Raw genomic sequence first — 144179 nt, 5'->3', positions numbered from 1 at the left:
GCACACATAAACACACCGGCACACATAAACACACCGGCACACATAGACACACCAACACACTTAGACACACCAACAGACATAGTCACACCAGCACACATAAACACACTGGCACACTTAGACACACCGGCACACAGAGACACACCAACACACTTAGACACACCGCCACACATAGACACACCGGCACACTTAGACACATCAACACACTTAGACACACCGGCGCACTTTGACACACCAGCACACTTAGACACACCTGCACACTTAGACACACCGGCATACAGAGACACACCAACACACATAAACACGCCGGAACACTTAGACACACCTGCACACTTAGACACACCGGCAAACAGAGACACACCGGCACACAGAGACACACCAACACACATAAACACACCGGAACACTTAGACACACCGGCACACTTAGACACACCGGCACATAGAGACACACCGGCACACTTAGACAACCGGCACACTTAGACACACCTGCACACATAGACACACCTGCACACATAGACACACCGGCACACTTAGACACACCATCACACATAAACACACCAACACACATAAACACACCGGCACACATAGACACACCATCACACTTAGACACACCATCACACTTAGACACACCGGCACACTTAGACACACCGGCACACTTAGACACACCATCACACTTAGACACACCGGCACACATTGACACATTGGCACACATAGACACACCAACACACATAAACACACCAACACACTTAGACACACCGGCACACATAGACACACCATCACACTTAGACACACCGGCACACATAAACACACCGGCACACATAAACACACCGGCACACATAGACACACCAACACACTTAGACACACCAACAGACATAGTCACACCAGCACACATAAACACACCGGCACACTTAGACACACCGGCACACATAGACACACCGACACACATAAACACACCGGCACACAGAGACACACCAGCAGAAAATTGACACACCGGCACACATTGACACACCAACACACTTAGACACACCGGCACACATAGACACACCAACACATTTAGACACACCGGCACACATAGACACACCGGCACACATAGTCACACCGGCACACATAGACACACCGGCACACATAGACACACCGGCACACATAGACACACCGGCACACATAGACACACCAACACACTTAGACACACCAATACACATAAACACACCAGCACACTTAGACACACCGGCACACATAGACACACCAACACACTTAGACACACCGGCACACATAGACACACCAACACACTTAGACACACCGGCACACATAGACACACCGGCACACATAAACACACCGGCACACAGAGACACACCAGCAGAAAATTGACACACCGGCACACATTGACACACCAACACACTTAGACAAACCGGCACACATAGACACACCAACACACTTAGACACACCGGCACACATAGACACACCGGCACACATAGTCACACCGGCACACATAGACACACCGGCACACATAGACACACCAACACACTTAGTCACACCAATACACATAAACACACCAGCACACTTAGACACACCGGCACACATAGACACACCAACACACTTAGACACACCGGCACACATAGACACACCAACACACTTAGACACACTGGCACACATAGACACACCGGCACACATAGACACACCAACACACTTAGACACACCGGCACACTTAGACACACCGGCACCCTTAGACACACCGGCACACATAGACACACCGGCACACATAGACACACCGGCACACATAGACACACTGGCACACTTAGACACACCGGCACACAGAGACACACCAACACACTTAGACACACCGCCACACATAGACACACCGGCACACTTAGACACACCAACACACTTAGACACACCGGCGCACTTTGACACACCAGCACACTTAGACACACCTGCACACTTAGACACACCGGCATACAGAGACACACCAACACACATAAACACGCCGGAACACTTAGACACACCTGCACACTTAGACACACCGGCAAACAGAGACACACCGGCACACAGAGACACACCAACACACATAAACACACCGGAACACTTAGACACACCGGCACACTTAGACACACCGGCACATAGAGACACACCGGCACACTTAGACACACCAACACACCGGCACACATAGACACACCAACACACATAAACACACCGGCACACATAGACACACCGGCACACATAGACACACCGGCACACATAGACACACCGACACACATAAACACACCGGCACACAGAGACACACCAGCAGAAAATTGACACACCGGCACACATTGACACACCAACACACTTAGACACACCGGCACACATAGGCACACCGGCACACATAGTCACACCGGCACACATAGACACACCGGCACACATAGACACACCAACACACTTAGACACACCAATACACATAAACACACCAGCACACTTAGACACACCGGCACACATAGACACACCAACACACTTAGACACACCGGCACACATAGACACACCAACACACTTAGACACACCGGCACACATAGACACACCGGCACACATAAACACACCGGCACACAGAGACACACCAGCAGAAAATTGACACACCGGCACACATTGACACACCAACACACTTAGACACACCGGCACACATAGACACACCAACACACTTAGACACACCGGCACACATAGACACACCGGCACACATAGTCACACCGGCACACATAGACACACCGGCACACATAGACACACCAACACACTTAGTCACACCAATACACATAAACACACCAGCACACTTAGACACACCGGCACACATAGACACACCAACACACTTAGACACACTGGCACACATAGACACACCGGCACACATAGACACACCAACACACTTAGACACACCGGCACACTTAGACACACCGGCACCCTTAGATGTGTCTATGCTGCCGGCACACATAGACACACCGGCACACATAGACACACCGGCACACATAGACACACTGGCACACTTAGACACACCGGCACACAGAGACACACCAACACACTTAGACACACCGCCACACATAGACACACCGGCACACTTAGACACATCAACACACTTAGACACACCGGCGCACTTTGACACACCAGCACACTTAGACACACCTGCACACTTAGACACACCGGCATACAGAGACACACCAACACACATAAACACGCCGGAACACTTAGACACACCTGCACACTTAGACACACCGGCAAACAGAGACACACCGGCACACAGAGACACACCAACACACATAAACACACCGGAACACTTAGACACACCGGCACACTTAGACACACCGGCACATAGAGACACACCGGCACACTTAGACAACCGGCACACTTAGACACACCTGCACACATAGACACACCTGCACACATAGACACACCGGCACACTTAGACACACCATCACACATAAACACACCAACACACATAAACACACCGGCACACATAGACACACCAACACACATAAACACACCAACACACTTAGACACACCGGCACACATAGACACACCATCACACTTAGACACACCGGCACACATAGACACACCATCACACTTAGACACACAGGCACACTTAGACACACCGGCACACATACACACCATCACACTTCGGCACAATTAGACACACCATCACACTTAGACACACCGGCACACATAGACACACCATCACACTTAGACACTCCATCACACTTAGACACACCGGCACACTTGGACACACCGGCACACTTGGACACACCGGCACACTTAGACACACCGGCACACTTGGACACACCGGCACACTTGGACACACCGGCACACTTAGACACACCGGCACACTTAAACACACCGGCACACTTAGACACACCATCACACATAGACACACCGTCACACTTAGACACACCGGCACACTTAGACACACCATCACACATAAACACACCAACATACTTAGACACACCAACACACTTAGACACACCGGCACACTTAGACACACCGGCACACTTAGACACACCATCACACTTAGACACACCGGCACACTTAGACACACCATCACACTTAGACACACCAACACACTTAGACACACCGGCACACTTAGACACACCGGCACACTTAGACACACCATCACACTTAGACACACCGGCACACTTAGACACACCGGCACACTTAGACACACCGGCACACTTAGACACACCGGCACACATAGACACACCATCACACATAGACACACCGGCACACTTAGACACACCGGCACACTTAGACACACCATCACACTTAGACACACCGGCACACTTAGACACACCATCACACATAGACACACCGGCACACTTAGACACACTGGCACACATAGACACACCATCACACATCGGCACACTTAGACACACCGGCACACTTAGACACACCGGCACACTTAGACACACCATCACACTTAGACGCACCGGCACACTTAGACACACCGGCACACTTAGACGCATCGGCACACTTAGACGCACCGGCACACTTAGACGCACCGGCACACTTAGACACACCGGCACACTTAGACGCACCGGCACACTTAGACGCACCGGCACACTTAGACACACCGGCACACTTAGGCACACCGGCACACTTAGACACACCGGCACACTTAGACGCACCGGCACACTTAGACACACCGGCACACTTAGACACACCGGCACACTTAGACGCACCGGCACACTTAGACACACCGGCACACTTAGGCACACCGGCACACTTAGACACACCGGCACACTTAGACACACCGGCACACTTAGACACACCGGCACACTTAGACACACCGGCACACTTAGACACACCGGCACACTTAGACACAGACAAGCAGATGATGACGCCTGTGCACACACATCTTTAAGCACTTTCCTCTGCCTGCTCGGGCTAATCCTGTAAACAAAGCAAGGGTCAATCACAACACACACACAACTCCAAAACTACTGCATATATTGCAGAGAAAACGCTGTGTATGTAAAAATCTATTAATTCCACGAGGGCCCAACAAACAGTGACACATTACAGTAATAAGATCAATTTTGGATGAGATCAATATGCTAAGCATGAATACATCTTTCATCAGACGCTGCTGCGGGGGTTTATTGACCTCGGCTGCGTCCGACATACCACCCTATTACCAATGTAGTGCACTGCTTTTGACCTGAGCCATATGGGCCCTGGTCAAAAGTACTGTACTATATAAGGAATAGGGTGGCATTTGGGAAGCAGACCAGAGCTGTAATTAAAGACATTTTGACAGGCACACCCTGCAGGCCGGGTGGTTTATCCTCATAGATGTCTGCTCTCACACAGGCACCTTGTTAAACACATCTGGCCTGGGATCAGGCCTGGGATCAGATCTCACACCAGTGCCAGGACAATGCTCCTCAATCTGGGCTGTTCAGGCTCAGTCACAGGTCTTTGCCAATGCTGTAAAAGTTGTGCATAGAGTCGATTATATCCAGAGTTATATCAAATCAAATTGTATTCGTCAGATACACTGAATACAACAGGTAGACCTTACAGTGAAATGCTTACTTATGAGCCCCTAACCAACAATGCAGTTTCAAAAAAGATGGATAAGAATAAGAGATAAAAGTAACAAGTAATTAAAGAGCAGCGGTAAAATAACAATAGCGAGACTATATACAGGGGGGTACCGATACAGAGTCAATGTGTGCGGGCACCAGTTAGTTGAGGTAGTATGTACATATAGGTAGAGTTATTAAAGTGACTATGCATAGATGACAACAGAGAGTAGCACTGGTGTAAAGAGGGGGTGAGAGCGGGGGCACTGCAAATAGTCTGCGTAGCCATTTGAAGAGATGTTCAGGAGTCTTATGGCTTGGGGGTAGAAGCTGTTTAGAAGCCTCTTGGACCTAGACTTGGTGCTCCGGTACCGCTTGCCGTGTGGTAGCAGAGAGAACAGTCTATGTCTAGGGTGGCTGGAGTCTTTGACAATTTCTAGGTCCTTCCTCTGACACTGCCTGGTATAGAGGTCCTGGATTGCAGGAAGCTTGGCCCAGGTGATGTACTGGGCCGTACGCACTACCCTCTGTCGTGCCTTGCGGTCGGAGGCCGAGCAGTTGCCATACCAGGCAGTGATGTAACCAGTCAGGATGCTCCCAATGGTGCAGCCGTAGAACCTTTTGAGGATCTGAGAACCCATGCCAAATCTTTTCAGTGTCCTGAGGGGGAATAGGTTTTGTCGTGCCTCTTTTCACAACTGTCTTGGTGTGTTTGGACCATTCTAGTTTGTTGTTGATGTGGACACCAAGGAACTTTAAGCTCTCAACCTGCTCCACTACAGCCCCGTCAATGAGAATGGGGGAGTGCTCGGTCCTCCTTTTCCTGTAGTCCACAATCATCTCCTTTGTCTTGGTCACGTTGAGGGAGAGGTTGTTCTCCTGGCACCACACGGCCAGGTCTCTGACCTCCTCCCTATAGACTGTCTCGTCGCTGTCAGTGATCAGGCCTAACACTGTTGTGTCATGGGCAAATTATGGTGTTGGAGTTGTGCCTGGCCGTGCAGTCATGAGTGAACAGGGAGTACAGGAGGGGACTGAGAACGCACCCCTGAGGGGCCATTGTGTTGAGGATCAGCGTGGCGGGTGTGTTGTTACCTACCCTTACCACCTGGGGGCCGGCCCGTCAGGAAGTCCAGGATCCAGTTGCAGAGGGAGGTGTTTAGTCCCAGGGTCCTTAGCTTATTGATGAGTTTTGAGGGCACTATGGTGTTGAATACTAAAGCTGTAGTCAATGAATAGCATTCTCACGTAGGTGTTCCTTTTGTCCAGGTGGGAAAGGGCAGTGTGGAGTGCAATAGAGATTGCATCATCTGTGGATCTGTTGGGGCGGTATGCAAATTGGAGTGGGTCTAGGGTTTCTGGGATGATGGTGTTGATGTGAGCCATGACCAGCCTTTCAAGGCACTTCATGGCTACAGACGTGAGTGCTACAGGTTGGTAGTAATTTAGGCAGGTTACCTTAGTGTTCTTGGGCACAGGGACTATGGTGGTCTGCTTAAAACATGTTGGTATTACAGACTCGGACAGGGAGAGGTTGAAAATGTCAGTAAAGACACTTGCCAGTTGGTCAGCGCATGCTCAAGGTACACATCGTGGTAATCCGTCTGTATAGATATTATATAGATATTCTTGAGAAGTTGTTGTGTTGGTGTTTATTCAAGATCTACTGGGCCATGTTAAGATCAAGGACCAGGTACTTAAGGGTTAGCTATCCTGCAATATTGTTTATCGGCAGCTTAGAGTTAGGATTCTACGACTAAATTCAAACAGAACATTTGAAGAAAGGGCTTTGCCACAGTGCTCTGTAGTCCTTAGATACCTATTACAAAGATGAGCATACCTTTTCCCTGGAGTGTAAAACTGTATTCCTAATGGACTGGCAGAAGTTGAGTGAATAAAATCTAATTGAGTGGAAGAGTTTATAAAGAAGTCAATGCTAACATGATGAGGTCATAATTGTGAGATGCAGGCGGGAAGTGGCAATAACTGGCCACAACAATGCTCTGTGCTTCAGGCTCACTATTAGATTTGATTAAACTGGAAATGGAGCTTGAATTAGGTGGAGTATTTTCCCTTGCTAATAAGGTTTTTACATGGCTGGGTGGAAATGTTTACCATAGGTTTGATGAACAGTGTTCAATATAGTTGTTTGAGAACTCCTGATACACAACTCCATGTCAAAGTCCTCTTACATTACCCTCCAGGTTTTACATGAAGATACTGTAGTGCAGGGGTATTCAACACTTACCCTACGAGATGCGAACTACTGCTGGTTTTCTGTTCTACGTGATAATGAATTGCACCCACCTGGAGTCCTAGGTATAAATCAGTCCCTGATTTGAAGGGAAGGATGAAAAAACGCAGTGGAACTGGTTTCGCTCTCCAAATTTGAATTGGAGTGCTGTATTGGAATGGCTATTCTCTTAGTCACAATGCAGGTACTAATGGGGTGATGTGAAAAAAAGCTCAGTCCTCAGTTCCCCAACCACTAGGGTTGCAAAGGAAATTTTCCTGGAAATTTTCCATAGGAAGTTAAGCCCTGGAATTTGGGGAATTTTGCTTAGTTAGTTTACAACAGTGAACCTTTTTTGTTGGGTACACATAAGGCAATTCTAGGTCTTATGGCATATTTTGGTTAAACTATCCCCAATTCAATGGAATTTCAACCCTCTGCATGCACAGTGCATTCTTCCATCACATGTACAGCTGATTCCCAAGATCTGCACAGTAATGAGATGCTATTGAGCCCACACTACTACACCATCTGAGCCAAGGACTACATGCTTTCTGGTCAGTTCTGATTACAATACTGGGTGGGGTGAATATATTTTATGTGGCATACATGATTTTTTGTTAACTAGTAAATAGTAGTCTACAGCAAAGTGTGTTTCAATCATTTCTAACTTCTTAACAATTACTGCTAGTTAGTTTTTGCTACCATGTGGGTTTTAGCTTGCTTGAGCCTGCTAACTGAAGAGTGTTCATTTATTTGTTTCCATACATGTTTCATTTTAAAACATTTATCTTAAATCTAACTGCTTAACTATTTATCTGCACATGGAATTGTATGTTTTTTTTTTACTCAATTGTTTCTAATCTTTACAGGAAAATGCCACGGGCACTATCTGATGTGTGGAGTCATTTCACTGCAGCTAATGTAGAAGGAAAAGCTGTGTACATTTGCAAATACTGTGCCAAATCATATGAGAAGAATGTAACAAAGATGCATAATCATCTGGCCAAGTGCATAATGTTCCCTCGGCGCTCACAACAAGCAACCTCTGACGAAAGTCCCTCTACTTCTATTCGATGTGAAAATGATGAATCAGACACCTTATCGATAGCAACAGCTCATGGTCCTCAAGGAATCATATGTTTTTTTGACTCAATGGACGAACATAGTCAGAGAAATGCTGATAAATGTCTTGCTCAAGCTGTGTATGCAACTGGTTCACCTCTGATGCTCACAGGCAATGTGTACTGGAAGAGATTTCTGAATGTTCTTCACCCAGCATACACCCCTCCAACCAGACATGCTTTATCTACTCATTTGTTGGATGCAGAGTTCAACAGAGTTCAAGTGAAGGTCAAGCAAATCATAGAGAAAGCAGACTGTATTGCAATCATCTCTGGTAGGTGGTCGAATGTTCGTGGGTAAGGAATAATTAACTACATCATCTCCACCCCTCAACCAGTATTCTACAAGAGCACAGACACAAGGGACAACAGACACACCGGCCTCTACATTGCAGATGAGCTGAAGGCAGTCATCAATGACCTTGGACCACAGAAGGTGTTTGTACTGGTGACAGACAATGCTACGAACATGAACGCTGCTTGGTATAAACAGGAGGAGGCCTACCCTCACATCACACCCATTGGCTGTGCTACTCATGCATTGAATCTGCTCCTCAATGACATCATGGCACTGAAAACAATGGATACACTCTACAACAGAGCCAAGAAAATGGTTAGGTATGTGAAGGGTCATCAAAGGGATAGCAGCAATCTACCTCACCAAGCCAAGTGAGAAGAATAAGAGCACCACATTGAAGCTGCCCAGCAACACCCATTGGGGTGGTGTTGTCATCATGTTTGACAGTCTCCTGGGGAGTCTCTCCAAGAAATGGCCATTTCACAGTCTGCCGATATGGACAGCCCCATCAAGAGGATCTTCCTGGATTATGTATTTTGGGAGAGAGTGGTAAGCAGCCTGTTGCTCCAAGCAGAGGAAACTGTAGTTCTGAAATACATCAAAAAGCATAAAGACTTCGTCCTGAAGCCCATACACACCGCAGGGCACATGTAGGACCCCAAGTATGCTGGCAAGAGCATCCTCTCTGGTGCAGAGATCAGCAAGGCCTATGGTGTCATCACTACCGTGTCTCGCCACCTTGGCCTGGATGAGGGCAAGGTTCTTGGCAGTCTGGCGAAGTACACTTCCAAGCAAGGGCTTTGGGATGGAGATGCAATATGGCAGTCGGGCCAACATATCTCATCAGCCACCTGGTGGAAGGGAATTTGTGGATCTGAGGCTCTTTCCCCTGTTGCCTCCATCATCCTCCAAATCCCACCAACATTAGCCGCCTCAGAGTGCAACTGGTCCTTGTTTGGGAACACACACAAAGCACGCAACAGGCTGACCAATACAAGTGTTGATAAATTGGTGGCCATCCGGGCAAATTTGAGGCTTTTTGAGCCTGACAACGAGCCATCCTCAACAAGGTTGGAAAGTGACAGTGAAGATGAGGCCTCACAGTCTGATGTTCAAGAGGTGGACATTGAGGAGGTCCAGGGAGAAGACATGGAAACCTGAGAGGAAGACAACCAAAGCTTTAGTTTCTAGACTATAATTTTACAAATGTATGTTGAAAACATTTTTGGGAGATGCTATATATCATTGGGGATCATTCAATATTCCATTTCTTTTGTTCAGTGAAATCATCCCATGTGAAGAGTCAACTCATTTAATTGAAGTTCAATTCGTAACTAAATAGTTTTTAAAAATTTATTTGGAAGGATTTAGTCATTTGTAATTATGTCTACTTATGGTACAGGGTTTATGTTTCTGTCTCCATATGATATGGTAAATATATCCAATGCAAAAAACATCTACATTTAAATGGTATTAATATTAATTTGCATATATTCCCGTTAATTCCCACGGAAAGTTTCCACCTCTGAATATTCCCCAAAATGTGCAACCCTACCAACCACACAGCCTTCAAGTTGTCTTCTCTCTTCACATTCCTTAATTACAGTGTGGAATAAAACAGCAAACCCTGTTTCTCCTCTCCTCTACTCTGCCTTCGAGAGTGTTGTTTCTCTCCCTCTCTCCCCCCTCTCTCTCTCTCCTCTCTCTCTCTCCCACCCTCTGTCTCCCCTTACCTACACTTCCCACACAACTCATTCAAGGTCCTGTCTTGTCTGCCGTGGTCACACAGAAACTCCATTATTCATCTCTCTCCCCGTGACCTTCTGTGTGATCAGTAGCAATGGAGGTCAGAGACTTGGCGACCCTCTTCCTTGTCTCCTTGCAATGTTAATATCATCAGCCCGTAGCACCATGTCAAAGGTGACTTCCTGTAGGAATCACACAGCTCTGTTATGCCTGTAATCCTTCCCTACAATAGGAGATTTTTTTTTTTTAAAGAACACATGGCGTGACTACTCGATTGTATCTTAAATGCCACCCTTTTCCCTTCATAGTGCCTATAGGGCTCTGGTCAAAAGTAGCACACTGTATAGGGAATAGGGTGCCATTTGGGATGCATCACTCGTCCTCCCTCCCAGCCTTGCTGTAGGGTTGACTTTATTCGGTGCTGCTAACGCTTTCCCGCCCTTCTTGACAATGTACCCTCATCTTTCCCTAGACTCCACAAGCTCCCCTTCAGTGCATCTTCTAGGGGAGACAGACAGGCAGGCCAGTACTTGACTGTTAGGAGAAGCAGCTCTATTCAGGAAAATGGGAGTGAATGGTGCTCTCAGCTCTCCCAGGGGCTGATGATCCCTTCAAGCCACCTACAGTGTTACTACCGACATCACCTGGTCATTGCAAACATGCAGGTAGCTAGCTTCCTGCCTGGATACCACCTCAATAATGCGGCCCCTACGATTCGATTTCCATGGAAGATGTGGGTGTTGTGAGTGTGACTCACCACTGCCTGGCTGAATATCATCAGCATGGAACCTCAAATGTAGGTTATAGTGAATGCATCCCAAATTGCACCCTATTCCCTATTTAGTGCACTACTTTTGACCAGAACCCGATGACCAGGCCATAAGGCTCTGGTCAGAAGTAGTGCACTATAGTGAATAGAGTGCTATTTGGGACATAGCCAGTGTCGCTCTGATTGCTGCTGATGAGTACATGCTGATGCCTCTGGAGAGCCTAAGAGAACCTGTTGACTGTGTGAGAGGCATTATATGTTATGATGCTGCCTGCCTGCATGGAGACAACCATGTCAATCATTTATTCTATAGTTATGGTGCTGAACACTAACAGCTAGGCCGTTCGATGCCTACACCTCCCTCTCTCCTCATCTCGGTCCTTCATCAGTTCGGGCCGTTCCATGCCCCACCTCCCTCCCTCTGTCCTCAGGGGTCCTACTCAGGCACAGTCAACTCCGTCAATACACCTCCCTCCCTACCTTCTCTGGTGTCCTACTCAGGCTGAGGCCTAAAGTTGAAAGCTACTGGTCATTTACCAAAGTTACTGGGATCTTTGTTAATTTAGGTAATAAACAGACAATCTTTGTCAATCTATCGTAACGTCTGTTTGACTTGATTATTAAGACTTGATTATAACCACTTTAAAAGCATTTATTCATAAATAGTATTCATTTTTTATATCTGTGTTTCTAGTACATAGACCATATGGTTCAAGAGAAAATAGCCTAATTAATGACAAAGCATCTAATCAACAATGCCATTATTTCTGCAAATCTTCCAATTATTGACTTTTCTTCACAACTGCCAAAACATTAACAACAAATAAACATTGACATAATAAAATAAATAAAAGTGTGTAAAAATATGAAAGATATTTCATGTTGAAACCCTCATATTAAACACCTATGGTATTCACTAAGTTGATTGTTTATATTCAGGATGATAATATTATACAACTTTGTCATATTTCTTTTATAAATAATCTTATTTGACTATTTCATATATTTTACATGTGATATCGCCACACAAAGGGCCAGAGATGATTACAGAAACCTGTCAAAATCTGAAGTACCCAAAATGGCCACTAGATGTCTTGTGATAGATTATATAAAATCATTGAAGATACCAAAATGATTGTAGTTTACTGGTAAACTTCGAAATGGTAAACTCCCTTTGCAACCCTACTAAGACCATTCAGTGAAAACACCTCCCTCCTCCCTCACTGGGTTCCTCCTCAGGTTCATAGAACTGTTGTAGTTAGAGGTTTCCATGCCTCCTTACACGGAACCCAAACCGGCTGCGTGCGTGCGCCATCTTGCACCATCGTGCATAAATGTATTTTGTCTCCCCACACCAAACGCGATTACGACACGCAGGTAAAAATATCAAAACAAACTCTGAACCAATTACATTAATTTGGGGACAGGTCGAAAAATATGAAACCTTTATGGCTATTTAGCTAGGTTGCTGTTGCTAGCTAATTTGTCCTGGGATATAAACATTGAGTTGTTATTTTACCTGAAATGCACAAGGTCCTCTATTCCCGAAAATTAATCCACATAAAACGGTTAACCGACTCGTTTCTAGTCATCACTCCTCCTTCCAGGCTTTTTCTTCTCTTGACTTTATATTGCGATTGGCAACTTTCATAAATTAGGTGCATTAACGCCACTGACCTCGTTCGTCTTTCAGTCACCCACGTGGGTATAATCAATGAGGAGATGGCACGTGGGTATCTGCTTCTATAAACCAATGAGGAGATGGGAGAGGCTGGACTTGCAGCGCAATCTGCGTCACAAAAAGAACTGACTTCTATTTTAGCCCTGGCCAACGCAGATGCTCGTTGGGGCGTGCAAGCAGTGTGGATGCAATAATTGAATAATATAGATTTTTTTTTTTGAGTTTGAAATAATCTTTATTGGGTCTGGGAGCCCACCACACAATAAATACTCATACAAAACCAGTTACACATCAATTAAAAACACAACTCCAACTCCTCCTCCACAGTAACTAAACACAACAGCCTCTGAATACCCCATATACTCAAAAACAGATCAATATTGTTGACAAGTTTATAATAGGCAAACTCAACCCTTAGTCTCGCTGCCACCATTCCCTCCAGCATTCCCACCACATCCACAGACCCTTGTCCCCGAATACTGTTCTTTCGGGTCTTCCATATCGCTAATTTTACTGCCCCTAACACAAAATTAAGCAACACAACGACACCCTTTTGACTGAACCTGTACTTTGGCCCAAATATATACAGTTGGGAAGAGAAAACCTCTCCCAACGTTGAGAACCAGTCAGTGATCAGGTCAATCATCCCGACCAACCTGGGACACAGTAAAAACAGGTGTGCCAGAGTTTCAGACTCTGCACAGAATGGACACCCCTCCCCAACAGTAGGGTCCAGGTGTACCAGATGCATGTTGGTGGCTATAGCTCCATGTATGATCCTCCATTGGAGGTCAGCTGTCCTCTTATCAATCGGCAGTTTGTATAACGATCGCCAACAGCCTTTTGGGGAAGCACCTGGACCAAGCACACCCGCCCACCTCGTCGATTTTACCCCTTCCAGGGAAGAGGCATGGGACACCTTTACACATATTCTGTACATGGCCTTCTTTCCCACCTCCTTGAAATCCCCCAGCTCCGGGGTATCGAAGGAAAGCAGCATCCCCACGTCCTCCTCAAATGCCCCCACCGCAGCACTAACAATCAGTGCAGGGAACACATAATCCAGACTCTCCTTCCACCGATCAGAATTGGAAATGTCAGTCACATACTGACGATGAAGAACTGGCAAGGAGTCACAGACCTCAGCGACGACCTTCCTCAGTAGGCGAGATGATCGGATCCCCGCTCTTTCTCCCAGCTCCTCCAACGATCTGCTCCTGCTCTGCATCAGATGACCCAGCTTGGTGCACCCGACACCTAACAGGCATGAACGCAGGCTGGCTGAACCCAGAGCACTGGACTGGATGGCAGTGTTATAAAAAAGAGGCTCTTCAAAAAGCCACATCCCTGGTAGCGTGCCGGCCTTACGGGACTTGACCAGAATCCTCCAAGCCTGCATAACAGACTCATAGAATGGAGTCAGGCCATTCAACTCACCCCCCTCCAGCTTTAAGAGGAAAAGGTGCTTGTCTAAGCCCAAACAGCCTGCTCTCCTCATCAGTGCGTAGGCTGTGTCGACCCAGCTAGAACCGTCACTGTACAACAGTCTCTGGGCTGCTTGAAGCCGGAAAGCCATGATCCTAGAGGAAATGTCCACCAGGCCTTGCCCCCCCTCGTGCAGTGGCAGGTACAAAGCTGCAGCTTTGATCCAGTGTTGTCCAGACCAGAAGAAGTTGACAAGGGTCCTCTGAAGCTCTTGTATCAGACCCTTTGGTGGCTGCAAAATCATTAGTCTGTGCCACAGGGTAGAGGCAGCAAGATTATTAATTACCAGGACCCTTCCCCTATAAGACAACTGGGGTAGCACCCATTTCCATCTTGACAGTCTGGCACACACTTTCTCCACTACACCCTCCCAGTTCTTTTTCTGAAAGACATCAGAGCCTAGAAAAACACCCAATGTCTTCATCCCATCTCTGCCCCACTGAAGCCCCCCTGGTAACCGTGGAGCAGACCCTATCTGAAGCTGACCTGCCCACAGCGCTTCACTCTTTCCCCAATTGACTCTAGCTGAGGAGGCCTCCTCATACACCATTAAAGCGTCTGAGAGAACCTTAACATCCTCAGCCCCTGTAATAAAAACTGTCACATCATCTGCATACGCAGACAGTGCTATCGTGGGACCCTTCATTACACCTGGCACAGAGAAACCAGTAAGCTTCGCTCTTAAAAAACAAAGCATTGGTTCAATCGCCAGACTATATAACTGCCCTGAAATTGGGCATCCCTGCCTGATACCCCTTTGGACAGGGATGGGGCAACTCAAACCACCCCCCACCTTCACCATACACGAGGCCCCAGCATACAGTAAATTCATCCAAGACAAAAAAACATCCCCAAACCCAAAGGCTTTCATCGTTTTAAACAAATACTGGTGGTCCACTCGGTCAAAAGCCTTCTCCTGATCCAAAGAAAGTAAACCCACATTTACATCAGACAGTTTACAAATGTCTAGAACATCTCTTATCAGAAACAAGTTGTCAACAATTGAGCGATCAGGTACACAGTAGGACTGGTCCTTGTGGACCAACAATCCCAGATACTCTTTCAACCTGTTTGAAAGACATTTTGAAACTATTTTATATTCTGCACACAGCAAAGCAACAGGTCTCCAATTTTTTATGAGAGCCAAATCCCCCTTTTTTGGCAACAGTGAAAGCACCGCACGTTGACAGGATACAGGAAGAGAACCCTCATGAAAAGATTCACACACCACTTCATAAAAATCCTCCCCAATAGACCCCCAAAAGTGCTTATAGAACTCAGATGGTAAACCATCAATGCCAGGGGCTCGGCCTGTTGAGAGCTGCATAACTGCTGTGGACAGCTCTCTCAGTGTAATGTCAGAGTCCAATGCGACTCTCTGTTCAGGTCCCAATTTAGGAAGACCATGTAACAACTGTTCAGTACACAGAGAGTCACAATCCTCCGCCTTATAGAGGGCAGAGTAGAAATCCACGGCATGTTGACGCATTTCACTGTCATCCGTGGTCACCTTCCCATCAGGGAGACGAAGGCAGACCATCTGTTTACGTTGTAATTTCGACTGTCCAAGGTTAAAAAAAAAGGCACTAGGAGCATCCATATCCTTGAGGGAAGCGAAACGAGACCTAATCAAGGCACCTTTCACTCTTTCATGCAGAAACGACCTCAGTTCATGTCTCTTGTCCTGTAAGTTCATGACTAGTCCAGGGTCATTCTGAGTGAGCAGCTTCAATTCAATTGATTTGATGTCCTGTTCAAGGGCATTGATAGTCTCTTTAACTTCAATTTGAGACAAAGCAGTATACTGTTGACAAAATACTCGTATTTGGGCCTTCCCAACATCCCACCATTGTCTCAAGGACTCAAAATTCCCTTTTGTAACCCTCCATTTTTCCCAAAACAACAAAAACCTTTCACAAAACTTGACATCATGTAACAATTTAACATTAAAATACCAGTAAGGTGATGACCTTCGTGGACAGGACAAGTGAATATCAACAGTTATAATGTGATGATCAGAGAAACCCACAGGAGTAATGGCACACCTTCCAACCCTACTACAGTATTGATCAGATACGTACAACCTATCTAACCTTGCTGCACTGACACGACCTTCATTCACTTTCAACCATGTGTATTGCCTAACTTTTGCATTCCTTACTCTCCACACATCAGAAAGCTCTAACTCAGTTAGTAAGCCAGACAGGAAAGTGGCTGACCGCAGGTGAGGTTCTTCAGCGTTGCGATCAACAGTAAAATCCACAGTACAGTTCCAGTCCCCCCCTACAACCATACACCCCTCTTGGTCACACTGTCTTAAGGTTTCTTTTATTTTATCAAACACAACAAGACGCTCGGTACCCTCATTAGGAGCATAAACATTCAAAAAAACAAACAAAAACCCCATAACATCCACCTTGACCAATAAAACCCGACCCTTGACAATCTCTGTTGTAGATATCACAGTCACCCCTAAACCTGAGGAAAACAAGATGGCCACCCCAGCACTGAAATTAGTACCATGACTGAGTATATGCTGCCCCTCCCACCACATACCCCAGTCAACCTCATTATCCTCATCACTATGTGTCTCCTGAAGGAAAACTACATTAAGTCTTTTCTGTTTTATTTCTTCTAAAACCCAAGCCCTCTTATTTCTGTCCCTTCCCCCATTAATATTGAGAGAGCCTACCCTTAGTACCTCCATATAGAAAAGAGAAAGGAAAAGCAGAAGATACCACAGAGAAACCAAAGAGAAAAAAGACACCCTATGAAGCATGATCATCATCATTATTTAAATCTTTTCTTATTAACCTGACCACGTTTCCCACCACCTTTTGCTGCTGTAACAGCAGTAACAAATTTCCTCAAGCGAAACCGCTTCTTCTCACTCAACTGGTCTAACCCCACCGTCTTCTGTAACATCACAGCTGACCTCACAAACTTATCAACATCAAAATATTCTGCCAATTTTACAGATTTCCCAAAAGTCTGATCCAGAAACCCATTTACCTCCTCTAGATCATAAATTGAGTCCTCACCAGCTGCTGTCATATCAGAAGAGATATCCATATCCTTCTCCTGATCCTCCTCAGCTGAGGCCACAGACCACTGACTCCCCTCTACCACATCCCTTTCAACACTCCCCACTTGCACCCCATCACTCGTACCAGGCATCTCCTCCACTACCTGGGAGACTAGCCCCACCTGAACCCCATTAACCGTGGTGGGCATCTCCTCCACTACATGAGAGCCCAGCTCCACATGAACCCCCTCCTGTACCCCATTACTCGTAGTGGGCATTTCCTCTACTACCTGGGAGCCTAACTCCACATGAAACCCCTCCTGTACTCCATTACTCGTAGTGGGCATCTCCTCCACTCCCTTGGAGTCTAGCTCCACATGAACCCCCTCCTGTACTCCATTACTCGTAGTGGGCATCTCCTCCACTACCTTTGAGATTAACTCCACATGAACCCCCTCCTGTACTCCATTACTCGTAGTGGGCATCTCCTCCACTACCTGTGAGATTAGCTCCACATGAACCCCCTCCTGTACTCCATTACTCGTAGTGGGCATCTCCTCCACTACCTTTGAGATTAACTCCATATGAACCCCCTCCTGTGCCCCAGTACTCATACTGGGCACCTCCTCACCAGTCTGAGGAACTGGCTCTTTAACACGGATAACTTGTTCCTCGGCAACAGGTGATTGTGGCTGCTCAACCACTGTCAGCCCACCTCTCCCTACATCAGTGGGCCCAGGCGTTACGATGACCACCTGCGCCCCTCCCTCTGCCTTCTCCCTTTTCGGGCAAGCATGTCGCTTATGGCCAACATCCCCACACTCAAAACACCGTTGACTACCCGTACTAGCATACGCCATATACATTCTATTGTCATACTTGACTTTAAACGATATCTCTAAAGTCTGCTCCGGTGAGTCCAAAAACATAAACACCTGTCGCCGAAACGACATAACCTGTTTCAACGCCGGGTGTTTGCAACCCAACGGAACAACCTTAATTGAGCTTGCAAACTTCCCAAAGCGCAATAACTCGCGCTCCAATAGCTCATTTGGAATAAACGGTGGTACATTTGAAATCGTTACCCTTGTTGACGGAGAAAAAAGCGGGGTAACTTGAATAAACATTCCCTTAAGAAGTACGCCCTGCTCAACCATACGATCAACAAGGCGCTCTTCCTTAAGAAATACCACCACCGCTTTATTCATCCGTGACGCATACGCAACATTATCGTATCCTACCTTCTCTCCTACGGCGACCAGAAACTCCTCCACCGTGACAGTAGCTTCAGTGACACACCTAAAGCCGTGCCGAAGTGACAGGGACGGCATTCCAATTCTGGAAGCCATCCCCGCCAAAATCAAGGTAATTTCGATACGAAAAAACCTAAATACTTAATTCTACCACACAACAAAAAAATATATATATAATAATCTTAATCATGCACAGAAGAAACCAAAGAATGCCACCAAGAAAGAAAAAACCGAAGGAAAGTTCTGAATATCTTACTCTACACAACACACGCACTCACTCAATCAATCATTCAATTCCCAGCATGCACCAAACACTCCCAGCATGCAGAGAGAGAGAGAGAGAGAGAGAGAGAGAGAGAGAGAGAGAGAGAGAGAGAGAGAGAGAGAGAGAGAGAGAGAGAGAGAGAGAGAGAGAGAGAGAGAGAATGTTTTGAGAGAAATGATTAGAGAGAGAGAGAGAGAGAGAGAGAGAGAGAGAGAGAGAGAGAGAGAGAGAGAGAGAGAGAGAGAGAGAGAGAGAGAGAGAGAGAGAGAGAGAGAGAGAGAGAGAGAGAGAGAGAGAGAGAGAGAGAGAATGTTTTGAGAGAAATGATTAGAGAGAGAGACAGATTGAATATTTTGGGGAAATCATTAGAGAGAGAGGGAGAGATGATAGGCAGGCTGAGATCCTTGCTGGAGAATTAGATTGTGATATAGTGTTGGTTGTTTAACAGAAAGTGTGGTATGTAATGTGTTAGTTGTTGTTGGTAGCAGCTTTGATATGTTCTGTGTTTGTTGCTTTGTCAAAGCTTCTTTAGTGGCCTGAGTTAGTTTACTCAGTTTTGTTGTAAAGTGTTTGTGAAATTGTTAATAATTGTTCTGTTTCATTTGTTCCCAGGGGGGAAGGGGAAGGCACTTAGGGAGTGCTTAGGCAAGAGGCCCGCGGGCATACATATACCCGTAGTATATTCAATGTATAGGCACACTAGGTAAGACCTGGACGGACCACCCCCTGTATTTTGGTTAGGGCACCAGGTGGTGCTAACCTTTCAAGGACACACGTTCCGCTAGCGGCACACCCCCCCCCCACCCCCACTGAAAAGGCAGAGCCGCGAAATTCAAAAAAAATATATTTTTTAAAATATTTAACTTTCACACATTAAAGTCCAATGCAGCTAATGAAAGACACAGATCTTGTGAATCCAGCCAACATGTCCGATTTTTAAAATGTTTTACAGGGAAGACACAATATGTAAAGATGTAAATCTATTAGCTAAAAACACATTAGCATAATCCACCATCTTTACTTTGTCCACCAACAACAGTAACTATCACCAATTCGGCTAAACTAAGATATTGATAGCCCCTAACCAAGAAAAAAACTCATCAGATGACAGTCTGATAACATATTTATGGTATAGGATAGGTTTTGTTAGAAAAATGTGCATATTTCAGGTAGATGGCATAGTTTACAATTGCACCCACCGTCACAAATGGACTAGAATAATTACAATGAGCAACGTGTTTACCTAACTACTAATCATCAAACATTTCGTAAAAATACACAGCATACACTAATCGAAAGACACAGATCCTGTGAATACAGACAATATTTCAGATTTTCTAAGTGTCTTACAGCGAAAACACAATAAATCGTTATATTAGCATAGCACATGTGCAAACATTACCCCAGCATTGATTCTAGCCAAAGAGAGCGATAACGTAAACATCGCCAAAATATATACATTTTTTCACTAACCTTCTCAGAATTCTTCAGATGACACTCCTGTAACATCACATTACAACATACATATACAGTTTGTTCGAAAATGTGCATATTTAGCCACCAAAATCATGGTTAGACAATGAGAAAAGTAGCCCAGCTGGTGAGAAAATGTTCGTGCGCCATATTAGACAGTGATCTAGTCGTATACATAAATACTCATAAACGTGACTAAAAAATATAGGGTGGACAGCGATTGATAGACAATTTAATTCTTAATACAATCGCGGAATTACATTTTTTAAATTATCCTTACTTTTCAATACAGTTTGCGCCAAGCGAAGCTAAGTCAAAAAAAATGGCGTCCTAAGCCACTAACATTTTTCGACAGAAACACGATTTATCATAATAAATTGTTCCTACTTTGAGCTGTTCTTCCATCAGAATCTTGGGCGAAGCATCCTTTCTTGGGTATAATCGTCTTTTGGTGGAAAGCTGTCCTCTTGCCATGTGGAAATGCCAACTGCGTTCGGCATGAACTGGAAGCGTGCCCAGAGATTCACAGCGTCTCAGAAATAAATGTCCCAAAATCGCACTAAACGGATATAAATTGCTATAAAACGCTTTAAATTAACTACCTTATGATGTTTTTAACTCCTATAACGAGTAGAAATATGACCGGAGAAATATAACTGGCTTCACTAGTGCTTGGAAAAACAGTGGGTCGGTATCCTCCGCGCGCATGACGCACCAAGAAAAGAGTTCCTACATACAGGGTTTTTTCATTTATAGTGCCTGTGATTGTGCAATCGACACCATTCAAATCGTCATCACGTAAAGGCATCCAGGGGAAGACGTAAGCAGTGTCCATATACTCATAGGAATAACAGTGGCCTTAAAACTGACTCCAGAACAGGGGCCAAAATTTCTGAAATCTGACTCCATGTCAGGGAAATTGCTGTAGAATGAGTTCTGTTCCACTTAGAGACAAAATTTCAACTCCTATAGAAACTATAGACTGTTTTCTATCCAATAATAATAATAATATGCATATTGTACGATCAAGAATTTTGTAGGAAGCCGTTTCAAAAATTACACGATTACCATAAATAGTGACAACAGCACCCCCTAGCCTTAACCTGTTTGGGCTGCACGCTGAATATTGAAAAAACTGGAAAATGTGTGCACATTTTCAAACGGCCTCCTAAGAAACTTTTTATTTTCCAATATGCATATATTTACTACTGTTGGATAGATAACAGTCTGTAGTTTCTAAAAAGGTTTGAATTGTTTCTCTAAGTCGAACAGAAATATTTTTACAGCCATTTTCCCAGCCGAATTGAGTTTCCCAAAATGCGATGTGTCTCTTTAAGACCTTCTCTATAAAAGGCCATTTGACTTGGGACCATATTAACACGTCAGAGGCGTTCGTCAGACTGTAATGCGGAAGTGAGAATTGAAAGGAGTCGAATATCTCGTCCCTGGACTGAATAACAGAACTTCTTGTGAGACCTGCGCAGTTAAAATAAAAATCCGGGCGCGAAGGATAATTTGATCTCGGCTTCTGGAACAAGGTAGATAACGTTGAATATGATGCCTGACTACGATATTATTTGCTACATGTCACAAAATCATCCTAAAGTAGGTTTTTTCAATATACTTTAATTATATTATTGCAATTTATTCTGGACTTTAGATGTGAAACGACGGAAGAATTTTTTGAAGAAACGCTTTCTGGCGCAGCAATGCTACCGTGCTAGCTAACCAAAGAGGGAAATCATTCGTTCTGGAACCCAACTAAAGACTCTACTGGACATTGGACCCCGTTACAACATTCTGATGGAGTACCAAGAAAGATAAGACCCAATTTGGGATGCTTTTTCATATATATGTCGAACTGTTGAATGCTAACTCTGCTAACTATGCTAGGCTAGCGCTTGACTAGAATCAATGCTGCCTTATGCTAGCTTATGATGTTAGCTAATATAACGATATATTGTGTTTTCGCTGTAAAACACTTCAAAAATCGGAAATGTTGTCTGTATTCACAAGATATCTGTCTTTCATTAGTTATCCACCATATGTTTTTCTGAAATGTTTTATGAGGTGTAATTAGTAGCCGACGTTGGTGTATGTATTTTCTCTGGCTACTCCCGGCTGGATTCAGACTGTAGCTATGTATTAGCATTTTTGGGTAGCATCAATGTAAAACAGATTTATAGCTAAAATATGCACTTTTTATGAACAAAACATAGATTTATTGTGTAACATGTTATATGACTGTCATCTGAGGTCGTTTTTTCTGGGCTCTTTAGGTTGGTTTTAGTTTATTTCGGTTGGTTGTGCATGCTACTTCAATCATAATTCATACTTCATAATCATAATTCATACGTGTCTGTCCACTTTTGTATTTGGTGGTGAGCTAACATAAATATATGTGGTGTTTTCTCTGTAAAACATTTAAAAAATCGGACATGTTGGCTGGATTGACAAGATGTTTATCTTTCAAATGCTGTATTGGACTTGTTAATGTGTAAAAGTTAAATATTTTTAAAAAATAGATTTTGAATTTCGCGCTCTGCAGGGGTGTCATTTTCGGTCCGAGGTCGGGCTTGCACCCCAAACAGGTTAACAGGCTAAGTTAGGTAAGTTAAGTGGGCAGGCAGGTTAGATAGGAGAGGGGGAGCTTTGATATTTACTTTCTTTCCTTAGGTTCCGTCCAGCTCCTTATCCACATATTACCGTGTAGGAAATAAATCCTAGTAACGGTAAATTCTGCCTTTGTCGTCCTTTCTCGCACCTACGGTCCATGCCTCTTTCGCTTCACGGAGAGTTGAGTTGCAGCAGGGAGTTGCGTTCCCTCTTCTCAGAGGCGTGCGTAACACACCCTAGACTAGACAAAAACACACAAACATCCCCCATGTCACACCCTGACCTAACTAAAATAATAAAGAAAACAAAGATAACTAAGGCCAGGGCGTGACAGTACCCCCCCCTCCCCCAAAGGTGCGGACTCTGGCCGCAAAACCTGACACAGAAGGGGAGGGTCCGGGTGGGCCTTCTTACGGCGGCGGCTCGGGTGCGGGACGTGGACCCCACTCCACCATAGTCAATACTCGCTTTGGTGGCACCTCTGGAGCGGCGACCCTTGCAGCGAGTCCCGGAATGAAGACCATCCTAGAGGGCGCCACTGGACGGAGGGTCAGCTCCGGACTGAGGGGCGGCTCCGGACTGAGGGGCGGCTCCGGACTGAGGGGCGGCTCCGGACTGAGGGGCGGCTCCGGACTGAGGGGCGGCTCCGGACTGAGGGGCGGCTCCGGACTGACGGACGGCTCCTGACTGACGGACGGCTCCTGACTGACGGACGGCTCTGACGGCTCGGGACAGACGGGCGGCTCTGACGGCTCGGGACAGACGGGCGGCTCTGACGGCTCGGGACAGACGGGCGGCTCTGACGGCTCGGGACAGACGGGCGGCTCTGACGGCTCGGGACAGACGGGCGGCTCTGACGGCTCGGGACAGACGGGCGGCTCTGACGGCTCGGGACAGACGGGCGGCTCAGATGGTGCTGGGTAGGCAGGCAGCTCAGATGGCTCTGGGCAGGCAGGCAGCTCAGATGGCTCTGGGCAGGCAGGCAGCTCAGATGGCTCTGGGCAGGCGGCAGACTCTGTCCGGCTGAGGCGCACAGTAGGCCTGGTGCGTGGTGCCGGAACTGGAGGTACCGGGCTAAGGACACGCACCTCAAGGCTAGTGCGGCGAGCAGCAACAGGGCGCACAGGGCTTTGAAGACGCACAAGAGGCTTGGTGCGTGGTGCCGGAACTGGTGGTCCTGGGCTGGAGACACGCACCACAGGGCGAGTGCGTGGAGGAGGAACAGGGCTCTGGAGACACACTGGAAGCCTGGTGCGTGGTGTTGGCACTGGTGGTACTGGGCTGGGGCGGGGAGGTGGCGCCGGATATACCGGACCGTGCAGGCGTACTGGCTCCCTTGAGCACCGAGCCTGCCCAACCTTACCTGGTTGAATGCTCCCCGTAGCCCGACTAGTGCGGGGAGGTGGAATATTCCGCACTGGGCTGTGTTGGCGAACCGGGGACACCATGCGTAAGGCTGGTGCCATGTATGCCGGCACAAGGAGACGCACTGGAGACCAGATGCGTTGAGCCGGCTTCATGGCACCTGGCTCAATGCTCAATCTAGCCCGGCCGATACGAGGAGCTGGAATGTACCGCACCGGGCTAAGCACACGTACAGGAGACACCGTGCGCTTTACCGCATAACACGATGTCTGCCCGTACTTTCACTCTCCTCGGTAAGCTCGGGGAGTTGGCGCAGGTCTCCTACCTGACTTCGCCACACCCCTTGTAGCCCCCCCCCAATACATTTTTGGGGGCTGACTGTCAGGCTTCCAGCCTCGCTTCCGTGCTGCCTCCTCATACCGCCGCCTCTCGGCTTTAGCTGCCTCCAGCTCTTCACGAGGGCGGCGATATTCTCCCGGTTGTGCCCAGGGTCCTCCGCTGTCCAGAATTTCCTCCCAATTCCTATAATCCTGCCTTCGCTGCTGCTGCCTTGTATCACTCTTTTTGGTCCTGGTATGGTGGGTAATTCTGTCACGATCGTCGTTAGGTGAAAGAGAGGACCAAGGCGCAGCGTGATATAGATACATCTTCTTTTTAATAGAAGAAGAAATTAACACGAACACTAATACAAACTAGACAAAACAACAAACGACCTTGAAGCTATCAAACGAAAGTGCAGACACAAGCAACTAACGTCAAGACATAGACAATTACCCACAACCTACCTAATGCCCATGGCTGCCTTAAATATGGCTCCCAATCAGAGACAACGATAGACAGCTGTCTAATTGAGAACCAATCCAGGCAACCATAGACTTACATAAACACCTACACTGAACACAACCCCATGAACTCTACAAAACCCCCTAGACAATACAAACACCCTAGACGAGACAAAAACCACAAACATCCCCCATGTCACACCCTGACCTATCTAAAATAATAAAGAAAACAAAGATAACTAAGGCCAGGGCGTGACAGACTGCCAGAACGAAGTACAACTGTATAATAGCATACCCACAATGGGGATCATGAGGATCCTAAATTAGTACTTGAATATATTGCAGACTCTGAATGAAAGGGAAAACATGTCTTGCCTTAAACAGTCTTGTCCATAGTTGTCAGTTTAATGTACTAAGATTTTCAGGGGTTAATGAAACTTTGGGAGAAAGGAGGCACTACCCAGGCAACTTTCAGCCATTTTGGTGCCACAACAGCCCTTCCTTTCAATGTGAGAGCCTCTTCAGCTGGCTGATAGTGAACCTTTCGAGCAGGATCTAAAAGACAGGTCTGCTGGAACAGCTAGAGGAGCTGCTGCAATGGCGTTGGTCAGATGGCTCAGTCACTTCTCATAGTCTCATAAGGGTTTGAAAACAAAATGGATTCATTGAAAGGCTCACTGTCAGGTCAGGATTAGATTAGAAAATAGAAAATAATATAGAAAATAATTTATTTAAAAAATTACTTCTGTATACTTCTTATCAGGCAACAGCCCCCCTTACAGTCTCTGGTACTGTCCCCTGAGGGAATATCTTACTTTAAAGTATTTTTACTTAAGTACTTTACACCACTGGATATAGGGACACTTCTTCTCCACACAGCAAGGCTGCCCATGACAGCTGACACAGAGCAGTACCTTGCTAGCTGCTTTGCCTTTGTCCTATGCAATCTGAAGGCCACGTACTGTCAGCCTATGTACATGGTCAAGACTCCTAAATATCACACACACACACACACACACACACACACACACACACACACACACACACACACACACACACACACACACACACACACACACACACACACACACACACACACACACACACACACACAGTCTACCAACCTCTGTGACCTCACCGCGCTGCCTGTCTTCATCCTTTTTGTTATTCATTCTGTTTGGTTTTTTTAGACAAGGAGAGGCTCTTTGTATATCTCATCTCTCCTCTATTCTCTCTTCTCTCTCTTCTCTCTTCTCCTCTCCTTTCTTCTCCTCTCTTCTCCTTTCTTCTCTTCTCCTCTCTTCTCTTCTCCTCTCCTTTCTTCTCTCTTCTCTTTCTTCTCCTCTCTTCTCCTTTCTTCCCCTCTCCTCTCTTTTCCTCTCTTCTCCTTTCTTCTCCTTTCTTCTCCTTTCTTCTCATCTCTTCTCCTCTCCTTTCCTCTCTTCTCTTTCTTCTCCTCTCTTCTCCTTTCTTCTCCTCTATTCTCCTTTCTTCTCCTCTCATCTCTTCTCCTCTCCTTTCCTCTCTCTTCTCTTTCGTCTCCTCTCTTCTCCTTTCATCTCCTCTCTTCTCTCTCCTCTCTTCGCTCTCTTCTCCTCTCCTCTCTTCTCCTCTCCTCTCTCTCTTCTCCTCTCTTCTACTCTCCTCTTTTCTCCACTCTTCTCTCTCTTCTCCTCTCTTCTCTTCTCTTCTCCTCTCTTCTCTGCTCTTCTCCGCCCGTCTCCTCTCTTCTCTCCCTCTTCTCTCTCTTCTCTCTTCTCTTCTCTTTTCTCCACTCTTCTCTCTCTTCTCCACTCTTCTCCCTCTTCTCTCTCTCCTCTCTTCTCTTCTCCTCTTTTCTCCACTCTTCTCTCTCTTCTCTCTCTTCTCTGCTCTTCTCTCTCTTCTCCGCTCTTCCTTCTCTTCTCTCTCTTCTCTCCATTCTCCTCTCTTCTCTCTCTTCTCCTCTCTTCTCTCTCTTCTCTCTACTCTCCTCTCTCTTATCTTTTCTCCTCTCCTCTTTTTTTTATTCATTCTGTTCATTTTTTTTAGAAAAGGAGGGCTCTTTGTTCATCTCTTCTCTCTTCTCCTCTTCTCTTCTCTTTTCTCTTCTCTCTCTTCTCCTCTCTTCTCTGCTCCTCTAGCCATTCAGCTGAACGTTCTTTAATTGTCCTCAGAAGAATAAAATAAGTCTGCATGTTTAAAGGTCTTTTGTTTGTTCTGTGTTCTCCCTGTGTTTCAGCTGACTGAGAAACAACAGCGTATTAGAACGCAGCAGAGCCAGTCAGAGAGCATAGGATGGTGCTCATAATGAATAATGTTAGCTCACTGTGTGTGTGTGTGTGTGTGTGTGTGTGTGTGTGTGTGTGTGTGTGTGTGTGTGTGTGTGTGTGTGTGTGTGTTTGTGTTTGTGTGTGTGTGTGTGTGTGTGTCTGTGTGCGCGCGTGCGTGTGTTCTCATATTGAATTATGTTAGCTAACAGGGAGAGGGGGATAATAAAGGTGAACAGGCAGGATTCCTGACGCACTCAGACGCATACACACACAACATGAAGAGTGTGTGTGCCTGCTCCATCCATGTGTGTGTCTACCCATACTTGCCTCGGCTAATGCAGCTTGTAAGGGAAGAGAGGGAGAGAACCTATAGAAAAGCATTGCGATCAGTTGCCTCTGTATGATCATGATCATGTATTTCAACAGAGGAAGAAAACATCTGAACCATCCCTTACCACAGAGAGACACCAGAGAGGATGACAACCTGAAGGTGCCCTGGTTGGTAGACTGGTGAATGTCAACTTCTGCCCACCCACTCCTCTGACAGCCAAGCTCTCAGGGAAGCGTGTGTGTGTGTGTGTGTGTGTGTGTGTGTGTGTGTGTGTGTGTGTGTGTGTGTGTGTGTGTGTGTGTGTGTGTGTGTGTGTGTGTGTGTGTGTGTGTGTGTGTGTGTGTGTGTGTGTGTGTGTGTGTGTGAGTGTGCGTGTGAGTGTGCGTGCGTGCATGCAATGTGTGTTTTCAGATGCGTGCATGATGACTAGGCTGTGGGGCATGTGTGTGTTCCTCTGTACCTCCTCAGCCCTGTTTAGTCAGTCAGTGTGCTGAGCAGAGCTGGAGGAGAGAGAGGAGAGCAGATGCTCTGGCTTTACCCAACGTGACTTTACTTTGACACATTTCCTCTTTTAATTCAGCTATTTAAATGCATCTCCAGTTTTTCAATACCTCCTGGGATAACCCATGAAAAATGATTTGTTGTCTGCATTCTGCCCCATGCACAATGGTACATGGGACAATAACACACACTCCTAGTCATCCTAGCTAGATGAGTGGAGAACAGTAAACATTACACTCACAAAAGTTCGAAAATAATAAAGACATTTCAAATGCCATATTATGTAAACTCAGCAAAAAAAGAAACGTCCCTTTTTCAGGACCCTGTCTTTCAAAGATAATTCGTAAAAATCGAAATAACTTCACAGATCTTCATTGTAAAGGGTTTAAACACTGTTTCCCATGCTTGTTCAATGAACCATAAACAATTAATGAACATGCACCTGTGGAACGGTCGCTAAGACACTAACAGCTTACACATGGTAGGCAATTAAGGTCTCAGTTATGAAAACTTAGGACACTAAAGAGATATTTCTACTTACTCTGAAAAACACCTAAAGAAAGATGCCCAGGGTCCTTGCTCATCTGCGCGAACGTGCCTTAGGCATGCTGCAAGGAGGCATGAGGACTGTAGATGTGGCCAGGGAAATAAATTGCAATGTCCGTACTGTGAGACGCCTAAGACAGCGCTATAGGGAGACAGGACGGACAGCTGATCATCCCCGCAGTGGCAGACCATGTGTAACAACACCTGCACAGGATCAGTACATCCGAACATCACACCTGCGGGACAGATACAGGATGGCAACAACAACTGCCCGAGTTACACCAGGAATGCACAATCCCTCCATTAGTGCCCAGACTGTCCGCAATAGGCTGAGAGAGGCTGGACTGAGGGCTTGTAGGCCTGTTGTAAGGCAGGTCTCACCAGACATCACCAGCAACAATGTCGCCTATAGGGCACAAACCCACCGTCGCTGGACCAGACAGGACTGGCAAAAAGTGCTCTTCACTGACAAGTCGTGGTTTTGTTTCACCAATTCGTGATGGTCGGATTCACATTTATCGTCGAAGGAATGAGCGTTACACCGAGGCCTGTACTCTGGAACGGGATCGATTTGGAGGTGGAGGGTCAGTCATGGTCTGGGGCGGTGTGTCACAGCATCATTAGACTGAGCTTGTTGTCATTGCAGGCAATCTCAACGCTGTGCGTTACAGGGAAGACATCCTCCCTCATGTGGTACCCTTCCTGCAGGCTCACCCTGACATGACCCTCCTGCATGACAATGCCACCAGCCATACTGCTCGTTCTGTGCGTGATTTCCTGCAAGACAGGAATGTCAGTGTTCTGCCATGGCCAACGAAGAGCCCGGATCTCAATCTCATTGAGCACGTCTGGGACCTGTTGGATCGGAGGGTGAGGGCTAGGGCCATTCCCCCCAGAAATGTCAGATAACTGGCAGGTGCCTTGGTGAAAGAGTGGGGAAACATTTCACAGCAAGAACTGGCAAATCTGGTGCAGTCCATGATGAGGAGATGCACTGCGGTACTTAATACAGCTGGTGGCCACACCAGATACTGACTGTTACTTTTGATTTTGACCCCCCCCCCCCCTTGTTCAGGGATACATTATTCCATTTCTGTTAGTCACATTTCTGTGGCACTTGTTCAGTTTATGTTTCAGTTGTTGAATCTTGTTATGTTCATACAAATATTTATTTTGCTGAAAATAAACGCAGTTGACAGTGAGAGGACTTTTTTTGCTGAGTTTATATATATAGTGTTGTAATGATTTGCAAATAGTTAAAGTACGAAAGGGAAAAAAAATAAACATAAATATAGGTTGTATTTACAATGGTTTTTATTCTTCACTGGTTGCCCTTTTCTTGTGACAACATGTCACATATCTTGCTGCTGTGATGGTACACTGTGGTATTTCACTTAGTAGATATGGAAGTTTATCAAAATTGGATTTGTTTTCGAATTATTTGTGTGTCTGTGTAATCTGAGGGAAATATGTGTCTCTAATATGGTCATACATTAGCAGGAGGTTAGGAAGTGCTGCTCAGTTTCCACCTTCTCTCTCCCTCTCCCTCTGCCTCTCCCTCTACCACTCTCTCTCTCCATCTCTCTCTCTCTCTCTCCATCTCTCTCTCTCTCTCTCTCTCTCTCTCTCTCTCTCTCTCTCTCTCTCTCTCTCTCTCTCTCTCTCTCTCTATCCTCTCTCTCTCTGTTTCTCGCTCTGTTTCTCTCTCTGTTTCTCTCTCTCTCTTTCTCTCTCTTTCTCTCTCTCACTCTTTATCCTCACTCTCTGTTTCTCTCTCTCACGCTCTATCGTTATCTCTCTGTTTCTCTCTCTCACTCTCTGTCCTTAACTCTCTGTTTCTCTCTCTCACTCTCTATCATTATCTCTCTGTTTCTCTCTCTCAGTCTTTATCCTCACTCTCTGTTTCTCTCTCTCACTCTCTATTGTTATCTCTCTGTTTCTCTCTCTCACTCTCTGTCCTTAACTCTCTGTTTCTCTCTCTCACTCTTTATCCTCACGCTCTGTTTCTCTCTCTCACTCTCTATCGTTATCTCTCTGTTTCTCTCTCTCACTCTTTATCCTCACTCTCTGTTTCTCTCTCTCACTCTCTATCGTTATCTCTCTGTTCCTCTCTCACACTCTCTGTCCTTAACTCTCTGTTTCACTCTCTCACTCTTTATCCTCACTCTCTGTTTCTCTCTCTCACTCTCTATCGTTATCTCTCTGTTTCTCTCTCTCACTCTCTATCGTTATCGCTCTGTTTCTCTCTCTCCAGTGGTGGAAAAAGTACCCAATTGTCATACTTGAGTAAAAGTATAGAAAGTTACTCAAGTAAAAGTGAAAGTCACCCAGTAAAATACTACTTGAGTAAAAGTCTAAAAGTATTTGGTTCTAAATATACTTAAGTATCAAAAGTTAATGTAATTGCTAAAATATACTTAAGTATCAAAAGTAAAAGTATAAATAATTTCAAATTCCTTATATGAATCAAACCAGACGCTATCATTTTCTTGTTTTTAAAATGTACGGATAGCCAGAGGTACACACTTACAGTCAGACATAATTTACAAACGATAGGAAGTCAGTTCATAAAATTTCTGCCCTGCTAGAGCTGCCCCGGTCAACTGTAAGTGCTGTTATTGTGAAGTAGAAACGTCTAGGAGCAACAACGGCTCAGCCACGAAGTGGTAGGCCACGCAAGCTCACAGAACGGGACTGACTGGAGAGTGCTGAATCGTCTGTCCTTGGTTGCAACACTCACTACCGAGTTCCAAACTGTCTCTGAAAGCAACGTCAGCACAAGAAATGAGTTTCCATGGCCGAGCAGCCTAGGATCACCATGAGCAATGCTAAAAATCGGCTTATTTTTCATGATTCGGGATAGGCCCAGTAGTCCTAGTGAAGGGAAATCTTACAGCATACAATGACATTCTAGATGATTCTGTGCTCCAACTTTGTGGCAACAGTTTTGGGAAAGCCCTTTCCTGTATCAGCATGACAATGGCCCCGTGCACAAAGTGAGGACCATACAGAAATGGTTTGTCAAGATTGGTGTGCACAGAGCCCTGACCTCAACCCCATCGAACACCTTTGGGATGAATTGGAGCGCCGACTGAGAGCCAGGCCTAATCGCCCAACATCAGTGCCCGACCTCAATAATGCTCTTGTGGCTGAATGGAAGTACATCCCCACAGCAATGTTGCAACATCTAGTGGAAAGCCTTCCCAGAAGAGTGGAGGCTGTTATAGCAGCACAAGTGGGACCAGCTCCATATTAATGCCAATGATTTTGGAATGAGATGTTTGACGAGCAGGTGTCCACATACTTTTGGTTGTGTAGTGTATTTGCACAGTCCTGTAGTGGTGTAGTCCCATTGTGCAGTAGTATTTATTTAGAAGTGATCACCACCCTGACTATGCCACTCAGCACAGGCTTACTGGAACAGGGCTAATACAGGATCTTTATATAGCACCATTTCATTCCATTGCTGTTTTTAACCCTAGCCCTCCAGTAATGAAAGGTCTCTGTGAACACTCGTCCTTTAGTAGCACATGGTGAGTTAATAGCCACTCAACATAATGGCGAGAATTAAGGACGATATTAGCTAGCTTGTGAGTGTGCCTATTTACAGTTCCCCAAATGTGTGTGTGTGTGTGTGTGTGTGTGTGTGTGTGTGTGTGTGTGTGTGTGTGTGTGTGTGTGTGTGTGTGTGTGTGTGTGTGTGTGTGTGTGTGTGTGTGTGTGTGTGTGTGTGTGTGTGTGTGTGTGTCTGTCCGTCTGTCATTCAATTCAATTCAATTGTTTTATCACGTATCCTTGCTTTAGTAAGGAGCATAACTGTAGGCATGGGAGGTAGTGTTCCTCTTCACAGATGACTGGACTTCCTCCTGACACATTGTTTTTGAAAGCATGATTATGAGACGGTCATTAACCAGCCCTTCACGCTACTTATCAAGCAGACCTGTGCGTGTGTGTGTGTGTGTGTGTGTGTGTGTGTGTGTGTGTGTGTGTGTGTGTGTGTGTGTGTGTGTGTGTGTGTGTGTGTGTGTGTGTGTGTGTGTGTGTGTGTGTGTGTGTGTGTGTGTGTGCATGTGCGTCTGCGTTAGTGTGTGCCTGAGTCAGCGTTTCCGTTAGGAAAATGGCGCCTGACGTGACAGGCAGCATTTTAATTTACTGGACATTTGAGAAAATGACTGGACCAATTGTATTGGGTGTGTAACCTGATTCGGGCGTCCACCACTGTGCTCAGAATGACAGAAATCCCATTTAGATGATGGTAATTCATCTTAACAAAACATGCAAGTTGAGGAGGCAGCGACGTGCATCCTTCTTACTGAATTCCAATGTACACATTGAAGATGTTGGAATAACTGTCCACATTTACTTTTCTTCAGACAACAAGACGAGTAACAAACAGCAACATCACTATCTTATGTCAATCTACTATCCCCCATAGTAGGACAAATTCACCTATTCTATTGGTCAGCTTGTCGAGGAAGGAATAGGGACAGTTGTGGGATGAGATCTCACATTCATACAACCAGTCTAAGCCTAAGCTATAGAAAAAACATAGAACAAGCAATGAGTCTGATGCAACAGATCAGAACGTTTAACTTAACTATTATTTATTCACATTATAAGTGCAGCAATGCGCACAAGACTGCAGACATTTAGAAAGAGGGGAGATATATAACATCTACATGGGTTTCTAATATGACTAGGATGTGTCTTTGGCTACTGGACAATGAAAGAAAGTTGATATAAAATAATTGCCGCCACGGATATGGTTTGATTTTGGCTAGGCTACTTTGAAGCACGGTAACACATACCTCAAAATATGTAGTAAAATGTTCAGGTTTCAAACAATTATACCGCCTCCAGCTCATTGCAAAGTGGTGTTTGACGGGCTGATGAAAACTGCCTTCCGTTGCCTATGTATTTGCTGTCGCAGATTTCCAGCTCAACGGCTCTGTATCTGTATGCTGTATACGTGTGATAAATAAGATACATAACAAATATACTGTACACACGTGCCAATTTAATTTCACTAAATTATGCAAATTAACCAATAGACTGATAAGCATGACCATTCAAATGTATTTCATTGACTGGTATTTTCATCAATGAATAGGCTCAAAAGCATTATTTCATAATGGAATTTTTTCTTCACCTGGACAATTGGACGGCGCCAATTTTAATTATTGGTTTTTCTATTTTTTTATAGTCCAAAAGCCGGCTATTACTGGCTAATGGAAACCCTGGCCTGTGTGTGCCTGTGTGTGTATGTGTGTGCATGTGTGGGCGTGTGTGTCCATGTAATTGGAATGGGGGAAGAAATGCCACCAGCCTCATCTGCTTCCTTTGCCAGGTGGTCATTCACACACACACACACACAAACACACACACACACACATACACACACTTTCATGTTCCATGTTTCTTTCGACCCAGTGAAATTGTATGGAGCTCATTTTGCTGGCGTTGTAAATCTTTCTGTGAGTAATGTGAGAAGTTTGCTTTTGAAAATGTGTTGTGTGATATTAGGATGTAATGGATCCTCCTCTCAATGCCCCTGCGGCAGTATGAGCATGACATCTCTCAGGAGTATTACAGCTGGGCTTTGTTTCAGTTCGGCTTGAGAGAGAGAGGGGTTGTAGATGCACTGTACATGCTGCTGTTACCAGACCTATGTTCAAATAATATTTGCAGTCTAAGGTTTATTCTGTGCTAAGCGATCACTACCAAGCTCAAGGAAACAAAGAAATGTGTGCTCTTTTAGTTCAGCTTGACTGACAGACATACATGAACTGTACAGGCTGCAGTAAACAGGTTGGAAGTGAACGGCCAGAGAGGGTTATTCTGCATTCAGTTGAAGCACCACTCAGTCATAAGCAATCAGTAGTGCCATGCTCAAGTAAACACAGGAATGCACTCTCACTAGCTCCTTCAACTCAAGAAAATATGCTTTGGATAAAAGTTTGCAGCAATAACACCCCACTGGGCACACACTGGTTGACTCAACATTGTTTCCACGTCATTTCAATGAAATGACGCTGATCCAACGTGGAATAGACGTTGAATTGACGTCTGTGACCAGTGGGACACTTCTTCTTGAACGGTCTTTAGCTTTATAATAGCTGTTCTATTCGTTCAGACAGGTTGAGTTTCAACTGAAAATGAATGCTGTGTTCCTTTTAAACTCTTTCACCTCACAAACCGGATTAGCAGTACAGCTGGTTAGAGAGAGTCACTATTCATGTTTTCAAACAAATAATGACTCCTCCATAGTCAGCAACACAGTCTAACCCGAATCCCCTTCCCCTTCCCCACCCCCAACTCTCTCTCTGTCTCTTCTTCCCTTTTGTTCTGGCGCCAGGTGAAGTAGGAGAGAGGGGGAAGGTCTGGCTCTACCTGTGTAGAATAAAACTTGTCAACAAACCCTCCAATTGGCCAAGGCCCCTACAACCCATCCCCCAAAATGCTGTCTGAAACTCAACACCTGTGACATCATACTAGGGCATTGACTGTGGCTGGGCTGGTCTGTTCAGAGCTCAGTGGGTATTCAGTTGAGAGTGTCTCAGGAGACATCGAGCTCCAGTGACCCCAGCAAGACTCCCAGGATTCAGTGTAATCTCTACGGACGGTGGCCAGTTCACACAGCACAGCAAGGAGACCAGGCAGTTAGAGACCAGGCAGTTAGAGACCAGGCAGTTAGAGAAGCTCCAGCCAGAGGAGTTAGACTAGAGAGCAGTTCATGTGAAGTGCTGCAACCTTCCTTCTTTCCCTGCTTCTTTGCCTCCACCTGTAGCGGCGAGCCCCAACCACCCGGGCTATTTCGCACGCTCTCTCTCTCTCTCTCTCTCTGGGACTGCAGACTGATTGAGGTTTTATGCTAAAGGACTAAAGGATTTTGAGTGGAATCTTTTTGTATTTTTTAGGAATAACAGCAGCTTCGGCTTTATATCACGAGTTTTAAAGACTATAATTTTCCTGGTGAGTTTCTTTCACTGTGTATTTTTCAGTTGGACCTTGAAATGGGTAAGTGTGTCTCTTCACTGTGCTTCGCTTTGTTGTTCAGAAAATAGATTTTATATAGAAGAAGTGGCCACATGTAAATAATACTATGGAAAGTTGGTCTTCTGTATAAAATTTGTATTTGCTGTACAGAGGTTAATTTAGATGAATTTGATATTTTGTGGTTAAAGCGATTCTCATAGTTTTCTAGGTGTTACATTATCTAGAGCCAGATTTGTCTTGTTTGAATGGAAAATTCCAACCTCAATTGTTTCCGTCCATTCACAAAATACCCCCACCTGTTCAAAGTAAACACACACACAAAGCAATCACAGAATGTTGACTAAAAGCCTAGCGCCTCTCATAGTTGTTTTTGCCCTGTGAGTCGCCAAGTTGACAGTTTGTGTGTGACTGTGAGCATGTAGAGGCTGGGGGCCTGTGTGTTCTCCACGAGGTCCCCGTCTCCCACCGTAATCTCAGTATACTTCACCCAAGGCCAGTATCTATATTTTGCCTGTAGTTTTTTATGTAACAACATCAGTTTTAGAAAAGAAGCTGTATTGTCACGATCGTGTGGAGGATTGACGGACCAAAACGCAGCTTTAGGAAAATAAGCCATCTCCTTTTTATTGGAGAAGAAGGCAAACGAAACAAACACACTTACGAACTAAACAAAACAAGAAAACGATCGTGAAGCTAAACAACGATGTGCACACACAGGCTACAAACGTATCACATAGACAACTACTCACAACAAATGAAAGCCTATGGCTACCCTAAATAAGGCTCCCAATCAGAGACAACCGAAATCAGCTGTCTCTAATTGGGAACTCATTCAGGTAACCATAGACTCTCCTAGACAACTAAACATACATAGACAACGCTAGACACATGTACTCAACACAAACCCATATACTACACCTAACAACCCCTTTACCATAGAAACACCCAATACCAACAAAACACAAACATTCCCCATGTCACACCCTGACCTAACTAAAATAATAAAGAAAACAAAGAATACTAAGGCCAGGGCGTGACATAACCCCCCCCTTAAGGTGCGAACTCCGGGCGCACCATTACACAGTCTAGGGGAGGGTCTGGGTGGGCTTCCATCCACGGTGGCGGCTCCGGCTCTAGTCGTGGTCCCCACGTCACCACAGTCCCTAACCGCCTCCTTAGCTTCCTCCAAATGACCCCCCTCCACATTAACCCCACTGCATTAAGGGGCAGTTCCGGACTAAGGGGCAGCTCCGGACTAAGGGGCAGTACCAGGGTAAGGGGCAGTACCAGGGTCAGGGGCAGCTCCGAACTAAGGGGCAGTACCAGGGTAAGGGACAGCACCAGGATAAGGGGCAGCACCAGGATAAGGGGCAGCTCCGGACTGAGGAACGGCAGCTCCGGACTGAGGAACGGCAGCTCCGGACTGAGGAACGGCAGCTCCGGACTGAGGAACGGCAGCTCCGGACTGAGGAACGGCAGCTCCGGACTGAGGAACGGCAGCTCCGGACTGAGGAACGGCAGCTCCGGACTGAGGGACTGCAGCTCCGGACTGAGGGACGGCCCATGGCTGGCTGACGGATCTGGCTGCTCATGGCTAGCTGACGGATCTGGCTGCTCATGGCTAGCTGACGGATCTGGCTGCTCATGGCTAGCTGACGGATCTGGCTGCTCATGGCTAGCTGACTGATCTGGCTGCTCATGGCTGGCTGACTGATCTGGCTGCTCATGGCTGGCTGACTGATCTGGCTGCTCATGGCTGGCTGACTGATCTGGCTGCTCATGGCTGGCTGACTGATCTGGCTGCTCATGGCTGGCTGACGGATCTGGCTGCTCATGGCTAGCTGACGGATCTGGCTGCTCATGGCTAGCTGACGGATCTGGCTGCTCATGGCTAGCTGACGGATCTGGCTGCTCATGGCTAGCTGACGGATCTGGCTGCTCATGGCTAGCTGACGGATCTGGCTGCTCATGGCTGGCTGACGGATCTGGCTGCTCATGGCTGGCTGACGGATCTGGCTGCTCATGGCTGGCTGGCGGCTCTGGCAGATCCTGTCTGATTGGCGGCTCTGGCAGATCCTGTCTGACGGGCGGCTCTGGCAGATCCTGTCTGGCGGGCGGCTCTAGCGGCTCCTGTCTGGCGGGCGGCTCTAGCGGCTCCTGTCTGCGGGCGGCTCTAGCGGCTCCTGTCTGCGGGCGGCTCTAGCGGCTCCTGTCTGGCGGGCGGCTCTAGCGGCTCCTGTCTGGCGGGCGGCTCTAGCGGCTCCTGTCTGGCGGGCGGCTCAGTAGGCTCATGGCAGACGGGCGGCTCAGTAGGCTCATGGCAGACGGGCGGCTCAGCAGGCTCATGGCAGACGGGCGGCTTTGCAGGCTCATGGCAGACGGATGGCTCAGATGGCGCTGGGGAGACGGATGGCTCAGATGGCGCTGGGGAGACGGATGGCTCAGATGGCGCTGGGGAGACGGATGGCTCAGATGGCGCTGGGGAGACGGGCAGTTCAGGCATCGCTGTGCAGACGGCAGACTCCTGCCGGCTGAGGCGCACTGTAGACCTGGTGCGTGGTGCCGGGACTGGTGGTACCGGGCTGGGGACACGCATCTCAGGGCTAGTGCGGGGAGCAGCAACAGGACGCACAGGACTCTGGGGACACACAGGAGGCTTGGTGTGTGGTTTAGGCACTGGTGGTAAAGGGCTGGAGACACGCACCATATGGCTAGTGCGTGGAGGAGGCACTGGTGGTACTGGGTTGGGGCGGGAAGGTGGCGCCGGAAATACCGGACCGTGCAGGCGTACTGGCTCCCTTGAGCGCCGAGCCTTCCCAACCTTACCTGGTTGTATGCTCCCCGTCGCCTGACCAGTGCGGGGAGGTGGAATAACCCGCACCGGCCTATGTAGGCGAACCGGGGACACCATGCGTAAGGCTGGTGCCATGTACGCCGGCCCGAGGAGACGCACTGGTGACCAGATGCGTTGGGCCGGCTTCATGACATACGGCTCAACGCTCAGTCTAGCCCGGCCGATACGTGGAGCTGAAATGTACCGAACCGGGCTATGCACGCGTACAGGAGACACCGTGCGCTCTACTGCGTAACACGGTGTCTGCCCGTACTCTCGCTCTCCACGGTAAGTACAGGGAGTAGGCGCAGGTTTCCTACCTGACTTCGCCACACTCCCTTTAAGGCCCCCCCCAAGAAATTTTTGGGTTGTACTCACGGGCTTCCAGCCTTGTCTCCGTACTGCCTCCTCATATCGCCTCCTCTCGGCTTTAGCTGCCTCCAGCTCTTCACGAGGAAGGCGATATTCTCCCGGTTGTGCCCACGGCCCCTTACCATCCAGTATCTCCTCCCATGTCCACGAATCCTGTGTAGGTGGGTCCTGTTGCCGCTTTCCATGCCGCTTGGTCCTGTATTGGTGAGTAGTTCTGTCACGATGGTGTGGTGGATTGACGGACCAAAACGCACCTTAGGAAAATAAGCCATCTCCTTTTTATTGACGAAGAAGGCAAACGAAACAAACACACTTAAACTCTAAACAAAACAAGAAAACGATCGTGAAGCTAAACAACGATGTGCACACACTGGCTACAAACGTATCACATAGACAACTACTCACAACAAATGAAAGCCTATGGCTACCCTAAATAAGGCTCCCAATCAGAGACAACCGAAATCAGCTGTCTCTAATTGGGAACTCATTCAGGTAACCATAGACTCTCCTAGACAACTAAACATACATAGACAACGCTAGACACATGAACTCAACACAAACCCATATACTACACCCAACAACCCCTTTACCATAGAAACACCCAAAACCAACAAAACACAAACATTCCCCATGTCACACCCTGACCTAACTAAAATAATAAAGAAAACAAAGAATACTAAGGCCAGGGCGTGACATGTATTTGTTAACCAAGTGAGCGTTATTGCAGTAGTAAAGTGAAGAATCTGTAGTAAAGCTTCATATTGTGCCTGGATGAACATTCTCAAGATAATAAATCAAGCCATAATTTTCTTTAATGTTCAGCATGAAAATAACCAACTGTAAGTGGCTTAATTAATCAATATTTTTTTTTGTAAATGGTTGTGGGTCGTTTCAAGAAATCCCGAAATGAGTGCCTTTTGCGTTTCTGTGTTATTTTAAGTAGATATTGTGCAGCAATTCTCAATTTTAAAAGCCTGTTATATTAAATTGCGTGCCCTTTAATCTAGAACACATGAAAATGTCAATAAATCTGTTTTTTTATATGATTAAAGACTTGCTGAAGTTCCAAAATTTAGCATTTTGTCATATCCCTCTATGCATCCATTGTGACTTCTAGGAAGATTTTAACCCACTTAACCCCAACGTTTCTCCAAGTTACCACAGTCATTGTAAAGCCCTAGTGATGTTCTTGCTCTGACATAGTCATTTCTGAAGATGATTTCTGATTAGTGATTTATTTTAAGGTAAAAAAACAACAGCCTGTCCCTCATCTTAAGGTCAAACCTGTTACGTGAACTGAACTGTCATTTTAATATGGTGAAACTATTCCTTTTAAAATATTATTATTTTATAAAGAAACATTCACCATGTAGAAGTTAATGGTAGTGTAAAAGCAGGTGAGCTGGTTTGACTCTTTTTGGCCATTTTCTGGTGTTTTGTGGTGAAAAACCGAGCGGGCAAGTATAACAAGTCAACCCTGTTACACATAGACAGGCTAGAAATGTTTCAACAATTTCTATTCATTTGTGACGCTTGTATTCAATTGCCCCTCCCTGTTGCACACAACAAGCTTCCATTCCCCCTGTCACAAGGGGATTCATGGCTGACTGGAATTAAATCGTCAACCATGTTACGGTCAACCATGTTACTTCATTTGAAACTTACTATAGTCTTTTTTTTACCTGTTGAGATGGGAGAACTCATTTTTTTATTAAGTTGAACATGTTCTCTTTATGACAGAATATTTACATTTGGTGAAAAAAATACAAAATAGTCATGTACAGTACTCAAAAGGTAGCCAATTGGTGGAATGACCCTTGTAGTAAAATAAAAGGATAATATGAATTTTGCTTTGAAAGAACAAAAACAAGCAGGTCTTTCCAAGTATGAATTTCATCCTTATCTTAAAGAAAATAGTCCAGTGTCTATGAACTCACGAACCCTTCCTTCTTTCATAGTTAGTGCCATAGCCGCGGGAATATGTTTGGGGATGTTTTTTGTTGCGCTACAGAAGGCTATTCGGTCCGCTAATACAGGACTAATAAAGGCCCAGTGACCTGTAAAAAAATATATATATATTGAAACTTTTTGTGATGTTTTATTTTATTCAGATTTGTTTTCTGCAGCACCCTCAGCACCCCTACTTCCTGCGGCTATGGATAGTGCACTACATCAGAGATAACGTGTCTTTTGGTGAGCATGTACTTAAACCTGCTCACCTAAACAAGCTGTCTGTCTTGCTTTGTTCACCAGAGAGCTAGGAGCCTCTCAAGGGAGTGATTACATTTCAGCAGCTAGGCTTATGGTTATGTCCCAAAAGGTACCCTATTCCCTATGTAGTGCACTTCTTTTGACCAGGGCCCATAGGAAATAGGGTGCCATTTGGGGTACACCCTACGTCTTTCAACCAGACTATTGTCAGCAGGCTAATCCCACAGTCCCTCTCTACTATCGGTTAGTCATTCATTTACACAGTCACCATTTACCTCTTGGTGGCCTACATGTTGCTACACCTCGCTCCTATTCATAATGACACTGTGTGTGTGTGTGCATGTGTGTGTGTGTGTATATGTTTGTGTATGTGTGTGTGAAAGTAGCAACAAGAAAGGAAAAGAGACAACAAAGCAGGTGGCCCCTAGCTAACAGAGAAAAGAGGAAAAATCCCTCAATAAAAAAAAGATTCTAGACAGGCAGTGGAAAACTCTAACCTGCTACTCTCTCTCTCTCTCTCTCTCTCTCTCTCTCTCTCTCTCTCTCTCTCTCTCTCTCTCTCTCTCTCTCTCTCTCTCTCTCTCTCTCTCTCTCTCTCTCTCTCTCTCTCTCTCTCTATCTCTCTCTCTCTCTCTCTCTCTCTCTTTCTCTCTTTCTCTCTCAATTAAATTCAAAGGGCTTTATTGGCATGGGAAACAAATGTTGAAATAGATAATAAACAAACGTGTAATAATCAATAAAGAATTAACAGTAAACATTACACTCACAAGTTTCAAAGGAATATACACATGTCAAATGTTATATTATGTTTATGTACAGTGTTCTAATGATGTGCAAATATGGTTGTATTTACAATGTTCTTCCCTGGTTGCCCTTTTCTTGTAGCAACAGGTCACAATTCTTGCTGCGCTCTCTCTTTCTCTCTTTCTCTCTTTCTCTCTTTCTCTCTTTCTCTCTCTCTCTGTTTTTCTCACTCTCTCACTGTCTCTCTTTCTGTCTTTCTCTCTCTCTTTCTCTCTCTCTCTCTAACCCCTTTCTCCCCCTATACCAGCGGCTCAGACCTTTCTGCTCCAGAATGACCAGCTCAGATTGGGGCTATTGTGAGGGGTCTTCACCTTATCACTTTCTCCCTCCCCACCCATATGGTCCTATGACCTCTGCATTCTGCTCTTTATGAATTGCTGCAGGGTGGATTCTTCAGGGCAGTAGCCTTTCACTGCCCCCACCTTCTCTAGTCACGTCTCCTGAGGTCCTGTGTGCCTCCTAAATGGCACCCTATTCTCTATATAGTGTACTACTTTTGACCAGAGCCCTATGTACCCTTAACAGCGGCGGTGAGAGGAGACTATATGGGCCCTGGTCAAAAGCAGTGCACTATGTAGGGAATAGGGTTCCATTTGGGATGCAGACCATTAACCCCAGCCCCCCATCTGCCTCTCTCGTCCACCCTGGCCCCCAGTCCGGCGCCATACAGCAGGAATTTGAGAGCAGACTTTGCTGTGCTCACGGCAGGTTAATTGCATTTCAGATTCCTCCACTAATGGAGCTAATCCCGTCTTTGTGTAGTCTTCAGCTCCGGATCTGGGCTGTGTGTTTGCTGTGTCATTGTATTGTAGCAGGTGTTCATTGATTATTGTTGAGGCTTTGGAGGCTATGTTCTCGTTCTAGTCTTGTTGTGTTTGGTGTGTGTAGTCCTCCACAGGGTTGTTAGTGAGTGCAATCACTCAAAGAGAGACACTTATGACTTGCACACAAAAATATTTATACACACACACACATATTTTAGTGTTTTGTTCTTGTTCCATGTTTTGTTTGGTGGATGTTTTCCTTCACAGGGCTTAGTAGGTGTGGCTCAGTTGATAGAGCATGATGCTTGTAATGCCAGTGTCTTGGGTTCGATTCCCATGGGTGACCAGTATGAAAATGTATGCACTCACTACTGTAAGTGAAAGACACTTGTGACTTACACAGATACATAAGTAAGGACACACACACATAGTTTGTAGCCTGGTGTTTAAGTCTAGCATTTTACCACATTTGAATGTGGATCAAACACATTTCTCTGTAACACTAGTAATTTGGTTTTCTTATGAAGGCAGTCTTTCTGTTTGTTTCTCTGCTCTTTGAAGTTTGGATTCAAAGTCCTGTCCCGCCTTAGAAGCAGAGTTCAAAATATATGAATTTAATCACTGTTGGATTTTCGAGCTTCAGTTATTTAGGGTGTCATTCATGGATAGTGATGCGTCCCAAATTGCATCCTATTCCCTATATAGTGCACTACTTTTGTAATATTTGTTGTGTGTGCTTCAAAAGTAGTGCACTATGTAGAGGATGGGGTGGCATTTGGGACGCATTTGACTCCTTCTCAGTCAACTTCAACTCTGTGTGTGGCCAAACGTGTGTGTGCTATGTGAAACAGAATTTTCACCCGATGCCATTTTGAAAAAGTTGCTCTATTGCTCTTGTCTTGTCTGAAATGACAGCCCCCATCTGGCAGTTGGACACACCAATTAGTGATGATCCGTCTCATGCTTGTCAATGTATGGTCTATCTATGTTATTTTTATGGTCTATCTTTTATAAACTAGTGTTCGTTCCTATTCTAAACCACAAAGGAACCCGTTAGTGTACCTGTAAGGTAGTGAACCCGTGTGGCTATAGAGTGCCTACAGGAGCAGATGCTCGTTTGTGGTTGAGGCTCTCTGAACTCGCTCAACTCAACTCGCCTAAAGGAAAAATGGTTTTATCTCCCACGTCTTGACACTAATATTGATATGGAGGTTAGTATCAGTGTATCAGGGAGCCTCTCCATCATGTCTCCCCTCTACTTCATTTCCTCTTCAAGTCTGTTGGCTACTGGGGATTCTCTCCATCAAGTCTCCCCTCTACTTCATTTTCTCTTCAAGTCTGTTGCCCACCTCAGCAACAGGAGAGACCTTGAAGTATCTTTGAAGTGTTGAAATGAAAGGTGACGTGACGGCTCAACCTGTGGGTCGACACACAGTCCGCAACGTAGCCTGAATATACTGCGTCTAGTCTGGCTCTACCGGTTCACTGCCCTAACTGGACATCTGTATGCCCTGGCTATGTCCCAAATGGCACCCTTTCCTCTATATAGTGCACTGCTTTTGACCAGAGGGCTAGTGCACTACAAAGGGACTAGGATGCCATTTCGCATGCATACTAGGCTCCATCCAGAGAGAGGAGGAGGAGTCTTGTCCAGACATGCCCTGTGAATGCAGAGAGAGAAGGCTGTGATGACAGGATTTGTGTCCTGAGAGAAGACAGACATTCTGCATGCTCCATGTTCACTTCACAAGCCTTGGCAGATGGCAAGCGTGACAATAAGCTACTGTATGGGGGAAGGGGATGGATTCCATGTATGATTCATGTGTCCTGAAAATCTTCTGTGACTTTTCTCAAAGTTGATCAAATGATACATGTAGGCAAAGCATTTTAGTCTATTTAGACTTTATTTGACTATTATTGATAGCTAGCTAGCTACATTGAAGCAGACAGAATTATGTATTTGCTTATTGATGATAGCTATAACCAGGAGAGGATTGTGTTAATATAATGCATATAGAATGCAAATATAATGCTGATCCTGGCGCCAATGGACACGTTGAGTGACAGAGTGCCACGGCTGAGCCACAGGCTGAGAGGGACCTGCCTCTGTAATGTGACACATGTCTCCTGGAGTGAGTCCGTGAGAGAATGTGTCACCCAGGCTGTGTGTATGTCCATGCGTGTGTGTGCTGTGACCCTTCACGTCTCCCCGATAAGTCCCTGCTAAACCCAACCACAGCCTGAAAGACAAGGGGAATTAGCAGAGTTTGTATTTAACAGTGTTTATTAACCCAGTCAAGTGTCCAGCTGTCGTTGATAGATATGTCACCTAAAAGGCCATGTTGCCTGGCCCATGGAACTAACAGCTGGCCAATCAAGGACCTAGATATGGGATTGTCACTTGTTAAATCCACTTCAATCAGTGTAGATAAAGGGGAGGAGTCAGGTAATAGAAGGATTTTAAGCCTTGAGACAATTGAGACATGGATTGTGAATGTGTGCCATTCAGAGGGTGAACTGGCAAGACAAAAGATTTAAGTGCCTTTGAACGGGGTACGGTAGTAGCTGCCAGACGCACCGGTTTGAGTGTGTCAAGAACTGCAACGCTGCTGGGTTTTTCATGCTCAAAAGTTGCCCATGTGTATCAAGAATGGTGCCCCACCCGAAGGACATCCAACCAACTTGACACAACTGTGGGAAGCAGTCGAGTCAACATGGTCCAGCATCCCTGTGGAATGCCTTTGAGACCTTGTAGAGTGCATGCCCCGACGAATTGAGGCTGTTCTGATGGCAAAAAGGGGTTTCATTCAATATTACGAAGGTTTTTCTAATGTTAGTACATTCAGTGTACACCTTACCAGGTGTAAATATAAGGCTTGTCACCTTAGCATAGAGGACAGATTAAGATGTGACACATGAAAGGAAAAACCTTTGTTAGCGATTACAACATTGCCATAGAGGACAGAATCATATTTGATTTCAAAACTTGGTGTGAAACTAAATTGGAATAGATTCCATGTTATCTCATTTCCACATGTACTGTACATTAGAGACATAGCTTTACATGCACACACCAGAAACATACTACTCCAATCTGTGCTTGTTTCCCAGTACAAACCTGTTTTCACATAAAGTAGGCATATGCCACAACACACACTAGCAACTCTGTCTAAACAATATGTGCATTGTGTTTCCTTAGTCACCCATCTAATGCTGACAGACTGTTGCCTTATGTAAATCAGCCTTGGAACAGAAGCCTTTAAAGTCTCTCTTTGCGCTGTGTGTGATGTGGTCCTCCTAGTCACTGCTGGGCCCTGCGTTTCTATCCCAGCCTTCCTGCACAGCGCTACACCGCAGGTTAAAACCCAGCTCTCTCGTTGGAGTGGCTCGCCACTGTGACGCTAGTCCTGCTCAACCCTGGTACATTATAATTGCTTCTCTTTTGTTATCAGGCCACATGATCTGGCTACAACGCTGTTTGTGTTTAATGAGTAACAGAAATATAATGTAACACACTGATTTATTTGGCCCCAACACAACATTGATTTTCCTTGATTTGGTCCCAGTCCTCGCTGTGCTGCTCTGTAGCTCCACATGGCCTTGTTGACTCTGGAGTGTACATCCCAAATGGCCGCCTATTATCTACATAGGGCACTACTTTTGACCAGAGCCCTTTGGGCTATGTAGGGAATAGGGTTTCATTTGGGACACCTCCATGGCCTGAGGTTAAAGGGTTTCTTTTGCTGGGTTCTGTGTTTTAACAGGACAGAGACAGAACAGACTACTAGGTTGCATCTAGCTTTTTCTGATGTCATTGTAATAACACCGTTTCAGTCCATTCTTCACAATCAACCGACTGGATTACGCTTCCTAAAAAAACATTGGATTCTGGTTTCTTTGATTTGATTATGTTTTTGGTTTAAAAAAATATATTTTAAAATCCCAGAAGATAGCACCACTTATTTCAAACTGGTCCTCAAATTCACTTCTTCCTAATTCAGATATCCAGAATTACAATAACAAGAACGAGTGCAGAATGTCTACTCTATTTTCATTAAGAACTTGAATGCATCCAAATTCTACTTCTTGTGTTTCGCTAGGGTTTCATTTCTACTTAATCTCATTGTGTAGCTGCAAAACTCATATTTGGGGGAGGGGGGGGGTTGTGTTGATCTAAATTTGACTTCATTTCAGAGCCTGAGAGCAATGTAAGTGCTTGGAATAAATTAGTCAGAAAGGGCTCATTATTCACAATAATGTATTAGAACGTCATGATGTCAGACCTGTAGAATTAATCTAGTGATTGATATGATTGGTGATTGATTACTACAGCCGCTAATAGTGTTCCGTTAATGTATCAATGCTTTCTGAAGGGCACTTCCTGTTTCTGTGCTCCAGCAGTCAGCTGATTGGCTGACAACTAGTGTTCTAGGTTTTTTCCTAAATGACACTCCATTCCCTATATTCCCTTTGGTCGACAGTAGTGCACTATGTAGGGAATAGCGTGCCATTTGGGACTACCCAGCCGCCTCTGCGGCATTTGTAACCCAAAAGACTATAAACCTGTCCAACGGCTTGTGTCTGTCCGTCTCCCTGAGCTGGTGAGCGGTTCCGCTGCCAATCACCCGTCAACGTACATGTGTTCAGCAGCCTTTACCAATCCCCTGTCTGATATGGTTGTTTAATTGAAAGCACTTCAGAGTTAGACATTTTCAATGTTGTAGCTATGCACTTCATAGGAAGAAGAAACATATGGAAGGGAGTGCTATATCTCTCAAATGTATGTTTATTTATTTTCCCTTTTGTACTTTAACTCTTTACACATCTTTACAACACTGTATATGGACATGATATGACATTTGAAATGTCTCTATTCCTTTGGAAGTGTAATGTATACTGTTCATTTTTTATTGATTATTTCACTTTTGTTTATTATCTATTTCACTTGCTTTAACAATGTAACATGTTTCTCATGCCAATAAAGCCCTTTGAATTGAATTGATAGAAAGATAAAGGGTAGTGTGGGAGAGAGAGATGGAGAGATAGAGAAATAGAGACAGAAACAGGACATTATGATGGCGGACGGTACTGTAGGTAGAAACCTAACATGTGTCTGAAGAAGCACAATGTTTTGTACACTAGTAGGTAACTGATAGTCTGGGAGTGTGTAAATCCTGTCTGGGCAGCATTGATAGAGGGCCAGAGGGAGAGCTATGAAAGAGAGAGAGAGTGTATGTGAAAGAAAGGAGAGATGAGAATGGTTGAGCTGTCCTCCAGGGAATACAGGGCTCTGTTAGAGCAACATCGCTCTCATAACCCCTGTCCCATAAACTGATGTCACTGGCATAAAAACCCTGTTACTTCTGAATTCCTTTTCCTCATCATTTATCAATTATGTTTTGGGTTAAGTGAAGGGTGAATTTAAGCTCTGGTGAATGCAGCAGAAGAAGCAGACTTGATTATCCTAATTCAGCTACAAGCATAAAGTACTGCTCAGAGCCTCAGAGAGTGCTGGCCCACATCATCGTTGATGCATTTTTCAATGGCTTCACCAACTCTGAACTGCTCTTATCTCTCTGGACTTTGGAGCAGCGTACAGAAAAGGCAATCTGAGACCTAATAAACCAAAGCTCTTAACAGGAAACTAAGGCTGGACTTGCAAAGAGGATGGCAGGAACTCTCCCTCTCTTCTCTCTCTCCTTCCTCTCTCTCTCTCCATCTCTCTCCTCCCTCTCTCTCTCCCTCTCTTCTCTCTCTCCTCCCTCTCTCTCTCTCCATCTCTCTCCTCCCCCTCTCTCTCCCTCTCTCTATTCTCACTCTTGGTTAATTCTCCCTTACACTGTGTAGCTGCATGGGTTTGTTGCTTTCCTGAGTAAAATCACATCTGCATCGAGTTTGCTTTAATGATTTCCTAAAATAGGTACATCTCAAAACAATGTATTCATAGTGTGTGCATTAGGACCAATTCCTCTGCTTGAATTGCAATAGAACCATTTGTTTGATTTGCTCATGATGAGGACCTCTACATTGTTATTGAGAAACCTTTCCACCGTGGCCTAAAGTACCAGGATGTTGTAGCTTGTGATAATAAGAGAAGCTCTTCAATGACATTGAGCTGCTTATTGCTGTGTTGTCAATGGAGACATTTTAATAGAAACGATCTTGAGGGTCCTCTCCTCTCTGTAATTATTCAAGAGTTCCAAACATCAGACATCATATAGGATATTGTATCTGCAGTAGAGTTGTGGGGTTCTGTATCCTGCCTGCTTCCCTCTCTGCCTCCCTGCCTGGCTATGTTTAAAGTGTTCTATATCTTCTGCAGAGTGGTGGGGAGATAGGTCTGTATCCTCCCTGCCTGGCTATGTTTAAAGTGTTCTATATCTTCTGCAGAGTGGTGGGGAGATAGGTCTGTATCCTCCCTGCCTGGCTATGTTTAAAGTGTTCTATATCTTCTGCAGAGTGGTGGGGAGATAGGTCTGTATCCTCCCTGCCTGGCTATGTTTAAAGTGTTCTATATCTTCTGCAGAGTGGTGGGGAGATAGGTCTGTATCCTCCCTGCCTGGCTATGTTTACAGTGTTCTATATCTTCTGCAGAGTGGTGGGGAGATAGGTCTGTATCCTCCCTGCCTGGCTATGTTTAAAGTGTTCTATATCTTCTGCAGAGTGGTGGGGAGATAGGTCTGTATCCTCCCTGCCTGGCTATGTTTAAAGTGTTCTATATCTTCTGCAGAGTGGTGGGGACATAGGTCTGTATCCTCCCTGCCTGGCTATGTTTAAAGTGTTCTATATCTTCTGCAGAGTGGTGGGGAGATAGGTCTGTATCCTCCCTGCCTGGCTATGTTTAAAGTGTTCTATATCTTCTGCAGAGTGGTGGGGAGATAGGTCTGTATCCTCCCTGCCTGGCTATGTTTAAAGTGTTCTATATCTTCTGCAGAGTGGTGGGGAGATAGGTCTGTATCCTCCCTGCCTCCCTGCCAGGCAGTCAGGTCGGCTGAGTTAAGATTGCTGGTTCTCCTGGCTTTGTCTAACTATCACAACTGCTGCTGCTTCCCTCACACAGGCACTGCAGGGACACAGGGAGAGAGAAGTAGCTGACCAGTAGCTGTTCAGGACTGTGTTTATTAACTCCGACCAGGATGTTGGAGTTAATGTGTTTTATGTTCATTTTTATGCTCTAGTGTTATTGTGTTTCCATTAGGAGTGAGACACTAATCATTCAAGACTGTTTCTTTGTGGGAAGGCGTTGAAGTTCACAGTTAGCCATTGTTATGTAAATAGTAAGATGAAAAGTATCCAGGGCCTTGCCTTGGGTCCAAGTCAGAACAGGTCCACTGGAGCCATGGCACAGAGAGACACAGGTGCTGGCCCGCGTAGATGGAAGCCTTTTGGGTAAAACACTGAGGTCCCTCTTTTGTCAGGTTCTTCAATTCCTTTTCATATGATCATATATTCTCAGCTTGTCTCTGCTGCCTTCACACTCACATGAATAATTTGTTGCCAGATGACAGCATTGGCTGTGACTATTTGTTTGTTGCCGGCTTTGACACAACATCCTCGGCCCAGTGTCGGGCTGTGAAGAGGCGGCTGCTGGGTCAGTGTCGGGCTGGTGACAGCCCGCCGTCACCACTGGTGCTGGAGACAGAGGGGGCGAGCGGGGTATAAGTTGTTACTCCCCTCTCCGTTTTACTGACAGACCAGACAGACCCCGATCTTGATATGCCACCATCTCCTTCCGATCAAAGTCATGATCTGGGTCTCTGTCTTACTAAGCTGTCTGGGGCCAAAGAGAGTTTGAATCCCAAATGACACCCTATTCTCTGGTCAAAGGTATTGCACTATATAGGGAATAGGGTGCAATTTATAACTGTCACTACCAGCTAGCCAAATCCCTGCCTCTCCCCGCGGTGCCCATTTAGACAGCACGGCTCTCTAAACAAAAGACTGGCAGGTCGACGCGCGGCACACATGCACGCACGCGCACACTCACACACACACACTCACACACACACTCACACATACGCTCACACTCACACACACACTCGCTGTGAGTGCTGTGGCTGCTGTGACTCTCTATCTCTCTACTGTCTATTTAGAAAGTGGCAGGCTGATATTACTGTCACTGTGTTTTGTGTTGCTGTTAGAATGGAATGGCACTCAAATCTCTTTGTGGGGATTAGTGGCAGGGTTGGGTAGGTTACTTTCTAAATATAATCCTGTCCAAAATTGTAATTAGTAACGTAACTTTTGGATTACCGCAACTCATTAACGTTTTGATTACTTTCCCCTTAAGAGGCATTAGAAGAAGACAAAAACAATCCATCAAACGTATTTGGTGAGTTAACATAGAGGTTTCTGACTTGTGGTCAGACTCTCACAGGTGGCCACAAACTTAAACTTGTGTCTTTTTTCACTGCTGAATTGAATGTCATTGAGAAAACAGAAAGGTGTCATAATGTATTTTTCCACAAATATCTTTTCTGAATTTAAAGTAATCCAATAAATTATCTTCTATTTTTTCAAAAGTATCTGTAATCTGATTACAATATTTTAGCTGGTAACATAACTGATTACTGATTAAATATTAAAAAACATACAGTATTCGCTAACCATGCAGCTTTTTGTTTTGGCATTGTTTTAATCTGAGATTCACACGTCTGTCATCTTGATTTCTTGGACACTCTTCATGCAGGAAATTGATCTGTGTCTGTCCTTAATGAATGGGATTGTCAGACACATCTAATGAAGCTGTACCATTATGTGATTAAGCTTCAAGGACAACTGTAAGTGCAGCCTGTCAATATAATTAAATATTACTGTCAGACATCCAATAATCAATCCTGTGACCCGTACCTTTCTAAAGCACACACATTATTGATCGTCATGCCTTAAGACAAGCAGACCGCTGTGTGTGTGTGTGTGTGTGTGTGTGTGTGTGTGTGTGTGTGTGTGTGTGTGTGTGTGTGTGTGTGTGTGTGTGTGTGTGTGTGTGTGTGTGTGCGGGTTGTGTCCGCTTCTTCTTGAAAGGCTCAGACAGCCAGGAGTCAGGAATATTGGAAAGAAATTACAATATACAGAGATACACATACAAATGTTTTACCTCCTTCACATATACCATGTTGTGTTTGGGGCTGCTGTACTGATAAAGGGACAGAGACATAATAATCAGCCAAACACAACATGACAGCCTTTCATTTACAGCTCATTGTTGTCACAATTGGATTTTATATTACCTTCCATTTTGTTTTAACATTATTCATTCACCCAACACTAGAAGTTGAAGTTGCACTAATGCAATTAAAATGAAGCCATTCCCACTGCAGGCCAATTAGTGTAGTCGTGTCACTTTGCAAGCTTTATGATGTTTGTAAGTTTGAGTTGTTAGTGCATAATGGAATCATTTAAAGCAGAATTAGTGCATGATTTCCAATTATCTTGGAGCCTATGCCATTTTATTACATCAGTTAATACTGACCTTATGCAATGTGAGGATAGAGAAGTGTGTGTGTGTGTGTGTGTGTGTGTGTGTGTGTGTGTGTGTGTGTGTGTGTGTGTGTGTGTGTGTGTGTGTGTGTGTGTGTGTGTGTGTGTGTGTGTGTGTGTGTGTGTGTGTGTGTGTGTGTGTGTGTGTGTGTGTGTGTGTGTGTGTGTGTGTCACATATGTACAGCCTGTCCCAGCTAGTATCCCTAACTCAGCACAACTGCCAAGTATTTACAATGAATGCATAATGAAATGAAAGATGTGTTGCACTCTAGGCAGTCTTTGCCAAACATTAAACATTTCTGCTAATATTGTGTCACAGTCGCTTTTTAGTTGTCACTTGATTTGCAGCAGCTAATAGCATTAGTGTTCAGAGTAAAGCTCCAGCAGATGATTATAAATCTTAGGCTGCGTCTCCAATGGCACCTTATTCCCTACACAGTGCACTACTTTTGGTCAGGGCCCATAGGACGCAGGTCAAATGATGTGCACTGTATATGGACTAGGGTGCCATTTGGGACGTAGGCATATTTGTAATTCATGCTATTTCTGGTAGTTCACTTCATTCAGAGAGTGTAAAATAGGTATATAATTACTCAGCCATCCTGCCTGCTACTATATCAAAATGGAACAGTAGCCAGGCTTCCATCCAATTGGCAACAGATCTTCATGTAACTATTAAAACATATGCATAAAGAAAATATGCGCATTTTCCCATCAGTGGTGTGTTTCCACCAAACTGACTTGTTGCGGATAAAAGTCAGTGGGTGATGACGTAGTGCACACTAAATAGTATTATTCACTTACTTTTGAATGTACTGAATAAAAATCTAAAGTTCAATGTGTTTCCATCGCATTTTCAAGTCTACCGATAGTTTTGTCACAAAAACTATTGCGTTAAATAGCAAATGTGCTACTCTGGTTTTGGCACGTGCTCTGTAGCCAACAGCTCCCAGATACAGTGCTAGTAGGCTGTGCGGGTAGGGTGGTCTACATGATTAGATTATTATGGATAACAGTGAGAATATTTTTTTTGTCAAACCGCAGTCAAGCATCAATCATCATGTCACCAGAATAAGACCCTTGATATTTATTGGAAAGGATCACCGTGCTCGTTCACCACCCTGTGAAGTTCATCATAACTTATTTCATCTGTAGCCTAATAAACTGCATGCTTTCCCGAGTCGTAGTGGGAGGACCATACACCATATCATTGTGTGACTCCAAGTTGACTTTGGTATGATGGTTGTGCATGAAGGTGTTTCCACCAACATTTCTTACATTATTTATTTAACCGACACAAATTATCTGTTGGCATTTATACAATTGTACCGAAACGACCTGTTTCCATCTCAGCTGTCGTGATTCGTTTTTATAGGGTATGACTTTACTGGCATAAAACTGTGGATGGAAACGTGGTTAATGTGTAGTGTTCTGGCTGCTGTACTGTAAGGCTGGAAAAGACCTGTTACTCATGACTGCTCATTTATGGGCTTCTTGTACCTGTGCAACCACTTCTTTAGTTGTGAATTGTTAGCACTCACATCCTTCCTAATTTGGTTGCTCAGTATCCTTTAAGTTGTGAACATGCATTTCTCACCCTTGTGTAGTGCTTTGGAAGCCTACCTTTTGCTGCAGCTTGCTCTTTGTACATTTTTCAGGTTATAATCTTTCTCATAATATCCCTCCAGCTAACCTCATTCTCTTCAATCTTTTCTGTTGATGTGCGACTCTGATCAATTATCCCTCACCCTCCCTCCCTATGTACAGGGGTTATTAGGGTGTACAGAAAAAACATACATTTGAAATGTAAAATATCCTCCAATACATTAGCTCACAGAGAAGCTGCAGCAACCTTAGCATGTAATCAAATACATGGAGGCAACGTCATCTTTCATACCCATTTTGGGATCACTTTAGAGAAACTCCAATTCCCCTATTGCTCTGCATAAAAGTGTGTACAATTAGTTTTCAGTGGATTTAGGGACCTACAGGATGCTCTGAGATTGGAACTCCAAATAAGTTCCTAACAGTGACCAGATGACTTTGACCTGATCACACACATGGAGCTCCATTGAATCACATTAGATTCACAGTCAGGCCTACAGTAATGTGACAGTCAGGACTACAGTAGTGTGACAGTCAGGCCGACAGTAGTGTGACAGTCAGGCCTACGGTAGTGTGACTGTCAGGCCTACAGTAGTGTGACAGTCAGGCCTACAGTAATGTGACAATCAGGCCTACAGTAATGTGACAATCAGGCCTACAGTGGTGTGACAGTATGGCCTACAGTAGTGTGACAGTCAGGCCTACAGTAGTGTGACAGTCAGGCCTCCAGTAATGTGACAATCAGGCCTACAGTAGTGTGACAGTCACACTTACAGTAGTGTGACAGTCAGGCCTACTGTAGTGTGACAGTCAGGCCTACAGTAGTGTGACAGTCAGGCCTACAGCAGTGTGACAGTCAGGCCTACATTAATGTGACAGTTAGGCCTACAGTAGTGTGGCAGTCAGGCCTACAGTAATGTGACAGTCAGGCCTCCAGTAATGTGACAATCAGGCCTACAGTAGTGTGACAGTCACGCCTACAGTAGTATGACAGTCAGGCCTCCAGTAATGTGACAGTCAGGCCTACAGTAGCGTGACAGTCAGGCCTCCAGTAATGTGACAATCAGGCCTACAGTAGTGTGACAGTCACGCCTACAGTAGTATGACAGTCAGGCCTCCAGTAATGTGACAGTCAGGCCTACAGTAGTGTGACAGTCAGGCCTACAGTAGTGTGACAGTCAGGCCTACAGTAGTGTGACAGTCAGGCCTACAGTAGTGTGACAGTCACGCCTACAGTAGTATGACAGTCAGGCCTCCAGTAATGTGACAATCAGGCCTACAGTAGTGTGACAGTCACACTTACAGTAGTGTGACAGTCAGGCCTACTGTAGTGTGACAGTCAGGCCTACAGTAGTGTGACGGCCTACAGCAGTGTGACAGTCAGGCCTACATTATTGTGACAGTTAGGCCTACAGTAGTGTGGCAGTCAGGCCTACAGTAATGTGACAGTCAGGCCTACAGTAGTGTGACAGTCAGGCCTACAGTAGTGTGACATTTAGGCCTACAGTAGTGTGACAGTCAGGCCTGCAGTAGTGTGACAGTCAGGCCTACAGTAGTCTGGCAGTCAGGCCTACAGTAGTGTGACAGTCAGGCCTACAGTAGAGTGACAGTCAGGTATACAGTAGTGTGACAGTCAGGCCTACAGTATACAGTAGTGTGACAATCAGGCCTACAGTAGTGTGACAGTTAGGCCTACAGTAGTGTGACAGTCAAGTCTACAGTAGTGTGACAGTCAGGCCTACAGTAGTGTAAAAGTCAGGCCTACAGTAGAGTGACAGTCAGGCCTACGGTAGTGTGACAATCATGCCTACGTTAGTGTGACAGTTAGGCCTACAGTAGTGTGACAGTCAGGCCTACAGTAGTGTAACAGTCAGGCCTACAGTTGTCTGACAGTTAGGCCTACAGTAGTGTGACAGTCAGGCCTACAGTTGTCTGACAGTCAGGCCAACAGTAGTGTGACAGTCAGGACTACAGTAGTCTGACAGTTAGGCCTACAGTAGTGTGACAGTCAGGCCTACAGTAATGTGACAGTTAGGCCTACGGTAATGTGACAGTCAGGCCTACAGTAATGTGACAGTTAGGCCTACGGTAATGTGACAGTCAGGTCTACAGTAGTGTGACAGTCAGGCCTACAGTAGCGTGACAGTCAGGCCTACAGTAATGTGACAGTCAGGTCTACAGTAGTGTGACAGTCAGGCCTACAGTAGTGTGACAGTCAGGCCTACAGTAGCGTGACAGTCAGGCCTACAGTAATGTGACAGTCAGGTCTACAGTAGTGTGACAGTCAGGCCTACAGTAGTGTGACAGTCAGGCCTACAGTAATGTGACAGTTAGGCCTACGGTAATGTGACAGTCAGGTCTACAGTAGTGTGACAGTCAGGCCTACAGTAGCGTGACAGTCAGGCCTACAGTAATGTGACAGTCAGGTCTACAGTAGCGTGACAGTCAGGCCTACAGTAATGTGACAGTCAGGTCTACAGTAGTGTAACAGTCAGGCCTACAGTAGTCTGACAGTTAGGCCTACAGTAGTGTAACAGTCAGGCCTACAGTTGTCTGACAGTCAGGCCAACAGTAGTGTGACAGTCAGGCCTACAGTAATGTGACATTCAGGTCTACAGTAGTGTGACAGTCAGGCCTACAGTAGAGTGACAGTCAAGCCTACAGTAGTGTAACAGTCAGGCCTACAGTTGTCTGACAGTCAGACCAACAGTAGTGTGACAGTCAGGCCTACAGTAGTCTGACAGTTAGGCCTACAGTAGTGTGACAGTCAGGCCTACAGTAATGTGACAGTTAGGCCTACGGTAATGTGACAGTCAGGCATACAGTAATGTGGCAGTTAGGCCTACGGTAATGTGACAGTCAGGTCTACAGTAGTGTGACAGTCAGGCCTACAGTAGCGTGACAGTCAAGCCTACAGTAGTGTGACAATCAGGCCTACAGTAGTGTGACAGCCAGGCCTACAGTAGAGTGACAGTCAGGCCTACAGTAGTTTGACAGTCAGGCCTACAGTAGAGTGACAGTCTGTCCTACAGTAGTGTGACAATCAGGCCTACAGTAATGTGACAGTCAGGCCTACAGTAATGTGACAGTTAGGCCTACAGTAATGTGACAGTCAGGGTACAATAGAGTGACAGTCAGGCCTACAGTAGTGTGACAGTCAGGCCTACAGTAGTGTGACAGTCAGGCCTACAGTAGAGTTACAGTCAGGCCTACAGTAATGTGACAGTCAGGCCTACAGTAGGGTGACAGTCAGGCCTACGGTAATGTGACAGTCAGGCCTACAGTAGAGTGACAGTCAGGCCTACAGTAATGTGACAGTCAGGCCTACAGTAGTGTGACTGCTAGTGGATCTATTACTTCAAAATACCACAAAGTCTGGCCCTAGTATATGCAGACTTGTTTCCCTCCCCACTTTGCCAGTTCAAAGTCCATCCCAGCCCTGGTTGGTTGACCTCAAGAGGTAGCTTAGTATGCCGGCCCTCTCCCCTCCTCTGTCTATCTGTCCTGTGTCCACAGTCCTAGTCCCAGTTTATTAAGACTGGGACGGTGTGAGAGCGATCAGAGGGTATTCTTAAGGCAGGTATTGATCCACTTTGGCACTGCTCAGCTGGACAGCGTGAGAGGAAGAGATCAAATGGCCATCAAATGGCTGTGACACCCGTCACAAGGAGACCAGCCAGTGCACCCAGGACACGGACCCAGGCTACAGACCAAACAGCACCCTATTCTTTAATAGTGCACTACTTTTGACCAGAGCCCCATGTAAGAAAAAGGGTGCTGTTTGGGTCATATACTCTGGAGGCACATAGTGTATCCTAGAATCACCTGTTAATGAATCCCCTCTGAGCCTCTAGCTTTCCCTCCCTTCAACACTCTCTCCCTCTCTGTGACATTCTGTCCCTCTCTCTCTCTCTCCCTCCCTCCCTCCCTCCCTCTTTCCTCCTCCCTGCTTCGCCCTTATTAGTGTAATCGCACCATAAACTTGTGTGAGATACTTTGCACTGGGGGCAAAGGTATTTCAGAAATCTTTTATGACCGCTGAAGCTCGTTTTCAGTCTGTGTCGGCTCGGCAGTGCAGTGTGTTGTGATAGCATGTCCTCCGAGGCTCGTCTGTTCACTCCCATAATACCTGGAGGTAACTCAGGGGTCTGCTCTTCACAGCTGTGTCCCAAATGGCACTCTACTCCCTATTGGTTCTGGCCAAAAGTAGTGCACTGTTAAGGAATAGGGGGCCATTTGGGACGCATTTCAGAGTCTCTCTCTGCTCTAGTAATTAGCCACTGTGGTGTAGAGAAGAAGTGCTTAACTGGGCCTGATTCCTACTGGTCCCAATGGACTCGTAAGGCTCATAATCCAGCCAGCTCGACAGCCACAGTCACACCACAGTGGCTCCAGCTCCCTGCTCCACACTTCCCTAAAAGTCAACTTCTTTATCCTCACACTTTATCTGTGGCGTTAAAAGCTGTGGTAACGACGCTTAGTTTGTGTCCCAAAAGGCACCATATTCCCTATATAGTGCACTACATTTGACCAGTGCCCTATGGACTCCTTAGGGTGCCATTTGGGACGCTACCTTAGCCTTTTATTGAAACCATGGTGAATAGTGTTTGCTCATGTGGTTTTTCAATATGCTAGTTTAAAATGTTTTTTTATCCGTTTACAAAATTCATTGATTCAAGTCACTAAACTTTCTACATCTCAGATCTCTTGCGCCCTAGAGTCAAATGTTTTATGATTTAAACATTTTGCAACCAAAGTGTTTCAGCTACTTTTATTAACAGTAAAAGGGATATGATTTTATCTGTCAGGTGTATCATCATGAATATGTTTCCCAGGCCTCCATGGTGCTATTGATCCTTCAGGCAATACTAAAGTCTTAGCTCTGTTTCTGTTTCACATTCTAATGTGAAAACACAGATTCATTTGGGGTGTTATTATGCACTGTTAAATTATGTATGCAATGTGCAGAGCTGTAGCTAATTGTTTCAATGTTTTTGTAAGGAGTGAAAACAAGGTTAAACACCATATCCAAACCCATTTTTTTTCTGGATAAAAATGGGGCTTATGCGATTGGCGTGGGCGTGGCCAAGGGTTTGGCCAATGGTGCGGTTGCTGACCGAAAATGTTAAAGGCCCTCCTGTTGGCCGCAGTGACAAAATGTTGCTGTTTTAAAGCTAATTTCCTGCAATTCTACACATTTTGCCATATGGCGCAGATACAATTGTGCAGTTTTTATTATTAAGCTCGGGGCCCTGGGTCTAAACCCCGCCCTTTACACCTGGGTCCTGGACTTCCTGACGGGCCGTCCCCAGTTGGTGAAGGTAGGAAACAACACCGCCACTTTGCTGATCCTCAACACAGGGGCCCCCCAAGGGTGCGTGCTCAGCCCCCTCCTGTACTCCCTGTTCACCCATGACTGCGTGGCCACGCACGCCTCCAACTCAATCATCAAGTTTGCAGACGACACAACAGTGGTAGGCCTGTTTACCAATAACGACGAGACAGCCTACAGGGAGGAGGTGAGGGACCTTGCAGAGTTGTGCCAGGAAAATAACCTCTCCCTCAACGTCAACAAAACAAAGGAGCTGATTGTGGACTTCAGGAAACAGCAGAGGGAGCACGCCCCTATCCACAACAACAGGATTACAGTGAAAAAGGTGGAAAGCTTCAAGTTCCTCTGCGTACACAACACTGACAATCTGAAATGGTCCACCCACACAGACAGTGTGGCGCCTCTTCAACCTCAGGAGGCTGAAGAAATTCCGCCTGGCCCCTAAGACCCTCAGAAACTTTTACAGATGCACGATTGAGAGCATCCTGTCAGGCTGTATCACCGCCTGGTACGGCAACTGCATCGCCCACAACCGCAGGGCTCTCCAGAGGGTGGTGCGGTCTGCACAATGTATCACAGGTGGCACACTGCCTGCCCTCCAGTACACCTACAACACCTGATGTCAAAAAAAGATAATCTAAGACATTAACCACCCGAGCCATGGCCTGTTCACCCCGCTATCATCCAGAAGGTGAGGTCAGTACAGATGGATCAAAGCTGGGACCAAGAGACTGAAAAACAGCTTCTATCTCAAGGCCATCAAATGGTTAAATAGCCATCACTAGCCAGGTACCACCCGGATACTCAACCATGCACATTAGAGGCTACTGCCCTACATACATAGACATGGAATCACTGGCCACTTTAATTAGGCAACACTAGTCACTTCAATAATGTTTATATACTGCTTTACTCATATCATATGTATATACTGCTTTCTATTCTACTGTATTTTAGTCAATGCCACTCCGACAATGCTTGTTATAATATTTATATATTCTTTTATTCGTTCCTTGGTGTCCACATCAACAACAAACTAGAATGGTCCAAACACACCAAGACAGTCGTGAAGAGGGCACGACAAAGCCTATTCCCCCTCATGAAACTAAAAAGATTTGGCATGGGTCCAGAGATGCTCAAAAGGTTCTACAGCTGCAACATCGAGAGCATCCTGACTGGTTACATCACTGCCTGGTACGCACACTGCTCGGCCTCTGACCGCAAGGCACTACAGAGGGTAGTGTGTACGGCCCAGCACATCACTGGGGCTAAGCTGCCTGCCCTCCAGGACCTCTACACCAGGCGGTGTCAGAGGAAGGCCCCAGCCACCCCAGTCATAGACTGTTCTCTCTACTACAGCATGGCAAGCGGTACTGGAGTGCTAAGTCTAAGACAAAAAGGCTTCTCACAACAGTTTTTACCCCCAAGCCGTAAAACTCCTGAACAGGTAATCAAATGGCTTCCAGGTGTAACGGCTGTCCTCGCTGACAGAAGGAGTGGACCAAAACGCAGAGTGGTTAGTGTTCATTATTTAATGAAAGTCAACAAAACACTTCAAAATACAAAACAACCAACAAACGTGACAAAACCGAAACAGTCCTGTGTGGCACAAACACTGACACAGGAACAAACACCCACAAAACACACGTGAAACCCCGGCTGCCTTAGTATGATTCTCAATCAGGGACAACGATTGACAGCTGCCTCTGATTGAGAATCATACCAGGCCGAACACAAAATCCCAACATAGAAAATCACACATAGACAACCCACCCAACTCACGCCCTGAGCATACTAAATAAAGACAAAACAAGAGAAAACAGGTCAGGAACGTGACATAACCCCCCCTCAAGGTGCGAACTCCGGGCGCACCCCCTAAAACTCTAGTGGAGGGTCTGGGTGGGCGTCTGTCCGCGGTGGCGGCTCTGGCGCGGGACGTGGACCGGGACAGACGGGCAGCTCTGACGGCTCGGGACAGACGGACAGCTCTGACAGCGCTGGGCAGGCAGGCAGCTCAGACTGCGCTGGGCAGGCAGGCAGCTCAGACAGCGCTGGGCAGGCAGGCAGCTCAGACTTCGCTGGGCAGGCAGGCAGCTCAGACAGCGCTGGGCAGGCAGGCAGCTCAGACAGCGCTGGGCAGGCAGACAGTTCAGACAGCGCTGGGCAGGCAGGCAGCTCAGACACTGGCTGCGCTGGAGAGGAGGAAGGCTCTGACAGCGCTGTACGGGTGGGAGCAACTGGAGAGAGAAAACGGAGAGACAGCCTGGTGCGGGGGGCTGCCACCGGAGGACTGGTACGTGGAGGTGGCACCGGAATTACCGGACCGTGAAGGAGGACACGCGCTCTTGAGCACCGATCCTGCCCAACCTTACCAGGTTGAATGGTCCCCGTAGCCCTGCCAGTGCGGCGAGGTGGAAAAACCCACACTGGGCTATGCTGGCGAACCGGGGACACCATTTGTAAGGCTGGTGCCATGTACGCCGGCCCGAGGAGACGCACTGGAGGCCAGATGCGTTGGGCTGGCTTCATGACACCCGGCTCGATGCCCAACCTAGCCCTACCAGTGCGGCAAGGTGGAATAGCCCGCACTGGACTAAGCACGCGTACTGGGGACACCGTGCGCTTTACCGCATAACATGGTGTCTGACCAGTACGACGCCCTCTCACTCCACGGTAAGTACGGGGAGTTGGCTCAGGTATCCTACTCGGCTTTGCCACACTCCGCGTGTCCCCCCCCCCCCCAAGAAATTTTTGGGTCTGACTCTCGGCCTTCCGTGCTAGCCGCGTACCTTCATACCGCTGGTTCCTCTCTCCGGTTGCCTCTGCTCTCCGAGCTGCCTCCAGCTGTTCCCATGGGAGGCGATCCTTTCCAGCCAGGATCTCCTCCCATGTGTAGCAACCCTTGCCGTCCAAAACGTCCTCCCATGTCCAATTCTCCCTTTTGCGCTGCTGCTGCTGCTGTCGCTGCCCTTTTCCACTCTGCTTGGTCCTTTGGTGGTGGGTGTTTCTGTAACGGCTGTCCTCGCTGACAGGAGGAGTGGACCAAAACGCTGAGTGGTTAGTGTTCATTATTTAAAACCTCTACCGAGTACCTAACCCGGATTCGGGAGCACCCCCCCACCCCCCCCCCCCCCACACTGATTAGCATCGCTAGCATAGCGTCACAATTAAATAGTAGCATCTAAATATCATTAAATCACAAGTCCAAGACACCCAATGAAAGACACAGATCTTGTGAATAAAGCCACCATTTCAGATTTTTAAAATGTTTTACAGGGAAGACACAATATGTAAATCTATTAGCTAAACACGTTAGCAAAAGACACCATTTTTTTACTCCAACAGTTTTTTCCTGCGTCAGTAGCTATCACTAATTCGACTAAATGAAAATATATATAGCCACTAACCAACAAACAAATTCATAAGATGACAGTCTGATAACATATTTATGGTATAGCATAGTTTTTTTTTTTTAAATGTGCATTTTTCAGGTATAAATCACAGTTCTACATTGCAGCTGCAATCTGATATAGTGCTGATGCAGCCAGAACAATTACAGAGACCAACTTCATATAACTAATTACTTGTCTTAAAACATTTCAGAAAAAATACACAGCGTACAGATATTGAAAGCCCAACATCTGGTGAATCCAAACAATATTTCAGATTTATTAAATGTTTTATAGCGAAAACAAAATGTAGCGCTAAATTAGCATAGCCACGCCAGCCAGAACCAGCTGGGCGCGCCCGACCAGTTCACATGCACGACAGATATATGAAATAACATCGTAAATTGGGTCTTACTATTGCTGATCTTTCATCAGAATGTTGATAAAGGTGTCCTTAGTCCTGATGAGTCGTTCAATCCATTCACAATGGCAACTTTCCCTCTTCATTTAGCGTAGGTACTGGTCGACTAGCACGGTTCTGTCCAAAGTTAAAAAACTCACAGAACGGAACACGGCAAAACTCCCGAAAAAACTCAAATAATCTGATTAAACTATATTGAAAAAACATACATTAAGATGATATGGTCACATGTATCAAACAAACTTCGAGACGGAGATAGTTTTCATCCGTAACGGCAGCATAACAAAAGACAATTGCACCTCTAAAACGCGCGTTTCAGAAAACCGGAAGTTGTCGGTCACGCTAAAGAAATAGGTCTTATTTCACGTCAGTACAAGATAAACAAAAAAATTCTCCTCTGACGTCTTCCTGACACCCAGAGGAAGACGAATGAAGTGTGTTTCGGGTCATAGGTGGCGTGACCATATATAGGCAGAGCGTTGAAGCGAGCATACACATCTTGCAATCTTCTTCTTGCTCAGGGAAAGTGCTGTCAAATGACTTGTGTTTCACTCAGAGACAAAATTGAAACGGTTTTAGAAACCATAGCTTGTTTTCTATCCAATGGTATATGGTTATATGCATATAGTAACAGCAATAATTGAATAAGAGGCAGTTTAATCTGTAGAGGAAATTATGCTAATGCGAAAACAGCACCCCCTGTATTCTCAAGAAGTTAATGAAAGTCAACAAAACACTTCAAAATACAAAACAACCAACGTGACAAACCGAAACAGTCCTGTGTGGCACAAACACTGACACAGGAACAAACACCCACAAACACACCCAGGCTGCCTAAGTATGATTCTCAATCAGGGACAATGATTGACAGCTGCCTCTGATTGACAATCATACCAGGCCGAACACAAAATCCCAACATAGAAAATCACACATAGAAAACCCACCCAACTCACGCCCTGACCATACTAAATAAATACAAAACAAGAGAAAACAGGTCAGGAACGTGACACCAGGACTATTTGCATTGTTTGCCCCAACCCACCCCCAACACCTCTTTTTACGCTGCTGCTACTCTCTATTTATCATATATGCATAATCACTTTAACCATATCTACATGTACATACTACCTCAATCAGCCTGACTAACCGGTGTCTGTATGTAGCCTCGCTACTTTTATAGCCTCGCTACTGTATATAGCCTGTCTTTTTACTGTTGTTTTATTTCTTTACTTACCTATTGTTCACCTAATACCTTTTTTGCACTATTGGTTAGAGCCTGTCAGTAAGCATTTCACTGTATGGTCTACCTACACCTGTTGTATTCGGCGCACAATAAACTTTGATTTGATTTTGCTTTTAGATTTGTGTGTTGTTGTGAATTTGTGTTACCTACTACTACACTTGGTGGAGCTAGGAATACAAGCATTTTGTTACCCTCAAATAACATCTGCTAAATATGTGTATGTGACCAATAACATTTTATTTTATATGATGCCATGACAAAAATAACCCTTAACCATCAATTTTGAGATTGCATATTCTCCCTGACTGTCTAGCTTTTTGATTTTTAGTTCTCACAGATGATCTTATTATAAAATATATAGCTCCATTATCTTTTCTACATACTTTATCTGGTTTTAGTCATTTACATTTACATACATTTGCCAGCAGCATACCACCCTGCCTATCACTGCTGGCTTGCTTCTGAAGCTAAGCAGGGTTGGTCCTGGTCAGTCCCTGGATGGGAAGCCAGATGCTGCTGGAAGTGGTGTTGGAGGGCCAGTAGGAGGCACTCTTTCCTCTGGTCTAAAAAATATCCCAATGCCCCAGGGCAGTGATTGGGGACACTGCCCTGTGTAGGGTGCCGTCTTTCGGATGGGACGTTAAACGGGTGTCCTGACTCTCTGAGGTCACTAAAGATCCCATGGCACTTATCGTAAGAGTAGGGGTGTTAACCTCGGTGTCCTGGCTAAATTCCCAATCTGACCCTCAAACCATCATGGTCACCTAATAATCCCCAGTTTACAATTGGCTCATTCATCCCCCTCCTCTCCCCTGTAACTATTCCCCAGGTCGTTGCTGCAAATGAGAACGTGTTCTCAGTCAACTTACCTGGTAAAATAACAGTAAAATAAAATAAAAATAAAAACATTTACACTGAACACGTTTTTCCATCCATTTTTTTTCTTCTACTCTTTGGACAAAGGCAGCCTGAAAAAACACTTAGGTGGCCCACCTAATACTTTTCTATGCAGAAAAAAACCTGCAAAAACACACATCCTAATACAGTAAACCTAGTGTAATGATACAGTAGTACATTAAACCTAGTGTAATGACAAGGTAGTACATTAAACCTAGTGTAATGACACAGTAGTACATTAAGCCTAGTGTAATGACACAGTAGTACATTAAACCTAGTGTAATGACACAGTAGTACATTAAACCTAGTGTAATGACACAGTAGTACATTAAACCTAGTGTAATGACACAGTAGTACATTAAACCTAGTGTAATGACACAGTAGTACACTAAGCCTAGTGTAATGACACAGTAGTACATTAAACCTAGTGTAATGACACAGTAGTACATTAAGCCTAGTGTAATGACACAGTAGTACATTAAACCTAGTGTAATGACACAGTAGTACATTAAACCTAGTGTAATGACACAGTAGTACACTAAGCCTAGTGTAATGACACAGTAGTACATTAAACCTAGTGTAATGACACAGTAGTACATTAAGCCTAGTGTAATGACACAGTAGTACATTAAACCTAGTGTAATGACACAGTAGTACATTAAACCTAGTGTAATGACACAGTAGTACACTAAACCTAGTGTAATGACACAGTAGTACATTAAACCTAGTGTAATGACACAGTAGTACATTAAACCTAGTGTAATGACACAGTAGTACATTAAACCTAGTGTAATGGCACAGGAGTACATTAAACCTAGTGTAATGACACAGTAGTACATTACACCTAGTGTAATGACACAGTAGTACACTAAGCCTAGTGTAATGACACAGTAGTACATTAAACCTAGTGTAATGACACAGTAGTACATTAAACCTAGTGTAATGACACAGTAGTACATTAAACCTAGTGTAATGACACAGTAGTACATTAAGCCTAGTGTAATGACAGAGTAGTACATTAAACCTAGTGTAATGACACAGTAGTACATTAAACCTAGTGTAATGACACAGTAGTACATTAAGCCTAGTGTAATGACACAGTAGTACATTAAACCTAGTGTAATGACACAGTAGTACATTAAACCTAGTGTAATGACAGAGTAGTACATTAAACCTAGTGTAATGACACAGTAGTACATTAAACCTAGTGTAATGACACAGTAGTACACTAAACCTAGTGTAATGACACAGTAGTACATTAAACCTAGTGTAATGACACAGTAGTACATTAAACCTAGTGTAATGACACAGTAGTACATTAAACCTAGTGTAATGGCACAGGAGTACATTAAACCTAGTGTAATGACACAGTAGTACATTACACCTAGTGTAATGACACAGTAGTACACTAAGCCTAGTGTAATGACACAGTAGTACATTAAACCTAGTGTAATGACACAGTAGTACATTAAACCTAGTGTAATGACACAGTAGTACATTAAACCTAGTGTAATGACACAGTAGTACATTAAGCCTAGTGTAATGACAGAGTAGTACATTAAACCTAGTGTAATGACACAGTAGTACATTACACCTAGTGTAATGACACAGTAGTACATTAAGCCTAGTGTAATGACAGAGTAGTACATTAAACCTAGTGTAATGACAGAGTAGTACATTAAACCTAGTGTAATGACAGAGTAGTACATTAAACCTAGTGTAATGACACAGTAGTACATTAAGCCTAGTGTAATGACACAGTAGTACATTAAGCCTAGTGTAATGACAGAGTAGTACATTAAACCTAGTGTAATGACACAGTAGTACATTAAGCCTAGTGTAATGACACAGTAGTACATTAAACCTAGTGTAATGACACAGTAGTACATTAAACCTAGTGTAATGACACAGTAGTACATTAAACCTAGTGTAATGACACAGTAGTACATTAAACCTAGTGTAATGACACAGTAGTACATTAAACCTAGTGTGTAGGGGTGTAGAAAACCCCATCGACTGAGGATGAGGGGTCACCATTTAATTATCTGACCATTATGTGGAAATGACATTGAATATAATAATAAATCACATTTATCAATCTTACTCCAATATTATGTGAATAAATGCAACAAGCCGTGTGCGTCTCTAAATGATCCAGCAAGATAGCAAGCCATGCGTTACCACTTTACTATAATTCAATTTGACATGTCAAACTAGCACCATTATGCAATTATTAAGAGACTAGATACAAATAGCTAATCCTAGCGACCAATGTTACAGCATTCATTTGAGGCAAGCAGATCAGAAATGTCAAGGTGTAAGCATGTATAGTGTATATAACAACTACCAATAGAACTACTAAATTGAAAGCGTATAGTCAAAGAATTATTCCGTAAAACGAGGAATGTATTTACTTAAACTAATAGAATTTATCAGTCACAAAATAATGAACACTCAAACAATTCATACATGATACATGACAGACTACTCAGAGTAAATGACTATAACTGATAGGCAAAGACTTAACGTGGTTACATGTGTCTGCATTTCAGAATAATGTCCAAGAGAAAACTGTGTAATACACACATGAGCTTGCTAACAAGTTCTCAAAGTCCTTTTAACCAAATTCAAGCAGAAACTCACACCCAACCTGAATTAACATTTCTTTGCACTATAAAAAAAAGGCAGGAACACACACCCAGATTCTAATCAACTCAATTTAAATGATAGGATTGCTGTCTCACTCCAGCTTTGAACTATTAAAACGAACAAAATAACAGTTTCCCTGTAACAACAAAGACATAGCACTTACAGCACAATAAAACATTTCAACATGCATAGCTCTTTTTGAACTCATGAAACAATCCAAACATGACTATTTAATTCGCACAGAAACATTCATTTAGTTGAATCTGTCTTTTCCCTTCCAACGGTGTCTGTGCTCCCAGGGTTCTATGGTAATGTTCCTCCCCAGAGAAAGACACAGATAAGGTGCGTTTGACCCGTATGATAGCCCACAAATGGTCAGCCATCCAAACAATGTCATTAAACGTGATTGAGATCACGCTGGGCCTCAGCGCCTCCAAATCACCAGTATCACCTTCTCTCATTCTTCCACAGCAAGTGTAATGGAGGATAGAAGCTGTACATGTTTTATAGGACAGCTATGGACCCATCATGTTTCTCACTGTGTGACTGTAGGAGTTTCAGACACTCACGCTCAACCTCTTGAGGGTTGGTCACACACTCATGATCAAGCTGAAGGTCATTCTTGTTGTGCATTACAGAATGGACCGGATGTGAGGGAGACTGCAATTAGGCGTCCGACTCATACTAGTAGGTTAGGGAAAGTGTGTGTGTGCGTTTGCCATGCTGTCGTCCATTCAGATTACGCCTGATTGTGTCTCTCTCTATAAAACAAAAAGCGCCACACGTTCCAGTTAGCCCAGTGTATAAAACACCAGACTGAACCGTGGGAGAAAATACACCTCCCACACCTGCTTAGATCTTTGCAGTGCTAAATGAGGTTTCACTGTAGTAGACAGCCAGTAGACTGTGTAGGAGAACCCAGCTAAATTGGGTTTCACTGTAGTAGACAGCCAGTAGACTGTGTAGGAGAACCCAGCTAAATGAGGTTTTACTGTAGTAGACAGCCAGTAGACTGTGTAGGAGAACCCAGCTAAATGGGGTTTCACTGTAGTAGACAGCCAGTAGACTGTGTAGGAGAACCCAGATAAATGAGGTTTTACTGTAGTAGACAGCCAGTAGACTGTGTAGGAGAACCCAGCTAAATGGGGTTTTACTGTAGTAGACAGCCAGTAGACTGTGTAGGAGAACCCAGCTAAATGAGGTTTCACTGTAGTAGACAGCCAGTAGACTGTGTAGGAGAACCCAGCTAAATGAGGTTTCACTGTAGTAGACAGCCAGTAGACTGTGTAGGAGAACCCAGCTAAATGGGGTTTCACTGTAGTAGACAGCCAGTAGACTGTGTAGGAGAACCCAGATAAATGAGGTTTTACTGTAGTAGACAGCCAGTAGACTGTGTAGGAGAACCCAGCTAAATGAGGTTTCACTGTAGTAGACAGCCAGTAGACTGTGTAGGAGAACCCACCTAAATGTAGTAGTCTGAGGGATCTCAGATACTATAGTGTTTCACTAAATCATCCTCCTTTTTCTGTGTAGTGGGGGATGAGACTTTCCCCCCTCTAGAGATGGTTTGTGCTCCATGGTGCCCCTCTCTGAAGAATCCTTGCTCCAGGGACCAGGGATAAATAGAGAGATAAGTGAGAGAGAGAGAGGGAGAGAGAGAGGGGGGAGGGAAGAGAGAGAGAGAGAGAGAGAGAGGGGAGAAAGAGAAAGAGGAGAGCGAGAGAGTGAGAGAGAGAGGGAGACAGAGAGAGAGAGAGAGAGAGAGAGAGAGAGAGAGAGAGAGAGGAGAAAGAGAAAGAGGAGAGCGAGAGAGTGAGAGAGAGAGAGAGAGAGAGAGAGAGAGAGAGGGGAGAAAGAGAAAGAGGAGAGAGGAGAGCGAGAGAGTGGGAGAGAGAGGGAGGGAGAGAGAGAGGAGAAAGAGAAAGAGGAGAAAAAGGAGTGAGAGGAGAGCGAGAGAGTGAGAGAGAGAGAGGTTCTCCCTACGGGGGTTACCTTCTTCCAGAGAAGTCACATCCTCCCAACCCTGTACCGTCTGCTGGGAGAAGATATCAGTCCCCCCCAAAGAGCATTCAGCTGTAAACACGCTTGACTTTGACTCTCTCGACCCACATATCCTCACAGGGTGTCATTGAGACAAAGCAACGAAGCAGGCAGAAAACTCCCAAGAGTTATTTGATTATTTTTTTTTTATCCAAGTGTTGGACTGATACTATTTGTATTTGATACTCTAAGTAGTTGTGGGGGTGTTGTTGTGTCGTCTGAGTTGTGTCAGTTGTTCTGTTGTTTGTAGACTTCAACAGTGTCTCTTGTTTTGACTGATGCTATGTAGTAGTTCTAGGGAGTTGCAGATTTAGACCTTATTGTTTGGACATTTGACCTCTGATTTGACCTCATTGAACAGGGTAGAAAAACAGGTCAGCGATCCTACGTAGAAGCTGTGGGGTATTTATGTAGAGTATCTCTCAAAGCTTTTCACCTCACCCAAATCCAGGTCAATGGCTCATTCAAATTTCGCTTTAAGGGATATGAATAAAATGAATGAAGAGTAATGGTACTCTGTCAAATAATGTTTGCAGGATTAAAGAAGTGTTTACCCTAAGAAGCCCTTCAGATAACAGCCAACCTGTGGTGTTGTCACTGATGTGTTTCATTCACTTCATTCAACTTATGAGTATGAAATGGCAGCACTGTCAGATTCAGATGTATTGTGTATCAAAGTGCAGTGTTAAGTATGATGTATTGAAATGTAAAGCGTTGATAATGTGTGTGTGGGGGTGTGTGAGTGTGGCTGTGTGTGTGTGGCAATCATTTCCCTGAAAGCCTCTAAAGCACTCCAACATCACGGGTCTAGGAAGGTAGCCTAGTTTATGTGGAATGACTGAGTATGCTTGTTTGTCTTTCCTCGTCACTGAAGAACGTGTCTATTTTCAAACCCGTAGAGATGGTTCTCTAAACCTGGGTTATGTTCATTAGGGCACGATGGAAAACAATCCTAACCTTCATATTGTTCATTTTGAGACTTGTTTGTTGAAGCTTCACTGGAGGAAACAACATGCAAAGTATGAAATAATAATGTCAGTCCCAGCAACTCGCAGTCAGGCAATGTATGTTTCATGAGTCTGTTTGCTGAGATGGGTGAAAGTTAGAGGTGTTATTGAATCAATGAAGTCTCAGATGAAAGTGATGTCTCCCTAGCTAGCTGTCTCAGTGAGCAGTGATCAGGTTTGATGCAGTGGCACCATCGTGTTCGGAGACACAATAGAGATGATTTGGAGCAGAGAGCGCTTTTGCCGTTGATGCTGTGAGATACTTTCAACCAAACTCTTTGTCTTCCCATGCCTTCATCTCAGAGTGAGCTGGCAAAATGCACATCACGATTCTTGAAAAACGTCTCGTTTCAAAGTTTCAAAGATATGTTTGTTCTGTAATTGCTGAAGTTTTTGCCAGAACCGTGGGAATAAGGGAAAAGAGAGGGAGAGAAAGAGAGAGAGAGAGAAAGAAAGAGAAAAGCTCACATGCAAGTCATATTTTGCCTTTCTTCTTATTATGAACATGTTCTTTATAAGTTACTGTCTGTCAAGTCAAATGATATGCAGTTAGTCAGGCTGAAAGTGGATGATGTAGGCCTAAACAATGTCTCTCTCCTCAATTCAATTATAGGTTTTCCACAAAGATGGCAACACATTCTTCAAATGAATGTCTTAAGAGTGGCAGTACATTCACCTCCCACTATCTGGCTGTATCTCCATGAAAGGCAGCATTCACCCAAAGCACATTTGAGGAAAACATGTTTTCTGTATTTTTTGGATTGAGGAAGCAGGGAAATGAGGGACAAATACAACCCTGCCCGGCTACTACACTGTTCCCCTTTTTTGTGTGAGTAGGGAGGTAGAAGGGAGTGGTTAGGACAAGCCTGAGTGGTTGCAGCTTGCCTCACCTCCACCTCCACTCAGAGCACACACACACACGCACGCACACACACACACACACACACACGCGCACGCACGCACACACACACACACACACACGCACACGCACACGCACACGCACACGCACACGCACACGCACACACACACACACACACACACACACTGATGAGGAATCAGTGGAGTTGTGAGCTGGGTGCCGTAGCGCCTCGGTGCAGGCTTTCCGTTCCAGGTGCATGATTCCCTGTAATAACATGGGAATAAGCCGGGATAAATGGAGAGCACCGAGGCGTTAGTCATTTTCCTTCACCGCCGTGGAGACATTTAGAACTGCTGTATGGGGCTGGCATGGCAGTGGCACCAAGGAGAATACGTCTCAAATGGCATCCCATTCTCTATTTAGTGAGCTACTGTTGACAGGGGCCAATAGGGATTTAAGAGTTAAACCTTCCTGGTTGTCTCTGCCTTGGACAGGCTTCAAACAGAGATTGGCTGTACCTATGGCAGGGTTGGCAGCACAGCAGCCATTGTAGTTCATGTTTGGCTCTGTCTATCTGAGGCAAATGGGAGGATAATGACATAACTGGCTTGCATAAGCATGGTGCCTTTTGTGATTTGCGGTCCATTTGTGAGAGGGAGGTGCTCAACTGTTAGCATGCTGAAGATGACTAATTAGTGTGTGTATGTGTGTGTGGGTCTGTGTGTGTGGGTCTGTGTGTGTGGGTGTGTGTTTGTTTGTGTGTGTGAGAGACTGTGAGACTTTAACTAACAGAGAGACTGTGGGACTTTAACTAACAGAGAGACTGTGGGACTTCAACCTTCAGAGAGACTGTGGGACTTTAACCTTCAGAGATACTGTGGGACTTTAACCTTCAGAGAGACTGTTTTACTTTAACTAACAGAGAGACTGTGGGACTTTAACTAACAGAGAGACTGTGGGACTTCAACCTTCAGAGAGACTGTGGGACTTTAACCTTCAGAGAGACTGTGGAACTTTAACCTTCAGAGAGACTGTGGAACTTTAACCATCAGAGAGACTGTGGGACTTTAACTAACAGAGAGACTGTGGAACTTTAACCTTCAGAGAGACTGTGGGACTTTAACATTCAGAGAGACTGTGGGACTTCAACCTTCAGAGAGACTGTGGGACTTTAACCTTCAGAGATACTGTGGGACTTTAACCTTCAGAGAGACTGTTTTACTTTAACTAACAGAGAGACTGTGGGACTTTAACTAACAGAGAGACTGTGGGACTTCAACCTTCAGAGAGACTGTGGGACTTTAACCTTCAGAGAGACTGTGGAACTTTAACCTTCAGAGAGACTGTGGAACTTTAACCATCAGAGAGACTGTGGGACTTTAACCATCAGAGAGAGACTGTGGAACTTTAACTAACAGAGAGACTGTGGGACTTTAACCATCAGAGAGAGAGTGGGACTTTAACCATCAGAGAGAGAGTGGGACTTTAACCATCAGAGAGAGAGTGGGACTTTAACCATCAGAGACACTGTGGGACTTTAACCATCAGAGAGAGAGTGGGACTTTAACCATCAGAGAGACTGTGGGACTTTAACCATCAGAGAGACTGTGGGACTTTAACCAACAGAGAGACTGTGGAACTTTAACCATCAGAGAGAGAGTGGGACTTTAACCATCAGAGAGAGAGTGGGACTTTAACCATCAGAGAGACTGTGGGACTTTAACCAACAGAGAGACTGTGGAACTTTAAACATCAGAGAGAGAGTGGGACTTTAACCATCAGAGAGAGAGTGGGACTTTAACCATCAGAGAGACTGTGGGACTTTAACCATCAGAGAGAGAGTGGGACTTTAACCATCAGAGAGAGAGTGGGACTTTAACCATCAGAGAGACTGTGGGACTTTAACCAACAGAGAGACTGTGGGACTTCAACCTTCAGAGAGACTGTGGGACTTTAACCTTCAGAGAGAGAGTGGGACTTTAACCATCAGAGAGACTGTGGGACTTTAACCAACAGAGAGACTGTGGGACTTCAACCTTCAGAGAGATTTTGGGGCTTTAAGTATGTAGTGGAATGCACATATTGTAATTGTCTATGGATAAGGCTGTATGCTAAATCATAAAATGAACATGCAATATTAACCCCACCTCTCTTCTATCTCCTTTCTCAGGTGTCACTCTATGATTGCGTGAGCTGCTATCCATCGAGCGGAGCGGGAGTGTAGGTAGAGGAGCAGAGGAGAGGCGTGCCAACACCTGGACCATGGCACTGAGCCACCGATGGGCACAATCTCCCCTCGCCAGGGGGACCACACTTATCCTACTACTGGGCAGTCTGGCCCTGCCATCACAATCCCATGCAGACAGTGAGTAACACAATGATATCAATGATACCTCCAGAGATATGCGGTATATGCCTAGAAGTCTTGTAGTATTTCTATGGATACACCATAGAGAAGTCTTGTTGTATTTCTATGATACACCATAGAGAAGTCTTGTTGTATTTCTATGGATACACCATAGAGAAGTCTTGTTGTATTTCTATGGATACACCATAGAGAAGTCTTGTTGTATTTCTATGGATACACCATAGAGAAGTCTTGTTGTATTTCTATGGATACACCATAGAGAAGTCTTGTTGTATTTCTATGGATACACCATAGAGAAGTCTTGTTGTATTTCTATGGATACACCATAGAGAAGTCTTGTTGTATTTCTATGGATACACCATAGAGAAGTCTTGTTGTATTTCTATGGATACACCATAGAGAAGTCTTGTTGTATTTCTATGGATACACCATAGAGAAGTCTTGTTGTATTTCTATGGATACACCATAGAGAAGTCTTGTTGTATTTCTATGGATACACCATAGAGAAGTCTTGTTGTATTTCTATGGATACACCATAGAGAAGTCTTGTTGTATTTCTATGGATACACCATAGAGAAGTCTTGTTGTATTTCTATGGATACACCATAGAGAAGTCTTGTTGTATTTCTATGGATACACCACCATTAGGTCATTTCAATCAGGCTCCTTGCAGCCTGACATCTACCACGCAGACAGTGAATAAACACCATGATATTCTTTTCTCTTTTTATTTAGCCTTTACTTAATTAGCAAAGTCAGTAAACACATTCTTATTTACAATGACAGCCTAAAATATGACCTCCATAGAGAATATTCTGCCTGTTAGTGTATAGTGTAACTGTCACGTTCCTGACCTGTTTTCTCTTGTTTTGTATGTCTTTATTGGTCAGGGCGTGAGTGTTGGGTGGGTAGTCTATGTTTTGTATTTCTAGGTTGGTTTTTGTGTTCGGCCTGGTATGATTCTCAATTAGAGACAGGTGTGTATCGTTTGTCTCTAATTGAGAGTCATACTAAGGCAGCCAGGGTTTCACTGGGGTTTTGTGGGTGTTTGTTCCTGTGTCCTCACAGGACGGTTGAAGGTTAGTCACATTTGTTGTTTTGTAGTTTTGTAGTGTCTTGTTTGCTGTTGTCATTAAAAGATGGCTTATTTCCCTCAATCCGCATCTTGGTCCTATCCATGCTCCTCCTCGTCTAAGGGGGAGAACAACATTGACTGCCTTTACAGAAACACCCACCATAACAGGACCAAGCGGATTGAGGAGAGAGAAAAGGAACTAAGGCACTGGACACAGGAGGAATGGTCTTGGGAGATCATGGACGGAAAGGGACCCTGGGGAAGGGTTGGAGAGAATCGCCGCTCTCGGGAGGAGAGGAAGGCAGCCACAGCCCAGGAGCGCTGGTATGAGGAGGCAGCACATAGGAGAGGCTGGAAGCCCGAGAGGCTCACCCAAAAATTTCTTGGGGGGGAGGGGGGCTAAAGGGGAGTGTGGTGAAGCCGGGTTGGATACCTGAGCCAACTCCCCGGGCTTGCCGTGGAGTAAGAGGGCGTCGTACTGGTCAGACACCGTGTTATGCGGTAAAGCGCACGGTGTCCCCAGTACGCGTGCTTAGCCCAGTGCGGGCTATTCCACCTTGCCGCACTGGGAGGGCTAGGTTGGGCATCGAGCCGAGTGCCATGAAGCCGGCCCAACGTATCTGGTCTCCAGTACGTCTCCTCGGGCCGGCTACATGGCACCAGCCTTACAGGTGGTGTCCCCGGTTCGCCTGCATAGGCCAGTGCGGGCTATTCCACCTCGCCGCACTGGCAGGGCTACGGGGACCATTCAACCTGGTAAGGTTGGGGAGGCTCGGTGCTCAAGAGCACGTGTCCTCCTTCACGGTCCGGTATATCCGGCGCCACCTTCCCACCCCAGCTCAGTACCACCAGTGCCTACACCACGCACCAGGCTTCCAGTGCATCTCCAGAGCCCTGTTCCTCTTCCACGCACTCTCCCTATGGTGCGTGTCTCCAGCCCGGTACCTCCAGTTCCGGTACCACGCACCAGGCCTAGAGTGCGCCACGAGAGTCCAGTGTGCCCAGTTCCTGTTCCCCGCACTCGCCCTGAGGTGCGTGCCCTCAGCCCGGTACCTCCAGTTCCGGTACCACGCACCAGGCCTATAGTGCGTCTCAGCCGGCCAGAGTCTGCCGTCTGCCTAGCGCCAGAGCCGTCCTGCCATGACCTGCCAGAGCCGTCCTGCCATGACCTGCCAGAGCCGTCCTGCCATGACCTGCCAGAGCCGTCCTGCTATGACCTGCCAGAGCCGTCCAGCCAGGACCTGCCAGAGCCGTCCAGCCAGGACCTGCCAGAGCCGTCCAGCCAGGACCTGCCAGAGCCGTCCAGCCAGGACCTGCCAGAGCCGTCCAGCCAGGAGCTGCCGGAGTCCCTAAACCAGGACCTGCCTGAGTCCCTAAACCAGGACCTGCCTGAGTCCCTAAACCAGGACCTGCCGGAGTCCCTCAGCCAGGACCTGCCGGAGTCCCTCAGCCAGGACCTGCCGGAGTCCCTCAGCCAGGACCTGCCGGAGTCCCTCAGCCAGGACCTGCCGGAGTCCCTCAGCCAGGACCTGCCGGAGTCCCTCAGCCAGGACCTGCCGGAGTCCCTCAGCCAGGACCTGCCGGAGTCCCTCAGCCAGGACCTGCCGGAGTCCCTCAGCCAGGACCTGCCACCCCTTATCCCGGTGCTGCCCCTTATCCCGGTGCTGCCCCTTATCCCGGTGCTGCCCCTTCATTTAGGTGATGTTAGTTTTAGGGTGGTCATTGGGAGGGGGATAAAGAAGCGGGGATTGATTATGGTGGGGTGGGGACCTCGCCCTCAGCCTGAGCCACCACCGTGGACAGACGCCCACCCAGACCCTCCCCTAGACTTTGTGCTGGTGCGCCCAGAGTTCGCACCTTAAGGGGGGGGTTCTGTCACGTTCCTGACCTGTTTTGTATGTCTTTATTGGTCAGGGCGTGAGTGTTGGGTGGGTAGTCTATGTTTTGTATTTCTAGGTTGGTTTTTGTGTTCGGCCTGGTATGATTCTCAATTAGAGACAGGTGTGTATCGTTTGTCTCTAATTGAGAGTCATACTAAGGCAGCCAGGGTTTCACTGGGGTTTTGTGGGTGTTTGTTCCTGTGTCCTCACAGGACGGTTGAAGGTTAGTCACATTTGTTGTTTTGTAGTTTTGTAGTGTCTTGTTTGCTGTTGTCATTAAAAGATGGCTTATTTCCCTCAATCCGCATCTTGGTCCTATCCATGCTCTTCCTCGTCTAAGGGGGAGAACAACATTGACTGCCTTTACAGTAACAGTATAACTTTAAACCGTCCCCTCGCCCCGACACGGGCGCGAACCAGGGACCCTCTGCACACATCAACAACGGTCGCCCACGAAGCATTGTTACCCATCGCTCCACAAAGGCCGTGGCCCTTGCAGAGCAAGGGGAAACCCTACTTCAGGTCTCAGAGCAAGTGACGTAACCGATTGAAATGCTATTAGCGCGTACCCGCTAACTAGCTAGCCATTTCACATCCGTTACAATAGCTTGGGGTGGTCTTTTCCATAGACTCTAAGGCTGGTTTCCTAGACCCAGATTAAGCCTAGTCCTAGACCATGTAGATTCACCATAGAGATTCTCTAATTCTCTTCCTGTGGATACCTGCACCTGAGATACACCAGAGAGGAATGTGCAGTGTTTTATGGCCAGAGATTGACCCGCTCTCCTTTCTATTTCCTACGATCCAAATTAAGTCATTATTGTCAAAATTGAAATGACGTCATGACAAGACTGTAGAACTGGTTGTTAACTGGTTATATTGACATCAACCACTGTTGCTTTCTGGGATTGCTCCTCTATTGGCATGTAGTAGTATGGCTTTGCAGAGATATTTTCCAGAGACAAAATGTTGTAGGCACGAGGCCTACATTTATCACTTTGTAAAGTGAGGATGTTAAGGAAACAATGCAGTGACACGTGAAATGAATCAAATCCCTGCTTGAACTAAGTGTTCTGTTTGTTCACTGTTATATCTATCTCTCCCAACCTAAACATATCTTAGCTATCTACTGATCCATCCTGTTGTGTTCCGGCAGCAGTGCCAGTGTCTGATCTCTCTGCTGTTCACTCACATTAGTATCATGAGATGTTGTCTTGTGGAATCTTTCCAACCTCTCACTGCTTGTAAAAATAGTGAAATATCTGACTTGAGACAGTCTGGAAATAGTGTGGAGTCTTGAGAGCATTCCGGAACCCTTTCAGGTTTTGTGTTCTGAGGAAAGTGGTTTGTGTTCTAAAGGAACAGTGATTCTAAGAGCTTCTCTCTCACACAGCCTTTTCAGCATTCATGTTGTTCTAACCCCTCCTCAACCAACCTTCCTCTTCTAATGGCACACAAGGCACACAATGGCAGGGGTCTTACCTATTGAGACTACTTCTAGTACTCTCAAGTACCAGACATACATACAGTAGGAATCTGTCTCTAGCCCAGTGGTTCCCAAACTTGTGAACTCGGGCTCCCATCCCATCATTTTTTATTTATTTTTTTATTTCACCTTTATTTAACCAAGTAGGCAAGTTGAGAACAAGTTCTCATTTACAATTGTGACCTGGCCAAGATAAAGCAAAGCAGTTCGACACATACAACAACACAGAGTTACACATGGAGTAAAACAAACATACAGTCAATAATACAGTAGAAAAATAAGTCTATATACAATGTGAGCAAATGAGGTGAGATAAGGGAGGTAAAGGCAAAAAAAAGGCCATGGTGGCGAAGTAAATACAATATAGCAAGTAAAACACTGGAATGGTAGATTTGCAGTGGAAGAATGTGCAAAGTAGAGATAGAAATAATGGGGTGCAAAGGAGCAAAATAAATAAATAAATACAGTAGGGGGGAGGTAGTTGTTTGGGCAAAATTTATAGATGGGCTATGTACAGGTGCAGTAATCTGTGAGCTGCTCTGACAGCTGGTGCTTAAAGCTAGTGAGGGAGATAAGTGTTTCCAGTTTCAGAGATTTTTGTAGTTCATTCCAGTCATTGGCAGCAGAGAACTGGAAGGAGAGGCGGCCAAAGGAAGAATTGGTTTTGGGGGTGACCAGAGAGATATACCTGCTGGGGATGGGATCGTAATTGCTTAATTAACTCTGGAACCACACCTTTGTGGAAGCACCTGTTTTTAATATACTTTGTATCCATCATTTACTCAAGTCTTTCCTTTATTTTGGCAGTTACTTGTACATTACAATAGTACGGTAGGTTAGTAGCAGTAGTGCAGTATAGTAATAAAGTAGGTTAATAGTAGTAGTAGTGCGGTATAGTAATACAGTAGGTTAGTAGGTTAGTAGTAGTAGTAGTGTAGTACAGTAGTACAGTAGGTTAGTAGTAGTAGTAGTAGTGCAGTACAGTAGTACAGTAGGTTAGTAGTAGTAGTGCAGTACAGTAGTACAGTAGGTTAGTAGTAGTAGTAGTACAGTAGTACAGTAGGTTAGTAGTAGTAGTAGTACAGTAGTACAGTAGGTTAGCAGTAGTGCAGTACAGTAGTACAGTAGGTTAGTAGTAGTGCAGTACAGTAGTACAGTAGGTTAGTAGTTGTAGTAGTAGTGCAGTACAGTAGTACAGTAGGTTAGTAGTAGTAGTAGTGCAGTACAGTAGTAGTAGGTTAGTAGTAGTAGTAGTGCAGTACAGTAGTACAGTAGGTTAGTAGTAGTAGTAGTGCAGTACAGTAGTACAGTAGGTTAGTAGTAGTAGTAGTAGTAGTGCAGTACAGTAGTACAGTAAGTTAGTAGGAGTAGTAGTAGTAGTAGTGTAGTACAGTAGTACAGTAGGTTAGTAGTAGTAGTGCAGTGCAGTAGTACAGTAGGTTAGTAGTAGTAGTAGTAGTAGTAGTGCAGTACAGTAGTACAGTAGGTTAGTAGTAGTAGTGCAGTGCAGTAGTACAGTAGGTTGATAGTAGTAGCAGTAGTAGTGCAGTACAGTAAGTTAGTAGTAGTAGTAGTAGTAGTAGTAGTAGTAGTAGTAGTGTAGTACAGTAGGTTAGTGGTAGTAGTGCAGTACAGTAGTACAGTAGGTTAGTAGTAGTAGTAGTGCAGTACAGCAGTACAGTAGGTTAGTGGTAGTACGAGTGCAGTACAGTAGTACAGTAGGTTCGTAGTAGTAGTGCAGTACAGTAGTACAGTAGGTTAGTAGTATTAGTGTAGTACAGTAGTACAGTAGTAGTAGTGTAGTACAGTAGTAAAGTAGGTTAGTAGTAGCAGTAGTGCAGTACAGTAGTACAGTAGGTTAGCGGTAGTAGTAGTGCAGTACAGTAGGTTAGTAGTAGTAGTAGTGCAGTACAGTAGTACAGTTGGTTAGTGGTAGTAGTGCAGTACAGTAGTACATTAAGTTAGTAGTAGTAGTAGTAGTGTAGTACATTAGTACAGTAGGTTAGTAGTAGTGCAGTACAGTAGTACAGTATGTTAGTAGTAGTAGTGTAGTACAGTATGTTAGTAGTAGTAGTAGTGCAGTACAGTAGTGCAGTAGGTTAGTAGTAGTGCAGTATAGTAGTAGTGCAATGATGCAACAATGCATAAAACACATGCAGGTATACTAGCACACCTGTTACATTGAGTAGAGATCAGGCCACCCTCCTCAAACCCTTTCTACCCATGGCCGTAGGGTTGGGGCATTGTTAGCCTCGGAATGTCAACTGTGTCTCTCTGTTGACAAAACAAACATGGTTGATGTCCATGCTACTCCAGGGTGACTACAGTACAGCATAGCTGGCTTTTTTGCTACCCTTTGAACAGTGCATTTTCTTCAACATGAATTAGTGTTGAGTGATTAACCAAAATGTCGGTTATCGTTCACATTGCAGTTTCTCTAGAGATAAATCTGATCCAGTCTGAACTTTGCGATGTAGTAGGGAGTTGTAGTTTCCAACAGGCTGATATTCAACATAGTTTAGCGCATAAAATGTGGTAATTAACTACAGTTACCATAATCCATTGCTCATTTACTTGTCCTGTGTTTCTTTTATGCCTGAAATGGAAAAGACAGAAGATCGCGTGATGGTGAGCAGATATAGAGAGCAGTTGTTGCTTCGCAAGGTATATCTACTTGAAAATACATGAGCTAAGTGATTGATTGTTGGGATTCAGTAGTCATAAAAGTAGGCCTTATTTACTTTGAAGAACTACTAAAATAGTGATTTTGTCAGACAGCATAGGCAGCAGCTCAATAGAGATGAGATGATGACTTGAATGAAATAATAAAACAAATGTAATATACACAACAACTGAAATATTTTCATACCCAAATCCTGTAGCTCAGGCCCTGAAGCAAGGATATGCATATTCTTGCTACCATTTGAAAGGAAACACTTTGAAGTTTGGGGAAATGTGAAAGGAATGTAGGAGAATATAACACATTAGATTTGGTAAAAGGTAATACAAAGAAAACATTTTTTTTTTTGTTGTTTCATCAGTTTGAAATGCAAGAGAAAGGCAATAATGTATTATTCCAGCCCAAGGTGCAATTTAGATTTTCGGCACTAGATGGTATTAGTGTATGTGCAATGTTTTACACTGATCCAATGAACCATTGTATTTTTGTTCAAACTGTTGTATCAAGACTGCCCGTCTTCTTTCACTGTAATAGCTACTGTAAATTGGACAGTGCAGTTAGATTAACAAGAATTTAAGTTTTCTGCCAATATCAGATATTTTTATGTCCCGGGACATTTTCAACCTCATGCCAATCGCATTAGCCTACGTTAGGTCAACTGTCCCGCAGGGGACCCACCATTCCTGAAGAAGTTTAATTAAAGTCTTACACTTACAAGTTAGTAAGTAGAATATTGCATCATGGTAACTAATACATGCAATAAATAATAAATCACATTTATTAGTCTTGGTTGATATATGTGAAGGTCAAGGCTGGGGTGAGGTAGCTAGACAACAAAGAGGGTGGACCCGTGAACCAGACGTACTAATGCAATCATGTTGTTTGGGTTTTTCTCCTGAGAGCCCCATTTTAGTGTTACACACAACCACCCACGCAAACACACACACACACACACACACACACACACACACACACACACACACACACACACACACACACACACACACACACACACACACACACACACACACACACACACACACACACACACACACACACACACACACTGATCTCATTACTGCACAGCATCCTAGGGGGGAGCAGCACTCTCTCTAATGAACATGACATGCTTCTCGTCAAATTTAGGAGGATTTCTAATGGAAGGAATTAATAAGACAGAAAATGGAAAATTCCCAGTTGCTCCTTACTTTGTGTGTGTGTTGATGTGTGTGTGTGTGTGTGTGTGTGTGTGTGTGTGTGTGTGTGTGTGTGTGTGTGTGTGTGTGTGTGTGTGTGTGTGTGTGTGTGTGTGTGTGTGAGTGTGAGTGTGTGTGTGTGTGTGTGTGTTTGTGTGTGTTGGTTTACGTGTTGGTGTGTGTGTGTATGTGTATGTGTGTGTTTGTATGTATGTGTGTATGTGTGTTGTTCAGGAAGGATGGGGTACATACACTCACTATCAGATCACAGTTAGGTGCTCGGTGTGGTTGCACATCGGCGAGTCTAAAAATGTGTTGTCGACACAAAAAGAGTTTATAGTCTTAAGGGAAGACAGCTAGCAATGCAAGAAGAGGCTTAAAAATAGCTAGGGCTGCCAGAAAGAATGAGAGTGATTCTGAAAAGAGAAAAACCCTCTCTCCTACTGTGTCTGAGACTGGTTAGATTTACTGCCACACATTCTCATCAGAAGCTTACACCATGATGTCACCAGCTAACATTGGTTATTGCTGTAATTCTAATGTTAATTGATTATGATAAAGTATGATAAAGATGATTATTTTGAAACAAGTAATTAGTACCATAAACTTTGAATGTCCATTCAACACTGAACCCCTCTTTTATACTACCTTTACTGTTACATTCAGTATGTTTGTTAATATCTTAGGTTGATTCAAGTATTGCGATTATCTTAAGAATGTGATTAAGTATGTGTTTGAATACAGTACTATCACATTTATACAACGGGTGGGTCTAATCCTGGATGCTGATTGGTTAAAATCGCATTCCAGACAGTTTCTATTTAAGCAATAAGGCCCGAGGAGTTGTGGTATATGGCCAATATACCACAGCTAAGGGCTGTTCTTAAGCACGACGCAACACGGAGTGACTGGATACAGCCCTTAGGTGTGGTATTTTGGCCATATATCACAAACCCCCAAGGAGCCTTATTGCTATTATAAACTGGTTATCAATGTAATTAGAGCAGTAAAAATCAATGTTTTGTCATACATGTGATATACGGTCTGATATACCATGGCCTTCAGCCAATCAGAATTCAGGGCTCAAACCACCCAGTTTTTAATCAATAAGTTACCACCGGCTAAATCTATGATGTTGAAATGCTTTTTTATTCTGTTCCTTCTGACAGCGCAATCCAATGTCTCATCAGCTCAGCCAGGAAATGTTCTGTATATACTAGATCTACACGGTAAAAAGCATCTAGGCATTATCTTTTAGACTAGAATTTGGTTTTCAACAGTGGAGATTTGTAATACCCTAGCTGTCTGTCTCTCCAACATTTTCTCCAACATTGTTTCAATATTGAAATTGGATCTCCAGTTGTCCTATGGTAATGAACGTGTCGGGAGTCGGAAGGAGACAAACAGGCTGGCAGCTTTTCTCAGCCAGTGGAAATCAGGATTCAGCATATTGTTACGGATGTACAGTTGAACTTGGATTAAGCAGCTACAGTTGAAGTTGGAAGTTTACATACACTAAGGTTGGAGTCATCAAAACTCGTTTTTCAACCACTCCACAAATGTCTTGTTATAGTTTTGGCAAGTCGGTTAGGACATCTACTTTGTGCATGACACAATTCATTTTTCCAATTGTTTACAGCCAGATTATTTCACTTAAAATTCACTGTATCACAATTCCAGTGGGTCAGTAGTTTACATACACTAAGTTGACAATGCCGTTAAACAGCTTGGAAAATTCCAGAAAATTATGTAATGGCTTTAGAAGCTTCTGAAAGGCTAATTGACAACATTTGAGTCAATTGGAGGTGTACCTGTGGATGTATTTCAAGGCCTACCTTCAAACTCAGTACCTCTTTGCTTGACATCATGGGAAAATCTAAAGAAATCAGCCAAGACCTCAGAAACAAAATTGTAGACCTCCACAAGTCTGGTTGATCCTTGGGAGCAATTTCCAAACGCCTGAAGGTAACACATTCACCTGTACAAACAATAGTACGCAAGTATAAACACTATTGGACCACGCAGCCGTCATACTGCTCAGGAAGGAGACGCGTTCTGTCGCCTAGAGATGAATGTACTTTGGTGTGAAAAGTGCAAATCAATCCCAGAACAACAGCAAAGGACCTTGTGAAGATGCTGGAGGTAACAGGTACAAAATGATCTATATCCACAGTAAAAAGAGTCCTATATCGACATAACCTGAAAGGCCGCTCAGCATGGAAGAAGCCACTGCTCCAAAATCGCCATAAAAAAGCCAAGCTACGGTTTGCAACTGCACATGAGGACAAAGATCATACTTTTTGGAGAAATGTCCTATGGTCTGATTAAACAAAAATAGAACTTTTCAGCCATAATAACCATCGTTATGGGGGAGGCTTGCAAGCCGAAGATCATCATCCCAGCCGTGAAGCACAGGGGTGGCAGCATCATGTTGTGGGGTTGCTTTGCTGGTGCACACCAGGGACTGGTGCACTTCACAAAATAGATGGCTTCAAGAGGAAGAAAAATTGTGTGGATATATTGAAGCAACATCTCAGGACATCAGTCAGGAAGTTAAAGCTTGGTCGCAAATGGGTCTTCCAAATGGACAATGACCCCAAGCATACTTCCAAAGTTGTGGCAAAATGGATTAAGGACAACAATGGCAAGGTATTGGAGTGTCCATCACAAAGCCCTGACCTCAACCCTATAGAAAATGTGTGGGCAGAACTGAAAAGGCGTGTCAGGAAGAATGGGCCAAAATTCACCTAACTTATTGTGGGAAGCTTGTGGAAGGCTACCCGAAACGTTTGACCCAATTTAAACTATTTGAAGGCAATGCTACCAAATACTAATTGAGTGTATGTAAACTTCTGACCCACTGGGAATGTGATGAAAGAAATTAAAGCTGAAATAAATAAATCTCTCCACTATTATTCTGACATTTCACGTTCTTAAAATAAGTAGGGATACTAACTGACCTAAAACAGGGAATTTTTACTAGGATTAAATGTCAGGAATTGTGAAAAACTGAGTTTTAACGTATTTGGCTAAGGTGTATGTAAACTTCCCACTTCAACTGTATACAAAGAAAATATCAATAGAAAAACACGAAACACAGTTCGTTTTCTGTCATTCCAGCTTCCGTTTGAAGTGGTTGTGTTAACTGTGTTTTTGGCTATCTATTTTGAATAGTGGAATGGCTTCACTGTTTGGTGTGGCTGTTAGCCAAAGTTGGCTAGCTAGCAAGCAAGGGATAAGAACATTGCTAGCCATCATGGCAATGGAACATTTAGAATGAATGACTGGGTTGCATCCATAGATTTAGAACAAAAAGACTTAACGACTGGGTCACGTTTCTGGCAACCGAAGCAGTAGAACGAACGACCAGCTGGCTTGAGTAGCAACCCTGTATTTGTGTCGGGACCATATCTCGTGGACAGATGAAATAGTATGAATAAATTCATAAAAATAACGTTTTTAATGACAATCATTATTTGAATATGTTGGTAACTTATTGTATAAAGTCATAATGCATTCGAAGCCGGTGTTTGGAGGATATATTGGCACAGTTTGCCGAACAACACCCATGCCAATATATCATTTACATTTACATTACATTTAAGTCATTTAGCAGACGCTCTTATCCAGAGCGACTTACAAATTGGTGCATTCACCTTATGACATCCAGTGGAACAGCCACTTTACAATAGTGCATCTAGATCTTTTAAGGGGGGGGGGGGGGGGGGGGGGGCAGAAGGATTGCTTTATCCTAGGTATTCCTTGAAGAGGTGGGGTTTCAGGTGTCTCCGGAAGGTGGTGATTGACTCCGCTGTCCTGGCATCGTGAGGGAGTTTGTTCCACCATTGGGGTGCCAGAGCAGCGAACAGTTTTGACTGGGCTGAGCGGGAACTGTACTTCCTCAGTGGTAGGGAGGCGAGCAGGCCAGAGGTGGATGAACGCAGTGCCCTTGTTTGGGTGTAGGGCCTGATCAGAGCCTGAAGGTACTGAGGTGCCGTTCCCCTCACAGCTCCGTAGGCAAGCACCATGGTCTTGTAGCGGATGCGAGCTTCAACTGGAAGCCAGTGGAGAGAGCGGAGGAGCGGGGTGACGTGAGAGAACTTGGGAAGGTTGAACACCAGCCGGGCTGCGGCGTTCTGGATGAGTTGTAGGGGTTTAATGGCACAGGCAGGGAGCCCAGCCAACAGCGAGTTGCACTAATCCAGACGGGAGATGACAAGTGCCTGGATTAGGACCTGCGCCGCTTCCTGTGTGAGGCAGGGTCGTACTCTGCGGATGTTGTAGAGCATGAACCTACAGGAACGGGCCACCGCCTTGATGTTGGTGGAGAACGACAGGGTGTTGTCCAGGATCACGCCAAGGTTCTTAGCGCTCTGGGAGGAGGACACAATGGAGTTGTCAACCGTGATGGCGAGATCATGGAACGGACAGTCCTTCCCCGGGAGGAAGAGCAGCTCCGTCTTGCCGAGGTTCAGCTTGAGGTGGTGATCCGTCATCCACACTGATATGTCTGCCAGACATGCAGAGATGCGATTCGCCACCTGGTCATCAGAAGGGGGAAAGGAGAAGATTAATTGTGTGTCGTCTGCATAGCAATGATAGGAGAGACCATGTGAGGTTATGACAGAGCCAAGTGACTTGGTGTATAGCGAGAATAGGAGAGGGCCTAGAACAGAGCCCTGGGGGACACCAGTGGTGAGAGCGCGTGGTGAGGAGACAGATTCTCGCCACGCCACCTGGTAGGAGCGACCTGTCAGGTAGGACGCAATCCAAGCGTGGGCCGCGCCGGAGATGCCCAACTCGGAGAGGGTGGAGAGGAGGATCTGATGGTTCACAGTATCGAAGGCAGCCGATAGGTCTAGAAGGATGAGAGCAGAGGAGAGAGAGTTAGCTTTAGCAGTGCGGAGCGCCTCCGTGATACAGAGAAGAGCAGTCTCAGTTGAGTGACTAGTCTTGAAACCTGACTGATTTGGATCAAGAAGGTCATTCTGAGAGAGATAGCAGGAGAGCTGGCCAAGGACGGTACGTTCAAGAGTTTTGGAGAGAAAAGAAAGAAGGGATACTGGTCTGTAGTTGTTGACATCGGAGGGATCGAGTGTAGGTTTTTTCAGAAGGGGTGCAACTCTCGCTCTCTTGAAGACGGAAGGGACGTAGCCAGCGGTCAAGGATGAGTTGATGAGCGAGGTGAGGTAAGGTAGAAGGTCTCCGGAAATGGTCTGGAGGAGAGAGGAGGGGATAGGGTCAAGCGGGCAGGTTGTTGGGCGGCCGGCCGTCACAAGACGCGAGATTTCATCTGGAGAGAGAGGGGAGAAAGAGGTCAAAGCACAGGGTTGGGCAGTGTGAGCAGAACCAGCGGTGTCGTTTGACTTAGCAAACGAGGATCGGATGTCGTCGACCTTCTTTTCAAAATGGTTGACGAAGTCGTCTGTAGAGAGGGAGGAGGGGGGGGGAGGGGGAGGAGGATTCAGGAGGGAGGAGAAGGTGGCAAAGAGCTTCCTAGGGTTAGAGGCAGATGCTTGGAATTTAGAGTGGTAGAAAGTGGCTTTAGCAGCAGAGACAGAAGAGGAAAATGTAGAGAGGAGGGAGTGAAAGGATGCCAGGTCCGCAGGGAGGCGAGTTTTCCTCCATTTCCGCTCGGCTGCCCGGAGCCCTGTTCTGTGAGCTCGCAATGAGTCGTCGAGCCACGGAGCGGGAGGGGAGGACCGAGCCGGCCTGGAGGATAGGGGACATAGAGAGTCAAAGGATGCAGAAAGGGAGGAGAGGAGGGTTGAGGAGGCAGAATCAGGAGATAGGTTGGAGAAGGTTTGGGCAGAGGGAAGAGATGATAGGATGGAAGAGGAGAGAGTAGCGGGGGAGAGAGAGCGGAGGTTGGGACGGCGCGATACCATCCGAGTAGGGGCAGTGTGGGAAGTGTTGGATGAGAGCGAGAGGGAAAAGGATACAAGGTAGTGGTCGGAGACTTGGAGGGGAGTTGCAATGAGGTTAGTGGAAGAACAGCATCTAGTAAAGATGAGGTCAAGCGTATTGCCAGCCTTGTGAGTAGGGGGGGAAGGTGAGAGGGTGAGGTCAAAAGAGGAGAGGAGTGGGAAGAAGGAGGCAGAGAGGAATGAGTCAAAGGTAGACATGGGGAGGTTAAAGTCACCCAGAACTGTGAGAGGTGAGCCGTCCTCAGGAAAGGAGCTTATCAAGGCATCAAGCTCATTGATGAACTCTCCAAGGGAACCTGGAGGGCGATAAATGATAAGGATGTTAAGCTTGAAAGGGCTGGTAACTGTGACAGCATGGAATTCAAAGGAGGCGATAGACAGATGGGTAAGGGGAGAAAGAGAGAATGACCACTTGGGAGAGATGAGGATCCCGGTGCCACCACCCCGCTGACCAGAAGGTCTCGGGGTGTGCGAGAACACGTGGGCAGACGAAGAGAGAGCAGTAGGAGTAGCAGTGTTATCTGTGGTGAGCCATGTTTCCGTCAGTGCCAGGAAGTCGAGGGACTGGAGGGACGCATAGGCTGAGATGAGCTCTGCCTTGTTGGCCGCAGATCGGCAGTTCCAGAGGCCACCGGAGACCTGGAACTCCACGTGGGTCGTGCGGGCTGGGACCACCAGGTTAGGGTGGGCGCGGCCACGCGGTGTGAAGCGTTTGTATGGTCTGTGCAGAGAGGAGAGAACAGGGATAGACAGACACATGGTTGACAGGCTACAGAAGAGGCTACGCTAATGCAATGGAGATTAGAATGACAAGTGGGCTACACGTCTCGAATGTTCAGAAAGTTAAGCTTACGTTGCAAAAAAATAAAAATAAAATACAAGATCTTATTGACTAAAATGATATAGTACTGCTGGCTGGTGAAGTAGCCTGGCTAGCAGTGGCTACGTTGTTGAAAGTGAAGCTGGCTAGGTAACCTCGACAATTTCACTAAATTTCTCTAAACTACACAATTATCATGGATACAAGGACAGCAAAGACAACTAGCTAACACTACGCTAATCAAGTCGTCCCGTTGTAATGTAAGTTTCTACAGTGCTGCTATTCGGTAGAAGTTGGCTAGCTAGCAGTGTTGGCTAGGTAGGAGGACGGCAGCGCGGCAGGCGAAAAATAGCTGGCTAGCTAACCGATAATTACTCAAAGCTACACAATTATCTTAGATAAAAAGATAGCAAAGAAAACTATGTAGCTAGCTAACACTACACAAGTCAAGTCGTTCCGTTGTAATGTAATCGTTTCTACCGTGCTGCTAATCGGTGGCTAGCTGGCTAGCTAGCAGGGTTGACTACGTTACGTTACGTTACGTTAGGGCGAGAATACCTGGCTAGCGAACCTCAGCGAACCTTGATAACTACACAATTATCACCGATACAAAGACGGCTATGGAGCCAGCTAAGTAGCTAGCTAAGATCGAACAAATACGAATCAAAGATAGCAAAGACAACTGTGTAGTCAGCCAACACTACACTGATCAAGTCGTTCCGTTGTAATGCACTCGTTTCTACAATGCTGCTATTCGGTGGCAAGCTGGCTAGCTAGCAGTGTTGGCTACGTTGCGTTACGTTAGGGCGAAAATAGCTGGCTGGCGAACCTCAATAACTACACAATTATGTTTGATGCAAAGACGGCTATGTAGCTAGCTAAGATCAAACAAATCAAACCGTTGTACTGTAGTGAAAATGAAAATCAGACCGTTGTACTATAATGAAATGTAATGAAAAGTTTATACTACTATTCGGTAGACGGTGGACGTTTGCTAGCTGCTGGGCAGATAAGTGTGGACTACGATAGACGACGGAATACGATAATTACGCAATTATCTTTTATACACAGACGGCTAAGTAGCTAGCTAAGAAGAAATTGCTAAGGTTAGACAAATTAAACCGTTGTACTATAATGAAATGTAATGAAATGTAATGAAAATGAAATGAAAAGTTATACTACCTGCAGAGCGAATGCAAATGCGACCGCTCGCTCCAAACCGGATGTGACTAAGGTTGACGTTTTAGTCATTTAGCAGACGCTCTTATCCAGAGCGACTTAGTGCGTTCATCTTGAGACGGCTATATCCTTCAAACACCGGCTTCTCTGGCATTATCACTTAATTAATGTCCACTTAACACTGTCACTCTCTAATATGCTCCCTTTAATGTTACATTCAGTACTCTTACACAACACTTATCTTCCCAATGCCATAAAATACATTCCATGACTTCACGCCAGCACAAGTAAAGTCACAATAGCTTTTATTTTCCAATTGCATCTTGTTGACTATATTGTTGGTGTTGTGCAATATGGCAATAAATAGAGAAGGATAAAGATATTTGATTACGGAGAAAACAATAGATTTCATCTGGTGATTTAAACATCAAGAGGTCCATGTGAGCCATTCACTAAGATCATTTCAAATTAGGCCTCCGGTTTGGAAGTGTTAAGGAATGTCACCTATGACATTTGCTCTCCTACAGAGCTGAGCCAGAGGTTGCGTCCCAATTGGCAACCTGTTATCTTTATAGTGCACTACTTTTGAGCTGGGACCACAGGTTTCTGGTCCAAAATAGTGCACTACAGTATAAATGGAATAAGGTGCCATTTTGGATTTAGACAGAGGCTGTTGATCCTTTCGGAGGTCAATGTACCTGATAAACATATGTCTTATCACGTAAGACCTCTGCTTTTTATGGCACCAATAATTGTGTAATTTCAACTGATAGGAAAGTGGAATACATCACACAGGGGCCTGAATTGTTTTGTTCCGTCAACAACTTATGGGACAATTCTATTGGTTACATTACGCCTGGCAAGCTCGATCAAACTTAGCTGAGCTATTGATAGAAGAAAAATACTATTAAAACCTAGGTCTGGTTTTAACTGTACAGTATGAACGTGTGTCTTTGTGGCCTGGGCTGACAACGTGTGAAGCCACTGCAGGGCAGCTTCTCCTGTCCTGTCTGTCAGGCCGGGAAGCTGGAAAGCCTGGGGACTACAGTGTGTCTGTCAGGCCGGGAAGCTGGAAAGCCTGGGGACTACAGTGTGTCTGTCAGGCCAGGAAGCTGGAAAGCCTGGGGACTACAGTGTGTCTGTCAGGCCGGGAAGCTGGAAAGCCTGGGGACTACAGTGTGTCTGTCAGGCCGGGAAGCTGGAATGCCTGGGGACTACAGCGTGTCTATCAGGCCAGGAAGCTGGAATGCCTGGGGACTACAGTGTGTCTGTCAGGCCAGGAAGCTGGAATGCCTGGGGACTACAGTGTGTCTGTCAGGCCAGGAAGTTGGAATGCCTGGGGACTCAGTGTGTCTGTCAGACCAGGAAGCTGGAATGCCTGGGGACTACAATGTGTCTGTCAGGCCAGGAAGCTGGAATGCCTGGGGACTACAGTGTGTCTGTCAGGCCAGGAGCTGGAATGCCTGGGGACTACAGTGTGTCTGTCAGGCCGGGAAGCTGGAATGCCTGGGGACTACAGTGTGTCTGTCAGGCCGGGAAGCTGGAAAGCCTGGGGACTTGGGTGTGTTTGTCAGGCAAGAAAGCTAGAAAGCCTGGGGACTACAGTGTGTCTGTCAGGCCAGGAAGCACTACAGTGTGTCTGTCAGGCCGGGAAACTGGAAAGCCTGGGGATTACAGTGTGTCTGTCAGGCCGGGAAGCTGGAAAGCCTGGGGGACTACAGTGTGTCTGTCAGGCCAGGAAGCTGGAATGCCTGGGGACTACAGTGTGTCTGTCAGGCCAGGAAGCTGGAATGCCTGGGGACTCAGTATGTCTGTCAGGCCAGGAAGCTGGAATGCCTGGGGATTACAGCGTGTCTGTCAGGCCAGGAATCTGGAATGCCTGGGGATTACAGTGTGTCTGTCAGGCCAGGAAGCTGGAATGCCTGGGGACTACAGTGTGTCTGTCAGGCCAGGAAGCTGGAATGCCTGGGGACTACAGTGTGCCTGTCAGGCCGGGAAGCTGGAAAGCCTGGGGACTCGGGTGTGTCTGTCAGGCCAGGAATCTGGAATGCCTGGGGATTACAGTGTGTCTGTCAGGCCAGGAAGCTGGAATGCCTGGGGACTACAGAGTGTCTGTCAGGCCAGGAAGCTTGAATGCCTGGGGACTACAGTGTGTCTGTCAGGCTAGGAAGCTGGAATGCCTGGGGACTACAGTGTGTCTGTCAGGCCAGGAAGCTGGAATGCCTGGGGACTAAAGTGTGTCTGTCAGGCCAGGAAGCTGGAATGCCTGGGGACTACAGTGTGTCTGTCAGGCCAGGAAGATGGAATGCCTGGGGACTACAGTGTGTCTGTCAGGCCAGGAGCTGGAATGCCTGGGGACTCAGTGTGTCTGTCAGGCCAGGAAGCTGGAATGCTTGGGGACTACAGTGTGTCTGTCAGGCCAGGAAGCTGGAAAGCCTGGGGACTACAGTGTGTCTGTCAGGCCAGGGAGCTGGAATGCCTTGGGATTACAGAGTGTCTGTCAGGCCAGGAAGCTGGAATGCCTGGGGACTACAGTGTGTCTGTCAGGCCAGGAAGCTGGAATGCCTGGGGACTCAGTGTGTCTGTCAGGCCAGGAAGCTGGAATGCCTGGGGACTCAGTGTGTCTGTCAGGCCAGGAAGCTGGAATGCCTGGGGACTACAGAGTGTCTCTCAGGCCAGGAAGCTGGAATGCCTGGGGACTACAGTGTGTATGTCAGGCCAGGACGCTGGAATGCCTGGGGACTACAGAGTGTCTGTCAGGCCAGGAAGCTTGAATGCCTGGGGACTACAGTGTGTCTGTCAGGCTAGGAAGCTGGAATGCCTGGGGACTACAGTGTGTCTGTCAGGCCAGGAAGCTGGAATGCCTGGTGACTCAGTGTGTCTGTCAGGCCAGGAAGCTGGAATGCCTGGGGACTACAGTGTGTCTGTCAGGCCAGGAAGCTGGAATGCCTGGGGACTACAGAGTGTCTGTCAGGCCAGGAAGCTGGAATGCCTGGGGACTACAGTGTGTCTGTCAGGCCAGGAAGCTGGAATGCCTGGGAACTACAGTGTGTCTGTCAGGTCAGGAAGCTGGAATGCCTGGGGACTACAGAGTGTCTGTCAGGCCAGGAAGCTGGAATGCCTGGGGACTACAGTGTGTCTGTCAGGCCAGGAAGCTGGAATGCCTGGGGACTACAGAGTGTCTGTCAGGCCAGGAAGCTGGAATGCCTGGGGACTACAGTGTGTCTGTCAGGCCAGGAAGCTGGAATGCCTGGGGACTACAGTGTGTCTGTCAGGCCAGGAAGCTGGAATGCCTGGGGACTACAGAGTGTCTCTCATGCCAGGAAGCTGGAATGCCTGGGGACTACAGTGTGTATGTCAGGCCAGGACGCTGGAATGCCTGGGGACTACAGAGTGTCTGTCAGGCCAGGAAGCTTGAATGCCTGGGGACTACAGTGTGTCTGTCAGGCTAGGAAGCTGGAATGCCTGGGGACTACAGTGTGTCTGTCAGGCCAGGAAGCTGGAATGCCTGGTGACTCAGTGTGTCTGTCAGGCCAGGAAGCTGGAATGCCTGGGGACTACAGAGTGTCTGTCAGGCCAGGAAGCTGGAATGCCTGGGGACTACAGTGTGTGTTTCTCATTAGAAGGAAGTTGCTCCACAGGGGCCCTGTGTGCACCTCTCACTGGCTCTCTCACGTCATAGACCTCAGACACACACACACACACACACACACACACACACACACACACACACACACACACACACACACACACACACACACACACACACACACACACACACACACACACACACACACACACACACACACACACACACACACATACACACACACACACACACACACACACAGTCTATAGGATTCAGAACAGATATTATGGCTTTTATAATTCCTTATGTTTTGTGTGTTAGACTTAGGCTGCAGTGTATCTGTGATTTCTCAAGGGAGCAGACAAATAATGACCCTCGTTTCACGTGTCATCAGATGCTCTGATGTTGTGATCTGCATAGCAACACTGGTGCCTAGCATATCATCAGGAATTTGTAGCTACTCAAAATAACTGCTGGAATCCTCCTACAAGAATGTTCTTAGAATACTGCAGAGAACATTTTGTGAGGATTTGTTAGAAATACTTGTCTTATTAATGTTCTGGGAATGTGTTTGTGAGCGTACAAAACAGGTACATCTCACCTGGCTGCCCGATGTAATGCCTGCTCTAGAACAGTATGAAATATGAATTGGCATCCTATTCCCTAAGTAGTGCACTACTTTTGGCCAGAGACAGAGCCAATGAAACATTTGCAGGGCTTTTATTATTTCTCACTAACACTGTCCCTGTTCCAGTGAATTTAAGCAGTGCGAGTATTGCACAATATATCCTCAGTTCTGAGGCGAGGCTTTGGAGAAACAATTTTCTCTGCTACAGTGCAGTGCTGCTGCAACCCCTACACACAGTCAGAGAGCCACGGAGTCCCCAATGTGGGAATATTTGTGGATCTGTCCCTTTTCTCTCTCTGCCCACCCCATCTTCCATACCTCTTCCGCACCACAGCGCAGCAGGCTAACTGTGAAGTCTTTGTGCTCGCTCCTCCCCCGGGTCGTGTTCGCATGATGATCTGCAAAATAGAATCTCATTTTTCCTATCGCCCGTTGTCTCCCGTTCAAGTCGTTGTGTGGTTCTTCTGCCAGACTTGTGTGAGTGGGAGTTGTGAGTGCTGTCAACAGAGAGTGCAGAGAGCAGAAAAGAACAATGTATTATTTATCAGAACAAACATGACCGCTGGTGTTGCCCTCCCATTCAGGCTCTTTCCACATGGAGGTTTTTCACATTATTGAATTCCTCCACACTGACTGATACCCTGCTGCCTTCAGACAGTATTTAATCATGGGCTGGAGGATGAGGTTCTACTGGTGAAGCACTATTCATTCTTACTACATGAGAAGACAACATGAGTATGACACCCGGGTGTTTAAAGCACGCTACAGTACATTTTTGAAATGTCACGTACTATTTTCTTTGCTGCGTGAGAGAAGCAGAGATGAAAGAGAACTTTACCGATGTCAACTAGATTGAAGCATTCATTCTATTGATTTATGGCATTTTTCTGGGGAACAGCGGTTTATTAGTATTCTAGGGCAACAAGTAATGACAGAAGAGAAGCTGCATGTATCTATAGACAAGTTGACTAACAAATAGCACACCAAAATGTCAGATTATAAGCAGAAACTGTACAGCGCATGTTCTATATTATCAGGTTAGGGCCTCAGATTTATCGCTGTATCACATATAGCCGGGCGGTTGCGGATGGGTTATTAGCCATTACGGACGGGTGTGGGTGAACAAACAGCTGGCCCGTGCGTCACTAACGTGCATGTGTTTGGGAGTCTATAATCCAGTTTAAATGATGCCAGTGCTTATCAGTTGGTCATGTCCCGAACCAACAAAGCATGGCGGCTTATATGCCAGGGATAAACAAACACACAGTCCTGCCAGGGCAGTCAAGAGCCAGCTGAGCAGGAGAGGAGTACACCACTAATTGGAGAGTGTATCACATCTTGATAATCCTTAAATCCATTCCCAATCACACACAAACACACAGACACATGGTAGCATCCAGCTCCCTCCTACGTTGTTTTGCTTCCTGCTGAGGCAGCCTATCACAGAGCAAGTCTCCAACGGGAGGAAATGCATCACCTGCTCCTAGCACAGTCTCTCCTTGAGTCCTCTGCTCCATGGCCATGTATGTATCATCTCTCCTTCAGTCCTCTGCTCCATGGCCATGTATGTATCATCTCTCCTTCAGTCCTCTGCTCCATGGCCATGTATGTATCATCTCTCCTTCTGGCCCTTTTCTCTACTGCAGCTCAGCGCTAGGAGAGTTACTGACATACACGCCTGACAGGTTATGCTGTCAGCCACTTCAGTGAGTGGGTAGTGCACTAATTTCGACCAGGGCCCATAGGATAGTACACTATATAGTGAATAGGGTACCATTTGGGATGCACCGTGTGTGTGCTGACTGTGGTTCTGTAAAGATCTGTCTGCTATCACACCCAATCCCTAGAGTACCACTACAGGCTGCAGCTTTGTGTGTGTGTGTGTGTGTGTGTGTGTGTGTGTGTGTGTGTGTGTGTGTGTATGTGTGTGTGTGTGTGTGTGTGTGTGTGTGTGTGTGTGTGTGTGTGTGTGTGTGTGTGTGTGTGTGTGTGTGTGTGTGTGTGTGTGTGTGTGTGTGTGCAGAGTGAAGTAGCCTGCGACAGGTGTGTGTCAGTGAGAGACTCCATCACTGTGAGTTCAGTAGCAACACATCCTTCCCACTGCAGAATGATACTTCATTAGACTGAGGGAGCGGAGCTACCATCGTCCTGGATAATGTCCTAGGATGCGTCTGCAGGGAGGGCTAAACACAATGTTTCCTTGCATCATTTGGTTTTATAGCTGGTTTCCAGCTATAGTCCATGGCACCTCATCTCACAGGCCTCTAACAACTTCTCTAGATGCACTGCATGTCAATGGACCAGTCTGTCTGTCTGCTGGCTCCAGTAGAAGAGACATCATGCCAGGGAGGAGGGGGTGTGTTGTGACATTATTACATTAAGAACACCTGCTCTTTTCATGACATAGACTTATCCAGTGTTGTGAAGGGAGGAGGAGGTGTGTTGTGAAGGGAGGAGGGTGGGTTTTGTGAAGGGAGGAGGAAATGTGTTGTGAAGGGGGAGGGTATGTGTTGTGAACAGGAAGAGGGGGTGTGTTGTGAAGGGAGGAGGGTGGGTGTTATGAAGGTAGGATCGGGTGTGTTGTGAAGGGAGGAGGGGGTGTGTTGTGAACAGGATGAGGGGGTGTGTTGTGTAGGTAGGATCGGGTGTGTTGTGAAGGTAGGATCAGGTGTGTTGTGAAGGTAGAATAGGGTGTGTTGTGAAGGGAGGAGGGGGTGTGTTGTGAAGGGATGAGGGGGTGTGTTGTGAAGGTAGGATCAGGTGTGTTGTGAAGGTAGAATAGGGTGTGTTGTGAAGGGAGGAGGGGGTGTGTTGTGAAGGGAGGAGGGGGTGTGTTGTGAAGGGATGAGGGGGTGTGTTGTGAAGGTAGGATCGGGTGTGTTGTGAAGGGAGGAGGGGGTGTGTTGTGAAGGGATGAGGGGGTGTGTTGTGTAGGTAGGATCGGGTGTGTTGTGAAGGTAGGATCGGGTGTGTTATGAAGGTAGGATCGGGTGTGTTGTGAAGGTAGGATAAGGTGTGTTGTGAAGGGAGGAGGGGGTGTGTTGTGAAGGGATGAGGGGGTGTGTTGTGTAGGGATGAGGGGGTGTGTTGTGAAGGTAGGATAGGGTGTGTTGTGAAGGTAGGATCGGGTGTGTTGTGAAGGTAGGATAAGGTGTGTTGTGAAGGGATGAGGGGGTGTGTTGTGAAGGGAGGAGGGGGTGTGTTGTGAAGGTAGGATAGGGTGTGTTGTGAAGGTAGGATCGGGTGTGTTGTGAAGGTAGGATAAGGTGTGTTGTGAAGGGATGAGGGGGTGTGTTGTGTAGGTAGGATCGGGTGTGTTGTGAAGGGAGGAGGGGGTGTGTTGTGAAGGTAGGATAGGGTGTGTTGTGAAGGTAGGATCGGGTGTGTTGTGAAGGTAGGATAAGGTGTGTTGTGAAGGGAGGAGGGGGTGTGTTGTGAAGGGATGAGGGGGTGTGTTGTGAAGGTAGGATCGGGTGTGTTGTAAAGGTAGGATAGGGTGTGTTGTGAAGGGAGGATCGGGGTGTTGTGAAGTGGAGGAGGCGGTGTGTTATGAAGGGAGGAGGCGGTGTGTTATGAAGGGAGGAGGGTGTATGTTGTGAAGGGAGGAGGGTGTGTTGTGAAGGGAGGAGACGGTGTGTTTTGAAGGGAGGAGTCCCTTCTCCATGATGAATTTCTCTTGTTCACGTACACAAAACATTAAGAACACCTGCTCTTTCCATGACATAGACTGGCTAGGTGAATCCAGGTGAAAGCTATGATCCCTTATTGATGTCACTGGTTAAATCCACTTCAATCAGTGTAGATGAAGGGGAGGAGACAGATTAAAGAATGATTTTTAAGCCTTTAGACAATTGAGACATGGATTGTGTATGTGTGCCATTCAGAGGGTGAACGGGCAAGAGACAAGATTTAAGTGCCTTTGAACGGGGTCTGGTAGTAGATGCCAGGCGCACTGGTTTGTGTCAAGAACTAAACACGGCTGGGTTTTTCGGCTCAGCAGTTTCCCGTGAGTATCAAGAATGGTAGAGCATCTAAAGGATATCCAGCCAACTTGACACAACTGCTGGAAGCATTGAAGTTAACATGGCCAGCATCCCTGTCGAAAGATTTTGACACCTTGTAGAGTCCATGCCCAGACAAATTGATTCTGAGGGCAGAAGGTGTTCCTAATGTTTGGTATGCTCAGGGTATATACTGTGCGTCAAACACAACACAGGCATACACACACACACGCACACGCACACGCACACGCACACGCACACGCACACGCACACGCACACACACACGCACACGCACACGCACACGCACACACACACACACAAACATGCAAATCATAATCTTGATAGAGCTAGCTTGACTACTGTATTCAGTGTACTGTTCTGGCAATTATGTGTTCCAAATATACTTACACAGTACAGTTGTGGCCAAAAGTTTTGAGAATGACACAAATGTTAATTTTCACAATATCTGCTGCCTCAGTTTGTATGATGGCAATTTGCATATATTCCAGAATGTTATGAAGAGTGATCAGATGAATTGCAATTAATTTCAAAGTCCCTCTTTGCCATGCAAATGAACTGAATCCCCCAAAAACATTTCCACTGCATTTCAGCCCTGCCACAAAAGGACAAGCTGACATCATGTCAGTGATTCTCTCGTTAACACAGGTGTGAGTGTTGACGAGGACAAGGCTGGAGATCACTCTGTCATGCTGATTGAGTTTGAATAACAGACTGGAAGCTTCAAAACGAGGGTGGTGCTTGGAATCACTGTTCTTCCTCTGTCAACCATGGTTACCTGCAAGGAAACACATGTCGTCATCATTGCTTTGCACAAAAAGGGCTTCACAGGTAAGGATATTGATGCCAGTAAGATTGCACCTAAATCAACCCTTTATCGGATCATCAAGAACTTCAAGGAGAGCGGTTCAATTGTTGTGAAGAATGCTTCAGGGCCTTGTGAAGAAGGCTTCAGCCCAAGATAGTCCAGCAAGCGCCAGGATCGTCTCCTAAAGTTGATTCAGCTGCGGGATCGGGGCACCACCAGTACAGAGCTTGCTCAGGAATGGCAGCAGGCAGGTGTGAGTGCATCTGCACGCACAGTGAGGCAAAGACTTTTGGAGGATGGCCTGGTGTCAAGAAGGGCAGCAAAGAAGCTACTTCTCTCCAGGAAAGACATCAGGGACAGACTGATATTCTGCAAAAGGGACAGGGATTGGACTGCTGAGGACTGGGGTAAAATCATTTTCTCTGATGAATCCCCTTTCCGATTGTTTGGGGAAATCTGGAAAAAAGCTTGTCCGGAGAAGACAAGGTGAGCGCTACCATCAGTCCTGTGTCATGCCAACAGTAAAGCATCCTGAGACCATTCATGTGTGGGGTTGCTTCTCAGCCAAGGGAGTGGGCTCACTAACAATTTTGCCTAAGAACACAGCCATGAATAAAGAATGGTATCAACACATCCTCCGAGAGCAATTTCTCCCAACCATCCAGGAACAGTTTGCTGACGAACAATGCCTTTTCCAGCATGATGGAGCACCTTGCTATAAGGCAAAAGTGATAACTAAGTGGCTTGGGGAACATAACATTGATATTTTGGGTCCATGGCCAGGAAACTCCCCAGACCTTAATCCCATTGAGAACTTGTGTTCAATCCTCAAGAGGCGGGTGGACAAACAAAAACCCACAAATTCTGACAAACTCCAAGCATTGATTATGCAAGAATGGGCTGCCAGCAGAGGTCTTGAAAAAGACTGGTCAACACTGCAAATATTGACTCTTTGCATCAACTTCATGTAATTGTCAATAAAAGCCTTTGACACTTATGAAATGCTTGTAATTATACTTCATTATTCCATAGTAACATCTGACAAAAATATCTAAAGACACTGAAGCAGCAGACTTTGTAAAAATTTATATTTGTGTAATTCTCAAAACGTTTGGCCACGACTGTAGGTTCCATCATGAAGAAACATCAAAACTAGTTGGACAGTTTAATGTGTTGTGTAGACATAAACAGTTGATCATACGATGCCTTGAGCATACAGCAGTTGTATATACTGTATAGTCTAGTCTGTGTATTGTGCTTCTTTTACAAGCCTTTTTTTGCATTCATCTTTGCAGTTTATTTTTAGAATGAAGTCTGTGGTGTAATGGACGGTGGTCCCGTTTTTCAATATGGACACACACTATAATACAGGCATTGTTCTGTATATATTTACATTGATGTAAGGTATTTTATCCCTACCAGCGGCAAACAATATCGCACTCTGAACAACTGAATAGATTCCTTTTCTATTGCGAAGCCTGTCTGTTTATTGAATGACTCAGTTAAAAGAAGTAGCCCTGTTCACTTCCCCCAGTGTCATAGGTTGCGTCTCAAAGGGCACACTATTCCCTATGTAATGCAAACTCTATGGGTCTCTGGTAAAAAGTAGTGGACAGCATAGGGAACGGGGTGCCATTTGAGACTCAGCCACACTGAATGATGGGAAGGCTGAAGGGGAGGAGGGAGAATATTATTTTTTATTTTCTATTTAGTGGGGCGTATTGAATGGATTGAATGGATGTTACCTGTAGTGCCTGGGAGGCTGCGAGCGAGGTGGAGAGAGAGAGCACACGGAGAGAGCAGAGCTGTGATTGTTTACCTGTCAGTGTGACTGATCAGACGGTGGTATGCATGGCTGCTCTATCCTCTAGCCCCGGATCTCTCTACTCCAAATCCTAATGAGACTTTCTTAACAAATAAGATACTTTGTTTGAAACTTTTGTCATTTGTCATTGTGAATTGCCTTTGAAACACAGCTCCCCTCCGCCTTGCACAACATTTGACTATCTGGCTGTCTGCCTAGACACCATTACATTCTGTTTTTTTCCCAGCCCAAATGAGAAAACGGGGCCTGTAGGACAAGCGTGTGGTGGGGAATGACAATGCAATGTTTGAAACGACCGGTTGTAAACTAAAAGGTTTTAGACCAGGAAAGTGTTTGTGTGTGTGTCTCTCTCTCACTCTCACACTCACACTCACTCACTCACTCACTCACTCACTCACACACTCACACACTCACACACTCACACACTCACACACACACTCACTCACTCACTCACTCACTCACACACTCACACACTCACACACTCACTCACACACACACACACACACACACACACACACACACACACACACACACACACACACACACACACACACACACACACACACACACTATCACTTGGGCTAACATTCTGAACAGCAACATGCAACCCACTCTTAAATCAGTAAGCTTTTATAGTGTCACCATGAGGCCATCTCCTTGTGTTCCAGGCCAATGTAAATACAACAGTCAATTGATCAATATCTGTGTGATCCTGCAATCTTTTTGTAAACCTGTGAGCCTAAAACAATCCTTTAATGGCAATTTCCTGGCAGGCTAGGAGCCCTCTCATACCTGTCTTCCACTTAAAGCTGCACTTAACAGTGATTCTGTTCATGCAGCGTTTCAGAGGGGTCAAAGGGTTTAAAGCTGAAGATGAAAGAGGAAATGTTTCTGTTGTTGATGACTCGGATCACAGCAGAGTGCAGAGACAAAGTCTGCCTCCGAAATGGCACCCTGTTCCATATAGTGCACTACTTTTGAAGGGCCCTTGTTAAAATAGTGCACTATAAAGGGAATAGGGTGCCATTTGGGATGCCCCAAGCCCTGGCTAAACACATATTAGCAGGTACCATCGACAAGCACCAAATTAGTATTTTAGTAGATAGGGCCCATGTTGTGTGTCCTGTCCTTACAGGGTGGTCGTTTCCTGGACTCTCATTGAAGTGCAAGTAGAAATCACGCCTTGAGACAATCTACCCAGTGACCTATTTGTATTTGTCACCAGCCCTTGTCATTTTTCACTTTTTGATTGTCTATTTTTATAAGTAGGTCTTAGATATAATCCTGCTCACCTGTTGCTTTTATAAGTTCAATTACAGTAACAGCCTAAATGGTACATTATGATTCATCTCTCTGAGAACAATGCCATACAATAACAATAGTATCATCAGACTGATGATACAAGTTCATTTCAACGATATTAAAACCACAACGTTTTCTAGGCCTACTATTTCATGTAATAATGTTTGTGTCTGTTCGCTGATGCCAAAAGATTTTCTCTACATGCCCAAGCATTACCGACACTCATTTACCTGACAATCATCACGGCAGTCATCCACACGAGAGAAAACGTTTCACAATGAATATGAATTTGCCAACCAGCAACATCGGTAACGTTTCTATGATATGTATTCATGGCGGTGTGGAGAGGAGCCAGCATCAATAGCTGGGGAATTGGAAACTCTGGTGATTATGTGTGTTTCCCAAATGGCACCCTATTCCCTTTATAGTGCACTACATTTGAACAAGGCCCCATAGATCTCTGGTCAAAACTAGTGCACTATATAGGATAGGGTGCCATTTGGGACAAAGGTAATGTGTGCACTATCCTGCCATTCTTCAAGTCCGTTTGGAGAGGACCATTACTTTAATGCACTTCACAATGGGGAATAAAGAAAAGGTAATTTCACATGTGGTTCATCTCAGAATGGATTCACTCCTCTGTTGAATTATTGATTTTCTCTGAAAGAAAGAGAGATAGAGATGAGCGATGTTTTGTTCTGAGCGGTGGGCAAACTATAGTGTGTCTTCTTAACATGCTGAAGGAGCCCAGTCCACATAGTTATTCTCTATATGTCCTTGAAGACATAGAGCAGAACTTTAAGACATGTTTGGGACTAGTAAGAGAGAAAACAACATACGGCAGATGGATGTCATCTTACTCTAGACCCAGGATAAGTCCCAACCACCTAAAATGGCGCTGATGTGTCCTCTCCAGTTTTTTGTTGTGTTCTCTCTGAGCGTTTAATTATAATATTGGATAGCATTTATTCGGCACTTTTCACTAGGTCTCAAAGCATTGCACTGCATCAGACTGACCGTGCACCACCGCCAATTTGTAGAACCCACTTGGGTAATTCAGGGCAGCCAATGTGTGCTAGGGCAGTCCTCACAAAACACACTGTCACAGTGGGGAGACTGTGCTAATTTGGACCAGGGGATTTCTCTTCCTGACTTGTCACTCAATGGCTCAATGACAACATCTGTGCCTTGGCATAGCTGGTTTTCTATTGCATTTATTTGCTTGATAAAACCTAATGTTTACATAAAATGTATAGAATTTCACGAAAATTTGCTTTAAAACTGCAACATTTTCTTTGCACCCACAATAGGGGTGTGAACAGTTTATGTCATGAACTGTACTTTTGCCCATCTAAGTAAATGTGGCGCTTGCATGCTCATGCAGGGGGGGATGCGTGATGTTCCCCAATGCTGGAAGGGCGATCCAGTGAAACAGTTTGGGAACCCCTGGTTTAGAGTAGGAAAGACTCTGAGCTGCAGCCAACCCCTGGTCTAGAGTAGAAAAGACTCTGAGCTGCAGCCAACCCCTGGTTTAGAGTAGGAAAGACTCTGAGCTGCAGCCAACCCCTGGTTTAGAGTAGGAAAGACTCTGAGCTGCAGCCAACCCCTGGTCTAGAGTAGGAAAGACTCTGAGCTGCAGCCAACCCCTGGTCTAGAGTAGGAAAGACTCTGAGCTGCAGCCAACCCCTGGTTTAGAGTAGGAAAGACTCTGAGCTGCAGCCAACCCCTGGTTTAGAGTAGGAAAGACTCTGAGCTGCAGCCAACCCCTGGTTTAGAGTAGGAAAGACTCTGAGCTGCAGCCAACCCCTGGTTTAGAGTAGGAAAGACTCTGAGCTGCAGCCAACCCCTGGTTTAGAGTAGGAAAGACTCTGAGCTGCAGCCAACCCCTGGTTTAGAGTAGGAAAGACTCTGAGCTGCAGCCAACCCCTGATTTAGAGTAGGAAAGACTCTGAGCTGCAGCCAACCCCTGAAGACCACTATGCTCTTCTGTCCATCCTGTTGATTATGCTTTCATTTATGGAACTCATTGAATGATGAAAACAAACTGCTCATTCCAGCTAAACCACCCATGAAGCAATGAGCTCATAACCAAAATGGTTTATTCCAGAAAATGATTCACTATAGCCAGAGGAGGTTTAGATAAAAGGCTGCAGAGAGAAGTAGTTGGTGTTTTGGTGAGATGCCAGAGCTCTGCAACCTACATAGAAGCTAGACCTCTAGAACATGAGACCAACATTTAAAATGTTGCAGAATTCATTTTTTATTTAAAACCATACTTTTGTAATATGTCTGTGTAGTTACAACATAATTTGTTGAACCCTTTTTTTCGTGATATCCAATTGGTAGTTACAGTCTTGTTTCATTGCTGCAACTCCCGTACAGACTTGAGAGAAGTGAAGGTCGAGAGCCATGCATCAACCGAAACACGACCCTGCCAAGCTGCACTGCTTCTTGACACACTGCTCGCTTAACCAGGAACCAGCCGCACCATTGTGTCAGAGGAAACACCGTACAGCCAAAGTCAGTGTGCATGCGCCCGGCCCACCACAAGGAGTCGCTAAAGCAAGATGGGAAAAGGTCAACCCTCCCCTAACCCAGACGACACTGGGCCAATTGTACGCCGCATCATGGGACTCCCAGTCGCGGCCGGCTGCGACACAGCCGGGGATCAAACCCAGTTTGATCCCCGGTGCCTGAGACTGCCGAGGCCTCTACAACATTATTTCTGAAAACATTTCTGAAACGTTCTTCTGTTCTTCGAGTTCTCACCTCGGTTTTTTTATTTATGGGAAGTTTATTTGAGGTAGTTCTCTCAAATTATATTCTTTGTTGATAGTTAATCAATTGTAAGCTACAAAAAAGTCTGTACTGAAATAGCAAATTACAATTAATGTAGTAGTTTCCCACCAAAAGCATTGATGCTTGCAATAACCAAAAAACTATTTCAAATTTGGCTAAATAAATGAATTTAAAGTAGAGAAAGATATTGACCGTACTGATGATAATATGCAGTAAGAATACAAAACATTAAGAACATAGTCTCACCCACCTAAAATGGCACTGCTCAGCTGATGTGATTGTGAAGTGTCCTCCAGTTTTTATTGTGTTGTCTCTGAGCGTTTAGTTATAATATTGAACAGAATGTTTGACACCTTGTAGAGTCCATGCCTGACAAATTGAGGCTGTTCTGAGGGCAAAAGGGAGGGTGCAACTCAATATTAGGAAGGTGTTCTTAATGTTTGATATACTCAGTGTATGTTGCTAATAGTGCAACAAACCACATTAATGCAATATATTGCCCCACTCCAATCACCTCCAATCCTACTCGACAAATAAGAGTCTACATGTAAGTGGCTGGATCCATTATTAATGGGAACAGATTGGTAGGACTCCAGTGCATGTATTGATTTCTGGCTCCAAATTGCCTGTTGATAGTGTTCTCTGAGTGGGGAATGGGTCACTGGGTCTAGCTTCTTGATTGCTGTCCGGTCCGCTGCAGTTTTGCTTACACTCACTCATTCAGCATGGGTGAGTCACAAATGGCTCCGTATTCCCTATATAGGGCACTACTTTTGACCAGAGCCTTATGGGCCCTTGTCAAAAGTAGTACACTACACTTAGAAAAAAGGGCTCCAAAATGGTTCTTTGCTGTCCCCTTTTGCTGAACCCTTTTTGGTTCCAGGTGTAACCCATTTTGGTTCCATGTAGAATCCTCTGTGGAAAGGGTTGTACATGGAACCCAAAAGTGTTCCACCTGGAGCCAAAAGAGTTCTACCTGAAACCAAAAAGAGCTCTTCAAAGGGTTATACTATGGGAACAGCCAAATAACCCCTTTAGGTTCTTTTCTGAGAGTGTATGTAGGGAATATGGTGCCATTTGGGGCACAGGCAGTGTAATGGCTGTTCTTGTGTATTCAGCATTCACTCCCTTCTGGAGAAATACAGTGAAGCTGGTACTGAAGCTCTCTGGGGGTGTTATGTTATTTTTGATGCAGAGGTATTTTCTGGTGGTGAGCTGCAGACAGGCAGGCCTCATGCTTTCTCTACCTCTACCTCTCTCTCTCTCTCTCTCTCTCTCTCTCTCTCTCTCTCTCTCTCTCTCTCTCTCTCTCTCTCTCTCTCTCTCTCTCTCTCTCTCTCTCTCTCTCTCTCTCTCTCTCTCTCTCTCTCTCTCTCTCTCTCTCTCTCTCTTTCTCTCTCTCTCTCTCTCTCTCTCTCTCTCTCTGTCTCGTTCCCAGGCTGTAGGGACGGAGAGCTAATGTCACAGCTGCACTCAAACTCCCAGCTGTCCCTCTCTCTCTCTTTTCCATCACTGCACAGTCTGATCACAGCTTTCTTTCTCTTCATTATCACTCATTTAAGTTGATTTAGCCATTGTGAGACTATTGTTTGAATCTTGTGGCAGAGCTGAGATGAATCTCGTGGCAAGAACCGAGGAAGCATGCACGTAAACAGCTGTGTGTTTACGTGCATGCTTGTGTGCATGCCTCCAGTCGTGTATGTGCGCATACATGCTTCCCCGGTTCATTCCCTCTTCACAGACTTCCAGATGACATTATGGAAAGGTGCACCGTGACTGGGCTCTTAATTCCCTGTGCCTCTGTTACTGCTCAGGCGAAAAGCATTAGGATATGCATGATTAGATAAAACACAGGCTAAACAGAGGGACGCTATGGAGGGGAGCAGTCCAGTATTAACCACTGGCTGTTCTGCTGATGGGACTGTGGCTGCGTCTCAAATGACACTCTATTCCCTATGTGTGTGTGTGTGTGTGTGTGTGTGTGTGTGTGTGTGTGTGTGTGTGTGTGTGTGTGTGTGTGTGTGTGTGTGTGTGTGTGTGTGTGTGTGTGTGTGCAGAGTGAAGTAACCTGTGAGGTGTGTGTCAGTGAGAGACTCCATCACTGTGAGTTCAGTAGCAACACATCTTTCCCACTGCAGAATGATACTTCATTAGACTGAGGGAGCGGAGCTACCATCGTCCTGGATAATGTCCTAGGATGCGTCTGCAGGGAGGGCTAAACACAATGTTTCCTTGCCTCATTTGGTTTTATAGCTGGTTTCCAGCTATAGTCCATGGCACCTCATCTCACAGGCCTCTAACAACTTCTCTAGATGCACTGCATGTCAATGGACCAGTCTGTCTGTCTGCTGGCTCCAGTAGAAGAGACATTATGATATTTAGCAGATGTTTTTATCCAAAGTAATACGGTACGGTAGGGGAAGGGAACCCTGTTCCTGGAGGGCCGCAGGTACTTCAGGATTTTGTTCCAACGAATTACCACACTGAGCTGCTTAGCTAATTCATCAGTTCAGTGATTGGCTAAATTCAACACAGGTCAGTTAAATCAAAAATGTGAAGTGTCTTGGGCACTCCAGAGTTGTCTACCCCTGAGGTACAGTTAGTGTATACTGTTAAAACAATAATGCTTTCAGAATAGTTCTTTGTAAATGTTTCTGTGAGCCCTACAGGAATTGAACCCACTGCCTTGGCGTTGCTAGTGCCATGCTCTTACCAACTGAGCCACACGTGACCTCGAGAGCATGCAGCCTGGGCTACTGTACTGTCTGTTTATAGTACACCCCCATGGGTTCAGGGTTAAAGGTCATTGACTGTGCGTTCTCTGGAACAACAAGTGCAGAACTCTGCCCATACCAACCCCCAACGGTCCTCCGACAGCAGTGTATGTGTTAGGCAGGGAGTCATGTGGGCAGCTTTTATGTTGATTCATTACGTTTTGTTGTTGTTGATGTGTTAGAGATCCAACTAATCTTTACGAAATCCAGACTACCTCTCGACTTTTCCATCTGTCTCATTATATATTCTGATGAAGGGATTATTATTTCTGGTGCCACTGTACTATGCAATATGTTGGTGTGTAGCTAGTACATGGAATTGACCCCAAATCATCTGGCTGCCATTTTAACAGACATAACATGGGGTAATATGCCTGGTGCTTAACTATCAATTCTGATACTGCTACACTACAGACATGAACTGAACCCAGTGAGATTCTCCCCAGAAATACAGGATCAATTAGTGGCCTTTTACTGATAAGGTGAAATTGAAATTGTGTTTTAAAGGGCAACCTTGCATTTAAGCTCAAATTGAATCTATTAATGATTAAATGATGATCATACGATGAAGTATTTATTACTTTGGAGACAGCGGCCCACGTTCCCTCAGCATTTATGGCCAGCATTCAAATCCCTTACAAGGATCTGAGCACATAATAGCGTGTTATTCAACTTTTTCCTTATGGCCTATTTTTTACCTTCAATATTCACACTGTTTTTTCTCTCCCTTAAATTGAAGAGGCCCGTTCTTGAATAATGTATATAGGAGGTCAAATGTTCTACTCCCTCCTCTCTCTTTATCTCTCTCTCACCGCTCTCTTTCTTTCTCTCTATTTAAAAAGAAGAAGAAATTCAGCATAGTCACAGGGTCATGTACTGTATGAATGTGATGGAGAGAACATTCACAGCTGTCAGTCATATAAGCGTGGGGCTGAAGGAAAGAAAGAGCAGAGCACAGAGCAGATTTTACATTTAGAAAGTCATGGCCCAGGGGTCAGGCCATTGTGACCATGGAAAATAAATAGCTAAATTATTGGTGCGAACTCAACATCCTCTCAACCTCGATCCCCCACCGTGTCCCTCAGACTGAAAACCTAAGTCACCTCTGCCCCCTCTGACTCTCTCTCTTTCTGTCTTCTCTCTCTCTCTCTCTTCCTCGGTTCCCACTGAAGCATGTACTGTATATGGGGTGCTGGTTCACCGTCTGTGGGGTTGTGGGGCATTGGAGGCTTCTATGCACAATGGACGAGGAAGGGGGCTTGGTTCTAACTTTTTACGTTCGTTAAGATGAAGTAAAGTTTCTGGTTTTAATGATGAACTATTGGGCCAATTAAGGTATTTTTAAATAAAACAAAGTCTCTATTCCTCTAAATATCTTTCTCTCTTTACTCTTGCTAGCTCTATCTTCTTTTCCTCTAAAATTGTGTTTTAAAGGGCAACCTTGTCCTGCTGAATTCTGGCCCCTCCCATCCTCTTCTCCCTCTTAAGTACTACCCAATAGAGCCCTTCCTAGACGGCCATTTTGAAGTTGTTGTTGTTGTGACATTGTGCCAGTAGCAGAATATTGATTCAACATTCCGGTGGACTGCAGATGATTTTATTTGAGGACAAATATAGGAGTAGAGGTAGCTGGCAGACAGACAGACAGACAGACAGACAGACAGACAGACAGACAGACAGACAGACAGACAGACAGACAGACAGACAGACAGACAGACAGACAGACAGACAGACAGTGGTATCTAACTATCCTGTCCCTTAGAGACTGGGCTGTGTTCTTGTTTCTTTAAGCCTGGGTTCATGCAGGGGGAAACTCGGTTCCCTAGTGAACTGTCAAACAGAAGGCACCTCCATTGGTCTAGGCAGGTGGCTCAGTGGTTATGTGTGTTCAGCCAATAACCAAACAGTTGCTTGTTCAAATCCCTGAGCTGACCAGGTGAAAATTATGTTGATGTGCCCTTGAGCAAGGCATGTAACCCTAATTGTTTCACTGGATAAGAGTGTCTGTTAAAATGTACACTGAGTGTACAAAACGTTAGGAACACCTGCTCTGTCCATGACATAGACTGACCAGGTGAAGCCATGATCCCAAGCCATAAATCCAAGTAAATCAGTGTACATGAAGGGAGACATGGATTGTGTGTGTGCCATTCAGAGGGTGAATGGGCAAGACAAAATACTTAAGTGCCTTTCAACGGGGTATTGTGCCAGGCGCACCGGCTTGTGTCAAGAACTGCCATGTGCTGGGTTTTTCACACTCAACAGTTTCCCATGTGCATCAAGAATGGTCCACCACCCAAAGGACATCCAGCCAACCTGACACAACTGTTGGAAGCATTGTAGTTAACATGGGCCAGCATCCCTGTGGAACGCTTTCGAAACTTGTAGAGGCCATGCCCAGACGAATTGAGACTGTATTGCAACTCAATATTAGGAAAGTGTTCTTAATATTTTGTACAGTGTATTTCTCATTCCCCTCTGAGTGGTGAGAGAGAGAGAGTGAGAGATACAAAGGGAGTGTGAGAGAGAGAGAGAGGGAGTGAGGGAGAAAGAGAGTGAGGAAAAGAGAGCGCTGTGGCTGTGTTATGATTGCTGTGTCTAAGCAGTATGTAATTCTTTCCCGATATGTGATACCTAGTCTAATTGCTATTCCTCCATAGGGATCCTACTCACTGTGTTATATACAATGAATTCTACATTACTTCATGGGATTGTCATAGCTCTAGCAGTGTGGGTTTAGGGCTTAGTATAGTTCTAACGGACAGTATTGTTTGCCTCTTGGTTAGTATGTAGTCACAAAGGGAAACAATATTAGTTAAACTAGTATTGACAGCCATTATGGATGAGGCCAATTTACAGGGAAACTGCCATTTGAGACCAAGACAGAGTCTACAGAGTGGAACATGGCCGCATCATCACAGTACAGCACGGAGCGACGAGGACAGCTCAACGCTCACTTAGTGTCTCTGTCAGAGTTACAGCGGTGAAATAAGCACTCCGTTTAGGAGAAACGCTGAGGCCAGGAGGGTATTTTGGGGCAGGAGAAAAGGGATGGATGGAGGGAGGGAAAAAGGAGAGAAAGATGGGGGTAACTACACTACAGTCGGCTATGCCTCACTTCTAGGGTTGAATGGCGGGAACCCAGTTATCGAGATATTCCCGTGATTACAGCCCAAAACCACTCCCTTTTCCTGGGATAAATAACTGCGAGAAACCAGTAAAATATAATAGATTATTTATATGAACAGCATGGCATGAAATGGAACTGTTAAATTAGATGTAATATCTAAATCTGGCTTCTTTACAGCCTTTGCATGATGAATCAACGCTCAGGGTGGGGACAGACAGCCCATCTCAGTGTGGAATGCAGTTCACAATGCATGTAGACCTACAGTATCACCTCATCATGTAAACTTTTTTCTGTGCTACAGTAATATTCTCCTGCCTGCTCCCGCTCTCCCTCTCTGGCGCTCGAGGGCGCCAGATTGCCTATCATTACGCACACCTGTCCCCTTTGTTACGTGCACCTGCAACTCATTGGACCCACCTGAACTCCATCATTATTTGATTGCCTCCCCTTTCTCTGTCTGCATCCTCTGTTCCATCCCTGTCAGCATTGATGTCGTTACTTTGTCTCCTGTCCAGACGCTGTTCCTGTCCTGTTTCATGTCCGTAGTTTATTAAATGTTCTCCCTGTATCTACTTCCTGTCTCCAGCGTCAAGCCTCACAAATATAAAGACCGAATGCGCGTCTAATTTACACATCTCCATCTGTCTTTCGGGGGTCACCTTATTTTGAATTGTAAAAGAATTATACATTTTTTAATTGCAGCTGCAGAGTTATAAAGCCTATCACTCAAATATCGTTGCTTTAAATCAGTGCACGCGCGAGCTCTCTCGTAGTCTTTCTCTCTCTCTCTCAACTCCATCCAAATAGATAATCCTGTTCTAGATAGATATATTGCTCTATATATAGATGTCCAAGCCACTTTACGGTAATAAATTCAATGCAGTATTAGCCTTATATTTAGCTAATTAATTATGGGTTATGCATAATAATCTTATAATTATAGCTTTTGTCTCTTGCACAATACACAAGCACCTGTGCTTCACTGGCCTCTCCTTAAAAAACGCTCCTTGCCTCTTGGAGTCCCATGCAGGAAAAGATAGACTAGAACAGCTTGCTGGACATCATTTTGTAACATTTCTTATACCAATAGACTATTTGAAGATGGATGCAAGCTCTTTTTTGCTGAATGTTAAATACAGCAGCCAATAGAACTCACGGGTAGTTTGAAAGACGCGAGAACGTACGATGGCGGTGGGCTATAGTAGTTATTTATTCAGACCCATAACCATTGAATCTTCGTGAAAGCCTTCTGCATCTAATTCTAGTGCTGTATTATTCAAGGATGTCATTTGAATGATGAAGGTAAGGACAATGAAATTAATTGGAGGTAGGCTAATAACATTAGGATAAATATTATGAAAGCTATATAGGCCTATGCATCAGCCTACTAATTATACAAATAGGCCCTATTATATTTCAAAATGGAAATTAAATTCACTAGCTTCTAATTGTATCTTTATAGTCTGCATGTGCTGCACCAGAATCGCATGTTCTCTTCTGCTTTATCATGGTTTGAACGATGTGTGTAATTCCAGTCCATATAATACAATACGGTACAGTTATACAGTTCACAAGATTAGCCTACTGTAGCTACCTAAGAGAGCATATAGCTAGCTACATCTATGGGCTTTATGTTTTTCTGTTGTGCGTAATGTGCAGTAGCCTATGTCATATATGTATTGGATAAACACAAAATCATTTGGGACTTTTTTGGGCTTGGGCTCATTAAATGTTGTTAATGTAGGGCTCATAAAACGTATTTAATATATGGCTCGTCAGGCTCAGGTATAATGTTCATGCTGATCAAAGTTCTAACCAAATCCAGACATATTTATAATACTTTTGAATGACATAACCGGGTTACCTGGGAGAAAAGTGATTTTTTCTCAGGATGGAACATTTGTAAAAATATTCAAGCCTACTCACTACCCCCTACATCTAACGCCCACACATCACGTTTTATTAACCCTTCCTTACCCTACAGATACTGTGGCTGTACCAAGTGTCACCCTATTCCCTAAATAATGCACTACCTTTGATGAGAGTCCTATGGGCCCTAATAAGTGCAATTTTTAGGGAATAGAATTCCATCTGGGACGCAGCCTGTAACTGCACCCTGACACAGAGACACTGACATACACATCCCTCCTGCTCTCTGAAAACAGGCCTGATTCCCCAAGGGCAGGCATAGCTCTGCATAATGCATCTACTGCCAGGAACCAAGATACACATGTACACATGTACATACGTACACACAGACAGACAGACAGACAGACAGAGAGAGAGAGAGAGAGAGAGAGAGAGAGAGAGAGAGAGAGAGAGAGAGAGAGAGAGAGAGAGAGAGAGAGAGAGAGAGAGAGAGAGAGAGAGAGAGAGAGAGAGAGAGAGAGAGAGAGAGAGAGAGAGAGAGAGAGAGAGAGAGACGTAGCTAGAGAACTCAGGCAGAATACTGTATGTTTTGTCGGCATTATTTGTGATAGCCCGGTGTGTGTGTGCATGTGTTAGCCTGCAGCGGTGGTGCTCTGACGAGTTCAGTGGAATATTTAATTACATCTCTGTCTCATCATTATCCCTCTAATGTTTGTTGCCATGGAGCTTTAATATGATGGTGTGTCATCCCAGACAGTTAATTGTGTTCCGTTTGATACCCCCTCCTCTGAGATATGAGACACAGACTGCATCCTAAATGACATTATTTTCCCTATTTAGTGCACTACTTTAGTAGTGTACCATATAGGGAATAGGGTACCTTTTGGGAGGCAGAGAGACTTGTTGTTCCTAAATGGTCAAGCCTAGGGTTTGGGTTAATTCCACATGTTTATTCAGGCATGATAAAGAAGCATATTTAAGATTTAGATTCTTATCTGTGCATAGTCACTTCACCCCTACCTATATGTACAAATGACCTCTAACCTGTACCCCCGTACATTGACTTGGTACCGGTACCCCCTGTATATAGCCTCCTTATTGTTATTTTTTTGTGTTACTTTTATAATTTTTTATTATGTTTTACTTTAGTTTATTTGGTAAATATTTTCTTAACTCTTCTTGAACTGCACTGTTGGTTAAGGGCTTGTAAGTAAGTATTTCACGGTAAGGTCTACACTTCTTGTATTCGGCGCATGTGACAAATAAAGTTTGATTTGATTTGCTAGTTTCATATCATTATTAATGAGAGAGACTTACAGGCACTGGAAGTGTTATGTCAAGTACAGCAACAACCAAACACATGACAGGAAGGACAATACAGCACTGGACGGTTTTGGTTCGCAGACTTTTTTGACTTTATTTGGCTGCAGGCAGTTTGGTATCCGTGTTTTTAAAACAGACATTGTTACTGCCTGAACATTAACTGGTAGGTAAGTGCGAAAGCCCTGGAACCTGCCCAGAGCTGCCTACTCCTGTGTTATTGTTGTCATTCTCTGTCTCTCTGTCTGGCCTTGATGGTCCTAACGTATACTTGGTACAGTCAGCAGAGGATCAGCCTCCTCTCTGATTCCTCCTTAGGTTTTGTCCTTCTAGGGAGTAGCAGAACAGAGCAGAGTAGAGCAGAGTCTTTATTATCCCGAGAAGGAATTCATTTTGCAGCAAATATAAAAAAACACAATGAACACTTGACATTAATATACACAAAAACCAGTATGTACAGCAATATGTACACAGTACAAAATAATACTACAGCTTGTTGAGGAAGCTGATAGCAGCTGTGATGAAGGAGAGTGTAGACCTGTTCGTTTTAAACTTAGGGAGCTTGTATCTGCACACTGAGGGAAGCATCGTCAATGAATCAAACAAGGGATGCTGGGAGTTCCTCAGAATAGATTGCGCCTTGTGTATGACTCGTGTCTGATACAGGTTTATACCAATGATCCTGCTACTTTGTTTCACAATGCTACCTAACCCATTCATAGATGCTAACAAGCGCCTATTGACGATAGTATCTTCTGGCTGGAGGAGTTTGGCTAAGAGCCACGACGCTCGTTCTTAACGTTAAACCGCATCGCTTGTGGTACTGTTTTGGAAATATAAGGAACGTATCTTTCATATCAGCGATGTTACAGCGCTTGTTTACAGAAAACAGACAGAAAACAGAGGAATTGCTGTGCTAATCAGCTATCTGCGTCTCCGAACACCTGTGTGTAAATGGAAGACGGACGGACGCCACAAACTTATTGTCACAAAAAAATACTGTTGGCTGCAACTGTGTTAAACTGGTTAAAATACACAAAAGTGAAATTATTTTTATTGATACATTGTAACGCTCGTCGGAAGGATGAAACCAAGGTGCAGCGTTGTACGTGTTCATGCTTCTTTATTAAAACCGAACACCAAACAAAATAACAAAAGAACAACGAACGTCACGTCTTGAAGGCTACACAGAGCTAACAAAAAACAACATCCCCCAACCTAAAGTGGCAAAACAGGCTGCCTAAGTATGATTCCCAATCAGAGACAACGATAGACAGCTGTCCCTGATTGAGAACCATACCTGGCCAAAACATAGAAACACAAACCTAGAAATAAAGAACATAGAATGCCCACCCAAATCACACCCTGACCAAACCAACTAGAGACATAAAAAGGCTCTCTAAGGTCAGGGTGTGACATACACTACATGACCAAAAGTATGTGGACACCTGCTTGTCGAACATCTCATTCCAAAATCATGGGTATTAATATGGAGTTGGTTCCCCCTTCGCTGCTATAACAGCCTCCACTCTTCTGGGAAAGGTTTCAACTAGATGTTGGAACATTGCTGCGTGGACTTGCTTCCATTCAGCCGCAAGAGCATTAGTAAGGTCGGGCACTGATGTTGGGCGATTAGGCCTGGCTGGCAGTCGGCTTTTCAATACATCCCAAAGATTTTCGATGGGGTTGTGGTCAGGGCTCTGTGCAGGCCAGTCAAGTTCTTCCACACCAATCTCGACAAACCATTTCTGTATGGACCTCACTTTGTGCATGGGGGCAATGTCATGCTGAAACAGGAACGGGCCTTCCCCACAAAGTTGGAAGCACATAATTGTCTAGAATGTCATTGTATGCTGTAAAGTTAAGATTTCCCTTCACTGGAACTAAGGGGCCTAGCCCGAACGATGAAAAACAGCCCCAGACCATTATTCCTCCTCCACCAAACATTACATTTGGCACTATGCATTCGGGCAGGTAGCGTTCTCCTGGCATCCAACAAACCCAGATTCATCTGTCGGACTCCCAGATGGTGAAGCGTGATTCATCACTCCAGAGTTTCCACTCCTCCAGAATCCACTGGCGGCAAGATTTACACCACTCCAGCCGATGCTTGGCATTGCGCTGGATCTTAGGCTTGTGTGTGGCTGATTGGCCATGGAAACCCATTGTCCCAACAAACAGTTATTGTGCTGACATTGCTTCCAGAGGCAGTTTGTAACTCGGTATTGAGTGTTGCAACTGAGGACAGACGATATTTACGTGCTACGAGCTTCAGCACTCGCGGTCCTGTTCTGTGAGCATGTGCGGTCTACCACTTTGCGGCTAAGCCGTTGTTGCTCGTAGACATTTTCTCACAATAACAGCACTTACAGTTGACCGGGGCTGCTCTAGCGGGGCAGAAATTTGACAAACTGACTTGTTGGAAAGGTCGCATCCTATGACGATGCCACATTGAAAGTCGCTGAGCTCTTCATAAGGCCATTCTGCTGCCAATTTTTGTCTATGGAGATTGCATGGCTGTGTGCTCAATTTTATACTGTGGCTGAAATAGCAGAATCTACTAATCTGAAGGGTTGTCCACATACTTTTGTATTTATAGTTTATGAAAGTAGAGGGCTTTATGTTTCTAGAACCATACTGTAACGAGTATTACCGAAGGTGGCCTTCCTTCCTGTTCGAGTGGCGCTCGGCGGTCGTCGTCGCCGGTCTACTAGCTGCCACCGATCCCTTTTTCCTTTTCGTTTGTTTTTGTCTAATTGATTTCACCTGTTTAGTGTTTGGTTGTTAGGGTGGGGTTATTTAAGTTTGTTTAGCCCGTTTATGTTTGTGCGGGCTTGTTTCTCTGTTTGTATGTTGAGGTTGCTATTTTTCATTGGGATTTTCCACAGACTGAATTTATGTTTCCAGTTTTGGACTTTATTCAGGTTGGAGTTGTACGCCAATGTTTTTTGACGTTACCAGTTGTATTTCTGGGTGGACATTAAAAGTGGTTTTTTCCCGTTACCTTTGCTCTCTGCGCCTGACTCCTTACCTTTATCCTCATCGAGCGTAACACATACTGCAATTGCTTATCTGCGCTCGGAGGGAATTTTTTTCACTGTGCTGCTGTATACAATTTGGGGTCAATTTGATTGATGTACATTAGTTATCCTCTCTCTATCTCTCTCTCTCCCAGGCATGCCCAATTTCATCAAATCTCCAGACGACCAGACAGGTATTTCGGGAGGAGTGGCGTCCTTCGTTTGCCAGGCGGTGGGCGATCCCAAGCCACGCATCACCTGGATGAAGAAGGGCAAGAAAGTCAGCTCTCAGCGATTTGAGGTACATGGTATACTTTACTATTGTATTTCATTCTTTTATTTGACAAGGACGATATTGCACCAGATTTTAGCTACATAGCTACATAATTCTCAACCATAAATGAGAATGGATGAGCTTTCCGGTGCAGAAATGGTAAGAAACATTGTAGGAAGCCCAGGCAGACATAGTAGTCCTTTCCAAATGACATGAATAGATTCATTCTTATTCTGTGGGCGTACCCACATCCTTGTTTCAAAGCACCACTCAACCACATAGTCTGTTTGTCTGTGTCAGTTCAGTGACCACCTCCTCTCGCTCTGTCTGCCTTTTCTTCCAGCATCTGAAGCAATGTGGATGTATGACACCCTGCTCAGACAAGACAGACAGACAGAGAGATAGACAGACAGGCCAGGTAGGCAGGCATACAGACAGACAGGCAGGCAGACATACGCTGAAAGCAGTAGCAGCAGGGAGGCCCATTAGCTGCCAGCTAGTAGAAATGGTTTCAAGTGAAGCGGTCTCAACATGGGTCCTTCCACAGATGCAGACACTCAGCTCACACTGACGTGATTAATAGGAAATATCTTCCATCTGTCTGCATGGCACTCCTCAAACTGAGCCCTGCTCTATGTGCAGTCGGTGTGGAGGTGTGGGAGAGCATAGGAGAGCAGTGGGCCCAGGGGAAGAGAGGAGAGGACTACACTTCAGACCTGGGTTCAAATTATGGTTGCAAAGGGTTGGAAACTTTCCAGTAAATTTCCGGGATTTTTCCATGGGAAGTTAAGCTCTGGGATTTTTGCTTAAATTCATAAAAAAAGTTAGCTTATAACAGTGAACCTTTTTTTGTGGAACACACAAGGCAATTCCAGGTCTTGTGGCATATTTTGGTTAAACTCTCCCCAATGCAATGGAATTGCAACCCTCTGTAGACACAGTGCATTCTTCCATCACATGTTCAGCTGATTCTCAAGCTCACTAATGCACACTAATGAGATGCTACTGAGCCCACACTACTACACTCTCTGAGCCAAGGACTACATGCTTTCTGGTAAGTTTTGATTACAATACTGGGTGGGGTGAATATATTTTATATGACATACATTCTTTTTTGTTAACTAGTAGCCTGCTAACTGAAGAGTGTTAATCCACCTGTTTCCATACATGTTTAATTTTAAAACATTTATCTTACGAAGGAGTTGTTTAATCTAACTGCTTAACTATTTATCTGTACATGGAATTGTATTTGGGTTTGTTTTACTATTTTTTTTCTAATCTTTAAATGAAAATGCCACGGGCACTATCTGATGTGTGGAGACATTCCTCTGCAGCTAATGTAGAAGGAAAAGCTGTGTACATTTGCAAATACTGTGCCAAATCATATGTGAAGAATGCAACAAAGATGCATAATCATCTGGCTAAGTGCATAATGTTCCCTCAGCGCTCACAACAAGCAACCTGTGACAAAAGTCCCTCTACTTCTATTCGGGGTGAAAATGATGAATTAGACACCTTATCGATAGCTACATCTCATGGTCCTCCTGGAATCAGAAGTGTTTTTGACTCAATGGAAGAACGTAGTCAGAGAAATGCTGATGAATGTCTTGCTCAAGCTGTGTATGCAACTGGTTCACCTCTGATGCTCACAGGCAATGTGTATTGGAAGAGATGTATGAATGTTCTTCGCCCAGCATACATCCCTCCAACCAGACATGCTTTATCTACTCAATTGCTGGATGCAGAGTTCAACAGAGCTCAAGTGAAGGTCAAGCAGATCATAGAGAAAGTAGACTGTATTGCAATCATCTCTGATGGGTGGTTGAATGTTTGTGGGCAAGGAATAATTAACTACATCTTCTCCACCCATCAACCAGTATTCTACAAGAGCACAGCCACAAGTGACAATATACACACCGTTCTCTACATTGCAGATGAGCTGAAGGCAGTCATCAATGACCTTGGACCACAGAAGGCATTTGCAATGGTGACAGACAATGCTGCGAACATGAAGGCTGCTTGGTCCAAAGTGAAGGAGTCCTAACCTTACATCACACCCATTGGCTGTGCTGCTCATGCATTGAATCTGCTCCTCAATGACATCATGGCACTGAAAACAATGGATACACTCTACAACAGAGCCAAGAAAATGGTTAGGAATGTGAAGGGTCATCAAGTTATAGCAGTAATCTACCTCACCAAGCAAAGTGATAAGAATAAGAGCACCACATTGAAGCTGCCCAGCAACACCCGTTGGGGTGGTGTTGTCATCATGTTTGAAAGTCTCCTGGCGGGGAAGGAGTCTCTCCAAGAAATGGCCATATCACAGTCTGTCGATATGGACAGCCCTATCAAGAGGATGTATTTTGGGAGAAAGTGGTAAGCAGCCTGAAACTCCTGAAACCTACAGCAGTAGTCATTGTGCGGATTGAGGGAGACAATGCCATCCTGACTGATGTTCAGATTCTGCTTGCAGATGTAAGAGAAGAAATCCGTACTGCCCTGCCCACTTCACTGTTGCTCCAAGCAGAGGAAACTGCAGTTCTGAAATACATCAAAAAGCATGAATACTTCTGCCCAGGCTCTGTCGCAGCCGGCCGCGACCCGGAGGCCGATGGGGCGGCGCACAATTGGCCCAGCGCCGTCCGGATTAGGGAGGGTTTGGCCGGCAGGGATATCCTTGTCTCGTCGCGCACCAGCGGCTCCTGTGTCAGGCCGGGTGCAGTGCACGCTGACCAGGTCGCTAGGTGTACGGTGTTTCCTCCGACACATTGGTGCGGCTGGCTTCCGGGTTGGATGGGCATTGTGTCTTGAAGCAGTGCAGCTTGGTTGGGTTGCGTTTCGGAGGATGCATGGCTCTCGACCTTCGCCTCTCCCGAATCCGTACTGAAGTTGCAGCGATGAGACAAGACTGTAACTACTACCAATTGGATACCACAAAATAACTTTTTTTTAAGCGTGAAGACTTCTGCCTGAAGCCCATACATGCCACAGCGTACATGTTGGACCCCAAGTATGCTTGCAAGAGCATCCTGTCTGGTGCAGAGATCAACAAGGCCTATGATTTCATCACTACCGTGTCTCGCCACCTTGTCCTGGATGAGGGCAAGGTTCTTGGCAGTCTGGCGAAGTACACTTCCAAGCAAGGGCTTTGGGATGGAGATGCAATATGGCAGTCGGGCCAACATATCTCATCAGCCACCTGGTGGAAGGGAATTTGTGGATCTGAGGCTCTTTCCCCTATTGCCTCCATCATCCTCCAAATCCCACCAACATTAGCCGCCTCAGAGTGCAACTGGTCCTTGTTTAGGAACACACACACCAAAGCATGCAACAGGCTGACCAATACAAGGGTTGAAAAATTGGTGGCCATCTTGGCAAATTTGAGGCTTTTTGAGCCTGACAACAAGCCATCCTCAACAAGGTTGGAAAGTGACAGTGAAGATGAGGCCTCAGAGTGATGTGAAAGAGGTGGGTATTGAGGAGGTCCAGGGAGAAGACATGGAAGCCTGAGAGGAAGACAACCAAAGCTTTAGTTTCTAGAATCTAGACTATCATTTTACAGATGTATATTGAAAATCTTTTTGGGAGATGCGATGTATCATTGGGGATCATTCAATATTCCCTTTCTTTTGTTGTTCAGTGAAATCATCCCATGTGAAGAGTCAACTCATTTAATTAAAGTTCAATTAATAAATCAATTGTTTTTTATTTCTATTGGAAAGATTTAATAATTTGCAATTATGTCTACTAATGATAAGGTAAAAGGTTTATGTTTCTGTCTCCATATGATATGGTAAATATATCCAATGCAAGAAACATCTACATTTAAATGGTATTAATATTAATTTGCATATATTCCCGTTAATTCCCAGGGAAAGTTTCCAACTCTGAATTTTCCCCAAAGTGTGCAACTCTAGTTCAAATAGTATTCAAAATCTTTCACATACTTTAGCATTGCTTGATTGAGCTTGCATGGCACAATTGAACCAAGGGAAGAATAGTGGGTGGGTTTCTCTGTCTTGATCAGCATTGCTTCAGTGAAAACCTAGCCTATCTGGCACGCTAGACAGGCTCAAGTGAACGCTCAAAGTAATTTAAATATTTCAGATACTGTTTGAACCTAGGTGTGCTCCACTGAATGTTCAGGAATGTTCTCTTCCTGTCATGTGGATGTTTAGGTCAGCCACTTTCCACTGCAGCGTAAGGAATTTTAGGAGACCCTCTCCCCTGACCTCTGACCTCTGATTCTTTAACCCCTAAAGGCTGGCTTCCTGAAAGGCCTTGCTGAAACGCCTGCTGTTCACTCAGGCTCATTTCATACAATAAACTTCTCTCTAATTGGGTGATTGTATCAGATCAGACATAATTACTCCTCTTCACTCCCTGTGGAGCGTAGGACCACAGCAAGGTCATGCAATGCCGGGCGGTCCTTTGCAGTTGAGATTAGATAAGATGTAGTCTCTATTTGAAATGGTTTATTAATAGTACTGATGGAGTTTGAGTTTGGTCAGGTTTGCGTCTTCTGATCTGCTGAGGCAGACTCTTATTATAAACCCAGTTCCTCCTAGCTAAATAGAAAGTAGCAGATATCTTAGCCCTGTATTAGTCCCCCAGCCAATGATCAAACCAGGAGTATTCACTGGGCTCAATGGGCTGGTACTCACCAGGGCTCTGATGTTGCTGTACGTATTGATGAAATAGCGATCAAAGGGATGTCTTGTTAAGATGACTGTTTAAATCAGTTTGGAATATTAGTTACATGGCGACCATGGGTCTCATTGCTTTTTCTCTCCTCTACCCACCCTTGTGTTCAGGTGATAGAGTTTGATGATGGTTCAGGGTCCGTCCTGCGTATCCAGCCCCTGCGGACCCACAGGGACGAGGCCATCTATGAGTGTACCGCCACCAACAGTGTGGGAGAGATCAACACCAGTGCCAAACTCACCGTCCTGGAAGGTAGGAAACACCTCGATCACTCTCTCTGTCACTCCCTCTCAATCATTTTCTTTGTCTTTCTTTCTTCCACTCACATACACGATCTACACACACACACACACACACACACACACACACACACACACACACACACACACACACACACACACACACACACACACTCTTTCCCTCTATCTTTCTTCCTTTCTTGTTCTCTTCATCTATTCCCACCACAATGGGTTTCTCTGTCTTGATCAGCATTGCTTAATACAGTATGTCCATGCAGATTCCAGCCATGTCTGGATGTGTGCATTACTTATCACCGAGGACCTAACCTGGTTGCATGTCAGAGTGGAGAGGGTGTTTTATGCCCGGCTCCTTCAGGTACCCTTCTGCTTGGTTGATGAAATAGAAACAAGAAGTCAGCTTGTGATTTGCCTGTAGCTGTTAGATGTTCTGATTACACCGGGCCAACAATGTGTCTTGACATTTTATTTGATTACGCATTCCGACCATGAATTTACAATCTATCTGCAGGAATTGATTTTTAAAGCTACTGTAGGTGGTTCTGTGTGAAATGTGTTTTTTATCTCCTGCCAGTGGGAAGATTAAAGATGATGTCCAACAGCAATTATTTAATCCACACTCAAATTGTTAGAGAAATATCTGCGCAAAAATATATCCTGCTGCCAGGGTTTTTGCAAATCACCTAGGAGCACATTATCTGGACTAGAAGGCGATATATTGTAGATACCATCAGGCTGGCTGGCTTTCTTCTTGGCTCGCTCAGCAAACATATCTGGGGGCTGTCACGCAAAACACCCAAGCCTTATTTTTCAAGGCTTCAGGTTACATCCCAAATGGCGCCCTATTTCCTATGTAGTGCACTACTTTTGACCAGGACCCCATGGGGGAATAGGGTGCCCTTTGGGACACATCCTCAGAACTACCAAAGGCCTTGTTAGGAGTGTGGCTGGGTGCTGAGGTAATTGGTGTTAACAGGGATCGGTATCTGCTGATCTAGGATCAGATTAATGGTGGGATTAACATCAGTCTGATGTAGATGTATGCAGATAGCTTGCGGACAGAGAGATAGAGAGATGGAGCCAGGCAGGGGGCTTTGTAGCATGTAATAGACTCTGATCAGACTTAATCTGCATCTCAAATGGCACCCAATCCCCTACATAGTGCACTACTTTTGACCAGGGCTCATAGGGCTCTGATCAAAAGTACTGCACTATGTAGGGAATAGGGTGCCATTTGTAACACAGGCCTAATCTGTCTGTGTTGGACCTTAGTGCTGCTCCAGCCAATATGATTGGCAGACGTGCTCTCTGAGTACAGAGTGAAGACAACCTCCTGGTGTATGGAGTGTGATGTGTTCAGGAGAAGGATGATGGCTGATGGCTGACTGTAGGCTGACTCATAGATGGTAAGACAGAAGAATCGTGCTTGTGTCACGTTGCTCCCACACACCTTACATGCAGCATGTGGAAGATTGGGATCAGAGGGATGTGAATAAGAAAGCAGTGATGTTTTAGACAGAACTTATGTTTGTTCCCTGAGGTTGAGCCGAGGCAGGGAGGGGAGGAGAGAGAAGAGAGGAGAGCTGTGAGAGTAAAGGAGGAGTGGAGAAGAGGAGAGAGTAAAGTATGACTGGAGGAGAGGAGGGAAAGAGAGAGCGGTGAGAGTAGAGGAGGAGTGAAGGAGAGAGCTGTGAAAGTAGAGGAGGAGTGAAGGAGAGAGTAGGAGAGGAGTGAAGGAGAGAGTGGAAGAGGAGTGAAGGAGAGAGCTGTGAAAGTAGAGGAGGAGTGAAGGAGAGAGTAGAAGGAGTGAAGGAGAGAGTAGAAGAGGAGTGAAGGAGAGAGCTATGAAAGTAGAGGAGGAGTGAAGGAGAGAGTAGGAGAGGAGTGAAGGAGAGAGTAGAAGAGGAGTGAAGGAGAGAGCTATGAAAGTAGAGGAGGAGTGAAGGAGAGAGTAGAAGAGGAGTGAAGGAGAGAGTAGAAGAGGAGTGAAGGAGAGAGTAGAAGAGGAGTGAAGGAGAGAGTAGAAGAGGAGTGAAGGAGAGAGTAGAAGAGGAGTGAAGGAGAGAGTAGAAGAGGAGTGAAGGAGAGAGTAGAAGAGGAGTGAAGGTGAGAGTAGAAGAGGAGTGAAGGAGAGAGTAGAAGAGGAGTGAAGGAGAGAGCTGTGAAAGTAGAGGAGGAGTGAAGGAGAGAGTAGGAGAGGAGTGAAGGTGAGAGTAGAAGAGCAGTGAAGGAGAGAGTAGAAGAGGAGTGAAGGAGAGAGTAGAAGAGGAGTGAAGGAGAGAGCTGTGAAAGTAGAGGAGGAGTGAAGGAGAGAGTAGAAGAGGAGTGAAGGAGAGAGCTGTGAAAGTAGAGGAGGAGTGAAGGTGAGAGTAGAAGAGGAGTGAAGGAGAGAGTAGAAGATGGTGGATCTCGTCTCCCTCATTATCAGACAGAAGGAGGAGAGAGAAGGTAGTCCTGGGGCTTCAACACGTCATAACAGATAAGGTGTATGTGTGTGTGTGTGTGTGTGTGTGTGTGTGTATGTGCACTGCAGAGCAGCAGAAGGTAAAGCCTTCACATTCTCCTCAGCCTCCCTCCACAGAAAGGTGAGGCAATGTTTTCATGTAGAGAGAGGAGAAAGAGAGAGGGAATGGGAGAAAGGGAGTGAAATAGAGAGGATTCTGAAAGAGAGAGAGCGAGAGAGAGAGGGGGGGGGGGAGAAACAGCAGGAGTCTGCGTATAACCAGACACTGTGGGTAATAAGAGTAAGGCCTTAGTCAGGAAGTCCACACTGGGAGAGACAGAGGGAGAGACAGAGGGAGAGACGAAGGGAGAGACAGAGGGAGAGACGGAGGGAGAGACGGAGGGAGAGACGGAGGGAGAGACGGAGGGAGAGACGGAGGGAGAGCCAGGTGGAGAGACGGAGGAAGAGACGGAGGGAGAAACGGAGGAAGAGCCGGAGGGAGAGCCGGAGGGAGAGACAGGTGGAGAGACGGAGGGAGAAATGGAGGAAGAGCCGGAGGGAGAGCCGGAGGGAGAGCCGGAGGGAGAAACGGAGGGAGAGACGGAGGGAGAGACGGAGGGAGAGACGGAGGGAGAAACGGAGGGAGAGACGGAGGGAGAGACGGAGGGAGAGACGGAGGGAGAGACGGAGGGAGAGACGGAGGGAGAGACGGAGGGAGAGACGGAGGGAGAGAGGGAGGGAGAGAGGGAGGGAGAGAGGGAGGGAGAGACGGAGGGAGAGACGGAGGGAGAGACGGAGGGAGAGACGGAGGAAGAGACGGAGGAAGAGACGGAGGAAGAGACGGAGGAAGAGACGGAGGGAGAGAAATACACTCCTCATTCGTGGGTTTATTTCTGGCTATCCTCAAACTCCTCCACTCCTATATCTTTTGAAAAGGACGATCAATATTACTTACTGATGGAGATGTCCATGTGCCTGCATACCACTCCTTACCACTAAATCATGCAGTTCCTGCAGTTCCTGCTGTTTTTGTGTCAGGTGGTTGATGGTGTTGCTTACTTTGGTGCTGTGTCCTTAATCTCCTTCCCATATTCAAATGTTGGTGTTCATATGACATCTGGCACTCCAGGAAGACTCAACTAAACGCTTGCAGTGCTGCAAGTGATTCAAAAGTCCAGTCTTCCTGAGAGGGTCAGGGTTGTTGTTGTGTTCAGGTGTGAACACCAGATTATTACCTGACTCAATGGGCCAGAGTGATCTCCCTCCCTTCCTAACATAGCCTCCATCTCTGTGACCCATGTCAGATTACGCCAAGCGAGGAGTAATCACATCGCTGTGGCAGTCCAACGCGTGTCACTGCCACCATCACGCTGTCGTGGAGATGAGACAGGAGCACCACACAGTCTAGTTCCAGTGGTCTGTGGATAGGCCAGGCTTTATCACTCGGTGCAGAAATATTGTGGTACAGAGCGGCTGGAATAAGGAAGATACTGACTGCTGATGGCTAGCTGTGATAATAGCTATGCTGGTCAGGGTCCCAAATGGCACCCTATTGCATGGGCGCTCTGGTCAAAAGAAGTGCACTATATAGGGAATGTGGTTCTATTTGTGACACTGCCCTGGTGTCTGCTGCTAACTGGTGTTCCTGTACCATCAACACAGCCCACTAAGTGGATTTAGTCCCCACATCAGGGACAGTAGGGCTGTTTTGTGCCAAGAGGCTACCTTTACTCTGGGCAGTAGAGAATGAATCTGGAGGGTCACAATCACAACAATGGTGCCTGTCTGCTGGTTGAAATAAGCTACAGTAGAGATACAGTAGTAACTACATTTTAGGGACATAACGTTGATGTTGAAATGATGTATTGTATTTTATATCATTGACTATATGAAAAAGATAACAAAGTATTGTACTGTTTGTAACTCCAGCATTGTTCATGCAGTTTTACAAACAGGCTGACCTTGATGCCATTAAACCATGCTTGGTTATACTGTTATACAGTACCTTCACAAATTATTCATACCCATTGACTTATTCCACATTTTGTTGTGTTACAGCCTGAATTCAAAATGGATTAAATACCCCATAATAACAAAGTGAAAACATGTTTTTAGAAATGTTTGCAAACATATTGAAAATGTAATATAGAAATACTGTATCTCACACCCCTGGGTCAATACTTTGTGGAAGCACCTTTAGCAGCGATTACAGCTGTGAGTCTTTCAGGGTAAGTCTCTAAGAACTTTCCACAACTGGATTGTTCATCATTTGACCATTATTATTTTCAAAATTCTTCAAGCTCTGTCAAATTGGTTGTTGATCTTTTCTAGACAACTATTCTCAGGTCTTGCCACAGACTCGGCCACTCAGGAACATTCACTGTTTTCTTGGGAAGCAACTCCAGTGTAGATTTGGCCTTGTGTTTTAGGTTATTGTCTTGCTGAAAAGTGACTTAATCTCCCAGTGTCTGGTGGAGAGCAGACTGAACCAGGTTTTCCTCTAAGATTTTGTCTGTGCTTAGCTCCATTCCTTTTCTTTTTTATCCTGAAAAACTCCCCAGTCCTTAAAGATTACAAGAATACCCATAACATGATGCAGCCACCGCTATGCTTGAAAATATGGAGAGTGGTACTCAGTAATGTGTTGTGTTGGATTTGCCCCAAACATAACACTTTGTATTCAGGACAAATAGTTAGTTGTTTGCCACATTTTTTGCAATATTACTTTAGTGCCTTGTTGCAAACAAGATGCATGTTTTGGAATATTTTTATTCTGTCCAGGCTTCCTTCTTTTCACTTGTGGAGTAACTACAATGTTGTCGATCCATCCTCAGTTTTCTTCTATAACAGCCATTAAACTATTTTTACAACAGTTTTAACGTCACCATTGGCCTAATGGTGAAATCCCTTTCAAGCAACTGAGTTAATATGGACTTCTGTAACTTTGCAGTGACTGGGTGTATTGATACACCATCCAAAGTGTAATTAATAACTTCACCATGCTCAAAGAAATATTCAATGTCAGCTTTTTTCCCCAAAATACCAATAGGTGCCCTTCTTTGCGATGCATTGGAAAACCTCCCTAGTCTTTGTGATTGAATCTGTGTTTGAAATGCACTGCTCGACTGAGGGACCTTACAGATAATTGTATGTGTGGGGTATAGAGATGAGGTAGTCATTCAAAAATCATGTTAGACACTATTATTGCACACAGAGTCCATGCAACATTATCTGACTTGTTAAGCAAATGTTTACCCCTGAACTTATTTAGACTTGCCATAATAAAGGGGTTGAATTCTTATGGACTCAAGACATTTCAGCTTTTCATTTTTTAAATGGATAAAAAAATTCAAAAACATAATTCCACTTTGACGTTATAGGGTATTGTGTGTAAACTAGTGACAATTTTTTTTAATTTAATACATTTTAAATTCACAACAAAATATGAAAATATCAAGGGGTGTAACTAACACTCTGCCATTGTAATATCTTACCCATTCAAGGGTTTATTTATTGATCACAATCAAGATCACGATCACATTCAATATCATAATCCAACTTGGTCTGCAGTTGTCTGACATGGAACCCAAACCGGCTGCGCGCATACGCCATCGTGCACCATCGTGCATAAATCTATTTAGTCCCCCCACACCGAACGCGATCACGACACGCAGGTTAAAGTATCAAAACAAACTCTGAACCAATTATATTAATTTGGGGACAGGTCGAAAAGCATTAAACATGTATGACAATTTAGCTAGTTAGCTTGCACTTTCTAGCTAATTTGTCCTATTTAGCTAGCTTGCTGTTGCTAGCTAATTTTTCCTGGGATATAAACATTGAGTTGTTATTTTACCTGAAATGCACAAGGTCGTCTACTCCACCAATTAATGCACACATAAAACGGTCAACCAAATCGTTTCTAGTCTCTCCTCCTTCCAGGCCTTTATCTGCTCTTGAATTTATATTGCGATTGGCAACTTTCATAAAATAGGTGCACAAAATGTATTGTAAAATAATGGTGTCATATCCCTTCAATAGAGTTCAAGATACTTGTATAATCTATGCCTGAAGCTAATCTGAAGCTGTTCGTCTTTCAGTCACCCACGTGGGTATAATCAATAAGGAGATGGCACGTGGGTATCTGCTTCTATAAACCAATGAGGAGGTGGGAGAGGCTGGACTTGCAGCGCAATCTGGGTCACAAATAGAACTGACTTCTATTTTAGCCCTTGACAATGCAGACAGTGTGGGTGCAATAATTGAATAATAAAGATTTCAAAATTGATTTTGCTACGCTCGCGATGCGGGTGGTGTAATCAGCCTGTGAGGCAGACATGGGAATTGTGAAAAAGAGCTGTCAAGGATAGCTCAGGCCAGGTCTGAGTGGTTCCTATTAAATGGTTCCTGGTTCCTGCAGTGAACACTGGGCCGAAGGAGGAATTAACCGATTTATAAAGGGCTTCTCTGGGCCTGACTACACTGCTAAGGCCCTGGTACAGAGTTATAACTCAGACCTCCTTTTCTCCCTCTCTACTCCTACTGCTGTTGGAGACTGACTAGGGTGCACAAGGAGGCCGTATTGATTTGATTTTTTAAAGATGGCTGTCTTTCCCCTTTGGTGCTATTACCAGGAATTATTATTTCAACATTGAACACTGCTTCCTCAAATAGCTTACCCCATGGGACTGAATTTATTTATCAAATGTTTTTCATTAGAAGAAAAAAAGTATTTTTGATAAAGATAGACCGCTAACGGGAATACACAATCTGAAATAGAATTTGAAATGATTTTGGGGAGTTATGTACTATGTGTCAGTTATTAATGACACATAATAAGTCACTGAATTGGAAACAAGCTCACAATTTACAAGTCCTGCTTGTGAAAAACATTCTTTGTAAAACAGATAAGCTTGGGTGGATTTGATTGGTCCATCACCTATTAGGGGGTGGTCATGGTACATATACATCCAAGTATAGGGTTAAAATCCCCCCCTCTGCTGTGGTATAGTTGTAATCTCCCACATTTTAGGAGAGGTCACGCATTAAACAAATTAAAAAGGAAGTCTCACACTCATGTTTCCTTGCTGTGGGTTTATTTGACCAACTTAAAGAGTCTTTATCCATCATGCGGTCTTTATTTATTTTCTTCAGAGCTCATACAGATAACTGCCAAAATAAAGGAAACACTAAGTTAAATCTTCTTAATAGGGCATTGGGCGACCACGAGCATGAACAGCTTCAGTGTGCCTTGGCATAGATTATACAAGTATCTTGAACTCTACTGAAGGGATATGACACCATTATTTTACAATAGATTTTGTGGATGGTGGTAGAAAATGTTGTCTCAGGCACCACTCCAGAATCTCCTATAAGTGTTCGATTGGTTTGAGATCTGGTGACTGACACACACACACACACACACACACACACACCTATGCTCCTTTGAGACCCCTCTTTCAAAGTCACATTTAACACTTTTTCTAGCCATGGTAGCCAAAATAATGGGGAACTGGGCATTTTTATACATGACACCAAGCACGATGGGATGCTAATTGATTAAAAATACATCTTCTTAGGGCTAGGCGCAATTCAAATAAATAGTCATAAAAATTATAGATATTTAACATCTATTTACAGTTGAAGTCGGAAGTTTACATACACCTTAGCCAAATACATTTAAACTCAGTTTCACAATTCCTGACATTTAATCAGAGTAAAAATTCCCTGTCTTAGGTCAGTCAGGATCACCACTTTATTTTAAGAATGTGAAATGTCAGAATAATAGTAGAGAGAATGATTTATTTCAGCTTTTATTTCTTTCATCACATTCCCAGTGGGTCAGAAGTTTACATACACTCAATTTGTATTTGGTAACATTGCCTTTAAATTATTTAACTTGGGTCAAACGTTTCAGTTAGGCTTCCACAAGCTTCCCACAATAAGTTGGGTGAATTTTGGCCCATTCCTCCTGACAGAGCTGGTGTAACTGAGTCAGGTTTGTAGGACTCCTTGCTCGCACATGCTTTTTCAGTTCTGCCCACACATTTTCTATGGGATTGGGGTCAGGGCTTTGTGATGGCCACTCCAATACCTTGACTTTGTTGTCCTTAAGCCATTTTGACACAACTTTGGAAGTATGCTAGGGGTCATTGTCCATTTGGGGGTGGCAGGTAGCGGCAGGTAGCCTAGTGGTTAGAGCATTGGACTAGTAACCGAAAGGTTGCAAGATTGAATCCCCAAGCTGACAAGGTAAAAATAGGTTGTTCTGCACCTGAACAAGGCCGTTAACCCACTATTCCCAGGCTGTCATTGAAAATAAGAATTTGTTCTTAACTGTTCGGGGATATGTGGCACGGTAGCGTCCCACTTGGCCAACAGCCAGAAAAAATGTAGCGTGCCAAATTCAAATATATTACTATAAAAATCAATCTTTCATGAAATCACACATGAAAGACACCAAATTAAAGCTACCTGTGTTGTGAATCCAGCCAACATGTCTGATTTCAAAAAGGATTTACGGCGAAAGCACACCAAACGATTATGTTAGCTCAGTACATAGCCACAGAAAAACACAGCCATTTTCCCAGCCAAAGATAGTAGTCACAAAAAGCAGAAATAGAGATACAATTAATCACTAACCTTTGATGATCTTCATCAGATGACACTCATAGGACATCATGTTACACAATACATTTATGTTTTGTTCTATAATGTGCATATTTATATCCACAAATCTCGGTTTACATTTGCGCCATGTTCAGAAATGCCTCCAAAATATCCGGAGAAATAACAGAAATACTCATCATAAACTTTGATGAAAGATATATGATTTACATATAATTAAAGATACACTTGTTCTTAATGTAACCACTGTGTCAGATTTCAAAAAAACTTTACGTAAAAAGCACACCATGCAATAATCTGAGACGGCACTCAAACATAACAACATAACAGCATTCTGCCAGACCAATGACTGAAACACCTCCCATCCGGCCGCACATCACACTAGAGGCTTTATTCCACGTTCTACAGACTGTTGACATCTAGTAGAAGGCGTAGGAAGTGCAAACAGATCCATATCTTACAGGGAATTGAATCTGCGATGAGTTGAACATTGACCAGTCTCAGAATTCTCAATTCCTGTTTGGATTTTTTCTCAGGTTTTTGCCTGCCATATGAGTTCTGTTATACTCACAGACATCATTCAAACAGTTTTATAAACTTCAGAGTGTTTTATATCCAATGGTAATAATAATATGCATATATTAGCATCTGGGACAGAGTAGGAGGCAGTTCACTATGGGCACGCAATTCATCCAAAAGTGAAAATGCTGCCCCCTATCATAAAGAAGTTAACTTCTTGAGAATACAGGGGGTGCTGTTTTCGCATTAGCATAATTGCCTCTACAGATTAAACTGCCTCTTATTCAATTATTGCTGTTACTATATGCATATAACCATATACCATTGGATAGAAAACAAGCTATGGTTTCTAAAACCGTTTCAATTTTGTCTCTGAGTGAAACACAAGTCATTTGACAGCACTTTCCCTGAGCAAGAAGAAGATTGCAAGATGTGTATGCTCGCTTCAACGCTCTGCCTATATATGGTCACGCCACCTATGACCCGAAACACACTTCATTCGTCTTCCTCTGGGTGTCAGGAAGACGTCAGAGGAGAAATTTTTTGTTTATCTTGTACTGACGTGAAATAAGACCTATTTCTTTAGCGTGACCGACAACTTCCGGTTTTCTGAAACGCGCGTTTTAGAGGTGCAATTGTCTTTTGTTATGCTGCCGTTACGGATGAAAACTATCTCCGTCTCGAAGTTTGTTTGATACATGTGACCATATCATCTTAATGTATGTTTTTTCAATATAGTTTAATCAGATTATTAGAATTTTTTCGGGAGTTTTGCCGTGTTCCGTTCTGTGAGTTTTTTTAACTTTGGACAGAACCGTGCTAGTCGACCAGTACCTACGCTAAATGAAGAGGGAAAGTTGCCATTGTGAATGGATTGAACGACTCATCAGGACTAAGGACACCTTTATCAACATTCTGATGAAAGATCAGCAATAGTAAGACCCAATTTACGATGTTATTTCATATATCTGTCGTGCATGTGAACTGGTCGGGCGCGCCCAGCTGGTTCTGGCTGGCGTGGCTATGCTAATTTAGCGCTACATTTTGTTTTCGCTATAAAACATTTAATAAATCTGAAATATTGTTTGGATTCACCAGATGTTGGGCTTTCAATATCTGTACGCTGTGTATTTTTTCTGAAATGTTTTAAGACAAGTAATTAGTTATATGAAGTTGGTCTCTGTAATTGTTCTGGCTGCATCAGCACTATATCAGATTGCAGCTGCAATGTAGAACTGTGATTTATACCTGAAAAATGCACATTTAAAAAAAAAAAACTATGCTATACCATAAATATGTTATCAGACTGTCATCTTATGAATTTGTTTGTTGGTTAGTGGCTATATATATTTTCATTTAGTCGAATTAGTGATAGCTACTGACGCAGGAAAAAACTGTTGGAGTAAAAAAATGGTGTCTTTTGCTAACGTGTTTAGCTAATAGATTTACATATTGTGTCTTCCCTGTAAAACATTTTAAAAATCTGAAATGGTGGCTTTATTCACAAGATCTGTGTCTTTCATTGGGTGTCTTGGACTTGTGATTTAATGATATTTAGATGCTACTATTTAATTGTGACGCTATGCTAGCGATGCTAATCAGTGTGGGGGGGGGTGGGGGGTGCTCCCGAATCCGGGTTAGGTACTCGGTAGAGGTTAACTGACTTGCCTAGTAAAATAAATACATTTGGAAGACCCATTTGTAACCACGCTTTAACCTTCTGACTAATGTCTTGAGCTGTTGCTTCAATATATCCACATAATTTTCCTACCTCATGATGACATCTATTTTGTGAAGTGCACCAGTCCCTCCTGCAGCAACGCACCCCCACAACATGATGCTGCCACCCCTGTGCTTCACGGTTGGGATGGTGTTCTTCGGCTTGCAAGCTTCCCCCTTTTTCCTCCAAACATAACGATGTTCATTATGGCCAAACAGTTCTATTTTTGTTTCATCGGACCAGAGGACATTTCTCCAAAAAGTATGATCTTTGTCCCCATGTGCAGTTGCAAACCATAGTCTGGCTTTTTATGGCGGTTTTGGAGCAGTGGCTTCTTCCTTGCTGAGGTTATTCAGGTTATGTCGATATAGGACTCGTTTTAATTTGGATATATATACTTTTGTACCTGTTTTCTCCAGCATCTTCACAAGGTCCTTTGCTGTTGTTCTGGGATTTATTTGCACTTTTCTGACCCAAGTACATTCATCTCTAGGAGACAGAACTCGTCTCCTTCCTTAGCGGTATGTCGGCTGCGTGGTCCCATGGTGCTTATACTTGCGTACTATTGTTTGTAAAGATGAACATGGTACCTTCAGGCATTTGGAAATTGCTCCCAAGGATGAACCAGACTTGTGGAGGTCTACAATTTTGTTTCTGAGGTCTTGGCTGATTTTTTTGATTTTCCCATGATGTGAAACAAAGAGGCACTGAGTTTGAAGGTAGGCCTTGAAATACATCCACAGGTACACCTCCAATTGACTCACAGTTAGCCTATCAGAAGCTTCTAAAGCCATGACATCATTTTCTGGAATTTTCTAAGCTGTTTAAAGGCACAGTCAACTTAGTGTTTGTAAACTTCTGACCCACTGGAATTGTGATACAGTGAATTATAAATGAAATAATCTGGCTGTAAACAATTGTTGGAAAAATTACTTGTGTCATGCAATAAGTAGATGTCCTAACTGACTTACCAAAACTATAGTTTGTTAACAAGAAATTTGTGGAGTGGTTGAAAAACGAGTTTTAATGACTTCAACCTAAGTGTATGTAAACTTCCGACTTCAACTGTACAAGTGTCTTATATCGGTTAAAATCTTAAATTCTTGTTAATCTAACTGCATTGTCCGATTTACAATATGCTTTACAGCGAAAGCATGCCATGCGATTGTTCAGGACGGCGCCCCACATCAAAATATTTTTCAACCAGCACAGTCTTCGTAAAATCACAAATAGCGATTAAATATTCACTTACTTTTTGAAAATCTTCCTCTAATTTGCAATCCCAAGGGTCCCGGCTACAACATGCATGGTTGTTTTGTTAGATAAAATCCTTCTTTATATCCCAAAAAGTCAGTTTAGTTTGCTCCATCGATTTGAGTAATCCACTCGTTCAACATGCAGAGAAAGGAATCCAAAAAGCTACCGCTAAACTTTGTTAAAACAAGTCAAAATACATTTCTATTTAATCCTCAGGTACCTCTAAAATGTAATTAAACTATAATATTTCATACGGAAAGAAGTATTTTCAATTGAAAAGTAAAATTAGCAAGTGCGCGTCCTCTTCATCGCGCGCACACAGACTGATTTCCAACTCTGACTCCCAGTACCAAAACTCAAAATTCTTCCTCCTTTTGGAAGAAACAAGACTGAAACTTTGAACAAAGACTTTTGACATCTAGTGGAAGCCATTGGAATTGCAATCTGGGAGCTGGAATTGCATAGGACCTATAGCTTTCCATTGAAAGAGCATAGGCTCTCAATAAAATAAAATAAAAAGTTGGTTTTTCTTTGGATTTTCTCCTACCATATCAATTGTGTTATAGTCTCATACATTATTTTAACATTTATACAAATGTCAATGTGTTTTATATCCAATGGTACCAATTATATGCATATCCTGGCTTCTGGGCCTCAGTAACAGGCAGTTTACTTTGGGCACATCATTCAGACAGGAAATGGAGAAAAATAGACCCTAGCCTGAAGAAGTTCAGGACCACTCCTGTGTGGAATTCCCTGCTTTCAATTCAATTTATATCCCTCATTTATTTCCTTTATTTTGGCATTTACCTGGAGGTTATTCAGACCAGATGCTGAACCAATCAGAATTCAGTGTTTGGCTGTTGACTGTTGTCTGTTGTCTGTAGTTATTATCATGCGCTTCGTCCCAAATGGCACCATATTTCCTATATAGTGCACTACTTTTGACCAGAGCCCTATAGGCCCTTGTCAAAAGTAGTGCACTAAATACGGAAGAGGTGCTATTTGGAAAGCAACCATGATGTGTATTATTCATCGAGCAAAGCCCAGTGGTTTGTCCCTTGTCCATATGGCTAGGTGCTGATCCATAAGTACTTGTCATCTTTATTCTGTCTTCTCTCTGTCTACACTATCACCTGGAGACATGCCCAGTCTGAGAGGAGGGAGGCAGAGGAGAGAGGGAGGGAGGAGATAGGTAAATCAGGTAGGAGGAAAAAAGAGGGAAGGATAGAGGACAGGCATTGGGGAAGGAAGGGGTGAGAGAAAGGAATGATAGAGGTGGAATGGGGACAGAGTTAGAGGAAGGGAGCGAGGGAGAAGAGGAAGATAGAGAGACAGAGGGAGTGGCAGCAGAGGCTTTCAGGACTGTGTAGCATTGAAGGTAATAAATGACTACAGAATAGTTCAATATGAATGATGAACAGCGTTTAACAGTCACGTCCCTCCCTGCCACACTACGCCAGCAAGTTTATGATACCACAGCAAATCACGTGGATAATCTCAACTGCAGTCACACTGAGATGGGTGGTGTCCCAAATGGCACCTTATTCCCAGGCCCTGGTCAAAAGTAGTGCACTGCATAGGAAATAGGGTGCCATTTGGGACTCTGACAGGGTTCTTGAAGGGAGCTCGCTACTCCAATAGACACAAAGATGAAACCCATCATATTTCAATATGACGATTAGAATTGGATTGCTCTTAACGTGAATTATTTGAATGCTGGAAAATGATTTGGGCTGTTGTAGCTGTCGTACCAGACTATTTAAATGGTTTGTGGTTAATGGCTTGAACATTCCAAACCTTCCCTGGACTCACATTACAAATCCTCAGGGACAAGTGTGACAGGTTTGGAGAACATCTAGGACAACAATATTATTCTAGCAACAGCTCATAACACATGAATACACATTTCTCACAATGTGCATGACCTGTCCTTATGTTTTTTGTTTCTGTAGTAAGCTCCCTTTTTCCTACGGGTGGTCTTGTGTAGGGTCTTGTATAAACACGGAGGCAGAACATGAGGGAGTGGGGAGGGAGAGAGGGATGTGAGGAGGAGATAAGGAGTGGAGGATAAGGAGGACATGCAGAGACCAGCACACCTGAAGGAGAGACAGAGGGAGGGATAAGAGAGGGATAAGAGAGGGAAAGCGAGCCAAAGAAGGTGTGTGTTTGTGTATTAAACAGGTTTCTCCAGCATAGCTACCCATAACATCAACACACTAATGATGGAGGAGGGTGAGGGTGGCTCTCTGCCGTTACACGCTAGCTAGCGCCCAGGACCTCACCGACAGCTTCATCTGCACGCTCAAACAAACAGCAGATAGCTAACCAGCCCAAACCGGCTGACTGGACACGCACACACGCACATACACACAACACACGCACACGCACACGCACACACACACACCAGGCTGAACCTGGCAGAGTGAGTTCCTATCCATCAGAGGGGGGTAAAGAGAGACGCTAGGGATCCTCTCTCCTCTGTGTCTCTAAGGGTTCAGGACAGCTCTGTACTTGGCAACGTTAAACACTTCAAACTCTCTTTGTGGTGAAGTGCTGCTCTGGGTGAACCGTTCAACACAACATGTGCTTGAGACTAGAGACCAATGTTATCTACACTACCTACACTAGAGACCAATGTTATATACACTACATACACTAGAGACCAATGTTATCTACACTACATACACTAGAGACCAATGTTATCTACACTACCTACACTAGAGACCAATGTTATATACACTACATACAGAGATCAATGTTATCTACACTACCTACACTAGAGACCAATGTTATCTACACTACCTACACTAGAGACCAATGTTATCTACACTACCTACACTAGAGACCAATGTTATATACACTACCTACACTAGAGACCAATGTTATCTACACTACATACAGAGACCAATGTTATCTACACTACATACAGAGACCAATGTTATCTACACTACATACAGAGACCAATGTTATCTACACTACATAAACTAGAGACCAATGTTATATACACTACATACAGAGACCAATGTTATATACACTACATACAGAGACCAATGTTATCTACACTACATACAGAGACCAATGTTATCTACACTACATACAGAGACCAATGTTATCTACACTACATACAGAGACCAATGTTATCTACACTACATACAGAGACCAATGTTATCTACACTACATACAGAGACCAATGTTATCTACACTACATAAACTAGAGACCAATGTTATCTACACTACATAAACTAGAGACCAATGTTATATACACTACATAAACTAGAGACCAATGTTATCTACACTACATAAACTAGAGACCAATGTTATCTACACTACCTACACTAGAGACCAATGTTATATACACTACATACACTGGAGACCAATGTTATGTACACTACATACAGAGACCAATGTTATATACACTACATACACTAGAGACCAATGTTATATACACTACATAAACTAGACACCAATGTTATATACACTACATAAACTAGAGACCAATGTTATCTACACTACATAAACTAGACACCAATGTTATCTACACTACATAAACTAGAGACCAATGTTATCTACACTACATAAACTAGAGACCAATGTTATATACACTACATACACTAGAGACCAATGTTATCTACACTACATAAACTAGAGACCAATGTTATATACACTACATACACTAGAGACCAATGTTATCTACACTACATAAACTAGACACCAATGTTATCGACACTACATACACTAGAGACCAATGTTATATACACTACATACAGAGACCAATGTTATATACACTACATACAGAGACCAATGTTATCTACACTACATATAGAGACCAATGTTATCTACACTACATATAGAGACCAATGTTATCTACACTACATACAGAGACCAATGTTATCTACACTACATAAACTAGACACCAATGTTATATACACTACATAAACTAGAGACCAATGTTATATACACTACATACACTAGAGACCAATGTTATATACACTACATACAGAGACCAATGTTATCTACACTACATAAACTAGACACCAATGTTATATACACTACATAAACTAGAGACCAATGTTATATACACTACATAAACTAGACACCAATGTTATATATACTACATACACTAGACACCAATGTTATCTACACTACATAAACTAGAGACCAATTTTATCTACACTACATAAACTAGAGACCAATGTTATATACACTACATACAGAGACCAATGTTATCTACAATACATAAACTAGAGACCAATGTTATCTACACTACATAAACTAGAGACCAATGTTATATACACTACATACAGAGACCAATGTTATATACACTACATACAGAGACCAATGTTATCTACACTACATAAACTAGAGACCAATGTTATCTACACTACATAAACTAGAGACCAATGTTATATACACTACATACACTAGACACAAATGTTATATACACTACATACAGAGACCAATGTTATCTACACTACATACAGAGACCAATGTTATCTACACTACATAAACTAGACACCAATGTTATATACACTACATAAACTAGACACCAATGTTATATACACTACATACACTAGACACAAATGTTATATACACTACATACAGAGACCAATGTTATCTACACTACATACAGAGACCAATGTTATCTACACTACATACAGAGACCAATGTTATCTACACTACATACAGAGACCAATGTTATCTACACTACATACAGAGACCAATGTTATCTACACTACATAAACTAGAGACCAATGTTATCTACACTACATAAACTAGAGACCAATGTTATATACACTACATAAACTAGAGACCAATGTTATCTACACTACATAAACTAGAGACCAATGTTATCTACACTACCTACACTAGAGACCAATGTTATATACACTACATACAGAGACCAATGTTATATACACTACATACAGAGACCAATGTTATCTACACTACATACACTAGAGACCAATGTTATATACACTACATACAGAGACCAATGTTATATACACTACATACACTAGAGACCAATGTTATATACACTACATAAACTAGACACCAATGTTATATACACTACATAAACTAGAGACCAATGTTACATACACTACATACAGAGACCAATGTTATCTACACTACATACAGAGACCAATGTTATCTACACTACATATAGAGACCAATGTTATCTACACTACATACAGAGACCATTGTTATCTACACTACATAAACTAGACACCAATGTTATATACACTACATAAACTAGAGACCAATGTTATATACACTACATAAACTAGACACCAATGTTATATATACTACATACACTAGAGACCAATGTTATATACACTACATACAGAGACCAATGTTATCTACACTACATAAACTAGACACCAATGTTATATACACTACATAAACTAGAGACCAATGTTATATACACTACATAAACTAGACACCAATGTTATATATACTACATACACTAGAGACCAATGTTATCTACACTACATAAACTAGAGACCAATGTTATATACACTACATACAGAGACCAATGTTATCTACAATACATAAACTAGAGACCAATGTTATCTACACTACATAAACTAGAGACCAATGTTATATACACTACATACAGAGACCAATGTTATATACACTACATACAGAGACCAATGTTATATACACTACATACAGAGACCAATGTTATCTACACTACATAAACTAGAGACCAATGTTATCTACACTACATACACTAGACACAAATGTTATATACACTACATACAGAGACCAATGTTATCTACACTACATACAGAGACCAATGTTATCTACACTACATAAACTAGACACCAATGTTATATACACTACATAAACTAGACACCAATGTTATATACACTACATACACTAGACACAAATGTTATATACACTACATACAGAGACCAATGTTATCTACACTACATACAGAGACCAATGTTATCTACACTACATAAACTAGACACCAATGTTATATACACTACATACACTAGTGACCAATGTTATCTACACTACATAAACTAGAGACCAATGTTATATACACTACATACAGAGACCAATGTTATCTACACTACATAAACTAGACACCAATGTTATATACACTATATACACTAGAGACCAATGTTATCTACACTACATACACTAGAGACCAATGTTATGTACACTACATAAACTAGAGACCAATGTTATATACACTAAATAAACTAGAGACCAATGTTTTCTACACTACATAAACTAGAGACCAATGTATATACACTACATACAGAGACCAATGTTATATACACTACATAAACTAGACACCAATGTTATATGCACTACATAAACTAGAGACCAATGTTATATACACTACATAAACTAGACACCAATGTTATATACACTATATAAACTAGAGACCAATGTTATATACACAACATACACTAGAGACCAATGTTATCTACACTACATAAACTAGAGACCAATTTTATCTACACTACATAAACTAGAGACCAATGTTATATACACTACATACAGAGACCAATGTTATATACACTACATAAACTAGAGACCAATGTTATCTACACTCCATAAACTAGAGACCAATGTTATCTAAACTACATAAACTAGAGACCAATGTTATATACATTACATACAGAGACCAATGTTATATACACTACATACAGAGACAAATATTATCTACACTACATAAACTAGAGACCAATGTTATCTACACTACATAAACTAGAGACCAATGTTATATACACTACATACAGAGACCAATGTTATCTACACAACATAAACTAGACACCAATGTTATATACACTACATACACTAGAGACCAATGTTATCTACACTACATAAACTAGAGACCAATGTTATATACACTACATACAGAGACCAATGTTATCTACACTACATAAACTAGAGACCAATGTTATATACACTACATAAACTAGACACCAATGTTATATACACTACATACACTAGACACAAATGTTATATACACTACATACAGAGACCAATGTTATCTACACTACATAAAGAGACCAATGTTATCTACACTACATAAACTATACACCAATGTTATATACACTACATACACTAGAGACCAATGTTATCTACACTACATAAACTAGAGACCAATGTTATATACACTACATACAGAGACCAATGTTATCTACACTACATACAGAGACCAATGTTATATACACTACATAAACTAGACACCAATGTTATATACACTACATACACTAGAGACCAATGTTATCTACACTACATAAACTAGAGACCAATGTTATATACACTACATACACTAGAGACCAATGTTATATACACTACATACAGAGACCAATGTTATCTACACTACATACACTAGAGACCAATGTTATATACACTACATACAGAGACCAATGTTATATACACTACATACACTAGAGACCAATGTTATATACACTACATACAGAGACCAATGTTATCTACACTACATACAGAGACCAATGTTATCTACACTACATACACTAGAGACCAATGTTATCTACACTACATAAACTAGACACCAATGTTATATACACTATATACACTAAATACCAATGTTATCTACACTACATACACTAGAGACCAATGTTATGTACACTACATAAACTAGAGACCAATTTTATCTACACTACATAAACTAGAGACCAATGTTATATACACTACATAAACTAGAGACCAATGTTATCTACACTACATAAACTAGAGACCAATGTTATCTACACTACATAAACTAGAGACCAATGTTATATACACTACATAAACTAGACACCAATGTTATATACACTATATAAACTAGAGACCAATGTTATATACACTACATAAACTAGAGATCAATTTTATCTACACTACATAAACTAGAGACCAATGTTATATACACTACATACACTAGACACCAATGTTATCTACACTACATACACTAGAGATCAATGTTATCTACACTACATAAACTAGATACCAATGTTATATACACTACATACAGAGACCAATGTTATATACACTACATAAACTAGACACCAATGTTATCTACACTACATACACTAGAGATCAATGTTATCTACACTACATAAACTAGATACCAATGTTATATACACTACATACAGAGACCAATGTTATATACACTACATAAACTAGACACCAATGTTATATGCACTACATAAACTAGAGACCAATGTTATCTACACTACATAAACTAGACACCAATGTTATATACACTATATAAACTAGAGACCAATGTTATCTACACTACATACACTAGAGACCAATGTTATGTACACTACATAAACTAGAGACCAATTTTATCTACACTACATAAACTAGAGACCAATGTTATATACACTACATACAGAGACCAATGTTATCTACACTACATACAGAGACCAATGTTATCTACACTACATAAACTAGAGACCAATGTTATCTACACTACATAAACTAGACACCAATGTTATATACACTACATAAACTAGAGACCAATGTTATATACACTAC

General features: G+C 44.5%; 1 long non-coding RNA gene across 1 annotated transcript; it reads left to right on the top strand.

The window, feature by feature from the left end:
• Window positions 1–33341: 33341 nt before the first annotated feature.
• Window positions 33342–123205, top strand: LOC129869566 (uncharacterized). Its single transcript, XR_008761979.1, has 4 exons — window positions 33342–36287; window positions 74344–74538; window positions 118023–118168; window positions 122959–123205. It is a non-coding gene; the product is annotated as an uncharacterized LOC129869566 (long non-coding RNA).
• The last annotated feature ends 20974 nt before the right edge of the window (window positions 123206–144179 follow it).

Source organism: Salvelinus fontinalis, chromosome 14 (genome assembly GCF_029448725.1).
Source record: "Salvelinus fontinalis isolate EN_2023a chromosome 14, ASM2944872v1, whole genome shotgun sequence".
NCBI lineage: Eukaryota > Metazoa > Chordata > Actinopteri > Salmoniformes > Salmonidae > Salvelinus > Salvelinus fontinalis.
The sequence above is the reverse complement of the archived record's forward strand: the minus strand, read 5'-3'. Positions and strand labels throughout refer to the sequence as shown.